At 37.7% G+C, this 103,284-nt stretch overlaps 3 protein-coding genes and 1 pseudogene across 6 annotated transcripts; 1 reads left to right on the top strand and 3 right to left on the bottom strand.

Moving 5' to 3' along the window:
• Positions 1 to 6,962: 6,962 nt before the first annotated feature.
• On the bottom strand, positions 6,963 to 12,537 carry LOC111195410 (E3 ubiquitin-protein ligase DTX3L). The gene is made up of 3 exons (XM_022682627.2): positions 12,352 to 12,537; positions 9,921 to 11,339; positions 6,963 to 7,184 (listed from the first exon to the last, which is right to left on the bottom strand). Exons 1-3 carry the CDS (start codon positions 12,481 to 12,483, stop codon positions 6,963 to 6,965), a joined length of 1,773 nt encoding a protein of 590 aa, XP_022538348.2. The 5' UTR covers positions 12,484 to 12,537.
• A 12,297-nt stretch (positions 12,538 to 24,834) lies between these two features.
• Positions 24,835 to 70,829, bottom strand: LOC103038662 (E3 ubiquitin-protein ligase DTX3L-like). Of its 4 annotated transcripts, none has more exons than XM_049471988.1 (17): positions 70,741 to 70,829; positions 58,877 to 58,960; positions 58,287 to 58,340; positions 56,010 to 56,096; positions 55,761 to 55,844; positions 55,188 to 55,268; positions 45,756 to 45,824; positions 45,018 to 45,083; positions 42,795 to 42,875; positions 41,622 to 41,684; positions 40,161 to 40,241; positions 39,776 to 39,853; positions 35,134 to 35,398; positions 31,278 to 31,486; positions 27,707 to 29,293; positions 25,658 to 25,875; positions 24,835 to 25,545 (listed from the first exon to the last, which is right to left on the bottom strand). In XM_049471988.1, exons 2-17 carry the CDS (start codon positions 58,919 to 58,921, stop codon positions 25,476 to 25,478), a joined length of 3,138 nt encoding a protein of 1,045 aa, XP_049327945.1. In that variant the 5' UTR covers positions 58,922 to 58,960; positions 70,741 to 70,829; the 3' UTR covers positions 24,835 to 25,475. The 4 variants fall into 4 exon arrangements, with proteins under 4 accessions (XP_049327945.1, XP_049327948.1, XP_049327947.1 ...); XM_049471990.1 differs by having other exon boundaries at positions 24,836 to 25,545; positions 58,883 to 58,960; positions 70,741 to 70,802; XM_049471989.1 differs by lacking the exon at positions 70,741 to 70,829 and adding an exon at positions 70,281 to 70,652 and having other exon boundaries at positions 24,836 to 25,545; positions 58,883 to 58,960.
• LOC111194250 (piggyBac transposable element-derived protein 4-like) lies at positions 63,468 to 65,608 on the bottom strand (annotated as a pseudogene).
• A 6,195-nt stretch (positions 70,830 to 77,024) lies between the features above and the next one.
• On the top strand, positions 77,025 to 90,001 carry alas1 (aminolevulinate, delta-, synthase 1). The gene is made up of 11 exons (XM_049471992.1): positions 77,025 to 77,185; positions 81,549 to 81,760; positions 82,565 to 82,738; positions 82,859 to 82,984; positions 83,139 to 83,361; positions 83,484 to 83,668; positions 83,807 to 83,986; positions 84,089 to 84,253; positions 86,237 to 86,505; positions 87,439 to 87,601; positions 89,707 to 90,001. The coding sequence occupies exons 2-11, from the start codon at positions 81,565 to 81,567 to the stop codon at positions 89,865 to 89,867; spliced, it is 1,842 nt and encodes a 613-aa protein (XP_049327949.1). The 5' UTR covers positions 77,025 to 77,185; positions 81,549 to 81,564; the 3' UTR covers positions 89,868 to 90,001.
• The last annotated feature ends 13,283 nt before the right edge of the window (positions 90,002 to 103,284 follow it).

Here is a 103,284-nt window from a genome sequence, read left to right as displayed (position 1 = left end):
TTGCACATGCATTAACAAATAAATGGGAAAATAAAAACCATTACATTTACTGGTTCTTTGAATTACAGTGCAACTATATAAATAACTGTTATTTGGAATGACAAATCAAAGCAGTAGTGTTAACATTAGCATTAGTTTAGCCCAACTGCACACCGATTAGCTTAACTTATAAAGAATAAAAACAACTGACCAAAGTTGGTGAATTGCTACATAATAGCTCACAAGGCCAGTAGCATTTAGGCTTACTCACAGTCTGTCAACGACGCACACAATTTACAACACTTCGACTGAAGACAGCTCAGCACACTGTGCCCCTGCTTCAATCCTATATTACATCCTGGAGCTTAGATTCTTTGCCCAAACCCGATCCCGACCCGGGTCGGGCTGAGATTTCCCACCACATTCCTCGGGCCGGGTCGGGTCGGGCTCCAGAAAATAGTCTGAGATGTAGGCATCTGTTTTTTAACTATATTTTTATTTTATATAAAGCTCTGGCGTGATAATCACAGTGTAGCTAAGTAACCAGGTTTTATTGTTAACATAAACAAACGAAATAAGGAAAACTGAAAATTGAAAAAACATTTTTGTTAACTGAAACTAATAAAAAATGTTTCCAACTGGAACTGTATTGTGTGTTTATAAAACTAACTAAAACAAATTGAAATTACTGATAGAATACCCTTCGTTTTCATGTTTGTTAATATATTTATAAGTGCTGTTTTCACTCCAGCAGTTTTATATCGGGCGGTGTTGTAACGATTCTGCTCGCGAAGCCGAGACGAATTCTGCAGGGAGTCAGATTTGGCGTCACAGTGGCAGCGCACGGCGCGCTCTAGCCGCGAAATAACGGCAGAAAACACGTAGGAATCTGCTAAATTCTGTATGGGATTAGAATATGAGCGTGAGGGAGATAAAAGCAATAAGCTAAACACAGCTATAAATCCATTTGAGAAGCAGCTGTGAGAACCTTTACCTGTGAGTAGCTCATATACCTGAACATCTCAAGCGGGAGGATCAACTAATAAATCTCTGTCTTCCTCTCTCTCTCTCACTCTCTCTCACTCTCTCACTCATAGTTGATCATTTTGGTGAAAATGTGTGAAACTTGTAGAGTTTATTGAGTTTTTTAGTTGGTTCTCAGATTGAGCTCTCTGATATGATGTGTAAAAACTAATACAAATGAGCAAAGCCACTCTGAAAAAATTATTACTCCAGTATTCATGTAAACAATGCATTGCGTATTAATAATATTATATTGCTATATATTATAAATATTGAATTAACTATATATGTTGCATACACTATGTGGACAAAAGTACTGGGACACCTGTTCATCCATAGATTTTTCTAAAAGTAAAGTTATTCAATAGATTTTATCCTGCTTTTGCTGTTTTAACTGCCTCTACTGTCCAGGGAAGATTTCTACTAGAGTTTTGATTTTGGACTCATGTTGCTGTGAGGATTTAATTGCATTCATAGATGATCACCACTCCCCTCTACATCCTCAACTCCCCAACTGGTCACAGAAGTACTGCATGCAGCTCCACCATTCTGGAGAACACAGTTCCACTGCTCCACAGCTTGAATAAGTAACTTAAATTAATGCATTCATTAGAAGAGGTGTCCACAAACATTTGAACAGAGCATGTAGGCCATTGTTCTTGTAGGCTGGTGCTGAGATGACCTTTGCCTCCTCCATAAAGTGACAAAGTACGCAGCAGCGGCTGTGTCTGAAACGTTAGAAATTCTTCCTACGAATGCATGATTTTATGGGAAAAAGACTCCAAGTCATGTCTTAATCGAAGTGTAATAATGTGTAAATACTGTTTTATTGAACAAATATGCTAATAGTTAATGATAACACAGCTAAACACTTGTATCTAGCAGTGAACTGTCGATACACTGACAAACATCAGGAAGTATTGTCTCTTTAATACAAAGACCTTCATAATAAAATGCCTTCTAAAGGCCAATATTATTAAATAATGTGATAATCTGATGAAGTGATAAGTGTGTGTAGGTTGTGTTTCTTACCCAGAGTGATGTGAGTCGGTGGTCTTAGTAAAGAGATCAGAGCCGCACTGCTCTCCCTCTGATCTGAGGAATAAATGAAACTGATCTGATCTAAGGTTCAGAAGCACCTCCCACGCCTCAATTCACCTCAGCTTACATTAGTAGATCCTGTCCGAGGAATTTTTGTACTCTGCATGAAGTAATATTGTAATGTAATTAATCTTTATAAGTGTGAATATAATGATAATATACAGTGTTGGAAAATAAGTATTTGATAAATAAGTATTTGCTAATTTTTCCCTTCTACAAAGAATGAAGAGAGCTGCCATTTTTTATCGTAGGTACACTTCAACTTTGAGAGGCAGAATCTAAACCAAAATTGTATGATTTTTTAAATACTTTTATTGTATTAAATACATATTTGACCACCTACCAACCACCAAAAATATGTCTCTCACACACCTGTTAGTTTTCCTTTAAGAAGTCCTCCTATTCTGCACTTATTACCTGCATTAATCAGTTTAAACTCTCACACACTCAATCAATCACACTCAACATCTCCACCTTGGCCAAGACCAAAGAGCTGTTTATGGACACCAGGAAAAAAACTGTAGACCTGCACAAGGCTGGGATTGGCTACAGGACCATAGGCAAACATCTTGGTTAGAAGACAACTATTATTAGAAGGCGCTACTATTCGAAAAAAGAAAAAACACAAGATGACTTAATCAATACAGATGTATCTATAGCGCTTTTTACAGTTGATACTGTCACAAAGCAGCTTTACAGAAACGTGGTAGCAGGACAGAGGATCAGAGAAAACACTGAACATACAACACAGAACCCCCAGTGAGCAACGGCAAGGAAAAACTCCCTCAGAACGGGAGGAGGAAGAAATAATACATAAGGATAATATGTAAGTTCTCTGGTCAGACAACTTAATTTTAAATGTTAAAATGTCATTATACATCCATATAGGTCTAAACTATTTAGGTAAATAGCCACACCAGCAGTGGAAGCAGTTAAAAAAATCTAATTAGAGTTCATATAACTTTAATTTAATCGGTAGTGGAGAGTGAGCAACTAGTCCCAGGCACGTGGAATAAACTGGACGATGAGCAGCTGATCTGTGGTGGGTGATAATTAACCTGGCATCCAGAAACATCTATCAGTCTGGCTGGAAAAGTGAAAAGAAGACCTGAGGGTCGAACATCCATCAGTATCGGGTTAGACATGTCATGTCAGTAACTAGGAGGAAGACAAAGAGATGAAATAAGGTTTGATTGAATTTATGGAGAGCAGAAAATATACAGTATGTAACATTATCAGAGTGTGGCAAATGACTCCAGCAGATCTGAATAAAACAGCCTAATTAAAGCGAAGGAGAGACAGAAGGTAACAGACACGGAGGCACCCTGAAACACCGGCATCCACCCACTCTACCGTCCACAAACCTGAGTGACCGCATGCATTGGGCAAACAACAGCACCAGCATCTCAGTTTACCACGATTTCCTATGTCCATGAACCCTGGATCTGCAGCTTGTATCTAAAGGGAAAGTCTAAAAGATTGAGACATTAGATATGTGTTTATCGAATGCTAGATCTGAATCTATATTAATGCCAATATTTTTAGCTGCTGAACCAGGTGTGATGGAAAAGTCGGCCAGATTTAACAAAGTCTGATGATTTATTTCTAGCAGCTTTGGGGCCTAATAGGAGAACTTTTGGTTTAGCACTATTTAATAGGAGAAAGTTGTGTTACTTCACTAAGATGATTTCACATCTTTTACACAATCCTCAATTTTCTTTATTCTCACTCTGTCATCAAGTTTGGCTGATATAAAGTGCTGCGTGTCATCAATGAAAAAAAAAATAATAATGTCATGTTTTCTAATGACTTTGCCCAGTGGGAGCATGTGTAATGTAAATAGTAACGGTCCTAAGATAGAGCCTTGTAGAATTCCATATCTCACCTTTGTATAACTGGAAGTTATATCATTTACCCATACAAACTGATAACGATTGGTTAAGTATGATTTGAATCATGATAGGACTGTTCCAGTTTGGAATCTTCAATGGTCTGGGGTCTCCTTGTGGGGTAAGGGTGATTTTGAGAAAGGTCAAGAATCAGCCCAGAACTACACGGGAGGACTTGGTCAATCATCTAAAGAGAGCTGGGATCACAGTCTCAATTAGAAGAACACTCCGCCATAATGGATTAAAGTCCTGCAGGGCATGCAACGTCCCACTGCTAATGCAAAATTATTTTTTTTTTAATCATAAAATGTAATTTAATGGATTTTTTCTCTGTCTCACAGTTGAAATGAACCTATGATTGAAATGACAGACGTCTCCATTCGTTGTATGTTGTAAAACTTGCAAAATTGGCAGTGTATGAAATACTTATTTTCACAACAAAACTATGTGAGTGCAATAATAGTGTGTAATGATAAGTTTAATGTGAAAAACTGTACTCACCTTTTCAACCATGGTCTAACCCAGACCAAATAATAATTTAAAACTTAAAATTTCAAAAACAGTCAATTCAATCTATAACTTTACTCTGCTTGCTTGCTGGATAGCAAGGGAGGTAACGTTACACAGCTTACCACAACTAAAACAAAGACAATACCAGAAACTAAAACTCACAGTCAGAAGATGCGTTTAGAATCCAGATTTGTGTAAGTTCTGTTCAAATAGCTTAAAAACAGTCAGTCAGCTAGCACGTTTTTAAGGCAAGCTGATTAAATAGCACACTAAGGCCCAAACAAACCCACATATTTGTGTTTTGCTTGTTAAAAAAATTGACCACTAGCTATATTACTATTTAATGTGTAGTGTTTTTATGACCATTATCTTCATAACAAGCATAAAAAATTGTTAGTAGTTTGTCTCAGTAGCTAGCTAGCTAGCTAGCTAACATCCCATTCCAACTTAAATGGTGCAATAGACTGCAGAGGCTGCAGCAATTATGCTGAAACCAAAAATATAATTAAAATAAAATAAAGATAATTAAAGCTAATTTCAGCTCAACATCACAGAGGAATTAAAGAATGGACAATAATAATTCATTGCAGCACCACCTGCTCCCTTTCTGCAGACATACAATGCTTTAAGTTAACCAGTTAACTCTATTTAACCCCCAGATAGGTTGCTGATCGTTAGCTCTTCACTGCTATAGCTGGCGGGTGTTTGGGTTGTCCCAATTCTTACGGGAAGAAACTTCACCCCTTTCTCTTGTAACTTTTTTTTCAAGAGGAAAGGTTTACACTTGAATACAAGAGGTAGGGGTACAAAATAGAAACGGAATTGAGTCTAAGGCTACCGCAGCTTCTAACCCAAAGCAAAATGGTAAAAATTTGAAAAACAAATGACCAACTTATGACCAAAGTTATACGTTTTTAATACAGTACTGTTGTGTAAAAAATTGAGATAATTTTAGGGGGAAAAGTAGTTTTTTAGACATCAATTATATGGTTTATTTGATAAGAAGTGTGGAGAATCACACGGTCCAAGCTGCTTGAGGTCTAGTGTGAAGTTTCCACAATCAGTGATGGTTTGGAGAGACATGTCATCTGCTGGTGTTGATCCACTGTGTTCTATCAAGTCTAAAGTCAGTGCAGTGTTTTCCCACAAAATCTGCCAGAACACTGCCAAAAGTATTGGTCTTATATGATATTCTAATTTTCTGAGAGACTTTTTCAGAAATTTTCTGATTTTTGGGTTTTCATTGGCCGTAAGACGTAATTATCAACAATAAAAGAAATAGACGCCCTAAAATAGACCACTCTGGGTGTAATAGGCAATTTTACCAAAGATAGCCATACAGCATCATAGGGAGATAAAAGTCAATCTTGCAAAACAAATGGTTGATTATTTTAGGAATTTGATTATTGCTACTGCTGCAATATTAACCAATACATGTGAGAACATGAAAGTTTACCAATAATTTCTATTAGATCACTGTTTGGGTTATTGGATCTGGTGTTTACTATAAGCTTTTAAGGCACCACTTTTGGGTATGTGTCACTGGTGTTTTCATAATCATGTTTATTTTTCTAATTATATAAAGCCAATATTCTATTATTTTATAGAATATAAAAAAAACATAAGTGCAGAGATTTTATGTGATCAGTTTTATTATTTTTTTTATATCAGTGATTAAAAATTAATACCACAAAAAAACACAAAAAAACCCAACTAAAGGTTTAAAATTCATGATAATCATAAATCAAGACCTGAACCTGAATCTTATCTATGATTTTTTTACGATGTGGAACAAAAAGCATTCTAAACAAAATAGATAAATTTCATATAAAATTAGAGAGCACCCAAAAATGTTTGTGGCCAAAACAAAAACCAAACAAAATGAAACGATTTGTCTGAAGGCTAAAAACAGAACACGTTTTGTTTATCAATTTTAACTAAAATGCTGCAATATGACTTCCCATTATTTAGCTATGGTTCAGTATGAATTATTTGGTCCTTTTTACTTATGTGGCCAAACACACATTATTTTCATTATTTTGTTTTCGGTTACCAAATATTCAGTGCATTCCTATCTAATCTAAATCTAATGTAAAAACGAAAGCCCATACAGTCACATATTTACTGATAACACTGAATAATTTTAATAATCATAGAACTGGAGGGTTTCTAAAGGTCCTGAATCTGAATCTCTACAGAAGGTAGGAGATCAAAGCCCTATAACTGAGATCACTTTAAGATCCAGATTTCCAGATAAACCCAGTCAGTCTAAACTGGATTTTTTTACTCGATGCCTTTGGCCTTCAGCTCCTTTTTCACTCTCTTCAGGTAGTCTGGGTCCGGGTAGCCGTAACTGTGTGAACATAAAGAGACCATTACTGAAAGAGTCATTACTTGTCAATTTATGGTAATAAAACAGCATCTCTGTAAATTATTATTTCACACAACAATCAGGCTTTCTTATTTCTGTGGGCCTCCGGTCATGCTGGTCTTATGGTGAATGCCGTTCCAGGTGATGGTGTTATTTGCGCCGGTGAACATGGACGTCCCAACAGTAAAAATCAGTCTCTGATCAAAAGCTCTCTGGAGTAGCTGCAGAACCTCCTTTCCTTCTGTATTGTTGGGCAGGTAAGCCTGACGCCGTGCTCCGCTGTAGGGCTGTCCAGGGTTTGGGTGCTCATCCTATATAATAATAATAATATAAAATTACAGCTTAGCTATGTGACCTCAAACAAACTAGAGTTTAGATTCCCTGCCCAGGCTGGTATTTTTATGTTTTATAAAGCTATGGCATAATAATAAAATATAGCAAAGTAACCAATCAATAGTTAGAATGTTATAATCACGCTGCTCTGGGGCGCATTACACACTTGTCCACATTACGCACTTGAATTGCAGCGCTGTGTGTAGCTGTTCTTACTAAACATTTTTCTTAAATAGTTCAGTGTTTTAATGTTAATTAACATAATTCTGAAAATGTTTTTTTACAAGCTCTATTTACTAAAAAAATGTCAGGTTTCAATCTGGCTCGAGCTCATAATGACAGTTTATGGACTGGTTCGGGTCGGGCTCGGGCCGGGTTGAGCTGTATTTTTTGGGCCCGACTTTATATATAAATATATAAATGTATATATATATATGGTTCGGGTCGGGCTCGGGCCGGGTTGAGCTGAATTTTTTGGGCCCGACTTTATATATACACTCTAAGAAATATAAGTACAGATTTGTACTTAAAAGAGTACAAAGCTTGTCGCTGGGGCTGTACCTTATATTGAGGCACAAAAAAGTACCTTTCAGTGAAAGTCCTTTTTTGTACCCATGGTTTTTGTGGCAGTAAAGATCATAAAGATTATAAACATTATCATCAACTAAATATGGCTCAAAAACTTGATGATACAAAATTGTCTGGCTTTCAAATAAAAAAATGTGCAATTTAAATATATATTGTTCATTAGTACAGTGATGCAGAATACTGAATGTACCCTTTGGCTGGTTAAATGGTACAAATTTGTACTTATTGCTGTTAGAAATGACTTTGTACTTCAGAGGGAACAAATCTGACCCTGTAAAGACCAATATTGTACCTTTGAGGGTACAATTATAAAGAATGTACCTTCGAGTACAAAAAAGTACTCATATCGTACCTCTGTTTTTTAGAGTGTATATCTCGGGCCGGGTAGGGTCGGGCTCCAGAAAATAGTCTGTGACGTAGGCATCTGTTTTTATTTATTCTATATTTTTATTTTATATAAAGCTCTGGTGGGATAATCACAATATGATTAGTAACCAAGTATTATCGTTAACGAAAACGAACGAAATAACGAAAACTGAAAGTAAAAAAAAAAACATTTTCATTAACTAAAACTAATAAAAAGGGTAATTAAAAGTAAAAAAGCTAACTAACTGGAATTGTATTGAATAAATAGAATATCCTTTGTTTTCGTGTTTGTTAATTTATTTATAAGCACTGTTTCCACTTCAGCAGTTTTACAGCGGGCGGTGTTGTGCTGATTCTGCTCGTGAAGCGGAGCCGGATTCTGCGGAAATGGTGCACATTTCTAGCGCAAAAAACGGGGCAAAAGAGTCTAAAAGCAGAGAGGGTGCGCATTTTTAGCGCAGAAAAACGGGCCAAAGAGTCTTAAAGCGGAGAGGGTGCGCATTTTTAGCGCAGAAAAACGGGGCAAAGAGTCTAAAAGCGGAGAGAGTGCGCATTTCTAGCACAGAAAAACGGGGCAAAGAGACTAAAAGCGGAGAGGGTGCGCATTTTTAGCGCAGAAAAACGGGGCAAAGAGTCTAAAAGCGGAGAGGGTGCGCATTTTTAGAGCAGAAAATGGGGCAAAGAGTCTAAAAGCGGAGAGGGTGCGCATTTTTTGCGCAGAAAAACGGGGCAAAGAGTCTAAAAGCGGAGAGAGTGCGCATTTCTAGCACAGAAAAACGGGGCAAAGAGACTAAAAGCGGAGAGGGTGCGCATTTTTAGCGCAGAAAAACGGGGCAAAGAGTCTAAAAGCGGAGAGGGTGCGCATTTTTAGAGCAGAAAATGGGGCAAAGAGTCTAAAAGCGGAGAGGGTGCGCATTTTTAGCGCAGAAAAACGGGGCAAAGAGACTAAAAGCGGAGAGGGTGCGCATTTTTAGCGCAGAAAAACAGGGCAAAGAGTCTAAAAGCGGAGAGAGTGCGCATTTCTAGCGCAGAAAAATGGGGCAAAGAGACTAAAAGCGGAGAGGGTGCGCATTTTTAGCGCAGAAAAACGGGGCAAAGAGTCTAAAAGCGGAGAGGGTGCGCATTTTTAGAGCAGAAAATGGGGCAAAGAGTCTAAAAGCGGAGAGGGTGCGCATTTTTAGCGCAGAAAAACGGGGTAAAGAGTCTAAAACTGGAGAGAGTGCGCATTTTTAGCGCAGAAAAACGGGGCAAAGAGTCTAAAAGCGGAGAGAGTGTTCAGTTCTAGCGCAGAAAAACGGGGCAAAGAGTCTAAAAGCTGAGAGAGTGTTCAGTTCTAGCGCAGAAAAACGGGCCAAAGAGTCTAAAAGCTGAGAGAGTGTTCAGTTCTAGCGCAGAAAAACGGGGCAAAGAGTCTAAAAGCTGTCATAATTAAGGAGTTTAATATTAAGAGATATCATGAAATTAAACATCAATTTGAAAAATCTTAGTTTACACAACACTGTCAAAGATAAAGATAAGTCAAGTAAAATGGTGTGTAAATGAAAGTAATCAGGAAAAAAGTATTATTTAAAGTGGTATATTTCATTATTTGTTTTATTATAGAGTCTGTGGCCCGTGATTCAAATATATTTCTCCTTCTGGCCGCCAAACAAAAAAAGTTTGGACACCCCTGCTCTAGTGTATTGGATCAAAGTTTTTTTTTCTGTAGACTGTAACCTGTGCTCTTACAGTTTACAGTTTTAATAAGAATAAATTCTTACCGTTTGCTTTCCACCTGGAATGTCGTAATAAATCTCAATGGTGCCACACCCATAATAACCTGGGAGATCATATCTATGTGTTCTGCAACTCATCGTCCCTTGAGGCTGGTTTCCTTTCACTTTCCCGTAGATTTTCTTACACACCGGACACATTTCCCCAAATATCTTTATGGACATTTTCAGACAGTCTCTGCAGAAACCATGACCACACTTCAGTTTCACCTGGTCAGTACATTTATTGATGCAGATTGGACATTCATCATCATATTTGCTTTTATCACTGTCTTTCTGTTCAGAGTTCATACTGACTACTTGTCTCAGATCATCTCTTGTCTTCTCTACAGTTTTTGGGGAAGACTTTGATCTCGGCCGAGTTGCATTCAGGGCCCATTGTTTTGGGTGGAGTAAATATTTTGTTTTAATTTGTGTCTTTTTTACGTCATCAAACCAAGGCTCTCTGTCCATGCTTTTGGTTTCAGCCCTGGTTGGTTGTCTCTCCTGAGCTTCCACCACAGTGCTCTCCTGGTCAAAGACACTCACTGCAGACAGGACAACCTCTAGGTAGAGCTGCATGAAGGCTCTGAGGGCGTGGCTTTCCTGATTGACAGGTTGATTATCTCTGGACTGTATTGTCACTTTAGTGTGACAATCGTGCGAACGTTCATCACAAAACTGAACTCCATATTTCTGTTCAATATCAAGCAGCTGTTTCTCAAACCTCTTCTTCATCAGTCTCCAGCGCGTGTCGCTCATTAGGATTGGATCAAACCTCAGTTTTGAGGTTTTAGACATCTGTCGAGATGCAACCTCTCCACTGTCCTCTGAATTCAGTCGACTCTGGACTTCTGATATGGTATTTTTTGGCCCTGAGAGAACACAACCATCTGCTGACATCATTAAGGCTATCTTAGCCTGGTCTGGCTGGATATTATGCACCAAATCTTTAACAATCTTAGAATCCAGTTGTGTTTGAAGGATGGATACAGACTGTAGACTGGTTGTACTGGTCTGGTAGAGGTCCATCAGTTCATCACTTGCTTTTCTCACAGAATCAGGTCTGGTCTGATCATCAGCAGTAACTGAAACTGAAACCTCTGCATCTATTTTTACACCAAACTTGTCCTGGATTTGGTTGATTTCCTTTTTGTAGGCGTGGCTGAAGTAGCAGTACTGATGGAGGGGGGTGATAAAAGCAGGTAAAGCTCCACTGGTCCCAGTATCATTTCTTACTGCACCAGTATTTATCTCAGCTTTAGGTCCTCCAACAATTTCACAAACCTCTCTGTAGAATCTCTCAGCTTCAGCTAAAGATCCTTGAAATGACAGTTTTTTTCCAGCCTGGTATTTACCCATCCTCTTCAGGAGCTCAGTCTGAACTTCCTTATGCCATCTGTCTAAACTAATGACAATCATGTCCACCTACAAACAAAGTAAATAGAAAACAGAACAGAAAATCAGTGTTAAAAATAGACGTAAATGCATAGTGCTTTCTGAGGAAAGCCCTGTTCATACTATGGTTAATCAGCTCTGAATAATTTTAATACAAATTAATGCATCCAATTGATTCTCAATTGATTTTATTTACCTATGTATGTAGAGTACCGGTCAAACGTTTGGACTCAAGTTTTTTATTTTTTTTATTACATCATTAATGAATACTGAAGTCATCCAGACTATGAAGGAACACATAACGAATCATGTAGTAACTTTAAAGTGTTAAACAAACCAAAACCAAAACATTTAGGTGCTCTTATCTGGGGCTGATAACTCTGATAAACTTATCCTGTGTAACAGAGGTAAATATTGGTCTTCCTTTCCTGCGGCGGTCCTGATGAGAGCCAGTTTCATCACAACGTATTTGATGGTCTTTGCGACTGCAGTTGAGGATACTTTCAAAAGTTCTTGATTGTTTTTACTTAAATAGGGCCATTCACTGTATATCAACTCTATTTTTTCACATCTTCAAACTGATGCTCTCAAACACATTAAGAGGCAAGAAATTCGAGTAAAGTTCAGCACAGCTGTTAACTGAAAGCCATTCTTGGTGACTTTACCTCATAAAGCTGACTGAGAAAAACGCCAAAATGTGCAAAACTGTGATCTAAGCAATAGATAGTGCTTTGAAGAATCAAAAATATAAAATATCTAAAATATTCTAAATTATTATAAAGCAATAACCTCTAGTGTGGGAGTTTAGTATTAGAGGTTATGAGGTATGAGTTTAGTATTTTGTGGTTACAGATTTGTTTTAAAAAAAAACTTCAGTTTTATTGGTTTAGTTATATATGCTTCATCTCTGCAAGCCCAGATGTCCATATATTGTATATGGTAAAAATATGTTAAATAAGTTAAAAAAAAAAAAAAAAAAAAGGAAAGGATGTTAAAAAAGACATATTTTCCATATAAATAGTACTTAATACACACACTCTACCTCAGGCATGTCCAGTTCCTTCTTATCCTCTGAGAGTTCTGGCTTTAGTGGTTCTGGTTCTGTGTCACCCAGCAGAAAGTGCACCACAGCGCTTTGATTAAGCTCCTTAAATGTTAAAGTTGCAGTTTTCATCTGCTTTAAAACATCCAGAGCTGAGAGATAAAATAAAAAATAAAACAATTACTGAGAAAACAACAGAAAGAGCAAATCGAATCTAAGGCATAGTACACAAGTATAAATGCTCACAGCTGTGTAGGGCACTCATGCAGTCTATTATGCCATAAACTCAATGCAGAAGTATAATTAAAGCTTGATTAGTTGAAAGACTACTGCTGACACATAGAGACACACTCTAACTCAAATGTATATTGCTGCTGCTACTATCAGATTTTGACTATAAGGCACACCTAAAATCCTTGTATGAATTCTACCGGTAAGGTAGTAAGGAGCAGTAAAGCTACTCCAATAAATTACAGAGTATAAGGGAGCTAGCGCTGCTAACCGAGGCTTGCTAGCACTGCTAACTGCAGCTGGCTAGCACTGCTAACCACGGCTAGCGCTCATTCTTTGGACAAAATGCTGGAATTCTAAGCTTACTGTAATTAAACAGAAGCACTTTACTCACCCAAATAAACAGTTTTCATGAGAGAAACTGTGTAGATTAACATCCAGCGCTCGTTTCAAAGAAAGAAAATTGTATTTAAGAATTCGATTTGTTTACTTGGGTGCTCCCCCCAGCTTCCCCATTAGAGGGGAACATGACGACACTCTTGTTCACTTCGATGTAGAAATCCTTACTAGTAACGCTTAATGTGCCTTATAATCCAGAGCGCACCTTCTGTAAGCCTTATGTATGAAAACAGACCAGAAAATAAGACGTTCATTAATAGTGTGTCTTATAATCCGGTGCGCCTTACAGTGGGAAAAATACTGTACTGTGGCAATAATAAATAGCATACTGTATCACATTTTTTGCACAAAAATGTTTATTAACCTCTTATGTGTCTATAGTTTTTATTAGTAATTTTCCTGTCTAGTTTAAATTAGTCTATAGTATTTAATAGGGGTGTGACGAGACACTAATATCACAAAACTAGACGAGACACGATACTGGGTTCACGAGAACGAGACGAGACGAGATTAAAAAATAAATAAATTACAGAAAACTTCAAAAATGAAAAATGGCTTAAAAACTAGAGTTTTATTTGACAAAATCATATAACGCAAACTTAACAGACTGGTTTCTCTCACACATTTATTTTATAAGAAATAGAAATAAGAATAAGAATAAAAATTTAAAATAAACCTTTTCTAGGTCTTATATAGTGCAAACAATATGTGCAAACCACAACCAGTCATATTAAGCCTATGGTTTGTGTTTTTTTCTCCTTAATCTCTTGTAATTTAACTATGCATAACCATAACCAGTCATATTAAGACTGTGCTTGAAGTGCAAACACTGACAGATTTTCTTTTTTTAAGTACAGTAATACAGAGCTAAGGGATTAGCAAAACTACCTATTAAACAGTCACGTGTACAATTTATTTACAGTATTTATATATGGTTTGGGTCTTGTGTCTTGTTGTTTCCACTGGAGCCAAAATGCAGCCAGACATACAACTTAAAAGTAGCAGAAGCATCTTCTATACAAATGCCCGAATTTTCCTCTTCTGCTTAGAGCTGCTCTCACTGCTCAGCCACCAAACTCGCTGCTATCGCTACTGTGTTGCCAGATCCCTCTTAAAAAGTCCACAGTTGACTAGAAATATCGTACCACGAGATCTCGTCACACCCCTAGTATTTAACTCATGTTGTATAGTTTTTATTTGACTGGGTTACTTGTGTGTTGGTAAGAACTCAATTTTACTGGCTATTTACTGTACATAGAACAATAAAACTCTTTAATCTTGAATCTATACAGTATTGAATCATTACAGTATTTCAAAAAGAGGCTCATTGTTTTCACCATGTGCAGAGCAGACAGTGCTTATATTTAGTTAAAACTCTGGGTCAACAAAAATGTGACCAATTAAAATAATGGAAAAGTATCAGTATCAGTTTCTATAACTTTGATTAACACAGTGTATTTGCTGCACCCTGAAAACAACTTTTGATGGAGTTATCTCCACCTCTGCATGATTGTGATCATATGTTAGCTGAAGCTTATTAATATTGTATTTCTCTTTCTCACAGTAAAACAGTGTTGAATTAAGCCAGCTCTGAAGAGCTTTTTGCAGCAGCGCTCTCCATCTCTCTGGAAAAGGTGCGGCCCACTCCACCCTGATATCCAGCTTAGCAGTGTCCAGGGGGGCAGAGGGCTGTGTCCCAATATGATACCCTTTTCTCCAAAAATCACCTGATGTGTATAAGTCCTGTAATTAAGAAATTCAGCCAGGCTCAGATCTCATCTTTTGTATGAGAAAAATGTATTACAGTAAGTATATATTTTTTAAGTATGCTTGGACATGAACATGGAAAAGTACATACTTTTTAAAGTTAAAATAAGTACATTAAGCTATATTTAAACAACAAAAAAGCATTAAATTATGCTTTTGAATTGCTTTTTTTTCGTACAACTTTTGTGAACTAGTAGATTTAAGTACTTGTTTTTTAAACATCTTGAAGTGTTTTGTAAATGTAATATTTTGCATATTGATGCACATATTATAGACCTTAATGCTACTGGAAAAAAAATAACACTAAAGTGACTTTAAGCAGTATTTAATGCCATTATATATATTTTCTATCAACACAATGTATCATTTAAATTATACCACAGTTAGTTCCGACCCTGCAATGTGATTGGCTGAGAGGTGTTTTATGAGTGCCGTAATCAGCCGGTAATGCACTCTAACCAAAGCTCTCCATGTATTACACCATATATATATATATATATATACTTTTTAAAATTAAAAGAATATGTACTTAAATACATACTTAATATATTATTTTAGAACAACATATTGCAACTTAAGTTAATTCAGTTGTAATTAAACTATATTTTAACACAACATAAAAGCATTAAAGTGTTTTGAGTGTTACGCCCTCGCTATGTTTTCTTGTGTTTTCCCCGTTTCCTAGTGTGTTTCTCTTGTACTTTTCCATCACGTGTGTGTAATTTGTAGCTACGCCCTCGCTCTGTTCCCCTGTGTTTCTCCTGTAATTTTCCGTCACGTGTGTCTAATTTGTAGCTCCGCCCCTCGTTACCTGTTTCCCCAGGTGTTCAGTGTTTCATGTTACTATAAATAGCCCTCCTCTGCCACCTTGTCCTCCGTCGGTCTTTGCACCTTCCCCTGTTGTTTTGTCTTGCCACATTTCTAGTAGTTATTGCCACGTTCCACAGTTCTTTGTTTAGTAGTTATTCTCTGTTTATTTCTCTGGTTGGTTTCCTTGTTTATTTCTTATTTATATTTACGTTTATTTCCTAGTCACGTTATTTCTTTGTTTTGTATTTATTCACGTAACTTAGTTATCCCTGTATATATCCCTAATCCTGTTTGTTATTATCGGTTTTACGTTTCTCCCTGTTGTTTGTTTATGTACATATTTATATTCGTTATTCCCCTGTTTGTTTATTTGTTTATTTGTTATTTATTAAAGTATTGTTCTTACCCGCTTATAAATCTGCCTCCCGTCTCATCCCAGTGTCACATAAAGACCGACCATATGGATTTTGCTGGATGCAAGCTGGCCATCCGTCACGCTCCCTTTGGGACCTCGGCGCAGGATAATCCGAGGCCTCGAGGCCGAAGAAGGCCTCGGTCACGGCGCTCTAAGAGGTCCCAGGATCCGGAGGATTTTCCTGGGGGGGGGGCTAACGGTTGGGGCCATCGGCCTCGCTCCTAACCGCGAGGTAGGCAAGGCGGGCAGAAACGCGGGCTGTGAGGACTATTTCTGGGATTACGTGGACCTCCTCGCAGCCGCGTCCAGTTCGGAGGACGAGTTGTACTGTCCGACGAGAGCCCGCTTGCCGCCGCTTGCGGAGGCTATCCTCCACCCGCCTCCCAGGGCGCGCTCCACCTCGGCGGCTCCGCAGCTAGCTTCAGCGGCTAACCAGCTAGCATCTCTGGCGGCTGCAGCTCCAAGCTTCTCCAAGGCTACGCGGCTAACTCAGCTAGCATCTCCGGCGGCTGCAGCTCCAAGCTTCTCGACGGCTCATGTTTCTTTGGCTGCTACGGCGCTCTCCTCTCCAGCTGCAGCGGCATCTGCTTCTCCTACGGCGGTCTTTGCACCTTCCCCTGTTGTTTTGTCTTGCCACATTTCTAGTAGTTATCGCCACGTTCCACAGTTCTTTGTTTAGTAGTTATTCTCTGTTTATTTCTCTGGTTGGTTTCCTTGTTTATTTCTTATTTATATTTACGTTTATTTCCTAGTCACGTTATTTCTTTGTTTTGTATTTATTCACGTAACTTAGTTATCCCTGTATATATCCCTAATCCTGTTTGTTATTATCTGTTTTACATTTCTCCCTGTTGTTTATGTACATATTTATATTCGTTATTCCCCTGTTTGTTTATTTGTTTATTTGTTATTTATTAAAGTATTGTTCTTACCCGCTTATAAATCCGCCTCCCGTCTCATCCCCGCGTCACATTGAGTGATTTTTTTAACTTCTGCGAACTTAAGTAAATTTAAGTATTTGTTTTTTAAACTTTTTAATACATTTGAAGTATATTGTAAATGTACAACTTTGCATATTGATGCACATACTTTACACCTTAATGCTACTGGAAAAAAAAAACATACACTAAAGTGACTTTAAGCATTATTTAATGCCATTAAATATATTTTCGATCAAAACAACGTATCATTTATATTATACCACAGTTAGTTCCGACCCTGCAATGTGATTGGCTGAGAGGTGTTCTATGAGTGCTGTTATCAGCTGGTAATGCACTGTAACCTAAGCTCTCCATGTATTACTCCACCACAGGTAACTTAGCACTTACAATCCAAACAGCACAGCTACAAACAGAGCAGCAATGAAACTATTTTAACTCATGGAGTGCTATTTTAACAGATCGTATATCTCTTCCTCTGTAACTCAAAATCATCCAAAAAACAGTGATAATGGAACTGTGGTATAATCACAATAATACATTTGAGGTACTGACCTACGACCGCAGCGCCAATATCACATGTTATAGTGTATTATTGCTTAAGCATATTACTTAAAAATACATTTTAAGGAAATACAGAAAAAACATATTTAATGTGTATTTTCATAAAGAATATTAAATTGAAAATGCACTTTAGTATTCTTTACCTATTTTAAACATACTTTTAATGTTCTTAGGTATACTTCCTTGTCACAACGGATATCATATTTACTTTCTGGACCTGGATTACTCACCTCTATCCAGCACACAGAAACCCTTTCCATAAACTCATTCAGACAGAGTTACTGATTCGCTGAGAGTGATTTATATTATAAACCATATAAAATCTTTATTATTTAGTCAGTGTGCACAAGATGAAGCTGTTACTCACAACAGGGAGGTCTGAAGACGCTTCTAGGGGAGTCTGATGCTGAAGGTCAAAGGGGTAGTGCTGAAAAAGACTGGGGTATATATTGGTCTAAAAAATAAAAGATTTACAGTGTGTAAATATAAAGTTTCATCATCATAAAATATAAAATAAAGTATTTACATTAGACAGTATATATATAGGACTTTAGGACTCCTGTCCTTTCTTTCCTTGATTTGTTTACTTACCTATGTGCTTCTGGAGCACATGGCTTTGCTTTGTTATTGTTCTGTCTCTACCCTAGCTCCACCCTAGCCATTAGTGTTGTCACCTTGTGTCTTGTTTGTAACCCCGCCCCCTTGCTTCCTTCTCCAGGTGTTCTTTACTCTCCTCCTGTTCATACGCCCCATTGTTTAAGAGTTTATTGGTTGAGTCTTTCGGTTCCTTGTACATTTGGTTCTTTGTATATTTGTATCGTATATTTTTAGTTTTGCCTAGTCTTAGTTCTTGTCTCTGTAAAAGTAATTATCCCAGTCTTTTTTGAGTTATTTGCGTAACTCATGTTTGTTTTCACTTTTTCTTTTATTTATCTTGGTTGTTTAAATAAACCTTATAATTGCCAAAAATATAATTTTAAAGCTATGGAAACTGGATACTCTACCTTCATTAAAAAAAAAAAAGGTTTACAGAAGTTGCAAATATGTTGTATATTGAGAGGCTCAGATATGTGTTGTCTGAATGATCTAAAGAAATTTGTAAAAAAAAAAATAAAAAAAAAAAATAATAATATATAGAAAATATAAAACCCTATTTTGGAGTAACTAGCCAATATGCATGACCATTAGGTTTTTCAGTGCAGACTTTTTTCTTTTTTTCTTTACCATTAATCAGATTTCTGGATGTACAGTCCCCTCCAAAAGTATTGGAACAGTAAGACCAATTCCATTATTTCTGCTGAAGACTGAAAACATTTAGGCTTGACATTAAAAGATGAATATAAGATAAAAGATTTATTTTTCATATACTTTTTTAATATTTAAAAATAAATATTTTCACTGTAACAGTTTCAGAGATTAAGCTCCTAAAAACTCCTGCAAAATGGGCCTGAGTGCATTGAATATTATACATTAAAAAATGTAAACATTTAGTACAGGAAATGTACATATAACCAGTTATGTGTGATACTCACATAAGAATCAATATCCATAAACTCGACGTCGTCTGCCATGTTTGTTTCCTGCCCACGGCTACAGTTCACACTGTTATCCGGAACAGGAAACAAGCAGAGTGTTTATACGTACACTAATAATACCATCATCTACATATTAATTCTTATTATAAGCAACCAGTTAAGATACCTGATTTAGAAATGGTCCAGGAAATTTTAAATTCTATACACAAAGTTACTGGGACACCTGTTCATTGTTTTTTCTGAAATAAAGAGTATTACATAGAGTTTATTATATCAGCTGGTGCTGACCTTTGCCCTTCTCCATAAAGTGATAAAGTATGCAGTAGCGGCTGTGTCTAAAACGTTAGAAATGCTTCCTACTCAGGCAGGATTCTAAGGCAGGAAGGATCCAGTCATGTCTGAATTGAAGTTGATTTATCTGACCTTCTGTTTTATTAAACAAAGATCCTCATGGCTAATGCTAACACAGCTAAACACTCATAGCAGTAAACTGTCCATACATACTCTGACAATAAGACTGTGTGGGCATCAAGGCATCAAGTCAGCATTTCTTGCGTTTCAGACACAGACAATAATAGGAGCCATCATTGGCCTTCTCACTGGATGTCAGGAAGTTTACATTCAGCTGATCTGCCTTATATACACACTAAGAAATGTAAGTACAGATTTGTACTTAAAATGGTACAAAGCTTGTTGCTGGGGCTGTACCTTATATTAAGGTACAATAAAGTACCTTTCAGTAAAAGTCCTTTTTTGTACCCATGGTTTTTGTGCCAGTAAAGATTATAAAGATTAAAAACTTTATCATCAACTAAATATAGCTCAAAAACTTGATGATCGAAAATTGTCTGGCTTTCAAATAAAAAATGTGCAATTAAAATATATTGTTTATTAGTACAGTGATGCAGAATACTGAATGTTCCCTTTGGCTGGTTAAATGGTACAATTTTGTACTTATTTCTGTTAGAAATTACTTTGTACTTCAGAGGGAACAAATCTGACCCTGTAAAGACCAGTATTGTACCTTTGAGGGTACAATTATGAAGAGTGTTGAAGAGTACAAAAAAGTACTCATACCGTACCTCTGTTTTTTAGAGTGTATTTAACTGGGGACGATGTGAGAGACATTAGTTAGCAGAATTACACTGCAATTGATCGTCCTCTTTACACTATAGCTCTGTCATAGCCATTCTTAAAATTATTATTATCATTCAGAAACTTGACTTTCACTCCAGTGCTGTGGGTTGTGTTCAGCTTTCTCCACACAGAACCACAGCCATGTTAAATCTGGCAGAATCAGAACTGGAACATATATATCAAAATGTTTTTACTCCAAACATGCACTACCATTTTTTTTCTGTTTCATACACTGTTTTAAAAGCTTTTCATATAAAAACTACTACATAACTTTTTAAATAATTTATTTACATTAAGTATTTTACATACATAAAAAACATTACATAAAACACAAATGAGCTCCAGTGGTTGTGCATCCCTGCTGACACCTGGCAGCACATACTTGTTTTAGTTTTTAAATCGTATTGAAATTTAAAACACGTCAAAACATCCAAAACAAATACAAATTGATTATTGTATTATATGTAAAATAAAAGGTGTGCATATTTGCTTAAAAATGGCTTATATTTTGGTACTATAAACTTGCTTTTAAGGATGTATTCAGTTATATTATATTTAAAAATATATACAATTTAATGTAAAATAGAATTTACAGATTTTGCGTAAAATGCAACTGCAATTTTATAGCGGCATTAGTGACACTGCTGACCGGGCTTAAACATAAACATATGGTATCCCATGCAGCCTTAATTTTTTTTATTGGTGTGCTGAATTCTGTCATGTTGTCTTTACTTAAACTGCAATACAATATGCAATGTTTCTGTAACATGTTTCATTTCTAAACATAATACACACACACAATATTGGGATGTACAGGGGTATGAGAAAGTTTGGGCTGCCCTAATCGTTTTCACGATTTGTCTTAATAAATCATAGTAAATGGTTATAATAAATGGTTGTTCGGATCAGCAATTTCAGTTAAATATATCACATAGCAGATGAACACAGTGATATATGAGAAGTAAAATGACGTTTATAAGATTTACAGAAAGCATGTGATAATTCTTTATACAAAATTAGGCAGGTGCATAAATTTAAGCACCTTTATCATTTTAATGATTTGAATACCTTTAGCATTAATTATTGGAACACAAAATTTGGTAAGCCCACACTTTTCCATACCACTGTACACAATGTAGCAAACAGTGACACAAACCTTAGTGCTGGTCCAGACTTTCAGGTGTGAAAACGCCCTGTTGGGGAAAAGGCCCCATCAGGTTCAGACACAGCTGAGCTATTGATGTGTTTTTCCTAAATTCCTCTATTTATATCTGAAACCTATATACATGTGTGTGTGTGCACATATGTGGGCATGGTCTATTAACACATGCATTTTATTCTGAACACAAATATAGTATATTTTTGGGTGTTAACACAAAAAGAGTGATAAATGTCACACAAAAAACTAAATTATAGTTGTAGGTGACTCTCTGTGGTCAGATTGACCTGATTATATAAAAATGTACGGGCTGCCCACAGTCGTTAAGAAGTTATTAATTAACCCCGAAAGTCTAACATTGAAAATAAAACTAACTTTACTGTGGAGTTAAAACAGCAGAATGGAACTGCTATGTCATTTAAGGTGGAATGAACAAATCACCCTAAGCAACCTCTGCAATATAAATTGCAGTTTTTACTCTAAAACTAGCTTATGTTATAGTGATCTGTTTATTTAATGAGATGAAGGTGTTTTGCTATAGAAATGCTATGTAATGTAATTATTACTTATTAGTATACAGCAGAATCAATACAAAAACATTTTTCTATTAAACTGTAATTAACTCTCCCACTGGCTGTTGCTGCTAAACCCTATCCAAACGCCCCCCTCCACTGCTGGAGTTCAGGATCAAACTGAATACCACATTAAATCATCTGATAATCTGTGTGATAATGTGATAAGTGTAAGTTGTTTTTTACCTGGACTGATGTGAGTCGGTGGTGTAGAGATCAGCCCTGACCGGCTCTCTGCTTCAGTCTGATCCTGTATTTACAGCACTGAGGAATAAATGAAACTGAATCTGATCTGATCTCAAGTTCTGAAGCACCTGCCACACCTCCCCTGGATCCTGGATCCTGTCCGAAGGTACTCTGCATATACTGATATTAAACAAAGCAATCCGACCTAACTTTTATTTTAAAGACACGTAGTGCAATAATACATGGTGTAAATGTTCAGCTAATGTACAATATCTACAGGGGTTGGACAATGAAACTGAAACACCTGGTTTTAGAGCACAAAAATGTATTGTCCCGTCAGACAGTTCTGGTAGAAACAGGAGAGTTGAGGTGCACATTGAATTCTGCTGTTATTTGGGCAGCCGTGGTTTTATGTTTTTTGGATACAATCCTGGTTAGAACCCTAACATCCCTTTCAGACAGCTTCCTTATGCGTCCACAGTTAATCCTGTTGGATGTGATTGGTCCTTCTTGGTGGTATGCTGACATTACCCTGGATACTGTGGCTCTTGATGCGTCACAAAGACTTGGTCACAGATGCGCCAGCAAGACGTGCACCAACAATTTGTCCTCTTTTGAGTCACCCATATGTCACCCATAATGTTGTGTGCGTTGCAATATTTTGAGCAAAACTGTGCTCTTACCCTGCTAATTGAACCTTCACACTCTGCTCTTACTGGTGCAATATGCAATTAATGAAGATTGGCCACCAGGCTGCTCCAATTTAGCCATGAAACCTCCCACACTAAAATGACAGGTGTTTCAGTTTCATTGTCCAACCCTTGTATTTACTGTAAAGCTAGTACATAAATGTGTACAATATTCTCATTCACTGCTTTAATGACAATATATATTTAAGTAAGAAGTTAATTATTGTAATAATTAATTTGTATATGTGCAAATATAATAATGACATATGTAACTGAGTACAGTAATAATATAAAGATAAGTTTAATGTGAAAAACTGTACAGTCACCTTTCTAAACATAAATGAAATGTTGGACAAAGCTTTAAAACGGCTAAAATTTTAAAAACAGACTGTTCAATCTATAGGTTAATATCTAACTCGCTAGATAACTTATCTATTCTGCTTGCTTACATTAGATAGCTAGGGAGGTAAATGTTACACATCTTACCACAACGAAAAATAAAGGCAATACCAGAAACCAAAACTCACAGCCAGGAGATGCGTTTAGAATTCAGAGTTGTGAAAGTTCTGTTCAAATGGCTTAAAAACAATTAGCCAGCTAGCATGTTTTCAAGGCAAGCCAATCAAATAACACACTAATACCCAATCCCATTTTACCCATCACTGGCAAGATAAGCGCCCAAAGAAACCCACAAATCTGAGTATTTATAATATTTATATTTCAAATAAATTATGAGAACCACTAAATTACCATAGTTTAATGTGTAGTTTCAATGTTTCTTATGTTCATTTTCTTCATAACATGCATAATGGTGTGTCTCAGTAGCTAGCTAGCTAACTTTCCTGTTCCATCTTAAATGTAGTGACCAATGTCGGAGGCTGCGGTCCCATTAGCAGGACAGCCAGCTAGCATGCCTTCCTAGCTAATCCTTCAGGACATCAAGAAAGCAGATGTTCCAACCAGTCCTTGACAGTCACGTGTGTTTACCACACATAACGTCACCAAACGCCATTTTTTAGGGTGTTAGTGACACTGATACATGACTAAAACTAGCTATAACCCTATCTCTGCTGCATCCAGTCTCATACCTCATACTATTACATTACAATAAGATAATATTACAGATATTATCTTATTTACAGCACAAGTATTTACACCTGTAAAACCTCTGAAACTAGGCTTTAAAACCTACAAACATTTATGTAATGAGTTCAGGACTTAATTCCATTTCAGCTGAAGCTCCAGAACACAGTCTGTACATCCTAACATTAAAGGAAAGCTGCTGTAATCAATGAAAATTGTGTTTAGCACTGCAGACTTTACTGTTTTTATATATAAAATATCTGAATACAGGTGGACAGGCCTGAACAAATGTGAGGGACTATTATTATTATTATTATTATTATTATTATTTAGGGATCTTTTATTTACACTATTTACACAAATCTCTGTACATATTTGTCCAATTCTTTAATAATATTTGATTTTAAGAAGCTTTCGACCCAAAATCTTCTTAAAACTAGGGTAAACCTGTATTCATAATCATTTGGTCTAATAACTGTTTTTGTGAGAGAGTTTTTAAAGGTTCAGGATGAGCTCTGAATCGTGGAAATGAGTTCAGTGAAGGTTGCTGTCATCATGGAAAGCTATATAAAATAACTAAGTCACATTTTATTTTGACATATATAGGCATAATAAATTTGCCTAAGTCACAATCTTTACATAGACCACTATCTATGTACAATCAACCGAACTGATTAGTTGAGGGTGCAGATGGGTTTACGATGACCCTAGAGCATCATAACCCATACAAGTGAAAACATGAAATTTTACAAAGAATTTTCATTATATCACTGTTTAGGTTGTTGGATGTGGAAGTTTACAAGGTACCACTATTTGGTTTGTGTCACTGGTGTTCACTGGTGTTATCGTGACCATGTTCATTTTTCTCTTTATATACAGCCAATATACTATAATTTTATAGAATATAAATAACCATAAGTGCAGTGATTTTATATATGATAAATTTTATTTGTTTTCTTTATATCTTTTCACATTTCCATCTCACATAGTTCACAAATCACAAACAAGCACAGGAGTACATATAATATTAAACAAAGAATTAAAATTTAACACCACAACCATTCAATTTAAACGGTTTAAAATGTACGATAATCATGATATAAGACCCAAACCTGATTTGTCTGTTTAAATATTTTTTCTGATTTTCAGAATGTTGAAATAAAGCGATCTAAAGGACAAAAAAGCACAGAAATTGATCGAAACAGTAAATTCCACTTAAAATTTGAGATGCACTGAAACTATTTTTGCTCAAAAAATAAAAAAAGCGTTTTGTTCATCAATTCTGAGTTCAGTTGAGTACAAACATCCTACCAAAATGCTGAAATATGACTTAACATTATTTAGTCACGGTTCAATATAAATGATTTGGTCCTTTTTACTTATGTGGCCAAATACAATATTATCAATTACATTTTCGGTTCCCAAATATTTAGTGCATCCCTACCTAAAAGTGATGTAAAATTAAACCCCATACTGTCATCTTTTTATTGATTACACTGAATAATTATAATAATCACAGAACTGGAGAATTTCTGAAGTTCCTCTGAATCTACCGCATGTAGGAGATCAAAGCCCAATCAGTGATGAGCCTCTGAGATCCAGATTTTCAGATGAACCCAGTCAGTCTAAACTGGACTCTTTACTCGATGCCTTTGGCCTTCAGCTCGTCTTTCACTCTCTTCAGGTAGTCTGGGTCCGGGTAGCCGTAACTGTGGAGTGAAACAGCAGTTCATTTCTGTTCATTTTACAGTAATTTATGAGTAAACTGTAAAATGTTTTTTCTCTAAATAATTATTTCACACAACAGTCAGGCTTTCTTACTTTTGTGGGCCTCCATACATGCTGGTCTTATGGTGAATGTCGTTCCAGGTGACGGTGTTCTGTGCTCCGCTGGTATTGGACATCCCAACAGTAAAGATCAGTCTCTGATCAAAAGCTCTCTGAAGCAGATGCAGAACCTCTTTTCCTTCTGCATTGTTGGGCAGGAAAGCCTGGCGCTGTGTCCCGGTGAAATATTTTCCAGGGTTTGGGTGCTCATCCTATACAATAATATACAGGATTTATACACTTTTCAAACAATACATTTTTCATGACTTTTTAATGACTTTCTGATGCCTTCGCAACAAATTTTAATGACCATACGATCTTTTAAAAATCAGTACAGACACGGCAAATAACTAAATTAATCGAAAACACTTTAAAATGTCACATTTTACCAGCTGAATAACATTTTTGCATATTTCGCACACCCCTGCATTATTTGTGTCTGAATGAAGCCAGACAGCATTAAAACAGCATTTTACTCTCATGGTGTGAATTTACAGTTATAGCTGAAGCTGAAACTCCAGTCTGAATAGGACCTGCATAGACAGATAGCTAATGCCAAGAGATAGGGGTGTGACGAGACACTAATATCACAAGACGAGACAGGATACTGGGTTCACGAGAACGATACGAGACGAGATTTAAATTTTTATTTTTTTAAGAAAATGTCAAAAATGAAAAATGAGATAAAAATAAAACTTTTCTAGGTCTTATATAGTGCAACCACAACCAGTCATATTAAGCCTATGGTTTGTGTTTTTTCTCCTAAATCTCTTGTAATTGAACTATGCATAACCATAGTCAGACAGACAGACAGACACTTTATTCATCCCGAAGGAAATGTAGGCAAAATGCAGCCAGATATACAACTTAAAAGTAGCAGAAGCATCTTCTATGCCAGGGGTATTTAATTAGAATTCAGTATGGTCCAGTTACAGAAGGTCCAGACCGATTGTTAACTTGTGTTAGTGTTATGTTAGCGCGCTCAGCGTGACTTTAATTTCCGCGCGTTCTCGTTTTTCCGCCCGTTCCCGGGCTCCCTATTTCCTTATAAAGGCGTTTTTTCACGTCCGCGTCCCAATTCAACAGCCAGAGCAGCGAAACACGGGATCCCGCGTGAGGAGCGGTGTGTTTATTTATTTATTTTTTCCTTACCGCGTCTGCACAGATCTGATTGACTGAAGAGAGCGTTTGGTGATCTTACCCCACACGTGATTGGTCTGTGATTTACTGCGCCGCAAAGCGGGTATACAATTAAATCCTTCTCAGTAGGTTTGGGTCCGCATTGGACAACGTTTGTGTCCGGACCCGAACCGCGGTCCGCCCAATAGTGACCTCTGTTCTATGCAAATGACCAAATTTCCCTCTTCTGCTGAGAGCTGCTCTCTGCTCAGCGATCACACTCGCTGTATCGCTACTGTGTTGCCAGATCCCTCTTAAAAAGTCCACACTAAATTGTTTTTTCTTCCCGAGAGACAGGTTTAAGCTTGACGAGATCTTGTCACACCCCTACCAAGAGATGTCACGGATTTATCCAATTCCATCCATATCCAACATTTAATTATTTTTAAAAACCAAAACAGTCAATAAACATAAAAAAAATAATCATCAATGTTCTGGGTATTTTTCCAAAACGTATCCAGGCCTGGAAATTGCTATTATTAAACTCCGTGACTTTTCCAGGTTTTTCATGAACAGATGAACCCTGAATATAAAACAGCAGCTCAATTCTGTAATCTCAATCAATGGTTATATATCTAAGCTACTTTCCAAATCGCAAAAAACAAACTTAAAACTGGGCCAATTTTATAATTAACATTGCTATCAAAGAATTTACCTCATGTTATGAATATCAGCTTTAATTCTATACATGTTCTTATATAATGTATGTCTTATTGTTTTCTAATGCTTTGTACACATAAACATTGTCTGCAGGTGGTAAACCTCACCGGGCTAAACTCATTGACAAGTTTGTAAAAAAGAAATATGTTTAAAAAATAACCTGTGCCCTTACAGTTTACAGTTTTAATAACAATAAATTCTTACCGTTTGCTTTCCCCCTGGAATGTTGTAATAAATCTCAATGGTGCCACAGCCTTCATAACCTGGGAGATCATGTCTGTAAGTTTTGTTATTCATTGTCCCTTCAGGCTGGTTTCCTTTCACTTTCCCGTAGATTTTCTTACACACCGGACAGATTTCACCCATGCTGTTTACTGACAAACCCAGACATTCTCTGCAGAAGCCGTGACCACACTTCAGTTTCACTTTGTTAATAAATTTATCCATGCAGATTGGACAGTCGTCATCTTCACTTTTTTCATTTTCTTTCTTTGTAGAGGCTTCTGGGTCCACAGAAGACCCCGGTCCAATTGCAGAGGAACTTGCTCCCTCCAGATGCTTCCAGTTGTGTCTTTTAAATTTTTGAGATTTTTCTGAGTAGTTGATTAATTTTTTTGTCTTGTCATCAAACACAGGCTTTCCGATCACCTTCTCTATATCAGCTATTGCTGGGGCGAGATTCCTCGGCAGTCCAATGAGTTTCCAGATTCCGATTTTCTCATCTACACCAACAAGGTGGTGTCCATCAAGCTCATTCTTCAAATTATTTTCATCCAAAGGAACAGAGAGTGGACAGGTGATCGCAGACATTGAGATCTTCTGGTAGAGATGGATGAAGGCTCTGTGGGCGTGGCTTTCAAGATTGACAAGCACATTATCTTTAGATTTTATCGTCACTTTTACCTTGGTGGGATCTTGAAGAGGCTGATTAAAAATGTGGACGCCATATTTGTTTTCAATCTCGGCAAACTGCTTACGAGAAGTTTTATTCATCAGCTGCCAGAATGCATCACTCATCACGATGGGATCTGGAGTGTCTTTGATGTCCATTTCCAAGGTAGAGCTTCCTGATGTATAATTGCTGTCAAGCTCCATTTTACTAGCTGATCCACTGCCATCTGATGTTCCAAACACCTGACCAGACTCTGAATTCAGTCGACTCTGAACTCCTGATATGGTATTTTTTGGCCCGGAGAGCATGCATCCATCTACTGACATCATTAACACCATTTTAGCCTGGTCTGATTGAATATTACGCACCACGTTTTTTACTATATCAGAATCCAGTTGTGTTTGAGGGATGGGGACAGACTGTAGACTGATTGTACTGGTCTGGTAGAGGTCTGTCAGTTCATCACTGGCTTTTCTCACAGAATTTGAGAAAGAGGTCTTCCCAGAGGTCTGATCCTTTGCAGTAACTGAAACTGAAACCTCAGCATCTATTTTAACTCCAAACTTGTCCTGGATTTGGTTGATCTCCTTTTTGTAGGCGTGGCTGAAGTACCAGTACTGATGGAGGGGGGTGATAAAGGCAGGTGGAGCTCCACTGGGCCCTGAGTTCTGAGGGATCTCAACACTTGGATCATTTCTCACTGCATCAGTATCCATCTCAGCTTCAGGTCCTCCAACAATTTTACAAACCTCTCTGTAGAATCTCTCAACTTCAATTAAAGATCCAGAGAATGACAGTTTATCTGCATTCTTGTATTTTCCCATCTTCTTCAGGAGCTCAGTTTGAACTTCCTGAGGCCATTTGTCTAAATCGATGACTGCACTGACAAACATGCCCACCTACAAATGTAGAAAAAGAGTTTAATACAAAGACAATCCTGATATCTACAAAAAACAGATACAAGAGGTTTTCACAGTCTGAACCGATGTTGATGTGTTTGTTGCACACTACTTTACTACATTCTCTCATCATTACCTACATGTGCAGAGTCTCCCTATACCTCACACTGATTGGTTTTAGAAGGCCGTGCAATGGAAAGTGGCATCTTATATAAGTTGCCTTTTCAGGTGTTGTGCCAAATTCTTTATCCCTGCAGGAGTCCGCCTCCCAAAGTGGGCAAATTCAGAGGGAAAATTAAGTTCAACTCTGCTCAACCTAAAGCAAATGAACAGTAACACACTGGGGCTATTGGTGACTCCCAATTAGAAAACAACTTCTCAGATTCATTCAAAACGCCACCCCACTTAACATTTGTTCCTTTTACTAAATGGAGGTAATTACATTTTTGCTGATAATAAAGTATCACCAACAGTCAGTAAGACAACCTCTCTCATATCAAAAATACAACAATTCTTTAGTATTCAGTTCAGTATATTTAATCAATATTTTACAGGAAAGTTTCTCTCTGAACAAAAAGGAAGATGGAATGCTGCTCTACTAAACATCAGCAGATTCTGAGTAAGTAAATATGTACAACTTTCTTTAAAATGATATACAGTTAGGCCCATAAGTATTCGGACAGTTACATAATGTTCATGATTTTGCACTGAATGCCACCACACTTGATATAAAATTAAACAAATGAGATGTAACTGAAATGTAGACGTTCGGGTTTAAAGGCACACTAGGTAGGATTTCCTTGATTATTGAACTTTTTAAAGAAGTGAAATTACAGCTTCAAACTCACTGTAGCGCTACATTAAGGTGTAATAGGAGGAACAGTGGTCCTTTCGTGTCTGTGCCGGAGCTCCTCTGACCTCAAACCAGACTCATTTGAACGAATACTTGCAAAAGTATTCGGTCCCCTTGAACTTTTCAACCTTTTGCCATATTTCAGGCTTCAAACATAAAGATATTAAATTATATATTTTTGCTCTGTGATAGTCTCAGAGTTCTGTTTAAAGCACAAGAGCATCATGAGGACCAAAGTTTAAAGTCGGATTTTGATGCAAAAAGATTTCCCAAGCTTTAAACATCTCAAAGAGCACTGTGCAAGCGATCATATTGAAGTGGAAGGAGTATCAGACCACTGCAAATCTACCAAGACCTGGCCGTCCCTCTAAACTTTCAGCTCAAACAAGGAGAAGACTGATCAGAGATGCAGCCAAGAGTCCCATGATCACTCTGGATGAACTGCAGAGATCTACAGCTGAGGTGGCAGACTCTGTCCATAGGACAACAATCAGTCGTACACTCCACAAATCTGACCTTTATGGAAGAGTGGCAAGAAGAAATAAATTTCTCAGATATCCATAAGAGGTCTTGTTTAAAGTTTTCCACAAGTCACCTGGGAGACACACCAAACATGTGGAAGAAGGTGCTCTGGTCAGATGAAACCAAAATTTCCAAAATATTTGGACAGAATCCAGACCTGAATCCAATCGAGAATCTGTGGAAAGAGCTGAAAACTGCTGTTCACAAACCGACGCTCTTCATCCAACTTCAATGAGCAAAATATTCAGTCTCTCCATTTGCAAAACTGATAAAGACATACCCCAAGCGTCTTGCAGCTCTAATCACAGCAAAAGGTGGAGCTACAAAGTATTAACGCAAGAGGGCTGAATAATATTGCACGCCCCACTTTTTAGTTTTTTATTTCTAAAAAAAGTTAAAATATTCAAGAAATTTCGTTCCACTTCACGATTGTGTCCCACTTGTTGTTGATTCTTCACAAAAAATTACAATTTCATATCTTTATGTTTGAAGCCTGAAATGTGGCAAAAGGTTGAAAAGTTCAAGGGGGTCGAATTATTTTGCAAGGCACTGTGTATATATGTTTGTATATATAAATACTGTATGTATAAAAATTCACTAACACTGTACCTTTGGTGTGGGTACTACTGGGAGTTCTGGGTTCAGTGATTCTGGTTTTGTAGTCACAGGTTTTGTAGCCGCAGGTTTTGTAGTCACAGGTTTTGTAGTCACAGGTTTTGTAGTCGCAGGTTGTTTGTCCTCCTCCACAAAGTGCACCACAGCAACACTGTTATTTTTTAATGTTAAGGTTGCAGCTTTCTCCTTTAAAACATCTAAAGCTGTTAAACAACAAAAAAGTGATTATTAAGCAAAGTCCACATTGATTCAAAAGATTGTTTAATTAATTGTAAAGCTTAAAGCACATTATTATGCACTGACTACTTTTAACATGGCACAACGTGGTTACGTCACCCACAGAAAGAAAGAAAAAGTAGGAAGGGCAATAAGCAATTATTCAAAGCTCCTTTTAAAGTAACATTTTGTGACTCATTAATTGCTTTAGGTCTCTGACATTTATTCAATTTTTCTGAGATTTTCTGGTTAAGAGAGGCTCTCCTCTCGGACAGCTCACAGACAAAGTTAACAATCAAAGAAATTCCATAAACATATGTTCTTACTTTAGATGAAGAATAAGCATCAACATGTGGTTAACCTTTTCTGTTTTCTGTTATTATTAATAATAGTTCTATGCATTCCATTTATTTCTGATGTTTTAGGTTTTTGCTATGGATTATTGAATTTTATTTTAGTAGTATTGAGATATTTAGGCAGGTATTGTATCAAGTTGTAATTTTGGTAGTGTGAACAACAGTATTTGTTACAGTTTTTTGCTATGCACAATAAGAATTTAAAAAATAAAACTGTTATCTTAAAAGGAAACCAGTTGGTTGATCATTCTTATTAAGTAAAATATCTTATTTTCTCTTGAGTATTTATAACTGATCTTTAACTAAGCAAAAATATGAATACTCAATTACTAAAATATTTTATATTTTAGAGCATTAATGAGCATTGTTTATTCTTCCCAAAGGCATTTCCAGACCAACACTTCCTATGTTATGAGACTATAGTGCTAATTAAAAGCAGCAGCAAGGCTAAACTAAACACAGATCTTTAGATCAGACACGCCCACTATAATCTGAACAGAGGGATCACCAATCAGCTCCTACACATGTAAAAAAAATAATCTGGACACAGTTACAGTCCAGATTAAAAGAAAAAGAAAAAAATAAACTCAAACTGCATTTTTTATTTACCTTTTTTTAAATTAAGCAATTTAGATGCACTTTTTGAAAAGCACTATGTAGTTTTACATATTGCAATATTAAGAAGTACCAACCTATTTGCCAATCATCATTGGTCCAACATGTTACAATATTAATAATAAAATGTGTATTATTGATTGGAGTAAAAGTAATGACATTGCATGGGGTGATGTGCCAATTGATGATGCATCATGACACAATGGAAAAAACTCTGTTACTATGAAATTTCATGCAGTTGCACTGTTTGAACACCAAAGGTCGGAATTCCGCTAGTGTGAGCCAAAGAACCAGTTAGTGTGAACAAATGGTTGCAAACGCATTTTTAATGTCAGTCACTTTAAACCAATCAACAGCTAGAGTTAGCAGTTTTAATGCAGACATGGTGCAAATTTAGACATCAGACACTCTATCTTCACAAGCCAAAAGGAGTAATAGATTTAAAAATAAGATATCTCCTGTTACCTTCAAATATACTAACATTTTTAATCCTTGGGGTCAATTTTATCCCAACAATTTTAACCTCCTAAAATAATTATTATATAATACTTAAAAGTAAAGTAAAGTTTATGTCACATATTTGTTATATGTGACATTAACATTATACAACTAGAACACATTATGCGACTATGGAGAAATATTTACATCAATGTAAAATCTTATTGATTTACCTAAAATTGAAAATAGAGACTTTTTGAAGTTTTAATATTTTTATATTACGTCCAAGTACACATTTTTGTAATCTAAAACATTTGGAATTAAAAAAAAATTATGTTATCAAGAACATTAACATGTATTGTGTTTGGGGAAAATTTGACACCAGGACTGAATAAATGACATTCAACCACAGTCACAAGAGCCTGGATTGTAAACAAAGGGTAATCTCTGAACCCACTTTTTCTATACATCCTGTATTGCTGCTAGATTATCAACCTCATCAGTCCTGCCATGTTTATCTGCTATCAAAGGGTATGACACAGAGAAGACGTGCGATTTAGAGACTGACATGCTTGTTTTGCTTCAACTTTTGACTGATGCAATCTTGCCACAATGATCAACCCAATGTAGACTCGCAAATAAATTAGATCCAAATCTACCTACACAATAAATATATCCCATCCCCTTTAAATTTGTAAAGTATATCTTTTTAATTGATAGTGTTATGAAAAACCTAAATGCTGATTTTTTTCTTGGACGTGGCTGACGGTGTATCTGGTGAGGCCTGGAACTATTTTGATGACATTAGCAGAAGTTGTTTAAGTGGGATAACAGACCATAATAACTTATCAATTTTGAAAGGTAGTGTTTTTGCAAGTGGTTGAGAGGGTCTACAGTAAGAGGCTCATTCTCATCGAGGCTTGTCCCGATCCGATATTTGGATTGGATCGGCCGCCGATATTTGCAAAAAATGCGTATCGGTATAGGATCGGAAGGCACGAGAAAATGCCGATCCATACTCCCGATCCATTTTTTTGAAAGTCCGTTAGCTCCCTTTATGAAGAGTTTTTTTCTTTGAATTTAATAAAGTTTTCTCTCTTAACATTATGATGTTTGCTTGTTGTGTTTTTAGTATCATTATGCTTATTGTAGTATCACATCTCAACTAGAGGGTATGGGTAAATTTCACAATTATTTGCAAATAAAGAAGTTTATGAAACATGTTATGTTTCTTATGTATGCAACTAAAAGGTAAAACTGTGTGAAACGTAGCTTAGTTTGATAATTTTATCCAAAATATTTATTATATTATGGTTACATTACTAACACAGGAGCAGGCTGACACCTGAGCATATTGAAATGCTCGTCTTTGTAAAAAAGAATCTCCCCATCATGCTCGGACTGCAGGCGGGGCAAACAGTGGAAATTGAAGGGAGTGTGTAGATGGGGATGGAGCAGCAAAGTGTGGAGGAGATTGGGGAATAGAAGGCATTTTGCTTTTAAATAGTTTACAATATTTGAAATGATTTTTTTTTTAAAGCTTTGGTTTACACTTGTTCAAGAGCACTGATGAGTACAGCACTCAAGAGTTCTGATGCTGTTAATAGACTATTTTCTACTCAGTTTGTGTGTTTTGCTTTTGTAATACAAATTACAAAATTACTGATGCCATTTCTGTTTGTTATTTATTATTTTGTCTATTTTGAGTTTATTAATTGCTAAATAAACAGGTCAGTTTCTCCTTACCAAACATTGTGTATTATTCAAACACACCTAATTCAGCTGGCTACTAGTTATCAAGAGTAAAACGCTTTTCAACATGAGTTTGACAACAAAGTAAGTTGGCTAAATAACTTTCAACTTTAATACATGCTCGCATAGGCCGGTATCGGTATCGGATCGGAAGTGCAAATAAATATCGGTATCGGATCGGAAGTTCAAAAAGCTGGATCGGGACATCCCTATTCTCATCAAAGAAGGATTTCTCATAATCAGGATCCTCCTGATTATTGTGAGAAAATTAAAATGTGAACTATAAGTGTATCTTTACACTTACTTTATGCAGTACTGCATAAAACACTGAACATTGTGAGATGTGGCTACTGCACATTTCTACATTGTGATAACGATACTAAGACAATATATTGGTGAGCGCTATCAGAGTGTCATAAAAATTGGATCAAAGCCTATGATCATAAAATTATATTTAAAAATTGAATTCTTACCTTTTGATGGCGTTATTTCCATCTCTGCATGGTTTCCATCAGATGTAAGTTGAAGCTTCTCAATTGTGTACTTCTCTTTCACACGCTCAAACAGTATAGTACTAAACCATGTCTGAAGAGCTTTCTGCAGAAGTGTTTTCCGCTTGTCTTGTGGTGGTGGTGGGCTCCACTCCACGTTAATATGCAGCTTTGCAGTGTCTGGAGGGGCCGAGGGCTTCGTCCGACCTGTTGCTCCAGCTTCTCCTGGTTTAGATGTGTCCTGTGACTGAAAACAGCAGGTATAGATTAGGCCTGGACAATATATCGATATTGGTATTTATCGCGATAAGAAATGTTTAAATAACGGTGATGTCATTTTTGTGCTATATCGATATGTATTTTTTACAGAATCTGTACCAGCCAGGCTGTTTTTTACTGCTGTCAGTTCACTGCAGAGCTGAACACAATCAGCCTCTGTAGCCAGGCTACGTCAGTGCGTGAAGATGTAATCACACAGGCACGTAGCCAGATAGGCTGGGCTAGGCTAGGCTAGGCTAGGCTCGGGTCCGCATCTAAAATATCCCGCGCTGGAGCCGAGCGGAGCCGTCCCTAACCGAGCGGAAATCAGGGCACGCTGCGCTCTGCTCTACATCTAGAATGTTCCACGCTAAAGCTCCGCTCGGCTCCAGCGTGGGATATTTTAGATGCAGAATGAGCGCACCTGAAGCTTCCACAAATAGACACTAATTCAGTGTTGTGGAAATTGTTCGGCTTTCAAAGGTCTGACAAACTTCAGACTTCAGCTTGCTCCAAATTGTTCCAGAGAGTGGAGCCGACTAGCAACGGTACTACATCTAATCTGTTCCACCACCTCGAGCAATTTCACTACATACATTATTTTCCTTATTCTGGCTGAAGCGATTTTATAGTTTATGTTGTAACTAACTTATTTATATTTGATAAAGCCTATAGGTTTGATTATTTGACAGGAATATCATGTTCCTTTTATGTATATAAAGGCTTTTTATATTATTTTTCCTGGTTGAAGCACTTTTGTTTTGATCTGTTAAATTTGTTTACAAAAGTTTAAGAAGCCTCTGTTGTAATTTAAAGTTATTTATATTGGTAATAGGTATATAGGTTATAGGTTTATAGGGCTCTGAGAGCAGAAAAATCTGCCGGAGGCAGGGAGGGGTCTCTTAAAGAAACACTGCACATATATCTTGTAATAAAAAATAAAAATAGAAAATCTGAAAAGTGGCTAAAGATTTTCCTGTTTTTACCATATTTTGATCATTACATGTTCAATTGAATAATTTTATATCAACAACAGGAGCTCATTATCTACTGCAGCCAATCATCTTAACAGACCTTTCAAAAAAAAGGTGGAAACTGTGGAGCAGCCAATCAGGTTATTATATCTTATTCAGGATAAAACAGTTGGTATCGGTATCGGTACTCTGTATCGGCCGATACCAGGAAAGCCGGTATCGGTAAGGAAAAAGTGGTATCGGTGCATCCCTACTGGGTACAAATTCAAATACAGGTCAACTTATCTATAATTTTATCTAGTAATTGAATTCATTTAAATATATATATATATATTTAAGTAATTTAGTCATTTAAAAGTAATTTAAATATATATAATCTAATCAGGCTAAAACATTTTTGTTTTGTATAGTGTTTGATATCCACATTATCAGTACACATGTGCATTTATATGTGTTTCAAATAATCACATTTTCTATACCTTTTTCTAAAATGCAAACAAAAAAAATCCAAAAAAATGATTGTATTTATTTAACAGCCGACATGAGTAATGTCATTCTCATACTGTCACCATGTGTCAGGGTGCGTGAAGGAAGGACGAGGAGAGCGGATGCAAATGCGAGTGAATTTATTACACAAATAACAAAAGACAAAAACAAACAAATAAACTGAAACTAAACTGAAAACAAGAAACATGGGGAACAGAGACGCAACCACAACAGGCCAACAAAGCACAAGAACCGACACGAGGGAAAGGGAGCACGGACTATAAATAGTGTAACACACACACGGGAAACAGAAAACACCTGGGGCTTAAGGGGCGGAGTTACAAATGAACACAGGTGAGGGCAAGAAACACTGAGGAACACGGATCACGTGGGAGACACACTCACAGTCACAAGCAGAGACAGGCACAGAAAAGGTAAATAAACACAGAAACACGAGAACAGACAGGGACCACGTGACAGAACCCTCCCCTTAACGCGCAACTCCTGGGGCACGAAAAAAACAAACCCCCAGGAGCCGGTCAGGAGAGGGTGGAAACCAAAAAAAAAAAAAAAAAACACAAGACTAGAACAGAGGACACCTGAGAGGAGACTGAGCAGAAAACAGGGACTGGACATTACTGGGCAAAGGGACCGGAATGAAAACAGTAATAGGTACAGAAACAAACACGGTGACAGGGACTGGAACAGAAAAACCACCAGGGACAGGAACTGGAACATAGACAGAGACAGGAACCATAACAGGAAGAGACAGGGGCACGAAAAACATAGATGGGTGCCCAGGACTGGCAAAAGTCTGTGGAAATGTCTGTGGGACCAGCCTGGGCACAGCTCTAGAAAATAGTTCAGGTGGCCTCGGAGCAGGCCTGGAAAGGTGGGGCCTGGGAGTGGGCGTGGTAACGGGAGCCACGGCCACAGGAGTAGGTGCGTTGACCGTAGGTCCGCCGGTGAAGTCCGGCTCGGAGAGCGCTGGATCGCCGCTGAAGTCCGGCTCGGAGAGCGCTGGGTCGCCGCTGAAGTCCGACTCGGAGAGCGCTGGGTCGCCGCTGAAGTCCGGCTCGGAGAGCGCTGGGTCGCCGCTGAAGTCCGACTCGGAGAGCGCTGGGTCGCCGCTGAAGTCCGGCTCGGAGAGCGCTGGGTCGCCGCTGAAGTCCGGCTCGGAGAGCGCTGGGTCGCTGCTGAAGTACGACTCAGAGAGCGCTGGGTCGTCGCTGAAGTCCGGCTCGGAGAGCGCTGGGTCGCCGCTGAAGTCCGGCTCGGAGAGCGCTGGGTCACCGCTGAAGTCTGGTTCGGAGAGCGCTGGTCCGCCGGTGAAGTCCGGCGCGGGGAGCGCTGGTCCGCCGGTGAAGTCCGGCTCGGAGGGCGCTGGGTCGCCGGTGAAGTCCGGCTTGGAGGGCGCTGGATCGCCGGTGAAGTCCGGCTCGGAGGGCGCTGGATCGCCGGTGAAGTCCGGCTCGGAGGGCGCTGGGTCGCCGGTGAAGTCCGGCTCGGAGGGCGCTGGATCGCCGGTGAAGTCCGGCTCGGAGGGCGCTGGGTCGCCGGTGAAATCCGGCTCGGGACCGTTCAGGAACCAGGGCGGACAAAGGCATGCAGGAGGCAGAACTGCCCCTGGAGGCAACGGCCGACGGGCTGGTGTAGGGAGGTAATCTCCCTCCTCCTCCTCCGAGCTGGACGCAGGTGTGAGGAAGTCTATATAATCCCAGAAATAAGACTCCTCACAACCTGCGTCCCTGCCAACACGGTGCGCCCCCCCAAAAAGTGCTCCCCCCTTGAGAGGATCCTCCTCAGGCGAGCGGGAGCGCTGAGAACGCCGCTGCCGTCTTTTCCTCCTCCGGTGCCGGCTAGCTGAGGAGTTAAGAGAAGGCTGCTCCTCCAGCACGCCGCGAGAAAGGGAGGTGCGGCGGATCGCCAATCTGGAACCCAGGTAGAAGCCACTCGCTGCATCCATTGTTCGGTCGGTTCTTCTGTCAGGGTGCGTGAAGGAAGGACGAGGAGAGCGGATGCAAATGCGAGTGAATTTATTACACAAATAACAAAAGACAAAAACAAACAAATAAACTGAAACTAAACTGAAAACAAGAAACATGGGGAACAGAGATGCAACCACAACAGGCCAACAAAGCACAAGAACCGACACGAGGGAAAGGGAGCACGGACTATAAATAGTGTAACACACACACGGGAAACAGAAAACACCTGGGGCTTAAGGGGCGGAGTTACAAATGAACACAGGTGAGGGCAAGAAACACTGAGGAACACGGATCACGTGGGAGACACACTCACAGTCACAAGCAGAGACAGGCACAGAAAAGGTAAATAAACACAGAAACACGAGAACAGACAGGGACCACGTGACACCATGATAGGTTCCATCTTTTTGGATCTTTTTGAAACAAATTGTAAGCATGTTTGTGGCGATCAATTGTTTTTGCTTTAACTACATATATTTTTTCTACACAAATTGCTTTATGCATTTTAGTTTTAAAAGTTATTTTAAAAAATAGCAGCATTAAATTGATTAAATTAAATTTAATTATATCAGTGGTGTCAATCACTTAAAAATGAATTATAACTGTGATTCTTTTTTAAATGCTGCTGGTGGGGCAGTAATAATAGTGTAGTGTGGTTTAGATCAGGCAGACTACAGCTTTTTTACTGTATTATAATATCTTAGGAGAGAGCTTTTTTAGACCTGTCAGCACTAAAATGTAAAAATGTGTTTGTGGAAAATAAAGATGTTTGTTTTAGTACTTATTTAGTATTTTTATTAGTCTGCTACCCTCTCTCTTTTGGAACTTTTTTATTTACTTTTTTTTATAATAACAGGTCAGTGTATGCTACATTTGTGTGATAACGGTAGTCTTCGTGTGCAGTCTACAGATACTAACCTGTGTGGGGTCTGGATAAAAAAATTTTGGAGCTCCATCACTTTTTTGCTCATTACTAAGTGATCTGTACATGTCCACCTATAAGCAAGAGCAGATTACATATGGTATATTAAACATACAGCACACACAGGAAACAACTGATATAAAAAATATTTATTACACGGTAAACTTTTTATAAAATAATTTGATTTTACATGATTAAAGCAAGAAAGCAAATAAATACGATGTGCTGCATGAACACAGTTACTCTCTATAAGTCTATTTGTAATCTCCTCACATTCATCAAAACCCTTAGTTGTGGATCATACCTGTGGTAACAAAGTACCTACTCAGATCACACTTTTGTAATAACGGTAGTCATTGTGTGCAGTCCATAGATACTAACCTGTTTGGGATCTGGATAAAAATGTGTTTTTGGAGCTCCATCACTTTTTCGCTCGTTATCAAGTGATCGGTACAGGTCCACCTATAAGCAAGAGCACATTATATATGGTATATTTAACACACAGCACACACAGAAAAGAACTGATATAAGAAAATATTAATTACATGGTCAGACTTTTTGTAAAATAATTTGATTTTTTGAATTTGACACAATTAAAATAATAAAGCAAATGAATAAACTGTGCTGCATGAACACAGTTACTTTCTATAAGTCACTTTCTATTAATAATCTCTTCACAGTCTTCATTTCAACCCTCAGCTGTTGATATCCAATTACCTACACAGACTACAAAGACATAAGGCATGATGAGGAGCCCTCAGTAGGGCTGCCACCTTTTAGAAATGAAAATAAGGGATGCCCCAAAAAGGGCCATGTGGGGTGTGAGGCCTGCAGAAGGGGTATGTTTTATTTTGTGCTGGTGTTTATAGTAAACACATTTTTTTATAAAGTTAATTCCAGTTTAAATGAAATCTGTTTGTGTGAAGTGTGCAACAATGAACTTTTAAAATTAGAACTAAATAAATTGAGAACTTAAATTAATTTATTAATTTATAACTATAGGGACTCTCTTTGACTCTCTTATGGGGTGTAAGATAGCAATGAGTATCGCAATGCTTCTTGCGCACGGTGTAAGATAGGTCCCTAAATGTTTTCTCTTAACAAATTTATTTATTTATGAGTTAATTTAGGCAGTAAAAACATCAATAAAAAAAATGTATCCAAAGTGAAACTTGCCATAAAATGTCACTGGCTCAATAGATGTTTATATAATGTGATTCTCACAATACAACTCAAAATGAACAAATTAACTGCATTGCACTACTTTACACTAACAACTACACCATAACATAATGCTCCTGATTGCTTTATTCTAAGTAGCTATCATTAAATACAAAAATACATAAACTCATACTCTGTCTCAAAAGGCCAGAGAATTAAATATTGTATTTGTTTTTATTAAATAAGCTTTGGTTAACAGATATTATATCTGTGTAATGGCAACAACACAGAGGTATAATACTGTACATATAACAATACATGGGTTAAAGTTTATATAATGCGATACTAAAATCAAAATCATATATTATGATTTTGTTTAAAGCAAATTATTGGAAAACTCATAGTATTAAACACACTATCATATTTACAAAATCTAAGTTACATACACAGAGCAGAGTACAACACTGCTATATACTGGGGTTAAACACAACATTAAATGAACGACTTATGACACCAATTTTTACACGTTAACTAATAATGACAAATCGCTACTGTGTTCTTGAGACATAATGCAGTACAATTAAATATAGAATCATTTGTGTAGCTAATTGCTGTGGCTAAACTACGGCTAAATAAATGTTACTCTGTAAGCAAAGATGAAATTAAAATGTAATCGCTAACCTCTGGAGTGTGAGACTGAACATTCCCATTATCACTTGTTACAGGGACATCCACGGATTTGTGCTGGACCAGTTATGAAAACAAAAAAAAAAGTTAATACAGTACGTATTTGCACAGTGACACAATTTTTTGCAGCTTTAATTCAAGATTTAAAAACAATTCTGTTTAAAAATTACAGCCATTTAACACACTCCTCCATTTTACAAAAGTAATGGGACACTTCGCTGGTGAAATCAAATACACCTCTATAGTTTTGGGGTAATGAACTGGGAATATGTGGCTAATTTAGTTCTTTCGCTCAAGAGCTTTTAGCTTTTTCAGTGTAATTGATTTCTATTAGATTAGCCTTGTAGCTCCAGTGCTAAATTAAAGAACCACACTACAGATGCCAAACACGTCTAGGCTGATCAAATACACCTGGGATAAATGGAAAACATGTTTAAATGTAGTTATTTGTGTAGTAAACTGTTCTTTTAAAGCTGTGAGGATCACCTATTTATTACTATGATTACTGAGAATAAATTGTCAGTATCGTTGAATTAATTACCATTATTTAACTTTAAACACAGAAATTCAAAATGAAAATACCTGTTAAGTTAAAATTCTATCAGACAGTATGATGAGTTACTAAAGTTATAGTCTTTTAAAGAATAAATTCACTCTTAGTATCATCACTCTGATCATCCTTTATTTGTCCATATGCACATTTAGATTTAGATCCAGTCAGAATCTATATATACATATATATGTCCTTCAGCGCTAACAGAGGTTCAGCGCTAACAAAGGTTCAGCGCTAACAGAGGTTCAGCGCTAACAGAGGTTCAGCGCTAACAAAGGTTCAGGGCTAACAGAGGTTCTGCGCTAACAGAGGTTCAGCGCTAACAGAGGTTTTGCGCTAACAGAGGTTCTGCGCTAACAGAGGTTCAGCGCTAACAAAGGTTCAGCGCTAACAGAGGTTCAGCTATTTTTTCCAGACAGTTTAAATAAAGGTTGATTGAAACCGAACCGATACCGTGGCCCAAGAACCGCAATGCGAACCGAACCATGGCCACACTGTACCGTTGCATCCCTAGTTGTGCATCATACCTGTGGTAACAAAGTACCTACTCAGATCAGTGAATGCTGCACTTTTGTAATAACGGTAGTCTTTGTGTGCAGTCCACAGATACTAACCTGTGTGGGTTCTGAATGAAAATGTGTTTTTGGAGCTCCATCCCTTTCTGGCTCGCTATCATGTGATCTGTAAAGGTCCACCTATAAGCAAGAGCAGATTAGATATGTTATATTAAACATACAGCACACACAGGAAAGAACTGGTATAAAAAATATTAATTACATGGTCAGACTTTTTGTAAAATAATTTGATTTTACACAATTAAAATAATAAAGCAAATGAATAAACTGTGCTGCATGAACACAGTTACTTTCTATAAGTCACTTTCTATTAATAATCTCTTCACAGTCTTCATTTCAACCCTCAGTTGTTGATATCCAATTACCTACACAGACTACAAAGACATAAGGCATGATGAGGAGCCCTCAGTAGGGCTGCCACCTTTTAGAAATGAAAATAAGGGATGCCCCAAAAAGGGCCATGTGGGGTGTGAGGCCTGCAGAAGGGGTATGTTTTATTTTGTGCTGGTGTTTATAGTAAACACATTTTTTTATAAAGTTAATTCCAGTTTAAATGAAATCTGTTTGTGTGAAGTGTGCAACAATGAACTTTTAAAATTAGAACTAAATAAATTGAGAACTTAAATTAATTTATTAATTTATAACTATAGGGACTCTCTTTGACTCTCTTATGGGGTGTAAGATAGTAATGAGTATCGCAATGCTCTGTTGGAAAAAAAAAAATGGTTGGTATCGATGCATCACTAGTATATAATTTTTTTAATGCTTTTTTTTTTTTTTTTTTTTTTTTAGTTTGCGTCCCTCTCAAAAGGCCAGAGAATGAAATATTGTATTTGTTTTTATTAAATAAGCTTTGGTTAATATATATTATGTCTGTGTAATAGGGGTGTGACGAGACACTAATATCACGAGACGAGACGAGACACGATACTGGGTTCACGAGAACGAGACGAGACGAGATTAATTTTTTTTTTTTTTAAGAAAACGTCAAAAATGAAAAATGAAAATTGAAAACTAGAGTTTTATTTGACAAAATCATATAATGCAGGGGCGGCACGGTGGCGCAGTGGGTAGCACCTCCGCCTCACAGCAAGATGGCCAGGGTTCGATTCCCGGCTGGGGCGACCCGGGTCCTTCTGTGTGGAGTTTGCACGTTCTCCCCGTGTCTGCGTGGGTTTCCTCCGGGTGCTCCAGTTTCCTCCCACAGTCCAAAGATGGCACGTTAGGCTGATTGGATGTCAGATACAAATTGCCCCCTAGGTGTGAGTGTGTGAGTGCATGTGTCTGCGTGTCTGTCTGTGTCTGTCTGCCCTGCGATGGATTGGCGGACTGTCCAGGGTGTATCCTGCCTTCTGCCTGATGCCTGCTGGGATAGGCTCCAGCACCCCCCCGCGACCCTTAATGGATAAAGCGGTTGATAATGACTTGACATATAATGCAAACTTAACAGTCGGGTTTCTCTCACACATTGATTCTATAAGAAATAGAAATAAGAATAAAAAATAAAAATAAAACTTTTCTTATATAGTGCAATCAATAAGTGCAAACCACAACCAGTCATATTAAGACTATGGTTTGTATTTTTTTCTCCTAAATCTCTTGTAATTTAACTATGCATAACCACAACCAGTCATATTAAGATTATGCTTGAAATGCAAACAGAGACAGAATTTTTTTTTTAATACAGTACAGACTAAGGGATTAGTACAACTGCCTATGAAACAGTCACGTGTAGGATTTAATTACAGTATTTACATATGGTTTGTGTTTTGTTGGTCACTCTGTTACCATTTATTGTTTCCACTGGAGTCAAAATGCAGCCAGACATACAACTTAAAAGTAGCAGAAGCATCTTCTGTGCCAGGGGTATTTAATTAAAATTCAGTATGGTCCAGTTAGAGAAAATTTCGACAGGCCAAGGTCCGGACCGATTGTTAACATGTGTTATAATTAAGTGCTATATCCTGTAAGGTTGCTTGAACTGAATAATAATAATAATAATAATAATAATAATAATAATAATAATAATAATAATAATAATAATAATAATAATAAATGCCTCTCTGGTCAGATTTTGTATACATTCCTAGCCTGTCTCTCTGTCGCTCTCGGCATGACTTTAGTTTCCTCCCGTTCTCGGGCTCCCTATTTCTTTTTAAAGGCGTTTTAAGTACAACCAAATATAAAATCTTTTTTATAGCTAATTGCTGTGGCTAAACTAAGGCTAAATTAAGGTTACTTAGTAAGCAAAGGGTCGCTTACCTCTGCAGTGTCTGACTGAACTTTCCCATAATCACTTGTTGCAGTGACATGGGATTTGTGCTGGACCTGTTATAAAAAAAAAAAAAAAAGTTAATACAGTCATATCCAAAAGTATTTGCACAGTGAAACATTTTTTGCAGCTTAAATTAAAGATTTAAACACAATTCTGTTTAAAAATGATCACCATTTTACACACTCCTCCATTTTACAAAAGTAATTGGACACTTCGCTGGTGAAATCAAATACACCTCTATAGTTTTGGGGTAATGAACTGGGAATATGTGGCTAATTTATTTCTCTCACTCAAGAGCTTTTAGCTTTTTCAGTGTAATTGATTTCTATTAGATTAGCCTTGTAGCTCCAGTGCTAAATTAAAGAACCACACTACAGACGCCAAACACGTCTAGGCTGATCAAATACACCTGGGATAAATGGAAAACATGTTTAAATGTAGTTATTCGTGTAGAAAACTGTTCTTTTAAAAGCTGTGAGGATCAGCTATTTATTAGTATGATTATTGAGAGTTAGTTGTCAGTATTATAGGTATATAAATTACCACTATTTAACCTTAAACACTGAAGTTCCAAATGAAAATACCTGATAAGTTAAAATTCTATCAGACAGTTTGATGAGTTATTTAAAGTTGTAGTCTTTTAAAGAATAAATTCACTCTTCGTATCATCAGCACATCTGAAACATGTCAACATCTGGATCTACATACATACAGTTAATATCTACCTGATCCACTATTGAAGAACCTCCATTGTTCGGTTGTGACTGAAGGTTCTGCAGAGGATTCGGAGTCCCCTAATAAAAACACATAGATTTGCATTACAGTATTAAACTCTGATCATCCTTTATTTGTCCATATGCACATTTAGATTTAGATACTAGCTACTGATCCAGTCAGAATCTATATATACATATATATGTCCTTCAGCGCTAACAGAGGTTCAGCTATTTTTTCCAGACTTCAATCCAGCCACGACCAAAAAATGGAAAAAATTTAATCCATAAAAAGATGACCAGACGGGACTCCCTTTCTTATGTACCCAGAGACGATTAAGCTTCATCATAAAGGAGAAACGTTGCTATTTTGCAACCCTCAAGAAGCAAAGGATTTTCTACAATCACTTCACCCACTCCCAGTTGAGATGACCGATAAGGAAACAGTAACTTTTTCATATTACAAGTGTGGAAAGAGGTATGGAGCTAGCCACACTACAACACACTGTGGGTTTCGAGCCGACCTCTCAAGAAACTACAAATATATATTTGTGTTTTACAGACCTATAGAAAATGTATCTATGAGACCTGTACATGTTCTATATGTTCTCATTTGATTTTTTTTGCATACATAGTTTGTTATCCCCATGGCAGCAACACTCATTCTATAGCAACATTACACAATACTTAATATACTTTATTTTATTTACTACTAGAGTTGATTTAACTTGAATTTAGTATGCCAAGATCAAAAATTAATGTAACCTCATCCTTAAATATATTATCATTTAATGTTAATGGTCTTAATTCAGTGTTTAAACACACAAGAATTTTAGAATACTTGCATCAGAAACGTGTCTCTATAGCATTAATACAAGAAACACATCTAAAACAAAATGACATACATCATTTTCAAAATAAATACTATAAGCCACTTTCTCGTCATCTCATAAGAAAACAAAAGGAGTGGTTATATTATTAAGTAAATTGTAGAAAAATCTGGAAAAGACCAAGAAGGTAGATTCACATACATAAAAATCAGAACTGGTATGATTAAAATAATACTGGCATCTGTTTATGCCAAAAATGAATCAGATAAAGAATTTCTTATTTCTTATAAATCAGATAAAGAATATCCACAATTGCTTACTAGAATTTTCTGATTCTTATCTTATAATTGGAGGGGCTTTCAGTATGGTACTTGATCCTAAATATGATAAATCATAGTCTGATATCTCCATTTCTTCATCCACCAAACTCTTAAAACAAGTTATAGAAGATCTGTATGTCATTGACTTATGCCGCTTACAACATGACACTATAAAAGAATATACATTTTATTAAAATAGACACAAATCATACTCTAGGATCGATTATATATTTACCAGCCCGTCCCTGAATTTAACCCAAGTAACGATCTCTATTTTTACAATCTTACTATCAGATCATGCAGCTGTATTTTGCACCATACCCCTGTCCGGATTTCCTAAATCCACTAGGTGGCGCCTCAACACATCAAAATTTCTAAAATTTCTAAAATCTGAACTGAAACTGAAACTTATCAATTAATACGACTCCAAATACCAACCCCCAAACGCTTTGGGAAGCAACTCAATGTTATATAAGGGCACTTTGTATATTCTTCTCATCTAATCTTGCTAAACTGCAACGACAATAGCTCATTCAATTAGAAACTACTACTTAACTAATAGAAAGCCAACAAAACATATCTTTTTCTGATAAAAGAAGAATTAGGCTAAATGCTATTAAAGAAGAATATAAAAATATAACGACTAGTAAAAAATAATTTAAACTACACAGAACAAGATGTAAATATTATACTGATGCAGAACGACCTAGCCATCTTTTATCACTGAAACTCAAAGAATGTGAAACTTGATCTAATATAAATGAAATTATTGATAATAATAAACAAACTACTACTGATCACTCGAAAATCAATGAAACATTCCCACAGTTTTATGCAGATCTATACAAATCAGAATACACCTCAGATATATCACACTGTGTCAGATTCCTTAATCAAGTACATTTACCAATTATTTTATTTATTTTATTTAGATAAAGACTGTCTAGATTCTCCCCTAAACTTACAAGAAATATATGAAGCTTTAAAATGTTTACAAATGAACAAATCTCCTGGAACAGAAACTTAAAATTTGGGACCCAGCTGGGAATATAATTTTAGATTCGTTCAACTATGCGATAGAAACCAAAATGTTCCACAGAGACAAAAGAACAGCATTAATAACTCTTTTACTTAAAAAGGAAAATATCCTTTATTATGCACAAGCTACAGGCCTATCTCTCTTATCAATAGTGATCTAAAAATAGTTGCAAAAACATTATCTGAATAGAATCTAATACCTCACCTAATTAACGAGGACCAAACTGTTTTTTTAAAGGGGCGCTCAGCATTGGATAATATACGAAGACTATTTTATGTTCTACACAACACACACTTGCTCTCAGATACCTGTGCCATATTCTCTCTTAATGCTGAGAAAGCCTTCGACAGACTAGATCATTCTGGCTTCGGCTACATATTTATAAATATGATACAGACATTATAATGTTTACCTACTGCATCGGTAATTTCAATTAGAATGGGGAACCAGACAAGGCTGCCCGTTATCTCCAAATCTGTTCTGTCTCTCAATAGAACCTCTTGCACAAGCAATTTGACAATCAACAATATCTCTCATTTCTATTTATAATAACTTTATATAATTATATGCAGATGATAAACTTATTTTTTTAGATAACCTAAATGAATCAATTCAAATTACAATGAGAGAATTTATTACATTTAATTCAATCTCAGGATACAAATAAACTCGGCGAAATCAGCTTTAATGCCTTTGAATAACAGCCCCCAAAATATTAATATTAACATCCCCTCTACAATTCCTGTTAAACATCCATTTACATATTTAGGAATCGATATATACCCTAGTGTACATACTACTACTGTTACGCCCTCGCTATGTTTTCTGGTGTCTTCCCCGTTTCCTAGTGTGTTTCTCTTGTACTTTTCCATTACGTGTGTCTATTTGTAACTCCGCCCCTTCCCAGGTGTTCTGTGTTTCATGTTTAGTATAAATAGTACTTGTTAATCTATGTTTGCTGTCGGTCTTTGCACCTTCCTCTGTTGTCTGTCACGTTCACGTTTTCTCATTGTGTATTACGCCACGTCATCGCTCTTTCTATGTTATTGTGTTCTTACGTTCTTGTTTATTTCTAGTTTATATTTTGTCACGTTTATTTCTAGTCTTGTTATTTTCCTTGTTTGTACATAATCCACGTATTTATCCTTGTATATATTCCCTAGCCCTGTTTGTTCATTTCTGTTTAGCTTAGCTCAGTGTTGGTTTTCCCTGTTTGTTTATGTACCTATTTATATTCGTTATTCCCCTGTTTGTTTATTTGTTTATTTACCTATTATTTATTAAAAGTCTTATGTCTTACCCGCTTAAACGTCCGCCTCCCGTCTCATCACCACGCGTTACAGAAAGACCGACCGTCATGGACGTTTATTCGGGAAACCCTGAGAAGGGTATAGCTGCAGCCTGGAGCACCTCCAAAGGGGAGGAACATACCACCAAATAGGCGGAGCCTACCTCCAAGTAGGATGGTGCTTGGTGTTACGCGTTATGGTGTTTTTCACGACGTTTTGTGCTTGTAAATAACCCTAAAGGTTAATTAATTAATCTATTTTGTTTATTAAATGTTTATTTATTTAAAAATGCATTTTCTAAGAGTCTAAAAGCATGTTGTGCACATTGCAACCACATTTTATTTATTTAAAACGTTTAAACTTTTGCCATGCTGTGAATTTTTCAAATTATAAAATAGTAAAGATCTAAATAATAAAGTCAGTTGTTTATTCATAGCCAATAATATTAAAAATACATACACACTACACATATTTTTGTTATATTGACATTTAAGAAATATAAATAATCATTCATTGTTGACTAATATATTTATTGACATCCATGAGCCTATTAATCACGGAGGACTATGTTTGTGGCATTCGGCAGAGAAATGGAGCTGTGTTGAGTGAGGTCTTCGTGCTTTACGATGTAGACTTTTATATAATATAATATAATATAATATAATGTGATAGTACATTCTATATAACATTAAATTTGATGTAATAGAATAATAGTAATAATAATCACGGAAGACTTTTATTATGACATTCGCCGGAGCCGTGGTGAGAGAGGTCTCGCGCACAAACGCGCGCCCAGTCTCGAGCCGGATACTGTTGGTGGACTTCCCACTTGGAGGTAAGCCCCTCCCCTTTGGAGCTGTGGACTAGTGATGGGCAGATGAAGCCTCATTGGGTGTATGGCACATTTCCCAAACTGTATCGACACTGTGTTGAAACTGTGTTGCTGTATCACTTAATGGCGACATCTGCTGGACTAAGAAAGTCATTGCAAGCAACTGCGCGAAGAAATGCATCGGTCACGTGGTTTTCCTTAAAATGATACGCGGTCTGACACAGGGGTTCGCCTTGTTTGCTCGGTGCATGCGCTGAAGTTTCAGTGTCGTCAGACCCATCGCTACCAAACGATACAGGAAGTGTATCGGTCACGTGGTTTTCCTTAACTTGATACGCGCACCGACACGGGGTTTCGCCTTGACAGCTCGGCGCATGTGTCGAGGTTTCAGGGTCGTCAGACCCATCACTACTGTGGACTTCCCATTTGGAGGTAAGCCCCTCCTCTTTGGAGGTGCTCCAGTCTGCAGCAATACATACTTGGAAACCCTTGGGTTGGATCCGGGCTGGCCATCCGTCATGCCCCCTTTGGGACCTCGGCGCAGGAAAATCCGAGGCCTCGAGGCCGGAGAAGGCCTCGGGCTGGGCGTTCTAAGAGGTCCCAAAAATCGGAGGATTTTCTTGGGGGGGGGCTAACGGTTGGGGCCATCGGCCTCGCTCCGAACCGCGAGGTAGGCAAGGCGGGCAGAAACGCGGACTGTGAGGACTATTTCTGGGATTACGTGGACCTCCTCGCAGCCGCATCCAGTTCGGAGGACGAGTTCTACCCTCCGACGAGAGCCCGCTTGCCGCCGCTTGCGGAGGCTATCCTCCACCCGCCTCCCAGGGCGCGCTCCACCTCGGCGGCTCCGCAGCTAGCTTCAGCGGCTAACCAGCTAGCATCTCCGGCGGCTGCAGCGCCAAGCTCCTCTACGGCTACGCGGCTAACGCAGCTAGCATCTCCAGCGGCTGCAGCTCCAGGCATTTCCACGGCTACGCGGCTAACGCAGTTAGCATCTCTTGATTCCACGGGTCAAGTTTCTCTGGCTGCTACGGCGCTCGCATCTTCTACGGCTGCAGACCCAGCTTCCACGGCGACCGCCGAGCAGCGCTTCCAGTCACCCGTAGCGGCAGCAGATCTTCGCTCCGGGGTTCCCATGACAACGGCGCTACACTGTACTGCCACTGCCACCCCGGAACCTGAATACGCTGCGGTGAAATTAGGTCAAGTCTCCGTGCAGTCTTCAGCAGCCCGAGTCGTCACACAGACACCTACAGCCCAAGGGTCCAAGTCGGTTCATGTGAGTGTTCCTGTGTCAGCGGTGCCCGCCACCGCCAATGTTCCTGTGCCAGCGGTGCCCGCCACCGCCAATGTTCCTGTGCCAGCGGTGCCCACCGCCCATGCTACGATGCCAGCGGTGCCCACCGCCAATGTTCCTGTGCCAGCGGTGCCCACCGCCCATGCTACGATGCCAGCGGTGCCCACCGCTCCTGCTACGATGCCAGCGGTGCCCACCGCCTATGTTCCTGTACCAGCGGTGCCCACCGTCCATGCTACGATATCAGCGGTGCCAGACACCGTCCATGTTCCTGTGCCAGCGGTGCCCACCGCCCATGTGCCGATGCCAGCGGTGCCCACCGTCCATGTTCCTGTGCCAGCGGTGTCCACTGCCCATGTGCCAAAGCCAGCAGTGCCCACCGTCCATGTTCCTGTGCCAGCGGTGTCCACTGCCCATGTGCCGAAGCCAGCAGTGCCCACCGTCCATGACCCTGTGCCAGCGGTGCCTACCGCTCCAGCGCCGACCACGCCGCCAGCCCCAGCTGCTCAAGTCACCGCGCCGTCAGCTCCTGCTGCCAGAGATGCCGCACCGCCAGTGTCTACTGCCCGAGTCGCCGCACCGCCAGCTCCTGCTGCCCGAGTCGCCGTGCCGCCAGCTCCAGCTGCCCAAGATGCCGCACCGCCAGCTCCTGCTGCCCGAGTCGCCGCACCGCCAGCTCCTGCTGCCAGAGACGCCGCACCGCCACCAGCTCCTGCTGCCCGAGTCGCCGCGCCTCCAGCTTCTGCTGCCCAAGCCGTCGCGTCGCCAGCGAGGCCCGTCACCACACCCATGCCCAGTCCCGGCGCCCAGGACTAAGTTTTGCCCCAAGCCTCGTGTGCCCAGGTCTGCCCCAAGGCCCCCGGACCCCAGCCCAAGAACTTTGCCCAGGCTGGCTCCACGAACTACCCCTATGACTTTAGCCAGTCCTGGGCATCCCCAGGTCTTTCTGGTCCCCATGTCGCTCCCCGTTATGGTTCCTGTGTCGGTCTATGTTCCTGTTCCTGTCTTGTCTGGTTTCTGTGTACCTGTTCCTGTCACCGTCTTCGTGTCTGTTCCTGTCAATGTTTTGGTTCCCGTTCCCATGTCTAGTCCTGTCCAGTCACCTGTCATGTCTCACGTCCAGTCATCGTCCCCTGTCCAGTTCCCCGTCCAGTCTCGTGTCTCGCCCAATGTCCAGTCTCCAGTCACGTCCCCGGTTCAGTCTCCTTTCTTTGTCCAGTCTCCTGTCCAGTCTTCAGTTCAGTCTCCAGTTCTGCCCCATGTTAAGTTTCAGGTCTCGTCTCTTGTGTTTCCCGGCCTCTCCCCGCCGCCGGCCCCCGGGGTTCGTTTTTACGCGCCTCGGGAGCTGCGCGTTTAGGGAGGGGCTTCTGTTACGCCCTCGCTATGTTTTCTGGTGTCTTCCCCGTTTCCTAGTGTGTTTCTCTTGTACTTTTCCATTACGTGTGTCTATTTGTAACTCCGCCCCTTCCCAGGTGTTCTGTGTTTCATGTTTAGTATAAATAGTACTTGTTAATCTATGTTTGCTGTCGGTCTTTGCACCTTCCTCTGTTGTCTGTCACGTTCACGTTTTCTCATTGTGTATTACGCCACGTCATCGCTCTTTCTATGTTATTGTGTTCTTACGTTCTTGTTTATTTCTAGTTTATATTTTGTCACGTTTATTTCTAGTCTTGTTATTTTCCTTGTTTGTACATAATCCACGTATTTATCCTTGTATATATTCCCTAGCCCTGTTTGTTCATTTCTGTTTAGCTTAGCTCAGTGTTGGTTTTCCCTGTTTGTTTATGTACCTATTTATATTCGTTATTCCCCTGTTTGTTTATTTGTTTATTTACCTATTATTTATTAAAAGTCTTATGTCTTACCCGCTTAAACGTCCGCCTCCCGTCTCATCACCACGCGTTACAACTACTAAAACAAAATAACCTGACAATTTTTGATAAGATTGAGTCTGACTTAGAAAACTCTTCGGACCTCCTTACAAGGCAATATTGCCATAATTAAAATGAATATAGTGCCACACTTAAATTTCTATCTTTAAATCTGACCACTTTCTCCTCTCACTAATTTTTTTGCCAAATTGTATTTAATGACATCCAGATTTATATGGGATAACAAACTGCCAAGAATTAAGTTATCGACACTACAATTACCAAAACTCCATGGAGAATCATTGATTCTAAATTAATTAACCCCCACCGACTGCAAGATTTAATATTCACTAATCCTGGCCCAAAAAACATGAAGTTACGATTTGGAAACATTGTATAAACATTTTGGAAACATTGTATAACACTTTTAGAATCTGGTCCAATACAGAAAAGTATATAAAAGGAAAAGACATAAATAGGAAAATAATACCACCAACACAAAAAAATCAGTACCACTGTAAAATAAGACTACCTTTATAAAGGGTTTATAGATAGTTTACAGTTAGTTTATTAATGGTTACTAATAAGGTTGTAAATGCCCTAAAAAAACAATAATCAGTTATCACACATACGCAGAATAGTGAACCCACAGCCATCTATATTGTTGCCCTTTCTACGTATGTGTTATAACTAATTATTAATGATTTTTAAGGCATTTACAACCTAATTAGTAGCCCTTAATTAACTAATTGTAAACCATTTATAAAGGTAGTCTTATTTTAAAGTGGTACCAAAAAAATCTGTCTCTCCACTCCACTATAATAATTACAATATTTTAGGAGATAAAAAAAAACTTTCATAGAACCTGCCTGGTCATCAAAAGGCATTAACACATGTAAATATATATATGACAATAAGAGATTTACTTCATTCCATTCTCTAAAAATCTCTTTCAATCTTTGAGTCTCATCTTACTTTGTTTATTTTCAATTAAGAGCAACACTCAAGGCATATGGCGTCCCAAGGAACACTTCTATTCCCAATCATCCGATTTTAGAATGGATTTCACCAACATTACCCTCAAAAGGATGTGTTACAAAAATATACTCTATCTGTTATAACTATATGGAACAAAGAATTAGAAATGTTAGGATTATCCCCGGATTGGGGTACAATCTGGGCAAATCTTAATTTGACGTTGAAAAATCGAGCACACCAGCTCATTCATTTTAAGTCTATACATAGAGTATACCTTACACCATATAAAAGATACAAAACTCTTGACACACACTATTGCCATATTTGCAAAAAAAAATACGCCTGGTACACGTTTTGGGAATGTCCTCTAATGGAAATCTTTTGGTGTCATGTTAATTTACGATTATTAGAATTTGTATAGATAGAATTTGCTTCCAATCTATGTTTATGCCTACTGAATGATGACTTTCATATGACTCAAAGCAAGCAACTCTTTGCCGGATTCACTGCTGCAAAAAAGACCATCGTCTCAACTAATCTCATTCATACAACCAGACTCGAATATACTGCAGCCCAACTTTACAATGCCAGACCTAAAACTGTTGAATTATGGCATTTGTTCAAGCTACTTTTTACAGAAAATTTACACAAAGAGTGAATGTTGCATAACTGCCCTTTCTTTTTGTCTCTAAGTTTCTGTATATTTCTATTGAATTCTTATGCATGTAAATTACTTTTGCTGCGGCCCCCCTACTCCCTCCCTCTTGTGTTTTCCCCAGTCCCATCCCAAAAACTGCAATAAAATTGTTAATAACCAAAAATATATAAAAGACAAAGAATATTTTACATGTTTTCTTCTGGGTTACTTTGCTTTCTAGTAATAAACAGGTGGGCTCTGATATACCCCTGATATAAACGGTATTAAACTGTCCAATAGTCTATGAATCAATTATTCAGTCAGTGAGCATGTGATGGAGCTGTTACTCACAACAGTAGGGTCTGAAGGCACTGGGAGAGGCTGCTGGAAGTTTGGTTTGCGGAACGGGTCCAGAGAGGGGTATAAGTTGGGCTGGAAAAAAGGACACTTTTATATTTTTTACTAGTATATATATATACATAAATATATAGCATATATATATATATATATATATATATATATATATATATATATATGCTACTGCTCCTCCTACAGTAAAACAGTCTGATTCAAACTGTTTTATATATTTTTACCTTATATTACAGCCCTTTTACACACAGTTTATCTCAAACACTTTGCACTGTATAAAAGGTTCTGTACTACTTTTACTAAATAATCAAAATAATAAATAAATTACTCAATTACTGATATAATCAATTCTGACAGTGCTGAGAATCAGAATGTATGAATGAATTTTTACAGTTATTAGTATAATGAACAGAAAGAAGTGTTACAATTCTATCACAATTACTGATAACCTACACAAGCACAACTATTGACCAAACTGTATTAAAACTAATTTAACATCAACTTCAGATAGAACACGGAATCAGCATAATCAGCACATGTTATGTTGGTATTTACCTGCTGATTTGTCGTATTTGCAGAGGGAAGGGGCTGACTAATAAAAGGTTGTGGTTGTATTGTGACGGCTAGCTGTGGCTGGAACTGTGATTGACAAGAGTACAGTGTTAGTGTTAGTACAGTAGAGTGTTTTATATGGGTGCATTATTATACTATTACATTAAATAAATTTGGGGGTTATAATAACAAAATGAGATTCCTGCTGATTAAATATCTCAATTATTTTGTAGAACTAGATCAGTTACTTACCCCTGAATTAACATCTGTGTTTACAGCAGCAGCTGCATTTGGATCTCCAGTAGAGGTAATGGAATCTTCACAATCCATATTAACGTCCTGTGAGGGAAATGTAGTTTTTAGGTTTTGTCATCACCTCATTTACAGAAGTGTGTTTAGTACAAGAATATTTACACAGCAGGTAAAATGCCCCAAATCTGATGTACAGTTACAACAAAAAGTATGTGAACCCTTTGGGATTACTTGGATTTCAGCATAAATTGGTCATTAAATGTGTTCTGATCGTCATCTAAGTCACAACAATAGACAAACACAGGCTGCTTAAACTAATACCACACAAAATTATATCTAAGAGCTAATTGGAGCCAGGATATGATGAGATTGGATGTGTTGGTTAAAGCTGCCCTGCCCTATAAAAACACACACCAGTTTTGAGTTTGCTGTCATTAAGAAGCATTGCTTGATGTGAATCATACCTCGCACAAAAGCGCTCTCAGAAGACCTACATTCAAGAATTGTTGACTTGAATGAAGCTGGAAAGGGTAACAAAAGTATCTGTAAAAGCCTTGATGTTCATGTGTCCACGGTAAGACAGACGGTCTACAAAAAAAGTTCAGCACTGCTGCTACTCTCCCTAGGCGTGGTCATCCTGTAAAGATGACTGCAAGAGCACAGCGCAGGATGATCAATGAGGTGAGGAAGAATCCTAGAGTGTCAGCTGAAGATTTACAGAAATCTCTGGCACATGCTAACATTTTTGTTGACAAATCTACAATCAGGAAAACATAAAACAAGAATGGAGTTAATGGGAGGACACAACGGAGGAAGCCACTGCTGTCCAAAAAAACATTGCTGCACGTTTGAAGTTTGCAAAAGAGCACCTGGATGTTCCACAGCAGTACTGGCTAAATATACTGTGAACAGATAAAACCAAAATTGAGTTGTTTGGAAGGAACACACAACGGTATGTGTGGAGAGAAAAAAGGTACAGCACAGCATCATCAAAATCTCATCCCAACTGTGAAATATGGTGGAGGGGGCATCAATGGTTTGGGCTGCTTTGCTGCCTCAGGGTCTGGACAGATTTCCGTCATCAACGGAAAAATTAATTCCCAAGTTTACCAAGACATTTTGCAGGAAAAATTAAGACCCTCTGTCCACCAACTGAAGCTCAACAGAGGATGGATGATGCAACAGGACAACGACCCAAAACATTGGGTAAATCAACAACTGAATGGTTTTAACAGAAGAAATTACGCCTTCTGGAGAGTCCTGACCTCAACCCAATTGAGATGCTGTGGCATCATGTTCTCGAGAGAGTGATTTACACCAGATATCCCAAGAATATTGCTGAACTGAAACAGTTTAGTGAAGAGGAATGATCCAAAATTCCTCCTGACTGTTGTGCAGGTCTGATCTGCAACTACAGGAAATGTTTGGTTGAGGTTTTTGCTGCCAACGGAGGGTCAACCAGTTATTAAATCCAAAGATTTGCATACTTTTTCCACCTCACTGTGAATGTTAACATGTTGTGTTCAATAAAACCATGCAAGCGTAATATTTTAAGCTTATACCAAGTATATTTTGGTATTAGTTTAAGCAGACTGTGTTTTTTTATTGTTGCGACTTAGATGAAGATCAGAACATATTTATTTACTGTATTTGGCCGTATACCAGCTAACAGAGAATGTTATAAGAATTTTTTGCAAAGTTTTCCAGGAAGGTTAGTCTGTTAAGTTATAGAAATAATATTTCAAAAATAAATGTTCTGAAAATGTGTGACATAATAATGGTTTGTATCACAACGTTATTTGAACGTTTTACACATATCATTTCCAGCTAGACGAATACCAACATTATGGAAATGTTAAAAGTAACATTACCAAAACTAAAAATTAAAACATTGACACAAGTGATGTTGCAGCGACATTACCAGAACATTTAAATACATTACATAAAACGTTTTCCAAGAACATCCAGAAAACTTGACTGATAGTACGTTCTAAAAGCGTTAACTGAATCTGCAGGCTGGAATGCATTCTTGGTGATAGCTCCTGTGATGCTGGAGGAGATGAAACTGAAGCTAAAGCTCTTTAGCACATGAGTTTCAGTTTAGGAGTGTGAACAGTTCAGATGACCTTAAAAAGATCCTTAAAAACAGCCTAAAATAAACATCAGATTTGTAAGAAAAAAGGATTTGGCCCACTTTTACATGATGTGTGACTGTGATCTAGTCACAGTTATTATCTCTGATGGCACAAGATATAGATTAATAAATGTAAAATCTACCTCACTCTGCTGTTGGGAATCTGCAACATAAGACTGGCGGCCCTCCGCAGAATCCTACAGAATAAAAACACAGATCTGTATCACACTCTTCTCTCCGACAATCAGATCAACCTGCTCCAGTGCTCAAACTGTCCTTCATTTACATACTGTATTACATTGCATGTCTAAATGTATCAGTAGTGGGATATTCTAAAGCAGCAAGATCAGTGTGCCAAATGCCAAGAATTTGTTTACAAATTTTCACTTTACAAAATCAACTAAATATGTTATTTTTATATGATGGATTATATTTTATAGAGGTTAATTATATCACTTATTTTCCTATTTTCTTAAATTATTTTCTTCTATTCCATTTACATTTTTTATATATTTAATTTAAATGTAGATTTCACATAAATTCACTAGATTATTATGAATCTATTTGCTGTAACAATTTCACAAATAAGGCTCATAAAAAACCCTCCTGCAGAACAGGCCTTAGTGAGGTTATTATAATATCATACATCACTGACATCTGCCGATCACATCAAATATTGTAAATTTCAGTAAATTAAATATATTATATATAAATAGTTACATTTGTTACTCACACAGACCTGACACTTTTCAATGTCCGCCATTTCAATGTCCGCCATGTTTTTTTTCCTGCACACGTCTACAGTTCACCCTCTAATCTGGAACAGAAAACAACTAATGTGTTTACAGGCACACTAATAATACCATCATCTATATGTTTTAACATATTATTAGTAATCAGATAAAATATCAGATTTCAACACATTCCAGGTTACACAAGTGCTTACATACACATCACCTTACCTATTTATAATATTATACTATACATCACATACACAACACATTACAACCTCTTACACTACATAAATCTTATTATTAGATATTTAAGAAGAGTATTTAGATAAGATATATTTAAGATATTTTGATTCTAATAAAGAATGCAGCAGCAGAAGTACACACAACATATTTAGAAACAAATCTGATTAAATACCTGTTTACGAACCTACACATGTCTTCATATGAGTTTATATGGAGTGATGATGATGGTAAAACATCTGATCTATTACAGTTTTCTTTAGGGACTATTTTGCCATACTACATACTTTTGGCATCCCTCCACAATTGTAATATGTGTAAAAACAGGTTTTAGAACCAAAACTTTTTCAGAACTCTAGGTGGGTACACTAAACCCACCTAGAAGTGTGATGGAAGGTGTTCATTGAAATGATTCATAATCAATGACGTGTGATGATTCATAAACAATGACGACTATTAATGATATTACTTTTTGTTCTATGTGATGATAATGTGTACTGAACTGAACATTTTACCCTCAGTGAGCATTTCTGAAATGCTGAGTGAGAGTTTTCTCTATCTGGCGCCAGCAGTATGTGTCTGTGTGTGTGTGTGTATTAAAGGAATGTACGTCACAGCTGTCGTGTCTACAAGCCCTGGCGCCAGGGCCATCTTCCTCTCCTGCTTGCAGTATTTTGAGGACCAGCCTGAGATGCTCACTAAGGGATTATGTCATATCACATGTCAGAAGAAGTTGACGTGTCACAATGGTGGCACTGTGCCCATAATTGGGAAAGCAAGATAATAAGGGTGGGGTATAAAGAGAGCTTGGCACGCTTGCAAGGCAGGAGTTCACTCTGTATTCATTACGTGTGGCTTCTCAATAAATCTTGTTACTCATTCTGATCAAGACTCAGAGACTCTGAAAATTTCTTTCTTCCTGTCATTATTTTCCACCACAATTTGGCGTCACGGAACAGGATGAGCATGGTCTTGCGATGGAGGGGGAGAGACTAGCACCTGCCGAGGACGCTCTCCAGCAAAACAGCTGGGCCCAAGAAGCAAGGGAAAAATTCCACAGAAAAAAGGACAAGTACCGCGGGGGTAAGTGCAGCCTCTCACCCCCCATTCGCAAATCCAGGCCTCATCGACAAACATTGGTGGTGAGTGACAGGTTAACTAATTTACTCATTAAGGAAATTTTAAATGTAAACAATTGTTCTTAAATTAATTTACTCCCCTCCATCCTTCCTTCAGCACTCCGCCCTGGACAGTGTATAGTTACATGACGGTGTACAAGACTAGCCTGGTCGTGAGGCCTTTATTGATGTATGTAAATATATCTTTAAAGTAAAGAGAAGACTAGCCTGGTCGTGAGGCCTCTATTGATAGACGTGTCATTAGAGTATAGGTCCCGGGACCGTGGGGAGGAGTGCATAAAATAATACTAATAGTACAGGGTACTGATTGTGTATTAAGCAGGGATAGAAGAAGGAAGGTGAGACGTGATTATTGGGGCTAAATTACTCTGAGTCATTAAAATCGAATGAGAGAACAAAATGGGATCCCAAGTAACTAAAGAATTGAAACTTAATCCAAAAATTCATGATGCAGCTCTTTTCAATCAAATGAGCCAAGACTATATGTGTATGTCTGTGCGTGTGTGTGTTTATGTAGTGTTGTTCAAAGGTTTGGAATCATTAGCATATAAACCCAATATACATATATTAAAGTAGGGCAGAATATTGAGCCATGCTGGTACTGTTCAATGTAACAATGTAACATGCTGTAGAATTCTGAGGATGACAGTTTAGTGAATATGTGAGACAGCTTCATGTTTGAGTAGTAGTGATGAGTTATGTACAAATGTCCACATTGTGAAAGTCATCCCTGATTGAAACAGAAAAGAGATGAGGATTCCAGGCTTTTGATACAATGTGTGTGTGTGTTTCTGCGTGTGTTGAATAAAGCAGTGAGAGAGATAGACAAAACATCTCTTTTCTGCTATCTTCTATCACATTTGGTGTGCGTGTGCGTGTCTGTGTGTGTGTAAGTGTGTATGTTTCTAACATTTGTCTAACTCTGATATTCTATAAGCGAATCTAATGATGAATATAATGTGTGTGTGGCTGTGTCAGAATCGCTCCCTATTCCAGAAATAGTGCACTATATAGTGTGTAAACCATTTTTGGAGTACTGTTTAAAACCCCAGCAGTACATTCTATTCCCTATATAGTTCACTATGGAAAACCTAATGCATCACAAAATTTAGAAATTTCAAAATATACTATAATGCAATGCAGTGCTGTTGTATTAGACGTCCTCAGAGCAGGACAAACATGGTTTATTGTTTGGTTGTTCCATAATTCGTTTAGTAAATAGAAAATGCTACATAGTGAAAGAGTTAATGAGTGAGCCATTCTGAACACAGCTTCTGTCTTCATGTGGTTTAGGCCTTTTCTATTCTTATTATTTTCTTATTGAGACTGACTTCAGCTCAGTCTCAGCTGAATGAGATTTAAAGAATACACATATCTAATTTCTCTAGTGGTTCTCGTGTATCTCAGTCTATGCTGATCTTTTGATTCTCTTAATGAGGATGGTAGATTTTAGAAACCAGTAAGAAAAGACCTTACTTTCTTTGGAAAGGTTTAATTTGACAAACTTAATATTGTATCTATTACGAGCTGCAGTGAATTGGGTCTCTCTTTCTGACTTTTAAACAAGGAGACATCAGATGTTTTTAAAAAAAAATATATATATATGGAACTTTCTGTTTTGCTTTCCATATGTTTTCTATTTCTCGCAATGAAGAACTTGCTTGCATATTCTTGGCTATATTTTGAGTCCCCATCAGAGCACAACAATATAATGTTAATGTTTATACAGTTTAGAAATATCAAGCATTGTTTGGCTGGAAATAATTTTTGTTTTAGTTATTTCATGAGGCTAAACAATTTTTAACCATGTTAGAATTCCTTTCAGGATTTCTTTTTTATTATTATTTTTTTTCTTTTAAGGTTTTTTTTTTGGGAGGGATTTTTCTCTTTTGACTGATTGTTGCTCAGTGCTGTTTTCTGGGTGTTTGAGAAGGCGGGGGTGGTGCTCATCACAGGAGTTTTGACCCTCAGAGACAGGGTCCTCTGCAACAGTACTGTGAACATCATCTGAACCAGAGCACTTCATGAGGAGAGTCTCAGATGAGAGACTGTGTTTGGTCCAGCTGTCGGTCGATGGCTGGACTGCGTCTTCACCGGACCTGCTGTGATTGAAATGTTACAGCACTGGTCCAGGAAACTGGTTTCAGATCTGGAAGAACTGAGCGATCAGAGACCGCTTCAGACAGCACCTGCTCAACCATCAACACCACCCACCCCCAGCAGCCAATCAGCCCAGTGGATCCACCCCTCAGCCTGAGCCAGCAACAGAGACGTGAGACCAGATTTTTTATTTTTATGCCTGTTTACTTTTTTCCATTAAAAGGAGTGATTTTATTTAATTTTTGATGTTTATGCCTCATGTAGAAAATGTTTGGTTAAACTTTAAATCTGGTGGTGACTCAAATTATGACTGTTTTACCTTTCTTTTTAAGAAAAAAAAGGGAGGTTTTAGCTTTTTTTGTTTCTCTTTTAACCCTTATATTGTGTTAGAAAGCTGTTTACACCTGTGGTGTTCGCGGGTCAATTTTGACCCGTGATTTGAAAATGCTTGAAAATGCTTAAAATCACCAGTTTTCTTCCAATATTGTTTTTCAACTCATTGTTGGCTTAGTATACATTCATATAAATGGAACCAGTGTGGGAAATTTCTTTAGTTGGCTCCACAGACACAGTGTTTTAAAAAGTACCACTCGTTTTTGAATGCAAAAACTATTTAAATTCACAAAAAATATTTGTCATACTTATAGACTGAGTAATTAGAAACTGTAAATGTGTTATAGACCTATATTAGAGTACACCTACCAAAGAAAAAAAAATATTATTTAAAATTATTAACAATAGTGACATCTTTGGTGTTTCGGGTCAAAACTGACCCGCATAGATAAATAGTAGGATAAAGACAACAAGTGTTCAAATTTCTTTCCATAAAACCAACTTTTATTTAACCATAGTAATTAACCAAGCAATTTAACTTTAACAAATCAACAATGACCAACAACAGTGTGTGTGTGTGTGTGTGTGCGTGTGTGTGTGTGTGCACCTGCATTAACCATAAACTGAACATTGAAAAATAATATGATGTTAGTGCAGGTGAGTCACTCTGAATGAACTTATGAACTTATGAACCATGAAACTTAGCATCAGAAACTTTAACTGTGTGTGTGTGTGTGTGTGTGTGTGTGTTTGTGTGTTTGTGTGTGTGTGTGTGTGTTCAAATGCATGAATCACAGTATTTGATGGTTATTGTGTGCTCCGCGCAAATGAATTTCTTGCATGTGTGGCAAGTGGTGTTGGACTTCCTGTCCTTTTTGGTGGGGCAGGACTGGCACCTCTTCCTCTTGCTGCTCCTGGAATCTCCTCCCTGGTTTGTATCACAGGATGATGATGTGAGTGTTGGCTGAAGCCCTTTCACCAAATGAACAGACGCTTCGGTTCGGGGCAGCCTCTTTCGTCTTTCGATTTAGGGAGAAACCAGAGACTTGCCCAACTCCTCCAGCAAAAGCCTCCTCTTGAAAGGTTTTTCTCCATTCCATCCTGGATCTATTTCAGTCCACACTACATATGCGTTGTATGCCGAAACGTCCAGCATGTTGTAGAACACAACCACTGGCCTCCTTTTTGTCCCCCGCTTGCATGTGTATGTGCCGGTGACCTTGTCCAGGTTGTGAACACCGCCTTTGTTCTTGTTGTAATCCAGGATCATGTCTGGCTTCTTGTCCTCCCTACTGCTCACACCAGCATCCCTGTGGAGAGTTGACATCAGAATGACATTTTTGTTTTTTTTGGGACAGTAGGAGACAACTGTGGTTCTTTCTGAGAATGCAAACTTGGATGAGAGAGGAGCCCTGTCTTTCGTTCCAAGAAGAGCTAAGGGAAGCTCAGGTTTGTTCTTCCTGACTGTTCCCACCATCGTCAGCTTCCTCTTTAGAAGCTCTTGCGCAAGGTCATAGGAGGTAAAAAAATTATCACAAGTTATGTTGTGCCCCCGAAGACCCTTGGTCATGTCCAGGACGACCCGCTTGCCCTGGTTCTTCTCTGGCACTCCGGTGGCAGATTTTCCGGTATATATTTGCATATTCCATGCATAGGCAGTTTTTGCATCACATGCTGCCCATATTTTGATCCCATATTTTCCAGGCTTGCTTGGCATGTACTGCCTGAAGGGACAGCGGCCTCTGAAAGGGACTAGCCGTTCATCCACTGTCACCTCTGGCCCAGGATTGTACACAAAGGGTACATTTTCCACCCATTTGTCCCAAACCTCCCTGATGGGAGCAAGCTTGTCATTCTCACAACGAGCAACTCTGGTCTCCCTGTTGTCAAAACGTAGCACTCTTGATAACACATGAAAGGCTTGAAGGGACATTGTGGCACGAAAAATAGGGCGTCCTGACTCACTATCCCATAAGCTGGCCGTAGCTTCATTACAGGATCTGGACACCCCCGCAAGAAGCAACAGTCCCATGTGCGCATCTAGCTGTGTTTTGTCCATCTCCGTCCAGCTATCACCAAACACTCTTCTCCCTTCCATGTTGGTCATCTCAAGTAGGATACTCTGAATAGGTCGTGGAAAGAACAGTTCAAACGTTGACTTGATGTCTTGGGCGTGTGACACAGCGTATCTAGTAGGCCCTGGAGTCATTCTGAGGATGTTTTCCATCGGTGCCCTGGCTTGGGTTTGAGGAGGGCTTGATAACCATGAAATGTCACCTTTTTTTTACTTGAAGACCTCTCCTTGAGCATCTGTGACATCTGGGTCCTCCTCATCAGATGTTTGGTCTTGTTCAGGGTCATACTGAACATCATCCTCCTCCTCAGACACATCCTCCTCAGCTTCACTTTCCTCTCTCTCCTCAAGATCACCATCATTACCAAAGATATGATCTAGCACCTCATGAACAGAATACATTTTGCTCATGTTGACTGATAATCCTACAGAAATTCAACTAATAATATCCCACCCAAACCCTCTTTATATGTGCCAATGTTTGTTTATAAACAATGTATCAATATGCTGTGAGAAAGTTTTAGTTCATGTGGGTAGTGGTGTTTGTGTGTGTGTGTATGTGGGCCAATGTTTGTGTGCCTGTATGCATTTTCTATATGTCTCTGTGTCTGTGCATGTGAAAGAAGCTTGTGTGTGTGTGTGTGTGTGTGTGGGTGGGTGGGTCATAATTGGGCATATTGGGCCACAATTGATCCTCAGAGCAACCCATAGCTTTAAGGTGATGCATAAAACAGCCAGTATTCTCTGCCGGGTCATTTTTGACCCGTAACACCACAGATGTAACTTTTTTTTTTTGAGACCTTTAGAATTTACTAAAAAGGTAAAAATGTATATTTCTGCATTCAATCAGGTGTGTCTGAGGATTAGATGAAGCCTCATTCCAGAACAAAAAAGCAAATGGTAATTTTTACACATTTAAACTTGAAAACGGGTCAATTTTGACCCGAACACAATAGAAGGGTTAAATAGTGTTTCTCATCAAAAACTTTGATGAATTAAAAATAATATCTAGTTCAGGGAAAAAATCTTTAATTTCATTGTAAACAGTAGCCAAACATGGTTGCTGGGCAGATTAATACATTAGAGGCCTATCACACATTGGCCCTCAATTTTCACTGGAAAGTTTTTTTTTTTTTTAGGTTTACATTATGTAATTTATGTTGCCTAATGACTATGATTTGTATAAAACATTTTTAATAACAATCATCTCCATTAAGGCTTATGTAAGGGAAGTTGTTTACTGGCTTTTGACAAAAATTAATACATATAAACTCAGATGTAGTTGTAACTAGCTAAAGTAACCAAGCATGCTGGCTTAAATAAAAATCAACCATTTAAAATCTTATTAATACATCAATGTAGACTATCAACTACAAAAAGAGCTTTGCTTGCTCCAAAAGTTTTTAAAAAAAATATATATAGGGTAAGATAGAAATCTTTCTCTTATATGTGCATTAATATTAATGCTAAATTAATTCAATATATATAATAATAACTAGCTTGCTAAACCACCAGCTAACAGTCTTGCAACTATGCCAAACAAGTGAAACTTAAATATGTTTTTATTTTTTGCAATTAATTTACAGGTAGCACAGTTCGCAAAAATATATATTGGAACTGAACAAGGAAAATAAATATTAGGCCAATAACTTCAAACAAGACCACTGCAGCTCATAGCTTCAAAATCACTGTCATAGGAACTAGTTAGTCTAAACTTAGGTGGACCATGCCTACAACAGCTTGTGGACACAACTCCACACACATTAAAATTCTAACATCAGCCAAATGTTTTTAGACTCAAGTTAACAGATGGATATTCTGAACAATGCTTTAAGGATTTCTGAGTATGTGTAAAGTTGAGGATTGTTTGTCTACAGATTGGCATTAAGAATTTTGGCACATAACAAACTATTTTAAAATAAATAAAACTAAGATTAATCTGAAGTGCACAAATAAGTTTTAGATGTGCTTCAAAGGAAGAACTGGGTGATCCCTGATGGATATAAACCGATAGAGAGTTACAAATCTTTGGTGCATAAATACAGAATGCAACGCTAAATGTTCTCAACAAATGAGCTGGAATTGTCGATCTGTCAGGAGTCCTGATATATACTTAGCTGCTAAGCAGTTAAGAGATTTTTACACTTTTTACACTAAATGAATATTAAAATCCAATCTACATAATCTTCTCTCTTTTTTTATGTGTGTGAGTTAGAACTGTAGCTGCAGCATTTTGACCACGATGTAATTTGTAAATTGTAGAGAATAATAATTGTAATCCAGAGAATAATGCATTACAATACTCTAATCAAAACAAAGGTGTAGATCAGCTTCTCAGCATCTAGTGTAAGAAAATGTCTAATTAATGTATAAAAAATATATACATTATTGTGGTTGAAGATTAAATTAGACAATGTGAAAGGTTAAAAGAAAATAAGAAGGCATTTGATAAATAAATGTTGAGACTATGTATTCTATAGTCTAGAGCGAAAACAGTGACAATGTTGAAAAACATTGACTTGATTTTAACACTTTTAAACTTCATGTTGTAATTCTGGAAAAAAAAAAAAAAAAAAAAAAAGAGAAAGTTAATGTAGTAAAATTTGTTTATGAATCTTCTCAGATCCATGGTGGGCATGACGAGGCAGGGAGAGTCCGGCGTGGGGACTGGTGTGCAATAGGCCCCAGCATGTCCACAGCTGAGATGAAGAAACACTTGTTCTCATACTCTGTATGCGGACACTTGTCATTACTCCCGGGGCTTCTTAGGCGTTATGTAGACCATCATGGAATCTTGGATGATTCCATTTGGTCTAGAAGGGGGGAGTGAAGGGTGTGATTGGAGATAACCACACCTTTACACTCTTATTCTTAAATGTTTTATACATTTATATATACAGTTATTATTTTTACTGTTCACTTTATAATTCACTTAATAACCTTATGATCTTTGCTCTCTTTTTAACTGTCACGGCGACACAAGGCTTTGGAGGTTGTTTTTACTTTTTCAGGAATCAGGAAGGTCAGAGTGTTTTCATCAACAATGAGAGCTGTGAGGAGAACGTGACCCTGAGTGGCAGAGAAGCTTCACTGCTGTTCTGCTGTTCTGGGACCAGTGCATATGAACTAGGAGACAACAAGTTATCTGAGTGAAGTGCTGGAAACTTCTCCTCAGATAGCCAGAAGATCTTTCCATCCACTCTTTTCCTCTGTCTCATCTTCTCACAGACTTTAGGACACTTAAGGACTGTCTGCTGTGTTCATGAAGGACACAGTGCTGAACAACATCATGATAAGAACTTGTTGCTCAGACAGGCTGGAGCTAATCACGTCATTAAAACTGGACAACATGCTGTTAACTGGACTCTGCTGACGTAATCATATTGATAAGTTCTGTACAATCACATGTCATTTGCAAAATGTATAACTGCTTGGATGAAGTATGAGGAATTCTCTCTGGCCCTCGACTGGCTTTAGTTTATTTCTTTCTTCTCTCTCTCTCTCTCTCTCTCTCTCTCTCTCTCTCTCTCTCTCTCTCTCTCTCTCTCTCGCGCGCGAATGTGTTGACCTATCGAGATTTTATTTGTTGATGTACTTTTACTCTTTTCTAATATATATCTATTAATTTTTGTTCCGCCATATGCAGAAGAAAGGCCAGTTCCTGCAAGTTACAGTAGATACAATAGAGTTAGATACTGCATTTGGGCTAGACCGTTTGTTTAATGAAGATAAAGAAAATTAGCAGTAAAAAGAAAATTTCATTATTGATTCAGAATCAAAGGGGGGAGTGTGATGGAAGGTGTTCATTGAAATGATTCATAATCAATGACGTGTGATGATTCATAAACAATGACGACTATTAATGATATTACTTTTTGTTCTATGTGATGATAATGTGTACTGAACTGAACATTTTACCCTCAGTGAGCATTTCTGAAATGCTGAGTGAGAGTTTTCTCTATCTGGCGCCAGCAGTATGTGTCTGTGTGTGTGTGTGTATTAAAGGAATGTACGTCACAGCTGTCGTGTCTACAAGCCCTGGCGCCAGGGCCATCTTCCTCTCCTGCTTGCAGTATTTTGAGGACCAGCCTGAGATGCTCACTAAGGGATTATGTCATATCACATGTCAGAAGAAGTTGACGTGTCACAATGGTGGCACTGTGCCCATAATTGGGAAAGCAAGATAATAAGGGTGGGGTATAAAGAGAGCTTGGCACGCTTGCAAGGCAGGAGTTCACTCTGTATTCATTACGTGTGGCTTCTCAATAAATCTTGTTACTCATTCTGATCAAGACTCAGAGACTCTGAATATTTCTTTCTTCCTGTCATTATTTTCCACCACAGAAGTACAGAACTACAGTAAGGGAAACATATCTATGCAAACACTTTTAATAACAATAACAATCTTCTGATCCAATCAGCTGTGTTCTGGTAAGCTGGTGCTTAGATGCCCTTTGTGCCCTCCATAAAGTGATAAAGTAAACCGTAATGATAGGAGCCAAATATGAGTCTTCTGGTTGGTCTGAGAGTGAAGGTTTATATTTTTAACTGGGGCAGCTTTAAGAGGCCTTTATTAGCAATTCAGAGTTTTTGTCTGACTGAAAGCAAAACATAGTATACAACATCAATAAAACATTACATAAAATGTTATACTTATAAAAGTTTATACAACACAAAAATATTGCTAGGGACAACTACATATCTACACAAATATCTCTAAAAACAAATAATGCTTGAAAGGTTTCATATTTTTTGCTTTTAAAGAGGGCTGTATTAGTTTAAAATAATGTTCCACTTCTTTTGCGTAAAATTTATTAAAATAATTATTGATAATTTGTATTTACATTATCAGTATGGAATTTAGCCTTAAATAGAGTCCTTTTTTGCATGTATGTGGGTATTTATCTCAGTAATTTTTCTAAATACCTTTTGTTTTTGTGCAAAGCTGTTGCCCAAACAGGTGAACGACAGTATTTGGATTCCATTCTGTACTATTTAAAAATAAATTAATAAAAAATCTGTTCATGCAATGCACAAAAATCATCTGGGGGTCAAATTAGCAAAAATATAGATATACCTATAAAAATATGAACCTACATTTATTCAATACATTTGTTTAGATGTATTGTTATTTTGTTGATTATATTGCATTAAGTATCAGTATACCATTGTTTTATACTATGAACGTTTTTGATTTAATGTTTTAGTATACTGGTTCATACTAGTAAAACTGCATTACAGAGATGTGTATGATGCTATTTTTTTTACAATTGAGTATTTGTGATTAAATAAAGGTAAAAGCTGTTTCAAATTAATTTGCAGTGCCATTATGGTTGATTTATCTTTTGTCTAGAACCTGCTTAGTGTTACACAGATAAAATCTGAGTTAATCTGATTTTAAATAACTCTGATTCAAATTATCCGTTCCACCTTAAATGGTGCAGCCATACCATTTGCATTTAAGGTGGAACGGACAATTCCAAAAGACTTCGTAAATGAGTTTGTAAACAGACTTACCTTATTTTCTAATTGCTCTTCCGGTATGTTTATATGTATTTTAGACTATTTCTATTATTAAAAAAAAGGTATTTTGGTTTATTTTTAATTATTTCTTGCTAGTTTGGTTAGCTAAGCTAACCTGCTGAACCTGTGTTGCTCTGATAGAAACGGGCTGCTGGCTAATGCTATCACTTTCGTTTCTTCAACAGGAGAAATTCTGTGCGGGTTTATTCGACGTTTTCTTTAATAAAGACAGTAAAAATGATACAAATCTGAGGTAATGTTTAAAGTTGTGGGTCTCCTGGTTAAATCTGAGCTGTTTCTCCACATTTAAACTGTAGTTAGTTGGGTTAACTCTCCTAACGTTACTGTCTGTTACTGCGAACCCTCAGCCCCCCCTCCTCTGCTGGAGTTCAGGATCAGAATCAATACTGTATTTAATCATCTGATAATCTGATTAATAAAGTGTGTTTCTTACCCGGACTGATGAGAGTCGGTGGTGTAGAGATCAGCTCAGCTTTCCGCTTCTGTCTGATCCTGTGTTTACAGCCCTGAGAAGAATAAATGAAACTGAAACTGATCTGAGCAGAGGAGGAGTGTCATGCAGATTTATGAATATTTGGTTTAATATCAATACAGTGTGTGTTTGTATCCACAAAGTAGTTGTTTAAATTTAATTTACCGTATAACATTATTTTTACAATAAAAAATACTCTAAATAAATAAGGGCTGCATGTTAATTATCAAAATATTTCAACTTTAGTGTCGACTAATTAGTCATTTTTAACAGCACTACACAAAGTGAAAGCTTTGCCAAACACAATATATTACAAATTTACCTAATAAATCCCATCACATTCACAAATACAGTGGTGTGAAAAGGTTTGGGTGCCCCTGATAATTCTCATGATTTTTTTTATAAATCATTGGTTGTTTGGATCAGCATTTTTTTAGTAGAATATGTCATATAGCAGACAAACACAGTGATATTTGAGAAGTGAAATTAATTTTATAGGATTTACAGAAAGTGGGCAATTCTTTTTTTACAGAATTAGGCAGGTGTGTAAATGTGGGCACCTCAACAGAAAAAAAATACATCAATATTAAATAGATCATCCTTTTGCGGCAATAACAGCCTCGAAACACTTCCTATAGCTTCCAATGAGAGTCTGGTTTGTAGTTGAAGCTATTTTGGACCATTCTTCTTTAAACTACCACTTTAAATCACACCACCGATTTTCAGGTCTGGGGACTGAGATGATCATTCCAGAACATTGTACTTGTTCCTCCGCATGAACGTCTTAGTAGATTTTGAGTCATGTTTAGAGTCGTTGTCTTGTTGAAGTATCCAGCCCCGGAGCATTTAAACTGATTTTTAAACGTTGTTCTCAAGAATCTGATAATATTGACTGAAATCTATGAAACCCTCAACTTAACAAGATTTCCAGTACCTGCACTGATCACACAGGCCCACAGCATGATAAACCACCACCAAATCTTACTGTGGGTAGCAAGTCTTGGAATGCTGTGTTCTTTTTCCGCCATTCATACTGCCCTCCAAATAACTCAATTTTAGTTTCATCAGTCCACAGAACCTTATTCCAAAATGAAGCTGGCTTGTCCAAATGTGCTTTAGCATACCTTAAGCAACTCTGTTTGTGGCGTGTGCGCAAAAATGACTTTTGTATTACTCTCCCATGCAGCCTGTCCTTGTATAAAGTGCGCTGAATAGTTGAATGGTGCACAGTGACTCCATCTGCAAGATGATGATGTAGGTGTTTGGAGCTGGTCTGTGGGTTCACTATAACTGTTTCCACCATCCTTCTCCTCCAACTTATATAATATTTTTCTTGACCTGCCACTTCAGGCCTTAACTAGAACTGTGCCTGTAGTCCTCTATTTCCTCACTATGTTCCTAACAGTGGAAACTAACAGCTGAAATCTCTGAGAGAGCTTTTTGTATCCTTCTCCTAAACCATGATGTTGAACAATCTTGGTTTTCAGGTAATTTGAGAGTTGTTTTAAGGCTCCCATGTTGCCACTGTTCAGAGAAGATGCAAAGAGAAAAACTTGCAATTGGCCACTTTAAACCCTTTCTCATAATTGGATTTACCTGTGTATGTAGTTTAAGGATCAATGAGCCTACCAAACGAAATTTTAGTTACAATAATTTGTGATAAATTTATTCAAATCAATAAAATGACAAGGGTGTCCAAATTTATATACCAGCCTAATTTTGTTTAAAGAGTTATTGCACACATTTTGTAAATCCTAAAAACTTCATTTACTTCTCAAATATCACTGTTTCATCTGCTATATGATATATTTAACTGAAATTGCTGATCAGAACAACGCTGATAAAGTTTTTTAAGCATTTATAGAGAAATTAAAGGACCGTTAAGGCTAAAATGTTCTGTAGTAATTTAACATGATCAGGATAGATCGTCAGATATTAATAGCTCAGATATTATGCTAAGTTTACTGGCAGCTCATGTCAGCAGAGCTTTAGACAATATTTTCTTAGTTGAATTGTGCAGTGCATCATGGAAATCTGTGTGGGATGTAGCCCTGAATCTGCTCACCGCCATTCCCCCAATCCCATTTCCCTACCCTGGTTGCCAGGTACAGACAACAACACACAAACAGATAGAGTGTATGGCAGAAATAATCGTCGACTAATGGACTAATCAGAACAAAAATTGACAGATTAGTAAACTACCAAAATAATCAAAAGAAGTTTAATAACACACTTCTAAACCTCATTTTATCAATTAAAGATCATTCTTCATTTAGCTATCTACATATAAATATCAAGCTACTTAAACAAGTCCAAGAATTCCCTGTCCACTCTTAGCATAACCCAACCCCTTTAAGAAAGTAATCAATGACATCATCAGTGACATTCAACCTTTTATACTGTTTTATTTTTTTTTCCAAGAGACTGAAGACACTTGCAATCAGGCAATTAGTCCAGCAATTAGCAAAATAAATATTAATCTCATTTTGTCGCCATACTTAGCTGAAGTAAAGTTAAACTATCCACTCTGTCATGGTAAATTATCATGGTAATTAAAATAATTGGTACCACTTTAAAATAAGTGTTTATAAAAAGTTAATAAAGGAGTTTATTCATTGGTTTTAATTAAGTTGTAAAAACGTTTAAAAACATTAATAAAACACTTACAACACAAATAAAAACAAAAGATAAAAAAATTACTTTTTTAACATATGCAATAGAATAAATTAATAAAGTTTATAACAGAAATGTTAAAGACGACTTATGGAAAAAAAAAAAGTAATATGAGCATTCGGAAAGACCTGAACTATTCATTACCCCTTTGTAAAGGAGCTTTATTTTCAATTGGTCCCAAATAATTTTATAATGACCCAAGGGGCTTAGCTTGGAATAGGAATAAGTGGGGGGCTATAAAAAATTTTTTTTTTCTTCTCACATTTCGGATTTTTAGGTTTTTAATAGCAGTAGTATTGAAGCGTGTTAGCCTGAATGCTAATTGTTTTCTGAGCTGAATTAATGTCTGATGTCCGATATCAGAATTATGTTACAGTGCTGGTTAGATATGGTTCTGCTGTTTGATATGATATGATATAATATGATATGATATGATATGATATGATATGATATGATATGTGTGTGATGACTTCACATTACTCTGTTCTTCATTTTTAAGGGTTAGAAAACTTTTTCAGCTTTTATCCCTTCATTTCGCGATTCCGTCTGTGTTTTCTGCCTCATGGGAAACACAGGACCCCCGAATGTGTCTCCTAGGAGAAAAAGTCCACATGATGGTCCACATTATGAAACATGACAAACATGAAAATAATTGTTTCTTTTATTTTGTATCATATAAAACAGGGAAATGACTGAAGCAAACTGCAGCGTCAGTGCAGGAACACACCATCAAATACTGAAATTCTCAAATGCATCTTCACATTTTGTAAGTGACAATCTTTATATACATCTGCCCAGATCTCTCAGAAGTCCTTATCGGACTGTTGTGCTGTAAATCAGAATTATTTTATGTTACATTTGAACTACAGTATTAATCAGTCCTGTACTGGTTTTGTACTCAATCTCTACCTCTCTCTCACTGACCGGTCTGTCCTGTTTCAGAACAGGTTCAAGATTTCCTCTTAAATATTTCCCTCCAGTCACATGATCTGGTACTTTCTGAGATGCTTTGTTTTTTTCTGTGTCAGGGGAGAGTAGAAGAGTAAAATTACTTCCTTGATATTTGATGCTTTTATTACAGTCATTTATTTCAAGAAGAAAAGTCCAAACATCATCATCAAACAACATGTGCAGTACTCTGTGTTAATCATATAATAATGGGAATAGGACATCACATTTATTTACCGTTGAATCGGTTTTAAACCCAATCCTGAAAGAACACCTGTATTTTAAAGTTTTAAAATCAGCTTTTATTGATTAAAATGTTAGGTGATTTATTTGTTTACTGGCAGAATTGGGCAGCATAGGACTCACTGCAGGTCATCAGACTTTCAAATATTATATTAAATCAAGGTTGTTGTGGGGTGGAGTGGGATGATTGTGGGGGGTTGGATGGCTGTGGGTGGATGAGACTTTAAAGGGTAAAATAATAATATTAATAAGATAATATTATTAAAGCATACTCTGAAATATTTTTCATTTATACTTTACTGATATTTTGAGTTTAGAAATAGCATATTTATCAAAAAGAAAAAAGTTATAAAATAAAATTATATAAAAACGGAAATAGATCAGACCACTAGATGGCAGAATTGGACAACACTGGATTCACTGAAGGTTATGCCATTACCCACCTGTAGATTTGACTGTCATTTAGTGACTAGCCTTTAAAGACGCCAACGTTACAGAATAGTCCGTTCCACCTTAAATGCTGCAGGGTTGCATGCTGGAATCTAATAAGGCGCCCTGCTGGCACTGCTATACTATTTAAGGTGGAACGGACAGTTACACTCAGAAGCTTCATTGTTACAGAGCAGCGTGGTGTAATAACGTCAGATAAATTCATAAATAAATGTTGTTTATTTAGAACTTCTTTTGTCATCGATTATACATCGGATTAAAGATTTCGTGATTACTTTAAGTATAAATGTGAAAAAAAATCTACATGAATGATTAATGAGATTAATAAAAATAACCCTGTACTGTAATTCATTTCCCCTAAAAAAAATAAATTTGCTAAACAAACTTCTGCAATAGTTTGTCCTTGTGCGAAATGTAAAAATAATAATGTATAAAATGGTAAATCAAAAGTAGGTCAGATATAGTGTTTTATTTCTGTACTTTCTGTACTTCTGCTGTATTTGACCACTAGATGGCACTGTGGGGCAATACGTACTTACTACAGGCCAAGCCAACACCCACCTGTGGATACAGTGTTCATTTTAAGAGCCAACAAATATATATCTAATAAACAAAATTTCACGAGAACCTGTCTAAAGGTACTTACTTTACTCAGTACTTTTTATTGTTCCGTTATTGAACAGTACATTATTATCAAATAAAACAATGACCCTTCATGGATCTGGATATTTAGATTTATTCATTCAGCACTATTGTCTGTTAGAAATTACGAGCATTGCCCATCAACTCATACTGGAATAGGGCAGTGTTCTAGGTGATCTGTACCCAAGTCTACCATAGGAAAGGCAGTGTTACACAGCACTAATCTTCATTATAAACACATTTATACAGTTCAGTAGGATTTGGTTGTGTTCCCTTTAAATATGTCTCTCAAAGAAACATGTCTCAGCACAAATTAAAATCTCTCTTTAAATAATCTTTTATGAGATTCTGATCTGGAGTCAGTAACCTGCTCTGTGTCTGATCACCCTTCCCTTGTAAAAAAGCGGTATATTTAAATATTATAATAGTGTACTCAAGAGTCAAGTCAAGTCAAGTCAAAAGACTTTTATTGTCATTACATCTGATTGCAGGTACACAGTGTAAGGAGCACAGGTACACAGAGTAACGAGTGCAGGCACACAGTGTATCGAAATTACACAGGGATAGAAACATTTTGGTCTCTGTGTGCTGAGTGTGTGTTAGAGCTTAGATCAGGCCCGAAAAACGAATACTATTTAAAATCATTTTTGGGCTGTTTAAATGAGCGAAATCCATTCAGATGATGTTATAATAAACACTGCAACACTGAAGAAGCATAGACCTATTATTTAAGAAAAATGTTTATTAAGATCTCCCTGTCTACTCTAATATAATTAACAATGTCTAAGAATATAAAACACTTTCTAAGCAAACATTTTTTTTTATTTTGAAAATAAATTGCAAAACACATAAAACAATAATAAGGCTATGCGTGGAGGAGCTTATATGTGCGCAATAGCATCTCCCATTAATGTGTAGAGGAGAGTAAAACATTTAGGAGCATTATCCCGTGTACTATACAGAAAAAAAGCACAATATATACAAAATACAATGGATTACACTTACACAATAAACATACATTATTGTGCACGGTTTTGAATTTGTTTTTTATATGATATATGATTAATTGTATTGCAGGATGTATTAATTATCAACATCATAATTTCCTTCCAATCAATCATATCCTTCAAACATTTCCCAATAGATTAATTTCCAGGATATAGCTTTTATAGTTTTAAAGAAAGCAAAACAATTCAATGACTTCTTGAATGCACCCTGACCACGCCCCCTTTTAATGACGCACATCTTCAGGCTCGCGCGAGATCTGAGGCGGTATATAAAGGCCGGGCGCCGGTTTGCCCTCTCGTTCGTCCTCAGTGCAGGATAACGGAGAAATAATCCAGATTTACCGCGTTTTAACAACATTTACCATCTAGCGACACCATTTTCACCCCGGACACTCGAGCTGGAAGAAGATTAGAAGGTTTTCTGCGAGGGAGAGACACTCAACGTGAGTAAATTTTGGGCTGTTATCCAATAGTTAGCATTTAAAGAGGCTACTGAAGGTAGCTTCTCAGTGGAATTATCCAGTCCACCTTAAATAGTTCAGTATCCGCTGCTATCTCCGTTCTGAAGCCTGAAGCTGCTGTACCTGCGGCTCGTTTTAAGGTGGAGCGGATAATTCCACGCATTAGCATCGTGTTACAAAATGATGTGGTGTTCTAATGTCAAATAAATCAATAACTGATTTAATTTATTCCAGAAATTGCTTTTATTATCATATGAAAAGCTCAAACTAAGTGTTTTATGGTCATTTCAGCTCTAAATATGAAAGTATATGTAAGTGAAGGACATTGTATTAATATTTAATCAGTGTGTACAGATCAGGGTTTTAAGTTAATATTATATAATCTAAAGCTATGGACTCAAATTACATATCTTGCGATTATACTATACTGATTATTTTGGCTCAGAAGAATAGCTGCATATAATATTTACAGAATTATGTTGTTTAAACTATTAAAATAAAAAAAAATATTTAAAGAGTAAAGTAATATTTCCTCTAGGTCATAACACATGATACAAAATGCAAAAATCTGGTTGTTTATATTTTTAACAACAAATATAACAAGTGAACTATAAGCCTATACAACATAATTACTACGAAACAGTGAACAGTCAGATACATTTATGCATGTAGAATTCTCTACAGATACATACATAAAACATTTATACACAATACAAATACATCAGCTAACCTTTACTTATAGAACAACATATAAAACAAAAGTTTTTTTTTAATAATTAACTCCTACAGAACTACACAGAGAGGATGTATTAGGTTTTTATTGTAGAAAGCAGTCTTGTATAATAATGTGCACAAATTCTTCTCTATATTCTCATATAAATCCATAGACACATAACAAACACTTTTTCAGAAAACCATGTATATATTAATGTATTATAATACATATTGTATACCCTGCAACACTGAAATATCAACAGGTAATAAGAGGTCAATAAACATGTTATTACTATATTATATTTGAGTAGTTTCTGTAGGTCATAGTAAATTGTGCTTCCACTTTGCATTTTTTTTCAGCTCTGATGCTGAACTGATATGGTAAATACATTAATATAAAACTGATTTAATCCCTATAGTGATCTGTGTGAGTGGTGTATGCTGGAGTGTAGACTGTAAGCTGGTGCTGTGCTTTTATGGGTCAGGCGAGTTTAATCAGATAACGGATGCCTGGTCTGATAATCTGATTGTCTGATAGTGTTGCGTGAGAAAGCAGAGCTGCAGGCTGTGTGCACTCAAACATATCTTGTCATGCTTATGACAACAATGTATGATCACTTAACTTCCCCAGCGATGACTATGATCATAACAAGTGACTGTAATATGTAATATGTTTCAAACATTAAATAAGATGTAGAATAACTTTATAAAATAGTTCGTTTAGGGCAATAATTGTGAATCTAAATTTTAAATGTTGAAATTTTTTTGTGTAACATGATGAGTGACCGTTGTTCTTTGTATTTTGTTGGAGTTTGATGAAGTGTGGACAAATACAAATGCTTCAAGATAACGTTAAATAGAATTTTCTTAATGTTTTTTGTTAAGTTGTTGTTTTGAAAACAGTGGTAGTTGTTTAAAATGTGACTGTTGTTGTTACAACTTAGTTAATACTGTTTTGTTCCCAAAGGGCGTTTACGCATCCAGAAGCTTTAAACACAATATGATAAGTACACACAGGAAAATAGAGAATAGAAATACAAAGTGTATAATATAGGTATTATACGTTATTATTATTATTATTGTTGTTGTTATTAAAGAATAACAGTATAAGCATAATATTGATATTCTATTACTCTTTCATTATGTATTGACTTGTAGTTTAAAATGAAATACAGCTCTATATTGTTTTAACCAGAGTAAAAGTGAGAAGAAAATAGAATAAAGCGTTTATTATAAAAGCCCTGTGCTGGACTGGGCTCCTGTTCCATCCATTTATGGGCATGTCTCCGGTGTGTGGTGGATTAGTGCCAGATGATTTCAGCGGTGGTGAGTCTGCGCAGTGTAGAGTTACAGTAAAGAGTCTGGCGATATTTCAGTATTTCGTCATTTGTACGTAATCCTGCTTCTTATTGTTTAGAGGTGTAAAACTTGCCCCAGGCCAATTCCTCACGCACAGAGTCACGGGACACCTCACAGAACCAGACCATTACGACTCCGCCCCATTACGACTCGAGGGTGTGGAGTTCAGCCTGGCTGACACCAGATTTTTCCATTAACCTACCAAAACATTCTAATGTAAATTCTACACAATCATGTTCTGCTCAGTCCTTAACCTTGAGCAGCATTCAACACCCTGTTCTGTTGGCTGTGACAAGAATGTATAGAGATGAGCTTTATTCTGATTGGCAGTCCTGTCTTATTCTGCCTCCTTTTAAACAACATTCTGAGATAAAACACTCTTTATAACTTCATTAAGGGGGCGGGGCTAAGCTGCTATAGACAGTTATATCTAAATTGTATATAGACTTCCTTAACCTTCCAAAACCTGTGAATGGGAAAACCGATTTATTTACTTACTTATTTATTTATCTTTAACAAAATGTGCACATCACTAGGGGTGGGTGAAAATATTATTGCGATATATCAGGGTATTTATACGATAATTGTGTTCTTGGATGATGTGCTCATGATGACAAACACTGAAAAATATTTATTTTAAGAACATAGTATTACAACCAAAGTACAGATAAATAGGTAAATATACATTTGTTATTTACTCTAAGTAAATAACATGGTATTAAAAGAGAGAAATTAATTACATGTAATAAATTGTTCATTAAAATAGTACAGTTTTTTTCATGATCTTACACCATTAAAATGTGTATTTAAATAGACAGAGGGCATGAATCGTTTTTGTATTTAAAAATGTCTGGGTCTGACAGTTTTTTTTTTTTTTTTTTATAAAGTAGAAACCAGTTCTAAACAGAAACTGGACCCGTGTCTGATTACAGGATTAGACGCTGATGATCAGATGATGCACAGCTCTGATTAGGCAACTTTGGGAAAACCAGCAAAGCTTCCTGTTATTATTTCTGAATATTATAGTAACAGTAGGACCAGCTAAATTCCAGCATTTATGGTATGGCTGAGCTTTAACAGTAAACTGAGCATCATAAAGTAAACATTTATTCACAAGAGTAGAGCTTAATGATTTGGCCCAAAAGTTATTATGATATAATTTCAGTATCCCTATGAACATTTATAAAATTCACTAAGAACGGATGTCTGTCTCCAAAAAAAAAAAAAAAAAAGATTTTACAAGTTGAAGTAATGCACCCAGTATTTATTCCGGCTGTGAATTGGCGAGAACTTGACCATGTGAAATGTATCACAATACAGGGGATACTATTCAGTACATCAAAATACACTGTGATACTGTAATCAAGGTGATGTATAGCGGTTATTTAATTTAATGAAAACAGTCATGTTTATAAAATCTAAGTAAATAAAAAGATTAATCTGATCAGAAGAGTGAAATATCTGTATTAACACAGTACAAAACTATCTAAGCTATCAGGTGGGTGGGTTTTAAACACACAAACACTGTTGGACACCAATCTTTACACATAAACTAATCTAAAGTAATTAAATCAATACTGTGTCTTATTTTAATCACCCCTAGTATTTATTTAATGTCAGTCTGTAATAATAATGGAAATATATGATTAAACATCATATTTCTGTTATTTAGGCATTTTATATCCAGATATACATATGATTATCATATCATAATATGTAGAAGAAAATAATGAATTAGTTGAGGAACAGAAAAATAAAATTATTGTGAAACAGAACTGTGGCTTAATTAACCAAAAGGACATGCATACATGTAAAAATAAAACAGATAAGATAATATTTTTAAAAATGTAAAGATTTTAACACGACTAAAAGTGTAAACCTATTCATTACAATGTTCAAGTGTAGACAACATTTAGTAAATAGCGTTACGCGTAACTCCATAGTCCGGTTTCTTCATGCGAGCTGTGAGGAAATTGAGGTCAGAATAGTCAGTTTGCAGTGAGGAAACCTTCCTGTGGATTCAAGACCACTTCCACTACTCCAGTTCTGTCTCAACTAAACAGAACCAGACCATCACAGCAGCTGGGAAAACTGGTTAGCATAACCTTGACTAGCACTGTCTGTATAACCACAATGCTCGGCTTGTAGCAGGAAAATAAATTCTGACTTATTTCTATCTTATTTTCTCATGTTTTTGTTGTATTTATTTCAATGTTAATATATTTTTCAATTGATTTGTAATTTGATTAATTTATTTCTCTTATTTCCTCAGGCTAGGACAATCTGTTATGGACGCTATAATCCGCTGCCCGTTCCTCTCCCGCGTCCCCCAGGCGTTCCTGCAGCAGGCCAGGAAGTCCTTGGTGAGCTACGCGGTGAAATGCCCCGTCATGATGGACCTCGCCTCAAGGCCTCTGGTGCGAGCTGTCTGCTCCTCCTCCACCAGCTTCCAAAAGTCTCAGGACACCGTCAGCAGCACCGAGGGTGAGCTGTTTTGTTTGCTTATTCAGTTTACAGTTAAACTGGTGTAAATTGAATCAGGGAACAGTTTCATTCTGTTTGAATACTGTTTTAAGGCTTTTTGGGAAATCCGGTATTGGAAGCAGATGTATAAGATTGATTTTGAACTATAAATGAATATTTATCAACAGGGAAAATGTAGCATCACAGTACTGAAAGGCAGCTTTCATAAACCATGAGGAGCAAGTGAAGTGATTTAGAAATAGTATAATTTCAGTATATTGTTTCTGCATTGTCACAAAGCAAGCCTGTAATGTCTGGTAAGGCAAATAAATCACATTTATTTTTGATAAATACTGATAAAGTTCATTTGTATTATTATTATTATAAAATCGCATAACATGAAGAAAATTCCAGTATTTTGCAATATATAAAATAAAATATAAAATAAATATATAAAAAAATACAGTTTGTACACAACGTGTCACTGTGCAATTTAACCAGCTGCTTTTACAGCCACTTTGGTATCTATTTTGAAACATCTAAGATTTCAGAAGTGTGTTAGAAGTGTGTTGTCTGTGCTTTTACAAGTATATTACAAATGCATACAAATACATATGTTGTAACATAGTGATACAAGTGATATTGCTTCATCTATTATACACTTTATATATATATATATATATATATATATATATATATATATATATATATATATATATATATATTTAATCGTCTGCTCTTTGAAGTGAAAGCACAGATGAAATATTTATATAAGCTCTCAGTTTCTATACAGAAGTGGTCAACTTTCTTTTCCACTTTCTTTAGAACCAAAAGAGGCACCAAAAATGCCATCCGCTCACCCAACGGTTCCAGCAGGTCAGACTTCCGCCTCCAAGTGCCCATTCCTGGCTGCTGAGATGGGCCCGAACAGCAGCGTGGTGAGGCAAGCCAGCCTGGAGCTGCAGGAGGACGTGTCCGAGGTCCGAACGGTCCGCAAAGGTTCGTAATGTGTGGAAAAAGCACAGTTAGTTCTTAATGTTTCTGCCTGTATGTGTAAATTTTAGTAGGAAAATTAAGAGAATTTTTTTTTATTATTATTTTTGGTTGTTTGTTTTGCAGATGTGCCTGCCTCTGAGCTTCAGCCCCTGGTGAATGATGCTAAGACTGGTGGGAACCTGATGAAGAAGCTCATGAAGCAGCGTCCCACGTCTGTCTCTCACCTGCTGCAGGAGAACATGCCCAAAAGTAAACAGACAACCTTTTGTACTGTATATTGTACATGTTAGGACTAGGGGTTCTATTCCCAACTTTTTGAAAATCTAATCAAATGTAGTTTATCAAACTGATTTATTCATCTTCAACTGCCTGAGTCTCTGATAACTGCTCCTGCCTTTTTCAGCCATCTCCAACTTCCGCTACGACCAGTTCTTCGAGAAGAAAATCGAGGCGAAAAAGAACGATCACACCTACCGCGTCTTCAAAACCGTGAACCGCCGTGCGACTGAGTTCCCAATGGCGGATGATTATTCGGAATCTCTGAGCAGCAGGAGAGACGTGTCTGTGTGGTGCAGCAACGATTACCTTGGCATGAGTCGCCATCCTCGTGTCGTCCAATCTGTGATGTGAGTGCTCTTCTTCTGCTGTTTGATTTATTTATTTTATTATTTTTTTATTTATTGTGTTAAAAATGTAAAAAAAAAAATTGATAATTTATTATATTAAAAGACTAAATCTGTCATTGTAGGGATACTTTACGAAGGCACGGCTCCGGCGCAGGGGGGACTCGAAATATATCGGGGACGAGTAAATTCCACGTGGCGCTGGAGCACGAGCTGGCGGATCTACACGGGAAGGACGCAGCTCTACTCTTCACTTCCTGCTTCGTGGCGAACGATTCTACGCTGTTTACACTGGCCAAGATGCTGCCAGGTAATGTACCTGATCTGCTTTGTGGATCTAGTCTCATGATACACAATTTGACTGTCAGAATATTTATACTTAAATCTTTAAATATCCTACGTTAAATTGAAAGACTGCAGTTCTGATCCTGTTCTGTTCTCTCTGCAGGATGTGAGATTTATTCGGACGCTGGTAATCACGCCTCAATGATCCAGGGCATCAAGAACAGCGGCGCCAAGAAGTTCATTTTCCGCCATAACGACGTCCAGCACCTGCGTGAGCTTCTGGAGAAGTCTGACCCGTCCACGCCGAAGATCGTGGCGTTTGAGACGGTGCACTCGATGGACGGTGAGTGATCCGCCAGGCTGGGTTTTAAATTAACTCTGGCTTCAGATTTTCTGAGTTAAGATGTTCCTCGGCCTCTTAATCACTTAAGTGCCCTTGCTGTAGGTGCCGTGTGCCCGCTGGAGGAGATGTGTGACGTGGCTCATGAGTTCGGGGCAATCACGTTCGTGGACGAGGTTCACGCTGTGGGACTGTACGGTGCAAGAGGAGGTGGAATCGGAGACCGGGACGGAGTCATGCACAAGATGGACATCATCTCTGGAACACTTGGTGAGTTCCCAGTGGCCTTTTTTTAGTGGTGTCTGAATATAATCAGACTGGGTATCTTGTGCTACCGCACGGGTTTACTGTTTATTAGAAAAAAAATCAGTAGTGCACAAAATTACTTGAGATCATCATACACTATACAACACTAACCTGCTGCTGAGCCAAACCAAACATAACCCAATATCGATATAAATACTGTACAAATGCCAAGAATCAATTATTCAGTCTTACCAACATGTAGCTATATAGGCACATATTTTAAAGCTCCACTTATACTTATACAATTCCATGTTCTAAAGTTCTAGTTAGGACAAACTAAAGCTAATCCAGCAAGCTACCCATCAAGCCATCTGCAACTTTCATCCACTCTTCATTTTCCTCCAAACCGTCTACACATTACTGTACTAAAAATTCTCTCTCTCCCACACACATAGCTGATGGCCTGTTTCCTCAGCTACACTTTATTTAGCTCCTATCCTCCATTAAACTTAATATTCTTTTTTTTAAAAGCATCAAAACTATTGAGATAATACAGTAAAATAATAACTATTATATCAATACACTGGTCAGCCATAATATTATAATCACCTTCTTGCTTCGTATTGTCAATATAAGTGATGTAATGTTACTATTATTAACAGCATTAATCCTAGATTTTTGTATTTATCATTTGATAATTTAAATAATCAAATTAGTGTTATTTTTTATTTTTTTATTTTTTTTCCAAGTACATAGAAATAATGTCAAAGAGTCTGTTATATATCAGGATTCATTATAGATTAATTAAGATATTTTACTTTAAAAGTAGAAAGTAGTCAACAAGGAAAAATAAGAGATGCATTGATAATATTTTTTATTATCGCATTGCAGAACTTCTAATCTAATCAACACCTTTCCACGGCCCCCTTGAGTGCTGCCCAGCTCAGCTGTCCCTTCATTATTAGTGTAAATAGGCCGTGAGGTTGTGGACATGACAGGGTGGTTCTGCTTTTGTCAGGGAGCCCTCGTGGGACACTCGAGGGACAGGAGTTGTTCACCTGTTGCCTGGAGACCTGCACTCGTTCTGCTCTCGTTAATCCCCCTCTTTCTCAAAGCTCCTCCGTCAAAGCTCTTTCTTCAAAGCTCTTGGCAAATACTCCAGACCATGGCGTCCCGGAGGGTCAGGTCCAGATGACCGAGGGCTTTCATGCTCATTGAATAGAGTCCTCACAGTCTCTCAGTCTCTTCTCTGGTCCGTCTCCGGCTCGAGGTTAAAGCCTGTGAAGGCTTCAGTTAAAGAAGAGCAGTGTGTTATTTACAGGAGCGTTTTGTTCTGATGACCCCGGACTTCGCCCACTAAAACGGCCCAGAAACGGCACAAAGAGCTGTAAAACGAGCTTCCTGGAAACCCAGCCTAACACAACACAAAGAGAACGCTCAGGTTTCTCATTCAGCAGTACAATACTACAAAAAAGCTCTTTAAACCATCACTGATTGTGGAAACTTCAAACTAGACCTCAAGCAACTTGGACTGTATGTCTCTCTTCCACTCTTCCTGCAGACTCTGGTCCCTTCATTTCCAATTGAAATGTTAAATTTATTGATGTTCAGTGATGGTTTGGAGAGTCATGTCATCTGCTGGTGTTGATCAACTGTGATATATTATCGAGTCCAAAGTCAGTGCAGTGTTTTCCCAGAAAATCTTGCAGCACTTCATGCTGAAAGCCTCTGCTGACCATTTTTATGGAGATGTGGATTTTCCAGCAGGAGTTGGCACACTGCCCAAACTGTCAAAAGTACCAGTTGATCTTATATAATATATTCTAATTTTCTGAGGCACTGTTTTTTCGGTTTTCATTGCCGTAAGCCATAATCATCAATAATAAAAGAAATAAATGCCTAAAACATCTATATAATATGAGTTTCACACTTTAAACTGAATTACTGAAATAAAGGAACTCTTGAATGATATCCTAACTCCTCGTCTTTTTTTGTTTCTATTAACAGGAAAGGCGTTTGGTTGTGTTGGAGGCTACATCGCCAGCACCAGCGCTCTGGTGGACACAGTTCGCTCGTACGCCGCCGGCTTCATATTCACTACGTCCCTCCCGCCCATGCTGCTGTCCGGCGCCCGCGAGTCCATCCAGGTCCTGAAGAGCGAGGAAGGCCGCATGCTCCGCCGCAAACACCAGCGCAACGTCAAGCTGCTGCGCCAGATGCTGATGGACTCCGGTCTCCCTGTCGTCCACTGCCCCAGTCACATCATTCCGGTCAGGGTAAGTACACTGTGTGCTGAACGGGTTTTTATTTGAGTTGGAACAGCCAGAACTGCTTTACAAGTTAAGTAAAAAGTGGGATCGATTGAAGATCTCATCAGTACTTGAACACTGACTTGACTGTACATTTCATTACAGAGAGTTTAAAAAGAAAAACTGTTTGATGATGTGCAGGAAAATTTGAACAAAAATAATACTATGCTTGAAACAGCCTTTCAATAGTAGAATCTGCCACTGCTGATGCATTTTTGTAAGACATGTATCGTGATGTAAATTTTTGCCATATCGTCCAGCCCATATCTCATGATGCTTCTGCATCAGCAGCCGGAGTCCGAGAGAGTACAGTTGGTCATGCTCTCTCTGGGTGGGTATGTAATTACCATTGACATGCTGTTAGCTGATCTTTATATGGGGATCTGGCGCTTTCTTCAAAGCGTGTTATGATGCTGCATTGATTGGCTGCAGTTGTAAAAGAGGCAGAGTCTGGCTTCACAAGTTTCGGAGGAGGCATGCGCTCGTCCTCACTGCCCTGGTGTCAGTAACATTGCAGTGATGGTGGGGGGAGTTCATATGAATGGGGATATTGTAGAGAAAATGGTTAAATAAAAAAAAAAATGTTTTCAAATCTAAAACAAAATAGTCATACAATTAGTACTGTGTTTTTTGCTTGTTCTTCCTCCAAGTGACGTTAATATCTTGAATATCAACTAAGAACTTATGTTAGCACTTTTCTACGGACGTGGAACCTGCATGGTTTTGGTTCGCAAACTAAATTGCAGTTAATTGCAGTGAAACTGTTAAACACGGGCTGGTTCGCTGAAAAGCACCACAGTTCTTATAAGCCTGAATGGAACTGTTTTAAGAACCAGAGTTCTCTAGGTAGTAAAGCGCTAAGTGTGACTGACCCTTGTTTTGTTATGTTTTGTGCTGCAGGTGTCGAATGCGGAAAAGAACACAGAGATCTGTGACATCATGATGAGCCGCCACAACATCTACGTCCAGGCCATCAACTACCCCACCGTGGCTCGCGGGGAGGAGCTCCTGCGCATCGCCCCGACGCCACACCACACCCCCCAGATGATGCAATATTTTGTTGGTAAGCTATTTTTTTTTATTATTAATTATTTTACAAAGCAAAAGATGGTGAAGAAGAACTGTTTGTTTTAGCAACATCCTAGCAACACCATAGCAACCACCACATATACCATAGCAACCACCTAGCAACACCTTAGCAACCACAATGGATACCATAGCAACACCTTACCAACCACCAAGCAACACCTTAGTAACGACTTAGGAACCACCATGGATACCTTAGCAACCACCCAGCAATGTCTTAGCAACACCATAGCAACCACCATGGATACATTAGAAACACCTTAGCAACCACTTAGCAACACCATAGCAACCACCACAGATACCATAGAAACCACCTAGCAACATCTTAGCAACCACTTAGCAACACCATGGATACCTTAGCAACCACCTAGCAACCACTTAGCAACATCATAGCAACCACCAAGCAACACTTTAGCAACCACTTAGAAACCACCATGGATATCTTAGCAACACCATAGCAACCACCCAGCAATCGCTCAGCAACACCTTAGCAACTACTTAGCAACACCATAGCAACCACCATATAAACCTTTGCCAAACCTATTATCCACCTAGCAATCGCTTAGCAACACCATAGCAACCAGCCATGAATCAGCACTGCAATCACACACTGTTTCTGCAGGAACTTGCAAACAATTTTTAAGTTATGTTACGATATCACACATTTGTCTGCTGTTCTCCTAAAATTGGTTCTCTACCTTGTCTTCGGTCTCTCAAACAATCCCGTCACAGACTTATTAAAGATAATTCACTGTCTTTCTTTCACAAACAAAAACTCCCTGAACTCCCATCCAAAGTTCTCAGATTTCTCCTCAAAGATATATTACTGATTACATGGCCCAAACAAGCAAAAAAGCAGAACTGTTGTGGTATAAACGAGCTGAATCACTCTGGTCTCACACACACAGTTCTGTGAAATTGGCCTCAGTTCACCTCGCTGGCAGTTCAGAACACTGATAAGCTCTTTAGCATGAAGCAGGGAAAGCCCTGAACTGTGGCTCCCAGCAGCACAGCACGAGATTAGAAAATGAGAGTCTGGACTAAAGCCAGGTGTGATCAAGAAGAAACCTCTTAATACCGGGCAAAGCCACCACCTACCTGCTGCCAACTGCACAATATGTTCCCTGTTGAGCAACCTGGGTTAAATGACACCAGCAGTTCTAAAACGAATAATGAAAGAAATAATGAACTCATACAGAACTAAAGGATTTATACTGAAAGTAAAATATAACTGCAATACATGTGGAAGTCCTCTATTTAGAAATTTACTTGATTTAAAAGTACTCAAGCATTTGGAAAGTAGAGCCATAATCAAGCCAAGTCATGGTATTTTTAATGTCCTATTATCATTTTATAACAAGACTGATTAATCAGTTCACAAATGCATAAATACACAAAAGCTTAAACTTAAAGCTCTACTTAAAGGAGAAATCCGGTGTGAAATAGACTTTGGGTGTAGTGAAACACGATAACGAGAATGAACTCTTGTCAAATAGCTCACCTCAATTTGGCTTCAGCATTTCAAAATACAACACTTTTAGCCGATGCTCTGAACAGGCTTACAATGCTAGCAATAGGAGCATAGACTTGCTCAAGCAAATGAATTGCTCTTTTTACACTATTAACCCCGATCCTACCTATTTTAATAAACCATCTATGCATTTTTAAAGTTGTAAGTGTCTCTTTTTAAATGTCAGGGCCTCAAAATTATTCTACAAATGAAGTGTGGAGCTACTTTGACCTTCTTAGTAGTGTATAACAGTGGTTTCTTTGCATGGGCAATGCTATGCCCCTATCACTAGCCTTGTAAGCCTGTTGCAAACATCAGCTAAAAGCTCTATATTTCGGAATGCTGGGGGTGAATGGAGGTGGGCTATTAGACAAAAGCTTGTACTCATTAGCATGTTTCACTGCAATCCAAGTTTATTTCACACCAGATTCCTTCTGTAAGTACAGACACCAATTACATTTACTTCTGTACCATCCACATCTGCTTCATCCATTTTAATAATTTGGTTTAGCATTACTCCACTTCAAAAAAAACATTGTAATAAATCTCGCCCCTCTTTTGTTTTTCCTCAGATAAGCTACTGCAGACCTGGAAGGAGGTGGGTCTTCCGCTGAAGCCGCACTCCTCGGCGGAGTGCAATTTCTGCCAGCAGCCGCTGCACTTCGAGCTGATGAGCGAGCGCGAGAAATCCTACTTCAGCGGCCTCAGCCATCCCATATCAGCCTGCGGCTAACCACGCCCCTTCACCCCGCACACATTCCAACAAGCTGTCTGAGATCATGTTGGTCTTTTATAAGTGTAACTTATTCAGATTCATATTCCATGTATCAGATTCTATATGAAATAAATTGTGCAAATTTAACGTTTCTTCTGTTTCACTGCATTTTATTTGATTTTAAATAAATTGAGGAAACCTATATAAAGTGTGTGTGAATGGAGGGGGGGGGGTGCAAAATCGGAGTACAGTTACTGTTTATATGTTAGTAAGAATGCTATCCCTTTTAAGCTTATTAACTGCAAGCGTATGAGCATTTTCAGGGTCTAGAACAGGGGTGTCCAAACTTTTCTTGTTGGGGGCCAGAAGCAGAAATATATGTGCAGTCACGGGCCACAGACTGTCATAAAACAAATAATGAAATATACCACCTTATAATAATACATTTTCTTGATTTAATATCATTTACACACCATTTACTTGAGTTAATATCTTTAGCTATCTTTGACCGTGTTGTGTAAACTAAGATTTTTCTTAATATTATTATACTCCATTATTACGGCAACTGATTCCTGACTAATTAAACATGAACTCTTCCCTCTGAACTCAGTTAAAAAAAGTAATTTTCCATTTCTTTGGAGCTGCCATGTACCCGCAAAAGCTCAGAAAGATTAATGTAGGAGGAAGGAAAAGAGATGGAGTATTTTAGATTGGATTTATGTGATCGTGACACCTAGCGTTCAAACTTTGAATCTCACAATATAAAAACCTGCTTAATAGCGTGCCAACTTTAATTTTATTTCCAAAATACCTCGCAAACCATTCCAAAAAAGGAAACTGGCCTCAAGTGGCCGCGGGTCGTAGGCGCACTTAGAATTCTTAATTTTTTCCAAAAATCGTCAGTGCGCTTTATAATCCGGTGAGCCTTATGTTTGAATTTTACCCATATACTGTGTATAGCTGGACGGAGCATCGTCTCTCAAAAGTAAAGCCTCCACAGGTCGAGCGCCCCCTGCTGTTTGGTTGCAGAAAGCTGTGTAACTCCACCCATCCCCATAGGTTTCAATGGCAAAACAAACAACTTTCAATCACGCTTTTTTTTTTTCGAATATACTGTAATTCTACCTCCATTATTTAAATGCAGCAGCTAGTGTAACCTCTGCTTATATTGTCAAATTTTTATATCCCCAAAGAATTCGTTTTTTAAAACGTTATTCAGGTCTATTCAAAAAGGTGTGGTTATTGTAAAAGGGCTGGGTTACATCTAGCTGGGGTGGGACCAATGACTGTATGGGCGGGACCATAGACTGTGTGAGCCCTGTGGAGGCAGCCCTCAGGGGCGGGGTTATTTAAATGAGTAGGCTGTCTCTCCACAGTCTTTCTCCGTCCTCTGGTCTCTACTGCGCAGACTCGGGTTACAAGATCACCAACATGACGGAAGAATTTGGCTTCATTTTCATTGAATGAATAGGAACGCCGACACGGCATCCATCTTTTTAACAGTCTCTGATTTTACCAGTCAGGTTGTAAGGAGCAGTAAAGCCACTCCACTGAAGTGAAACAGAAGTTTCAGTTTAGTTCTCCAGCAGTACTAGCACTATCTGCTCGGCCGTTCATAGGTTAATATTATCTGCCTGTAGTCTGCTGCTAACCCCGGCTACTCCAGCAGTGCTAGCATTAGCATTACCACTAGCGGTTAGCCGCAATACTAATGCACCAGCTTTAGTGGAAATCTGGAAATCTTAGCTTACTACAAAAGTGCTTAGCTCACCCAAATAAACAATTTTCAGGATATAAATCTTTGTAGATTAACATCCAGCACTCATTTGACTTGTGCATTATAATCTGGTGTGCTTTATGTATAAAACAAACTAGAAACTAAGTGTTTATTTATAGTCCACCTTATAGTGCGAAAAATAGGGTAAACACAAATTTTAAAGATACCTTTGATTGATCAGTTATTGAATTGAACATGTAAACTTTAACTTTAACAATCAAACTTTAACAATCTGAGAAACTTAGAAAAAAACAGGAAAGTATTTGAATTATAACATTTAAAGTACAATGTCTGACCAAAAAAAAAAAGGTTACACACACTAATATTTCGTTGGACCGCCTTTAGCTTTGATTGTGACATGCATTCACTGCGGCATTGTTTCAATAAACTGCTGCAATAACACAAGAATTATTTCAATCCAGTGTTGCATATTTTTTTTTTACCAAGATCAGCAGCAGCATTGATGATAGTAGAGTCTGACCACTGCACAAAGCAGCACTTCTCCATCCAGCACATCCCAAAGATTCTCAATGAGGTTAAGGTCTGGACTCTGTGGTGAACAATCCATGTGTGAAAATGATGATCTCATGCTCCCTGAATCACTCTTTCACAATTCCAGCCCCATAAATCCTTACATTATCATCTTGGAATATGATTGTGCCATCAGGGAAGAAAAAAGCCATTGATGTGGTCTATATTCAGTATATTCAGGTAGTCAGCTGACCTCATTCTTTCAGCACATACAGTTGCTGAACCTAAACCTGACCAACTGTAGCATCAGCCACACATCATTACATACTTAAATCCAGGTGGCGACTTTTTTTTTTGCCAGGCAGTGAATGACAAGTGATTAAGAAAACACAAACATAGAAAAACTAGGATTCTGTTTAGTTTCAGGTTCTGGATGAATCAAGTAAGTAAAAGTGAGACGCTGAGCTCAGTAAGAACAGGAAGGTCAGACCTTATTTGACTTTTCCTTTCCCTGAAGTCAGCACTGCAGGACGGGACTTTTATTTAACCACATCTCAAAAATAAAAAAAACAGCTGATCAAGCCTGGAGTCGACCCAGTGACCCAGTTCCTCCTCAGACTCCTGCTTTTACCCTTAGAGTAGCGGTTACTACACCAGCATCTGTCCTGACCCACAACTTTCACACCCAGGAAATGTATATGTGTATATATTTATTTAATAAAATACTGCAGTGTAAAGTAGGTCAGTAGAACATGATGCTGCTGTGTGAAGAGGAGACGAAAAATAAACATCATTATCTGTTTTTTCTTGGAAAAAAAAACATAACTGTAGATGAGCGTCTGCACCGCTACCCAAATTACTAGCAGATAAATATTCAACCAAACGTCCCCAACGATCCAGACCATCCAACTACTATACTTATATTATAATGTATAAATGTATTACAATTATAAATTTATAATTAAGTGATGAATAATGAAGTCATCCAGATGGAACCATGTAGTAACTTAAAAGTGGTAAACAAACCAAAATACTCCTATCTAACTCTGATAAACTTATCCTGTCCAACAGATGTAACTCTTGGCCTTACATTTCTGGGGTGGTCCTGATGAGAGCCAGTTTCATTTCATTTTTCATGGTCATTGCGATTGCACTTGAGGATACTTTCAAATTTCTTACAATTTTTCAGACTGATTGACCTTTATTTCTTAAAGTAATTTTCTTGGTTGATTAGTTCTTGCCATAATATGGACAAGAAAATTATTATATGAACATATGAACATTACTCAGCTAGGGCTATTCACTGTATACCAACTCTACCTCTTCACAACACAACTAATGCTCTAAAACACATTAAGAGGACAAGAGATTCAAGCAATTAACTCTAGACACAGCTGTTAACTGACAGCTAATCTAGGTGACTCTACCTCATAAAGCTGAAGAGAAAATCCAGCCAAGATGTGCAAAGCTATCACTAAGCAAGAGGCCTATTTTGAAGAATTTAAAATATAAAACATATTCTGGTTTATTTAACACATTTTGTTTATTTTTTGTTTATTGTTTTATTGTTTTTTTCATAGTTTGGATTACTTTAGTATTAATCTACAATGCAAAAAAACATTTTGTTTAGTAATTCAGTTAAAATGTGATATATAAATGTATTACACACAGAGTGATCTATTTTAAGCATTTATGTCTTTTATTGTTGTTGATTATGGCTTACAGCCATTAAAAACCCCAAAATCAGTGTCTCAGAAAATTAGAATATTATTAAGACCAATTGGTACTTTTGGCACTGTGGGCAGTGTGCCAATTCCTGCTGGAAAAAACATGTTTAATGGACAACTTTAATGGAGATGCGGATTTCATTTTCCAGCAGGACCTGGCACACTGCCCACACTGCCAAACGTACCAATTGGTCTTATATAATATTCTAATTTTCTGAGACACATTTTTGGGTTTTAACTGGCTGTAAGCCATAATCATCAAAAATAAAATAAACGTTTAAAATAGATCCCTCTATGTTTAATACATCTATATAATATATGAGTTTCACATTTTGAAATGAAATAAAGGAACTTCTCAATTATATTCTAATTTTCTGAGATGCACCTGTATTCACACATTAATTTATAATAAAAAGTGTTTTATATGTTGAAAAAAAACATATACAGTATATATCCAGTTCGTTTACAATGGCTGTTATAAGCTGAACTGTTTTTAAAATGAGCCACAATACAGTAAAGTATTTTTAAAGCATTTCCAAAAAAATCACATTATTAAATAAAGCTACAAACAGCAGAATTGTTGCACAAGATACAAGGTTTTAGCATGACATGACTGCGATGTGAATGAATATGTATCATAAACACATTGCTGACACAAATGTGCAAACAGCTAGTAGTAGAACAGTACTACCAACAGAATAGGACTCTCTGGTACGAAGCCGAATGCCAGTCTTGGGCTATAGAGGGGTATAGAACTGTGGAACTGTGTTCTTTGGAATGATGGAGCTAATACTTTTGGATGGTTTCTCAGGGGTCTGGATACAATCAAATACTCCTCACAGCAATGTTCCAACAACTGTGTTAAGCCTTTCCAGTGGAGAAGAGGCTTTTCCTGCTGCAGATGTTCAGGATTCTGTGTTGTTAGTGGATGTAGGTGAGGACAAGATAATAGAGATGGCCCTCATTTCAGATACAATAGCAGGTAAAATTGGAGAGTGCCGTGAAATGTAGGCCAGAGCGATCAGCGCCGGTCCCAATACCACAATACACCCACCGTAAACTGGGTCCCCGGCTGATTGGACGAACGCAGGACAGACAGGAGGACTCAAAGGGGGCAGACTAAAGTCTGAAACCCTCTCAAATCTGAAGACAAGTCGCAGACTAGTAAACAGACTAAGATTTTACAAAGACTAATTGCAAGACTGCAACAGAAGCATGATGGGAAATACGTTTACATACAATACTTATCACAATTTAAATTACGAATAATGTGTATATATTAATACTGTGATTTATCAGAGACTCACAACTTTTGTCCGCATAAACAGTTTATTTTTCTGCCACATTGTTAGTTCTTGATATTTTTTAATAGAACACATTTTAAGCTTCTTCTTTTCCCCATTTTTTGCTTCAACACTGTAAAGCAAATAATCACACTTTCACTGCTATACATTTTCTTTTGCTTTAGATTTAGACCTAATGCAATAAAAGAACACCATTCTATGCCCCTGTTGCTAACATTGTATGCCTGTTGGGAGCATTGGCTAAAGGCTCTGTATTTTGGAATGCTGGGAGTGTATTTTGGAAGTAGGCTGTGGCGTTGACACAATGCTCAATTGGTACTAATGGGCCCAAAGTGTGCCAGGAAAATATCCCCCACACCATTTCAGCACCACCAGCCTGAACCGTTGATACAACGCAAGATGGATCCATGCTTTAATGTGGTTGATGCCAAATTCTGACCCTACCATACACCAGAATATCGCAGCAGAAATCAAGACTCATCAGGCCAGGTAACGTTATTCCAATCAGTCTGTGTGAATTGTAGCCTCAGTTTGCTTCAACCTTGTAAAGCAAATAATCACAGTTTCACTGCTATACATTTTCTTTTGCTTTAGATTTAGACCTAATGCAATAAAAGAACACAATTCTATGCCTCTGCCGCTAACATTGTATGCCTGTGGGGAGCATTGGCTAAAAGCTCTGTATTTTGGAATGCTGGGAGTGAATGGAGGTGGGCTATTCAACAAAAGTTTGTACTCATTATCATGCTTCGCTACACCCTAAGTCAATTTCACACTAGATTTCTCCTTTAAACACTGCTCGCTTATTTCCGCTACCATGCTCTGTTTTCACTCATGCAAAATCCAAGAACTCTAAGGAACACTTTACATGCACTGAGAAATCTGATTACCGAGCTAAAATCCAGCTCTCTTTATCAGATTTCTGACTGTAGTAATCTGGTTGGGTTGTTCAGTGTTGGTGAAACCAGTTGGCGGTTTCTTTTTCTAAGAAAGTGACTCACACTCTCTCTATAACCTCTTCTGCATTTTCCCACCAAAACACAGCCGGGTTAGCGCTCTGCCCACACGTCTGATCTTCTGACCCGCCCACAGTGTGAGTCACGCCAAATTCTGACCCTACCATCCACCAGAATATTGCAGCAGAAATCAAGACTCATCAGGCCAGGTAACATTATTCCAATCTTCTGTTGTCCAGTTTTGGTGATTCCATGTGAATTGTAGCCTCAGTTTCCTGTTCTTAGCTGCAGGAGCTGCACCCGGTGTGGTCTTGGTCTTTTGCTGCTGTAGCCCATCCACCTCAAGGTTTGACGTGTTGTGCTGATGTTCAGAGATGCACTTCTTCTGCAGACCTCAGTTGTAACAAGAGGTTATTTGAGTGACTGTTGCCGTTCTATCAGCTGGAACCAGTCTGCCCATTCTCCTCTGACCTCTGGCATCAAACAGGGCATTTGCACCCACAGAACTGAACTACAGCTCACTGGATTTTCTTTTTTCAGGTCATTCTCTGTAAACCTTAGAGATGGTTGTGCATGAAAATCCCAGTAGATCAGAAGTTTCTGAAATATTCAGACCAGCCCGTCTGGCACCAACAACCCAACAACCATGCTACATTCAAAGTCACTTAAATCACCTTTCTTCCCTGCTCTGATGCTCGGTTTGAACTGCAGCAGATCGTCTTGGCCATGTCTACATGCCTAAATGCATGCCTAAATGAGTTGCTGCATTTTGATTGGCTGATTCGACATTTGTGTTAATGAGCTGTTGGACAGGTGTACCTAATAAAGGGGATACAGTGAGAGTATGGTGAAGTGAAAAGTTAGATTTTTATAGTTAGAAATTTGTAATGTAGGGGCGCCGAGTGGTCCAGCGGTCTAAAGCGCTGCCACTATGAGCAGGAGGTCGCCGGTTCGAACCCCAGCTCATGCAGCTTTGCCATCAAGCTGCCGGCGTCAGAGGGAGCAAAATTGGCCCTGCTCCCTCTGGGTGGGTAGATGGCGCTCTCTCCCCACATCACTCCTACGGGGATGTCTGCAGCACAGGGCGTCTGTGAGCTGATGTACTGGAGCCGAGCCGCTGCGCTTTCCTCCAAGCGCGCTGGCTGCTCGGTAATGCTGCATCAGCTCGAAAAGAAGCGGTGGCTGACTTCACATGTATCGGAGGAAGCATGTGCTAGTCTTCACCCTCCTGGTGTGTTGAGGTATCACTAGTGATAGGGGGAGTCCTAATGAATGGGTTGGGTAATTGGCCGTGTAAATTGGGGAGAAAATGGGAAAAAATTAGAAATAAAATTATTAAAAAAAAAGAAATTTGTAATGTAGTTAAAGTAAAATAAATCACCTAAAATGCACAAAAATGTTTGACCTTTTGAGGTTCAGTGGTCACTGAAAGAACCCTCCAAGTTATGATAAAATAAACAATTCTTTTTGCCATTTGTAAATTGCTTAAGAACAGATTATTTTCTGCAGAACTGGGTCTGGCCCTGCTAACACTGATGTTCTGACAAGCACTGTGTATATTTTATGGCATATTAGATATTATAATGACATTTTTGAGCACATAAACTGACTGTTTTGCACCCAATCAAGGAAAACTTTCCAGCAGCTCTCGTTATAAAACAATATAAAACACCACAGTGGTTTTAGAAAACACTGCTTAGTGCACAGTGCTTTCTCAGAGAAGCCTGATTTAGTTTATTGGTTTGTAATTAGATCATTGAATCTGACATTTTAAAAGAAAACTCTTTGTGCAGGAAAGGGTTAAATACAGTATTACTGCGAGTGACTGGAGAATAGACTACAGTACAGTGGCGGATGAAAAGCTGACCTCTTCTATATTTAGTAGAAAGCAGGGTGATGGTGGTGGGTGGGGTGTTGATGAGGCCCGGCTCGGTGATGCTGTGTACAGTATTGTTCTGGTCTCTGGGCTCGGCCTCCGTTTCCTGGAAGAGGATAGATGTTTGTCATGAAAGTAGAACAGACAGGGACTCTGTTAACCCCTCGGGGGACGAGCAGCTCCATCCAGAGCCACGCTAATTAAATCTGCCCACCTCAATCACAGCTAATTAACCTCCAAGCTCCGCCTCCATGTGCAGAGGGCACGCAGGAACCTGTACTGTCACATAGCCCTGAAGAGTAAAGAGTAAATAAGTGAATAAATATATAATTAATACTATAAATAAATATAAATAAATATTTATACCATTAATATTGCATAGTGTTCTGTACATGTTGTGAACACTTTCTCTTTATTTGCATAATTTAGTGTATACAGTCAGTGAGTTTATGCGAATATCTGTAAATAAACAATAGTTGTGTATTAAAGATGTTTTTATTAAAAAGAGAAAAAAATACAGCACTGGAAAAAAAGAGACCACTTAAAAACGACGAGTTTCTTTGATTTTACCAAATTGAAAACCTCTGGAATATAATCAAGAGGAAGATGGATGATCACAAGCCATCAAACCAAACTGAACTGCTTAAATTTTTGCACCAGGAGTGGCATAAAGTTATTCAAAAGCAGTGTGTAAGACTGGTGGAGGAGAACACGCCAAGATGCATGAAAACTGTGATTAAAACCAGAGTTATTCCACCAAACATTGATTTCTGAACTCTTAAAACTTTATGAATATGAAAATTTTTTTCTTTGCATTATTTGAGATCTGAAAGCTCTGCATCTTTTTTGTTATTTCAGCCATTTCACATTTTCTGCAAATAAATGCTCTAAATGACAATATTTTTATTTGAAAAAATCAAAAAACACATTGAATGACAAAAGGTGTGTCCAAACGTTATACTGTTACTGTATATGTAAAGTATATTAAACTCATCCGGCAGTAAAAATAAAAGTATTGTTTCTGCACTGAGCACAGGAACTTTATTGCAGCTTCAGATTTAAACTTCCTGTTTTACTTTAAACACTGAGAGAGTGGTTCACCTCACACTGACCAAACATTTCTACAGTCCTCCAGTCAGCCTGTAAACTTTAACATCTGTTTTTCTGCTTCCAGTATTTTACACAATAATACAATTTTATACAGTAAAAAAATTGTTTATTATTTATTTTGCAATAAAAAAGTAAGAAACTAAACCCAAAATACAAGTTTAATAGTCTTACAAGCCATGTTTTAATAGAAAGGGGTGGTATAGAATATCTCCATTCTGTGAAGGTTTTTCTGATGAGCACCAAGACAGGACCAATTCCTAAACAAAACGATACAATGTACAGTTCTGGAAAAAAATAAGAGACCACTTAAAAATAAAGAGTTTTTTTTTTATTTTACCAAATTGAAAGCCTCTGGAATATAATCAAGGGTAAGGTGGATGATCACAAACCATCAAACCGAGCTGAACTACTGGAATTTTTGCACCAGGAGTAGCATAAAACTATCTAAAAGCAGTGTGTAAGACTGGTGGAGGAGAACCTGCCAAGATGCATGAAAACTGTGATAACAAAACAGGGTTATTTATTTGTATTATTTGCGGTCTGAAAGTTCTGCATATTTTTTTGTTTTTTCAGCCATTTCTCATTTTCTGCAAATAAATGCTCTAAATGACAATATTTTAATTTGGAATTTGGGAGAAATGTTGTCTGTAGTTTCTAGAATAAAACAACAATATTCATTTTACTCAAACATATACCTATAAACATGAAAATCAGATAAACTGATTCAGAAACTGAAGTGATCCCTTAATGTTTTTTCAGAGCTGTAAATCAAATATATAAAAATACTTTATTTAACCCAAAAGAGCCCATGGGGAGCCTTTAAAAGGTGTGTAAAGTTCCTTTCATTGCTTTGTCCTTTATTTTAACTTGATGAAGTCCCAAAAGAACATCCTGAGACCAATGCTACAGGACAGTATGTGACTGTGTGTTTGTTCCTCTCGCGTTATTTACAGAATGTATTAGTGCTGGAGATAAAACTAGATACTTTTAACAGTGTAACTTTAGCTTTTACAGCTCTGTTCCAACCATTTTAACAATTCAGATGCTTTAATGAAATGTGTAACTCCCCGTAGAATTAGTTCTGACCTGATTTCCAGTACAAAATACAGCTAAAATATGGTTTATAAAATTGTTGTTGTACCATTTATGTTAAAATATTTACAGTAGTGTACTTTGTTATCACAATTTGACAAAAAAAAACATGAATGATCTGCTCAATTATTTTAACTAATTAAATTTGAACTGGGTCTGGCCTCTTATGGGTAAAACAAAGCTTGTAAATGCAGGCAGTAAATGTGATTATTTACTATAATTATATTACTTACTATTTTTTACTGTATGTTCTGTTCAAGCATTTAAAAAAATGCACTAAAGTCACCAACCTAAGCTAGTTTTTAGGTTGCATTACTTTAATTTAAACCAAATCATACAGAATATTGTATATAGTGAATTGTTTACAGTATATATAGTATTATTTTAATAATCACAGCACATATTGTTGAGAAAACATACTTTACTGGACGTTTCCTTTTTAAACAGTGGAGTTAGAGCTGAAACTGGACTCATCAAATTCTGACACTCTGATTCACATCAAAGTGAGAGATGCTGTTTTATCAGCTGAGGTGATCACATGACCACACACCTGTTCTCACACCTGTCCTCTAACAAAGCAGTTCTGAAATTCCTGAATTCTTTCAGAGCTTATTAAAATTATTCACATCCCACTGCAGCCTTCTTTTATCGTTCTGCTGTTTTTTTCTCTCTAATCTCCTCACTGGAATGCAGTCATGTGACCTTGCTGGTCAGACTGGCTGAAGCCGCCCAGGCCTGAAGGGTAAATACTCTGTATAACCAGCAGCACTGTTTATATATTAAACACTACAAACTGCACGAGCTACTTTAAATGACTCATTTTTAAAAGAGTGATAAAATATAAATTATTTTTACTTCTAAATGAAATTAATTTATTGTAAACACTGTTTAAACAAAGTTTATAAATGTACCATACACTGCCACATATAGAATACAGTATATGACAAAAACAGCCTGTTTTAAATACACTGTTGTTATGACGTCACAAAAACAACAAGGTGTGTATGTATGTTCACATTTCCAAATACAAATTCATCCATTTTTACCCTACACTATTTTACTCTATAGCAGCTTAACTTGCCTATACTGCTTTTAGTAGTTTAGTCCCACCCATACAGCAGTTCACCCTACATCCATATAGCTCTAACCATTTATCCTACAGCACTTTAGTTTAGCACCACCCATCCATCCTATAATAGTTTAGCTCCACACATTCAGCCTACTGTAGTTTAGCTTCACACATTCATCCTACAGCACTTTAGTTTAGCATCAACCATGCATCCTACAATAGTTTAGCACCACCCATTCATACTATAATAGTTTAGCTCCACACATCCATCCTACAAGAGTTTAGCTCCACACATTCAACCTACTGTAGTTTAGCTCCACTCATTTAGCCTACAGCACTGTAGTTTAGCTCCACTCATTCAGCCTACTGTAGTTTAGCTCCACTCATTCATCCTACTGCAGTTTATCTCCACCCATTCATCTTACAGTAGTTTAGCTCCACTCATTCATCCTAAAGCAGTTTAGCTCCACCCATTCATCTTACAGCCGTTTAGCTCCACTCATTCAACCTACAGTAGTTTAGCTCCACACATTCAGCCTACTGTAGTTTAGCTCCACTCATTCAGCCTACAGCACTGTAGTTTAGCTCCACCTATTCAGCCATCTGTAGTTTAGCTCCACTCATTCAGCCTACTGTAGTTTAGCTCCACTCATTCAGCCTACAGCACTGTAGTTTAGCTCCACCTATTCAGCCATCTGTAGTTTAGCTCCACTCATTCACCCTACGCTAGTTTAGCTCCACCTATTCAGCCATCTGTAGTTTAGCTCCACTCATTCAGCCTACTGTAGTTTAGCTCCACCTATTCAGCCATCTGTAGTTTAGCTCCACTCATTCAGCCTACTGTAGTTTAGCTCCACCATTTCATCCTACAGTAGTTTAGCTCCACTCATTTAGCCTACAGTAGTTTAGCTCTACCCATTCATCCTACAGTAATTTAGCTCCACCCATTCATCTTACAGTAGTTTAGCTACACTCATTCATCCTACAGCAGTTTAGATCCAACATTTAGCCTGCAATAGCTTAACCCTTAACCCTTTACAGGACAGCCAATCAAAATGAAGCTGATGCTGTACTGTACTGGTTTCCAAAGTTGAATGTTCCTGATGATGCTCCAAAAGACACGATTCCATCATTCTGTTCTCTGTTCAGAAGACTCCCTGTCTGTTTTTCCTTTTTCTTGTCCACTTATCTGAGTGACTTCATGCCGGACAGGAAGTGTGTTATGCTGGGATATCAGGAGGAGCTGTGGGAAGGAAATGCCGGAGTGCTTCATCTGCTGAGATGGGAACCAATCTTAATTAACTGTCCCTTAATTAAATCTCTAACCTATACCAGAAGAGGGCGGGGCAAGTTAAATCTTAATTCTTTTTTTGTGCTTAAGAATTTAAGAAAAGCCTTTAATTATATGAATACCCTGCTTAAAAAGCCGGAAAAAACATGTGCTATACTGGGAGGCTAGCTTGTTTTCTAGCTCTTGACCTGCATAGGATAATTTTGTTTTGGTCAGTCTGTGTGTCTCTGATCAGCATTAAATTGAAATGAAAGTGCAAACTCATGACTTCTTCCTTAGGTGACGCTAAAGTGGATTATTCATATTTAAGTTTATGAGTCAAGTCAAGAGGCTTTAATTGTCATTACAACTGAGTACAGGTACATAGTGTAGTGAAATTACGTTCCTCCGGAACCATGGTGCAACATGGAACAATAAGCAATAGACAACATAAAGTGCAGGAGTGACGACAGTGCAACATAAAACTATAACACTGAATAACAATTAATACAATAAATACAAGATGAGACAATTTAAAAAGACATGACAGTGCAGTACCGATACGGTATAATAAAGTGTATAATAAAGTGTATAATGAGGATAAGGTGCAGAGATGTGTAACATAGTGTAACATATAGAACATATATAATCACAGCAGTTATTGAGGTAGATAGTTTAGTTTTGAGAGTGGCAGCAAATATTGCTGATAGGGATAAAGACATTTCAGTCTCTGTGTGCTGAGTGTTAGTGTGTGTGTGGGTGAAGTTAGAGTTGCAGATGTTT

The sequence above is a fragment of the Astyanax mexicanus genome, chromosome 24, assembly GCF_023375975.1.
Source record: "Astyanax mexicanus isolate ESR-SI-001 chromosome 24, AstMex3_surface, whole genome shotgun sequence".
NCBI classification, from domain to species: Eukaryota; Metazoa; Chordata; class Actinopteri; order Characiformes; family Acestrorhamphidae; genus Astyanax; species Astyanax mexicanus.
The sequence above is the reverse complement of the archived record's forward strand: the minus strand, read 5'-3'. Positions and strand labels throughout refer to the sequence as shown.

Coding starts and splice junctions, on each gene's coding strand:
- LOC111195410 (XM_022682627.2), bottom strand. CDS start 12,483: ATGAAAACTGCAACTTTAACATTTAAGGAGCTTAATCAAAGCGCTGTG. Junction 11,340..12,351: donor AGGAACTGGACATGCCTGAG/GTAGAGTGTGTG, acceptor CTTTGTTTGTAG/GTGGACATGATTGTCATTAG. Junction 7,185..9,920: donor TTCCAGGTGGAAAGCAAACG/GTAAGAATTTAT, acceptor ATTATTATATAG/GATGAGCACCCAAACCCTGG.
- LOC103038662 (XM_049471988.1), bottom strand. CDS start 58,921: ATGGCGGACATTGAAATGGCGGACATTGAAAAGTGTCAGGTCTGT. Junction 58,341..58,876: donor TTGAAAAGTGTCAGGTCTGT/GTGAGTAACAAA, acceptor TTTATTCTGTAG/GATTCTGCGGAGGGCCGCCA. Junction 25,546..25,657: donor ATGTATGGAGGCCCACAAAA/GTAAGAAAGCCT, acceptor TTCACTCCACAG/TTACGGCTACCCGGACCCAG.
- alas1 (XM_049471992.1), top strand. CDS start 81,565: ATGGACGCTATAATCCGCTGCCCGTTCCTCTCCCGCGTCCCCCAGGCG. Junction 83,987..84,088: donor GACGGTGCACTCGATGGACG/GTGAGTGATCCG, acceptor CCCTTGCTGTAG/GTGCCGTGTGCCCGCTGGAG. Junction 87,602..89,706: donor GATGATGCAATATTTTGTTG/GTAAGCTATTTT, acceptor GTTTTTCCTCAG/ATAAGCTACTGCAGACCTGG.